Here is a 102923-nt window from a genome sequence, read left to right as displayed (position 1 = left end):
TCCTATTAACTATATTCGATGTGATTATTAGGCATAACAATACATGTCAAGACCAAACTAAACTTTATGGTACAGTTTATTAATAAAATACCTCATGTAGCTGTTATTGAAATTTCTCAACCTTAGCCCTTTTTCATTTTGGCAATAGTGAATTCTGATAACGATTCCTCCATTCTTGAGTAATCATCAGTTAATGCCTTGGTGAGGTCAGGAATGATTTATAGTTTAGAGAAATAATCTTGCTGCAATACCTGCACTGCAGGGAGAGTGTAGACAGATCCCACAGGTGGGAACAATTAGGAAACTAATATGCAGAAAATGAGCAGCGCAGTATTTTCTGTACTGCCTGAAATCATCTTAAAAATAAATTAGAAAGCAGTTGATAGACAATGAGAAAATCAGCTAGACATCCTTCATCTCCTTGCAAAACACACCTCAGTTCTGGTTTATGCTGAGTGAACGACTGTTCCATACATCTCTGGGTCTCATTTTTGTGGAATGAATGTCAGAAAAATATTTCATTAAATAGCACAGACTTGTAATCAAATGGTTGATGCTAGGGTAAGCACTTCCCCAGCCATCTGAGGAGCGGGGTGAGATTCCCAGGCCCCTCCATCTCCCTCTCCTCCTGGCCAGCAGCTAGCTGATGTCAGAGCTGAGCATTTATTGATCGAAATAATGAGCAAACAAATGAAAGCAGAAAAACTTTTGTTCTAACTCTTCTATTCTCCCCTCTAATACCTGCCTTAGGCACCAAGGCAATACACAATGGCAACACTGTGCCACGTAAAACTCTAGTTCAGAGTTAAAATTTGATGTCTACAAATATTTATGGAATGCCTATTATGTGCCCCATATTAAATTCAATGATTGTCGGGAAAATACCTAATCAGATATCCTTCCCACTATTATGATGGCTGTTAAGGGATCCAAAAGCACAGAAAACAGAAGCTATATCCCCTGGGGAAAATAGAAGCAGAATATTGATTGGCATATACCAGCTACATTTCTATTGATTTGTACATATACATACACACCCAGACACACCCTTAGACATAAATATGCAATTTCTATTCTAATGTCCTCTCCCTTTGTAAAGTGAAGATGATAATAAGGTCCTAGCTTCATGGACCTGCTGTAAAATACTCCAGAGAAACTGGCTGTCGGGACTGTAGATACTACTGTTCTTGCCCAGCAACCCTGGGAAAGAGCACCTGGGAAATTTGCACACTAATTTGCCCGCCATCTTGCCTGAGGTTGTACCTGTGGCTTCAAAATATTCACCCTTTTCCCTCTGCTTTTTCACAGTCCATCCTTGGTTTGGGTCCTTCCTTTTCTGTCTCTCCTGACCTCATCTGGCACTTGCTGTTTCTCACCGAGGGTGGCCAGTTTTCATCCACCTGTGTGTGTCTCCGTGTGGATACTCCTCAAGGGCAAGAATAACACCCAGCAAGCCTTGGTCTTCAGTACTATTCCTACTATAAACTTAATCAATAATTATGAGAAATAGTTGACATACTATAAATTTTACTTTCTTTCTGATTAAATTAATGTCATCCTTTCGGTGGAGAAAAGTATCTAGCTTCCCTGGCCAGTTTCAAATCCACTTTCAGAATTAAAAGTTGGGTATAGCTAAATAAATATTTAATATACCCTGGTATACAGGGACCCGCCTTATATAAGCTCAGGGAAAAATAAGATTAAAATGTTTTTCTTCCTTGAAACACTGAACAACTGGTTTACTTTTCGGCAATATTTACACACCTGAGAATTTCCATTTGCAAATCCCTATTCTCTGCATTGTGTGCTCCCTGGATATGTTAGAATTTATAGGGGCATCAAGACCCCAATCGCAAGATCTGTCTTGACAGGGATCCCAACACCTTTGTAAGAAATTAATATGTCACGGCCTTAAGTGCTCTGCTACTGTGCTAATCCCAGGCCCCTCATTCTTCCTACAATGCCTTTCATCATACATTGGATGGCACCCACCTTTTCTGAACCAGCAGGGCCCAGAAAAAGAAGACAGATGTCCCAGGTGAGAAACTAGGACAGCCAATCCAATCAACTTTCACCAGTTTTGAAACATTCAAGTTAGCACATGATCCCACCTTTACTCTTTTTTTATTAAAAAAAAAAAGCCTTTATTTTCTAAAGTAGTTATCCAATATCCAATCTCTGGTGGTTTTACTAGTAGGGAATTCCTCCAACTTTATTTTTCCTAGCCTCATTGTAACTGTCTTCTCCAGTGGACCTTCTCTCTGAACTCTCCTCCTCTCATTTAAAAAATCTCCTTTCCTGGCTATGAACTGGGCACGGTGGCCTGTAATCCCAGTGGCTCAGGAGGCTGAGACAGGAGGATTGCGAGTTCAAAGCCAGCCTCAGCAATGGCGAGGCGCTAAGCAACTCCATGAGATCCTGTCTCTAAATAAAATACAAAATAGGGCTAGGGATGTGGCTCAGTGGTCAAGTGACCCTGAGTCCAATCCCCAGTACCAAAAACAACAACAACAACAACAACAACAAAACAACTCCTTTTCTGGCCACGTATGAGATGGTTGTTAGGAGCACCATCACTTGGAAGATTCCTTTTCAATGAGTTTGAAGGAAAAAATGCACCTGCCCCCTAACATGTTGTTAATAGTCACCTTAGAGATGAAGCAATTGCAGGTTCTTCAGATAAATATATGCTGCTCCCTGTCAATCAGCCCTCCTGGAAGAGTCCGCAGTGGTTTCAGGTCCTTCCTTCAAAGCCAACATAAAATACAGTGGGAATTCTATGGAGCAACTCTTTGATATTCAATAAAGAAGTGACACAAAGTTACCGGGGAGCTGGTTTCCACCTGGGGTCTACTCTGGAAGGGCCACAACCCATGGGTGAGGTCTCATGTCACTGTATCTGATTTTTGACTCCTCTTCCTTCCACGGTCACCAAAATATCCCAAGTAGCTACAGAGCATAGCATGGTGCCTTTTGTGTGTGTGAAAGAGGAGTCTGCTCCAGCTTCTAGTGTTCATTACTGGAGCTGACAATGGACAGTCTTGCCTGGGGGCTATCCAGTAACTACAGGGGGCCAGGCTTGGAGTCTCCAGAGCTGGACCTTTCTGGCTTTTGTTCTTAAGAGAGACAAGTCAAGTGGGAGAGGACGGCAAGTTTCCCACAAACCTTAAAGAGAAACAGCTGTGAGAGCTTGTGTGCTGAGTTCAGCAGGGGAGAAGCCACCCCCTGACCAGGTCACATCTCAGTTCTGCTGTCTTTACACTACATTGAAAACTAACCAGATGGTATCAAGAGACATGTAAAAAAAAAATCATTACAGTCAAAGTTATTGTAATAATTTCTTTACTTCTGGATTTAATGGGCAATGTTTGTGCTGACCCAGGCTGAGTCCAAATGACTGCTGTGAATTCAATAAGAATTCACTTTTCAAAGATGCAAACGGACACTGGGACCACCTCTGTTTGATGGTGCATGTTTGGATGACTACCAGCAGGACCAAAAACCATCAGGGTGAATAGCATTGGAGGCAGCCCCTGGCAAATGGTCTCCATGCTGGCTAAATGCACTTGGCATTTGTACAGAAACAGCTTCAACATAGATGTGGATCATCAATGTTAGTTTCCACATTGATGAAACACTGCCAGCTAGCCAGGTGTGGTGGTGCACACCTGTAATCCCAGCTACTCAGGAGGCTGAAGCAGGAGGATTGCAAGTTGGAGGCCAGTCTGGGCAACTTAGCAAGACCCTGTCTAAAAATAAAACTTTTTTTTTTTAATATTTATTTTTCAGTTTTCAGCGGACACAACATCTTTGTTTGTATGTGGTGCTGAGGATCGAACCCGGGCCGCGTGCATGCCAGGCGAGCGCGCTACCGCTTGAGCCACATCCCCATCCCCTAAAAATAAAACTTTAAAAAGGGTTTGGGGATGTGGCTCAGTGGTAGAGTACTTGCCTAGTATGTACAAGATCCTGGATTCAATCCCTAGTACCACACACACACACACACACAAAAAAAATTGCTAATTAATACATGTAAAAGTATTAGGTTACAGCTGTTCTCTGTCCAGTGGCCTGGAATAGTCACCATTGCTGGACCTTACTTTCTCTATTTGTAAAATTCAAATGACAGTATTATTCACACTTGCTTACCTGGTTGATGCATATTGCATATGCAGGGTGCTTTAACCTATTTATTTTATTTAGCAAACAGCTAACCAGTACTAATTTTCCAGTGAAAGTCATAAAGACTGATTTAGAACCAGCTGTGAGCTTGGTAAAATCCTTATTCTGGGCCTTAGCAAGGACAAAAAAGTTTCTCTTTGCTATTTGCTATTCACACAGTAGGGTGTTTCAGTCATCTAGATGGTCAGTGACCAAGTCCCTGGTTAAGCTGGGTGACGACAGGATGTGGAGGATCTAGACCCCATCGCTGCTGGGCTTGCTTAGTTCTTGCATCTTTCTGCAGGAACTGTGGAGCACGGAGTTTTCTAGCCAGCACTTATCTTGACCCTCACCCATTTCAGAAAAGGAAGTATTTCTAACATCCACTACTTAACAACTGCTCCATGAAGATTAAGTAACTGCATTTAAATAATGTAAGGTGAATGCAGCCCCCTTCCAGCTGTGGCTTCCTGATTAGGGTACGTTCAATATCCCCCACCCTGCATAGGTTATGAATGAAATTTATTGCACAAGTACACCTCATATTGCTAATTATGTACTTGAAAGATTTTCAAATACATTGCCACATAAACAATATAAGTGAAGGCTTCTGTTGTTCTTTTTGGGGATTAATTAGTGATGAGCAATTAATCTACTCTCTTATACACATATATAAGGTTAGTTTTGTATCCATGCTTCACTAAGTCTCAAACATTTGTAGAAACAAAATCAGACGTTCGAACATAAATAATGACAAGTTCTCACACACTGTTGCAAAAAGGTAGAGTAAATTTTAAAACACTCATATGAATGATTTTCTTAGAATAACTTCCTACTATGGAAAATGCTATGTCAAGTGCAAGCACATTTTTAAGGCTTTCGATGTGTTCACTATATGGATCTACAGAGATGGGGTCGATTTACACCATCCAGTGGCATGGGCTTCTTCACACCCTCAGCCAAACCTGGCTGTCATATTTTATTATGTTATAATTTTATCATAATTTTATTATATTGTTATAATTCATGGTTTTATATTACAAATTCAGTATGATTTTCTTATAATGGAAAATTAGTATAATGATTCATAATAATAGTTGTTATTGGTTATAATTTTATTATCTTTGAAATAGTTACCAATCTTCTATGAAAATATTCTATAAAAAAGGAATCTAATTGTCATTATTGGGCTTACCTACCATTTCTATAAGATTATTAGTCATTTGTATTTATTCTTCTGATTATTTCTCTACTTTTTTGTTTGTTTGTTTGTTTGTTTGTTTGCAGTGCTGGGTATTGTATCTGGGGCCTCACCCATGCTGGGCAAGTGCTTTATCACTGAGCTACATTCCCAACCCTCTACTATTAAAAAAAAAATGTGTAAACGGTTCCTAGCGAGTGGCTTCCTCATGTTGTCATACCATCTTTCTGGGGTCCGCTCAGGCTGGGGTGAGCCTTTTTTTCTGATAATGCCCCATGGGAACTCTCATCTGTATGCTCTCTGTATCCATGCACCACCCACCCCAGCCATCTGGATGTGGAAAAGAAAACTGTAAAAATCAGGCCACAGAGAGGCTGTCAAGTGGGATCAGAATGAAGAGCAGCTTGTGCCTGTGGCCGGAACCCAGGATCATGGGGTTGGCCACAAGAAGGAGGGGACAGCAGAGGAACAGGGAGGGAAATAGCTGTGCAAACCAGAGATCAGTGGCAAGGCTCTCTGTGGCCCCATGACAGCTGTGAGCGTGTCCTCGCTGTCCCTGCACCCCTGTAGTTCCCAGGGTTGCTCCCTGTTGCCCTGTGCTCCCTCCACACTCCCATCCTTGGATGCCAGCCGCCCGAGTTCTCTGCTTTTGCTTTGTCACATGAGAGCCTGAGTGGGTTGTGTGCAGCCAGAAGGAACCCGGAACAGGATTTTGCACACATTCTTTCCAGGTTTGATGCTTTTATCCTAAACAAGAACAATAAAGCCAGGTGCAGTGGCACACGCCTTAATCCCAGCAGCTCGGGAGACTGAGGCAGAAGGATTGTGAGTTCAAAGCCAGCCTCAGCAATGGCGCTAGGCAACTCAGTGAGACCCTGTCTCTAAATAAAATACAAAATAGGGCTGGGGATGTGGCTCAGTGGTTGAGTGCCCTTGAGTTCAATCCCCTGTAACAAAAAAAAAAACACAAAAAAACAAACAAACAGGGGATTGAGGATGTAGCCCAGTGGTTAGAACACTCACCTAGCATGCAAAAGGCCCTGGGTTCCATCCTCAATGCTGCAAAACAGTGTAGACATTTTTTTCTACTTGAATGAAGTCTGATCTAGTCCTAGTTTCCTTTATGAATAAACAAATTTTAGCATTGGTTTACTCTTCAAATTATCATTAGTATCTTAAAAATTATGTAAATGTTAGCCCTTATTTTTTATTTTTACTTTTTTTTTTATTATTTCCTGTACTTTCCCTTGGGTTTTTGTTTGTTTGTTTGTTTTTGAACCCAGGGGAGCTTAACCACTGAGCCACACCTTCAGCCCTTTTTTTTATATATTTTATTTAGAGACAGGATCTCGATGAGTTGCTTAAAGCCTTGCTAAATTGCTAAGGCTGACTTTGAACCCACGATCCTCCTGCCTCAGCCTCCTGAGCTGCTGGGATCATAGGTATGTGACACCGTGCCCGGCTCCTTTGGTTCATTTTTTTTTAATCTTTTTTTTCTTTGAGAGAGAGAGAGAATTTTAAATATTTATTTATTTATTTATTTTAAGTTATTGGCAGACACAACATCTTTGTTTGCATGTGGTGCTGAGGATCGAACCCCGGCCGCACGCATGCCAGGCGAGCGCGCCACCACTTGAGCCACATCCCCAGCCCTCCTTTGGTTCTTAATGTGTTTTTATTTTTTACGTGAACATCACAAATCAGTCCGAAGTTTGTGTGAGTACAGGTGTGTGGAACTAGAAACAGATGAGCCTTTAGTTTCTCAACGGTTAAAGAAAAAAAGTACAGATTTGAGGAAAAGTGGCAGGAATATTATTCCATATCTGAACTAGTTCCCAGTGCCTTTAACTGAAGTTTTGGGTTCAAAAAACCTTGAAGCAGTCATATTTCTGAGGTGGTCCTTTGCTCTTGACTGATGTGTCTTCATGGATTCCTAGATGTGAATAAAAGGGGCAGTGTTTGGTTTCCTTCTGAGAGTTCCGTGAATACTGGTACCTGGGAGAGGAGCCCGCAGCTCCCACAACTCCCTCTATCTATCTATATAAATGTCTCCCAGACTCTCATGCCTGAAATAAAGTCACAATCAGCTTTCCCCTTCCCTCTGCTATGTTCCTGGCAAATAATACTATGAAAGCTGGTCGTCTAGAGAATAACTAACCCAAGGACACTGTGTTCCGTTTGTACGATGAGATGCATGTTTCCCAAACAAGACAAATCCCTTGTTTCAAAGGATTGAAGGATGGTACTTCTAAAACATTCCAGCTGCTCACGCGAAGGGCACTGACGAAAATCAGATGAAGCTGTTAGTTGGCTCTGAGCCCATAGTGTGTTCATTTGATTGCAAACTGGATAAACTTTTGCTCATTCGAAGCTCTTGCCTCTCTCACTTTGTTCTAAAAGAGGACGATGTGTTAGATGTCACGTTGGCCCCACAGTTTAATCTGTCCAACTTGAAGTGCATGATTCCAAGGAGCACCATTCTTACTGATGTGTCTTCAACAATTACGGGTGCACTGCAGTGGACAGCCTCGGTGCCCCTTTGCCGCTCAACCTACAGGTGTGACTACCAGGGCTCCCGGCTTTCTGTAAGTGTTTGCCTGGTCAAAATCTCTTGTAGCTCCTGTTCTACCTTCTGTGTACACTTCCCTTTCTACCTCCTTCCTCTGACTAATTTTCCTGACCCCATTATAGAGTGAAAATGCAATATGTGTTTTTCCATTGCATTTATAATTGCTAACTGGTACCCCCTGTTGCCTTTGTTAAAGTTGAAATGCAGATATGCAAAGCATTTTTTTTAAAAAATTCTGGACAGAAAAGATAAATCAGATTGCTTAAACGGATGTTAACCCAACACTGGTAATGTTTTGTTTGTTGATTGGTTTTGATACTGGGAATTGAACCCAGGGGCACTTTACCACTGAACTACATCCCCAGCTCTTTTATTTGAGCTGAAGTTGCTGAAATTGCTGAGGCTGGCCTTGAACTTGGCAATCCTCTTGCCTCAGGCTCCCTAGTTACAGGCAAGGGACACTACCCCAGGCCCCATGGTGATAGTGGATATACTTGGTTGTTTTAATTATTTGTTCTTGTTTTTGTTGTTGATGCTGTTGTTTTTGTTTTAAATTCCAAAGCTCTGGATCCTAGATGGATCCTAGACAAAGACAATAAATGGTTCTTATCCTTTTCATTCCACTTTCCATTAAAGACTGGTGTGATTCTCCTCTTTCATTTCTTTTCTCTCAGTTCCGAGTCCCCTGACCTCATGTCTAGCTCCCATCTTGCATCCTGTCAATAACCAGGTGCCTGCCAGGTTCCTTGTCTCTGTGTATCACAAGGCCAATTACATGGTCCACTCTCATTCATTCTGTACATTTTTGTGGTCTCACTCCCACTAGATGGTGCTATTACCTCCCCACTCACCTACAGCCCTCAAATCAGACACTGTTCCCAGAGTCTAATCTTCCAAAACAGAGAACCACTGGCTGGTTGTTTTGTTATTGTTGTTGTTTTTTTTGTTGTTGTTGTTGTTTGTTGTTTGTTTGTTTTGTTTTGTTTAAGTATTTATTTTTGAGCTTAAGGTGCACACAATATCTATCTTATTTTTATGTGGTGCTGAGAATTGAACCCAGTGCTTCACACATGCTAGGCAAGTGTGCTACTACTTGAGCCATATCCCCAGCCCTACTGGCTAGTTTTTTAACTTGGTTGCCCACTGCTCTCCAGGCTGTGCTCAGGCCAGCACCTCACCTGGCAAGATCTCAAGTACTCACAGACAATATGGTGGCAGATGTGTCTAATACTTTCACTGGTCCATTCACAGACTTTTGGCTTTGTTGGCTGCAGGGCAAGTGTGTCACCTGTGCTGGAAGAAAAATCATACCTAATTTTCTTTTGTTAAGAGAATTTGCAGCTAGGTATGGTGGTGCACACCTGTAGTCCCAGTGACTTGGGAAGCTGAGGCAGGAGGATCACAAGTTCAAGGGAAGCTGTAGCAATTTAGCAAGACCCTAAGCAACTTAGTGAGACCTTGTCTCCAAATAAAAAAAATAAAAAGGTCTGGGGATGTGGCTAAGTGGCAAAGTGCCCCTGGGTTCAATCCTCAGTACAAAAAAAAAAAAAAAAAAAAAAGAATTTGTAAAGATTCTGCTAAAATGTTTGAAAAATGCTAAAGGGTCAAGAAACCTGTGACTAAGGGGCTGGGATTGTGGCTCAGCAGTAGAGCGCTCCCCTAGCATGGGCAGGACCCGGGTTCGATCCTCAGCACCACATAAAAATAAAAGGCATTGTGTTGTGTCCATCTACACCTAAAATAAATAAATAAATATTTAAAAAAATAAACCTGTGACTAATAACAGGACCAAAGGACAAGAAATTTTGTAGTTGGGTGCAGTGGTGCACTCCTATAATCCCAGCAGCTCGGGAGGCTGAGACAGGAGGATAGCAAGTTCAGTACCAGCCTCAGCAACAGTGAGGCGCTAAGCAATTCAGTGAGACCCTGTCTCTAAATAAACTACAAAATAGGGTTGGGGATGTGGCTCAGTGGTCGAGTAGTTCAATCCTCAGTAACCTCTCCACCCCCCTACCCCGCCCACCTCCGTCAAAAAGAAGAAATTCTGTGCCAAATGAGCTGCAGGAGACAGAAGAGGGCAAGCTGGGAACTGAGACTTGGCGGTCATTTGAATCCTGCACAGTTGAGGTCGTCACATGTCTGTGGGCTTTTGCTTTTGTTTTAATTAACTTTTGAGACTTTTTTTTAAAGGTTTGAAAAAACCTTAGAAAAGGTACCTGTTGTTTCTGCAGGCTGAAAGTGCCCTCCAAGTTCTAATAGTAAAAAGGAACCAGAAAAGAAAAAGGGGCCTGGACATAAGCAGTCAAAAGGGAAGGACTCAACTGCTTTAGAGACATGAGTGGCCTAAAGGAGGAAGAAGACACCACAGAAAGCTGAAGAAATGGCTGGAGCGTGGACATGGAGATGGCTCCATTACACCATTACAAATGTGTGTGTGTGGCCGGGCGCACTGGCACACGCCTGTAATCCCAGAAGCCCAGGAGGCCTAGGTAAGGCACTAAGCAACTCAGTGAGACCCTGTCTCTAAATAACATGCGAAATAGGGCTGGGGATGTGGCTCAGTGGTTGAACGCCCTTGAGTTCAATCCTCGGAACAAAAAAAAAATGTGTATATGTGTGTGTGTGTGTGTGAGTGTGAGTGTGTGTGTGTGTGTACACATATACATCTCCATCTCCTTTTGACTTTGTGAAGTTTTGTAAGTTATTAGCACCACATAATACCTAGCAGTAGATTAAAATTAGGAATGCAAATACTTGGATGAATGAAAACAATGTGTATCTGATAATGTTTGCTAAGTTTACACCTCACCAATTTAGCTTTGTTGGGAGACTAGTTGAATTATAACTGTGTATGAGAAGAAAAGATGGAGAGGTTGATAGGATTGATGATAGGTGGTTGTGAAATCCCAGGGGGCCTGCGGTTATGTAAATATGCAGGGCTGACCTCACCAACTCGCCCATGAGTTCCTTAAGGATGGTATACAGGAACCACGCTAAGCATAAAAGGGATTCCTATTCTATTGGCAGAACAGATGTTAAAGACGATGATTAAAGGAGACTGTGTGACTGTGATGTGCAGGATGGGTTGAAAGGGGAGACTGCAAAGGCAGGCTGACCAAGCTGGAATTCGGTACAGCGCCCCCTGCTGGGATAAAAAGATATGAGCAATAGGAGAAGGCAGGTTCACAGCAAAATGAGGGTTAATAACCTGGTCCCACATGTGTCCCAAGAAAAAAATGATATGTAGATGGCAATTCCTAGGTATAAACTAGTCACAGTAAGAGATTAACAACAACAACTAACAACAAAAAAATTATAGCAATATGCTGCAATAGAAGTTTTGGTCTCTCATTCTATCCTAATCCTCATTGCAGAATGATAATAGTTTGGGACCGTGATTGACCATGGGTAACTGAACCCCAGAAAGTGAAACGATGGAGAGCCAGGAAAGCAGGGAGCTACTGCAATCTGTCAGAAAGAACAAGGTGTTTCAGTGATTACTAGGGTCTCAGTCGCTGGTCATGAAACCTCCCATGTCGATAAATCAGGCTGACCCAGATGACATAATAATCACTATTGACAAGAACGAAACTCAGCTCTTGTCATAGCATGATCTATTTGCACTAAGTGGGAAACTGTCTCTGCCAAACTGCCTTCTTTTCGGAAACCACAAATGGAAACCTTAAATTCACCTCCTTGTGTTAAGTGAAAAACAAAACAAGTTCAATACTGAAACAGTTGTTTGGGTTTGAGATTGATCAACTTTGTTACTGTCATCCAGGATCTGGCTCATGTGCACTGTGTCACGTTGCCAGGGATCGCAAGGAATACTTGCTCCCTTGGGGATCCTGTTTGATTTTTCTCTTGGCATTTCCTTAAGACTCCTTCACTCCCAAGCAATGACATGCATTTATTTCTCAGTGTCCCATCACCAGAGCCACCTCTAGTCGCAGATACACCATCCCACCCAATACTCACACTCAATGTTCCTGATTTAAAACACAGTTCTGTCCTTTTGTGAAATTTTTCCTCCTGGTTTTAATTAACTGAAAAGGGTCAAGACAAAGTTTTGATAAATGGCAGAAGACAGAGCATGCAGAAACCTGCTCTTCTGGCCAAGGAATGGCCTCGATTTGGGAACATAAGATAAGAAACAGGAAATGAAAAAAATAAAATAAAAATCTCTCCCCAGTTGTAAAGTGTATTAATAGTCAATAACCTTCTGGAGATCCATGCTCTTTAAATATCCGGAAATTGGCTCTTGGTGTCTCGCTAGTGAGTTGAGTGTTACCTTTTATGTGATCCGTGACGGAGATGCACACAATTTGGAACAGGATTAAATGAGCTCCATTTTCCCAGTGACGGTCAATTGGTTCCTTCCTTCTTTCTTGCCCTCCTTCCTCCCTCCCTTCTCTCACTTTCTTTCTTTTCCTAAAGTTGTTAACGGGACCTAAATCTCTACAGAACATGAATTTTGCCAATTATGCTCTTTCCTTTATGTATTTATGTATTGGGTGAATATTTATTCTAAACCTAATATACTTAATATAACTGGAACACACGTTTATGTTTCCTTCTCTCTGCTCTCCTTATGATGTGATTCAGGAACAAATAGGGAAAAGCCACTGAAAGGCAGCGACCCATTAGCAACTACTTGAGAAAATACAAGAGTGTCATAATCCAGATAGCAAAAATCCACTGGGAATTCCCACAGTTCTCTTTAAGTAAGGTCACCTGTAATCCTGGTTGTCCTGGGTGTTTCTAGCACATGCTTCTAGTCCTGGGCCAATTATTAATAGGGCTCCTAATCACTCTCCACAAAGGGCCATGTTCGAAAAATAAATGATACAGTTTTGATCTCTGATTTCAACTTGGGAGGATACAGGATCTAAACTGGGGGAGGCACTTATTCCTGTCCCTCATGTGTCCCACAGCTAAGAGGCTTTCCACATGAGACCCCTGATGGGAAGAGAGTGATAGAAGTCACTCTGGATTCTCTCCCCTCATCTCCAGCTGATCTGCCTGCAGCCATGTGACAGGGGACTGAGCATGCTCAGCTCTGCCTTTTCTGAGATTTTTCTCTTTGAGGCGTGGCTGCCACTCGTGGGTAGTTTCTGGTCTGCCTGCCACTTGGTGGAGCCTGTGGTTGTCATTCTCGTTCAGTGCCTGGTTGGGTAAATCTTAGTCATTGCCTTTGGAACAGATATCAATAAACCTCATTAGGCCTTGGATTTGATATCACATTCTTCACTCTGCTTAATCAGTAATTTACTGTTTGATGTCATTTGTTTGCCTCCTCTGCCTTATTTCTTCTCTGCTTCCAAATCTGAGTGAAGATGTTTACTGAATTCCAAAACTCCTGTGTCTCAGTATTTTGGCTAGGAAACTAAGCTTGACCTCGAGGATCAAAATACAATATGCAGACGGATGTTTCTGGTATGAAAAGGGTCAGAAGAACGAACTTAAGAAATTAGTTCTCCGGCCTTGGTGTGAGGGGTTGAAGCTTGCCTTAAACTGCAGAGGCGCAGCTAAGCCAGCATTCCAGTGAGGTTAAAGCAAGGAATAATAGTTAATGAAAAAATATATATATATATATATTTGAACTCAATAAAGGCTCACTGCAAAGCAAGCAGAACATAACTATACAGATATTTTAGAAGTCATCTTAATTCATTTTGTGCTACTATAACCTGAGACTGGGTAGTTTATAAAGATGAGAGATTTATTTCTCACACTTCTGAAAGTTGGGAAGTCCATGATTGAGGGTCTGGCACCGGGGAGGGCCTTTTTGCTGCATCATCATGGCAGAAGGGAAGTAGAAAGGTCAAGGAAGCCAGGCGCAGTGGTGCACACCTGTAATCCCAGTGGCTCAGGACTGAGGCAGGAGGATCACCAGTTCAAAACCAGCCTCAGCAAAAGCGAGGTGCTAAGCAACTCAGTGAGACCCTGTCTCTGAATAAAATACAAAAATAGGGCTGAGGATGTAGCTCAGTGGTTGAGTGCCCCTGAGTTCAATCCCCTGTTTGTTTGTTTTTTTTTTTTTAAAAAAAAAAAGGGCAAGAGAGAGAGAAAAGGAGGCCAACTTCATCTTTTTTATAAAGAATCCACTCCTGGGTGCTGGGGATATAGTTCAGTTGGTAGAGTGCTTGTCTCGAATGCACAAGGTCCTGGGTTTAATCCCCAGCACCACAAGTGATAGTAATAATAATAATAATAATATCCAAAATAATCAATTCCTGAGATAATAAACCCACCCTGAGACAGAACATTTTAACCCATTCCTGAGGGCAGAGCCCACCTGGCCCCATCACTTCCCAGGAAGCCCACCTCCCAATGCTCGCGCACTGGGGATCAAGTTCCCAGCACAGGCTTTCTGGGAGACACATTCACACCATTGTTGTGAGGGGTTAAAGCTTGCCTTTTGCCAAGAAAATAGATTAGTTTGCTCTCCCCTGAGTGGTGAGGTTTATAGGCATACTTTACATGTACAGAGAAGACCTGAAGCTTATATCTGTGTTAATAGGACTGTGAATTGGTCTCATTAGGGAAATACCTAGAGCCACATACTCCAGTCAGTATTATCAGAAATAAAATTCTTATTTTGATCTTTGTATACCTCAATTGATTCCAAGATCAGAAGTGGAATAAAGGGATATTATTTATTGACTCTCCTCCATTCTTAATAATCTAGGCATATAAACAAATACACCAAGGGCTTAGCATTTGCAGGACAAAAAGAGTTTATTGCAGTCAGATGCAGTGGCAGACACCTGTAATTCCAGCCACGCAGGAAAATGAGGCAAGAGGACTGCAAGTTCAAGACCAGCCTGGGCAACTTAGCAAGACCCTGTCTTAAAACAATAACAACAAAAATTGCTACAGATATAGTTCAGTGATAGAGCACCTCTGGGATGGATCCCCAGAAAACACACACACACACACACACACACATACACAGGTATTATTGAAGATTAAAAAGCCCCTTCCATCACACAGAGTTTCTGGCTTTACTCCAGTCTTCTTGGGGCCTAACTAACTAGACAGTGGCCAAGAATGAGAGGAGATTACCTAATACAAAAAGGACAAGTCTTTCTGTCTGCGGTTGATCCTGGTGGTCATCATCAAAATGTACAAGTTCATGAAAGCTGAAAAAGTCCTGGCCAGATACTACTCTGGATGCAAAGCTGTCATTGGGAAGAACATTGATGACAGCATCTCAGACCACCTCTGCAGCCATGTTTTGGTGACCAGAATTGATCAATATCCCTGCAAAGTGATAGCTGCATAGGCAAGAAGAAAACTGCCAAGAGGTTAAATATCAAGTCTTTCGTGAATGTGTAGAACTGCTGTCACCTCATGTTCACAAGATGTTCTATGGGGACATCCATAGAACATAGAACATCTTGTGAACATGAGGTGACAGCAGTTCTGCACATTCACTGCTCTTTTTGTGGTGCCAGAATTTGAACCCAGAACCCATGCATGCTAGGCAAGTGTTCTACCAACGGAGTCATATCCTCAGAGACCCTGCTCTTAGATGCAAAGCCTAATGGTAGGCCAAAGTCATGTTCAAAATGAAATACAAGACAGGCAAGAACAAATGGTTCTTCCAGAGTATTTATTGTTTCAGTCATTAAAAAAAAATTAAATTAAATTAAAAAGGGCTAGGGGACAGGGTCCAACTAAGCAAATAAAGAAGCTCCAGTGGGAAAAAACAATGCAGGAAAAAGAAAAAAAAAACTCCTCCCAAAATCACTGAGTTCACAAAGACACAGAGAAGAGAGAGCTTTCACAAAAAAATGAGGTTATAGGAAATGAAATTTTCAAATGTTGACAAGGAAAATGCTGGACACAGTGGCTCACACCTGTAGTTCCAGCAACTCAGGAAGCTGAGGCAGGGGAATCACAACTTTGAGGCCAGCCTCAGCAATTTAGCAAGGGCCTAAGCAATTTAGAGAGATTCTGTCTCAAAATAAAAAATGAAAAGGGCTAGGGATGTAGAGCAGAGGTAGAGCACTCTTGGATTTAATCCCCAGCACCAAGAGAGAGAGAAAGAGAGAGAATAAAAAGAAAAAGAAAAGGCTCTTGAAAATTAAAACTACTGTAGCAAAATAGAAAAATTCAATAGAAGGGTTGGAAGAGAGGCTGGGGCTGAGGAAATTGCCCCCCCCCCCCAAAAAAAAAGAATGCGAAAATGAAGTGGAAAAGAGGAAAAAGAAGAGGAAAAGTTTAAATCAGTTGGAAAGGTCCAATGTCTTCACTATAATAGGAGGTCCAGAGAGAAAGAACTTAAAAAGTAGAGGTAGAAATTATTTAAAAATTAATTTTGGTTGGGGATAAAGCTCAGTGGTAGAACTAGCATGTGTGATGCCCTGGGTTCAATCTCCAATTCCTGGCACTGAACAAACAAACACACACACACACACACCAAAAAAACAAAAACAAATTGGTGGTGGTCCGTGGGGTATTTAAAGGAAATTCCCAGAACTGAAAGATATGAGTTTGCGGATGAAAAGAACCCACTGAGTCACTAGACCAAATTTTTTTTTAAATTTCACCAACACAAATCATTGTGGAATTTCAGAATAGTGAGTATAAAAATAAGATGCTAAAAGCATCTAGAAAGAGGAATACAACACACACACACACACACACACACACACACATCTCATATAAAAGAGAGATTCAAGGGCTGGGGATATAGCTCAGTTGATAGAGTGTTTGCCTCGAATGCACAAAGTCTAGGTTTAATCCCAGCAACACACACATACTCACTCACACACACACACAAAAAAAAAACAAAGACAGATTCAAAATCAGGGCTGGGGTTGTGGCTCAGCAATAGAGTGCTCACCTAGCATGTGCAAGGCCTTGGATTCGATACTCAACACCACATAAAAATAAGTGAATAAAATAAAGGTATTGTGTCCAACTATAGCTAAAAAATAAATATTTTTTAAAAAGAGAGATTCAAAATTATATCAAGTTTCATAAAAATAACACTGAAAACTAACAGTAAATGGAGTGGTTCCTTCAACATTCTGAAATACAGTAATTTCCAACTTGGAATTTTATACCCTGCAAAAATGTCAATCATGCATGAGGAAAAAATAGAGACACTTTTATACATAAAAAAAATCTTGAGATATTTCTTCTCCCACCATCATTCTCAGGAATCCACTGGAATATGAACCCCATCAAAATGAGTGAGTTAACCAAGAAAATAAGATGGGATCCAGGAAACAAAATGAACCACAACAGTAACAAGGGCAACTTCAGACAAAGGCAAAGGGAAATCCAAGGCAACTTTACAGCAAGCCTTGAGAGCAACCAGCCCAAAAGTTGGTAGAGGAGCTTCAGAAGGGATGTGTGAAGAACAAGGAGAAGTGAGGGTAGGGGAACAGAAAGGGGAAGAGAAGGAGGAGGAGAGGAAGAAGAAGAGAAGAAGAAGGAGAAGGAGAAGGAGAAGGAGAAGGAGAAGGAGGAGAAGAAAGAGAGAAGAATTGAGAGGTGTTCAAAATTACTGAAAGGAGATTCATGTTTTTGGCAGAAAGTTTGAGAATAGATTAACGATACAAAGACCACTAAGCAAATGAAAAAATGAGCCATTTATTACTTCCAAGAAAAATAAAAAGCTGTCATGGTTCATCTGTGCTTCCAAATATTGATTGAACCAAACCCTATGGCATATTTACAGCAATAAGGAGGGCAGGATGGGAGAAGAAATATTGAGGAGAGGAAAGATTAAGGGCAATAAATCCTCATCTTCCAAATAAAGAAGCCACAAGGGAATATTTTAAAATATTAAATTTAAAGCAGTAGTATAAGCATATATAGATGTATAAGAAATATGGAAATAAGGGCTAGGAACAATAGCTAAAATATTTAAGTGAAAGCATTTTTTTATCCAAAAATTGAAAATCAAGATTGTGAAGGAGTCGGGCAGGGGAATGTGGGGTTTTATTTCAAGCAAATAAAACTATTTAACTTTTTAAACTATGCATAGGCATAAATTTAATAAAAATATAAATTAAATTTAAAAGACTTTTCCTGGGGGGAGAAGTATGACTTGGCTTACAAGAAATTGGTTTTCATTCAAATTACCAAGTATTCCCTAAACATCTCTCTCTCTAGGAAATTGATCAAAACTTCTCAAACCAAAATGAACAAAAAGAGGCTAATTTCATTTATTCATCTATGCAATATGTAATCTGTACAGAGATTATTGTTCTAGTTGCCTGGGATATATCAACAAACAAAATGGACAAAACTCTTCTTTGCTAGGTTACATTCTTCTGGGAAAAGAGATGATCAACTATTGACCTAAAAGATGGATACTCTAAAGTATTTTATAAAGCAGAACTGAGTATAAAGTGATGAGGAGTCAGGTGGCATGGAAAGAAGCCCATTTAAAATAGAGCAGTCAAGCTGGGTATGACAGTGTAATCCCAGCGGCTGGGGAGGATGGGGCAGGAGGATTACAAGTTCAAAGCCAGCCCTGGCAATGTAGTGAGGCCCTAAGCAACTCAGCGAGGCCCTGTCTCCAAATAAAATATAAAAAGGGCTTGGGGATGTGGCTCAGTAGTTAAGCACCCCCAGGTTCCATTCTTGGAACCAAAACAAAATATTAATTAAATCAAATAAAAATTAAAAGGGCGCAATGGTAGCATCCCCTGGGTTCAATCCCCAGTCCCCTACCTCCCAAGAACAAGGTCAACCCTTCGTATTAGTCAGACATGATATGGTTCTTCATGGAGTTTAGGAGTTCTTACAGTCTCACAGGTTCGAGGGCCTTCTGGGTAGACAGGTCAGGTAATTCTATGAGATCAGGAACATGAATTCTCACCAGGAGAGGACTGGTGGCTGACCACGTGCTGTTACCCCCCATATTTCACCAAGTCCCCCCTCTCTGAGAGCACCTGACTCTGCCGTGCACACTGGCGGTCTCTCTTACAGTTTAGGGAGCCGTGGGCCGAGCACATCCACCCTCAGTCACCCAGAAGCATTCCGGCAGGGCCTGCAGGCCACTACCTGGATTTCAACTTTCAAGTTTTCCCTCATTTGCTCTTGCAGCACCCGGGATCAAACCCTGGGCCTCAAGTGCTCTACCGCTGTGCCAATCCCAGGCCCCTCGTTCTTCCTACAATGCCTTTCATCATACATTGGAAGGCGCCGACCTTTCCTGAACCAGTGGGGCCCAGAAACAGGAGACAGATGCCCCAGGTGAGAAACTAGCACAGCCAATCCAATCTACTTCCACCACTTTCGAAACCTCAAGTTAGCACACAATCCCACCTTTACTCTTTTTGTATTTAGAAAAAAAAAAAACTATCAGAACAGGTCTCATTGTATAGTTTTTTTTTTTTTTTTTTTTTTTTTAAATATTTATTTTTTAGTATTTGGCGGACACAACATCTTTGTTTGTATGTGGTGCTGAGGATCGAACCCGGGCCGCACGCATGCCAGGCGAGCGCGCTACCGCTTGAGCCACATCCCCAGCCCTCATTGTATAGTTGATAACTAAGCAAAGATAAAAAGGAAACAGGATATTAACAAAAGTGGTCTACTTCAGACGGAAGAAAGAGTGCAAAGGCCAGAGAGGGAGCATGCGCTCATTATGAGCCTTAGCCAGAAACACTGCCACAGTGACAAACCTCAGTTCTAAACCTTGTTGTGGTTTAGATATGAGGTGTCCCCCAAAAGCTCATGTATGACACAATGCAAGCTTCAGCTCAGTGCAGGTTTTCCTGCCCATGACAATAACACACAGCCTATTCTTAGCTGACACTGTGAACTGTCACCTCTCCAGACCTCCAGGATTGGTTCCTCAAAAACCTTTTCTGACCCCTACAGTGACTTGAATTTGATTTGCTCTTGGCACAGCATCTTGTAACCCAGTAGCTGCCTTAACCTGCCTTAGATTAGATAGATACATACATACATACATATGTGTGTATGTGTGTGCATATGTGTGTGTGTGTGTATAATTTGTGTGAAGTGTTATGTGTGACTGGAGTGTTATATATATTATAAATAAAGATCGGAATGGAATAAAATAATTGCTCAGCCTAAGACTATCAGGTGATCCATGAATATTCAGTGAATTGCAACTGATGAAAGTGAGGTATGTAGCCTTTGAACTTGTTGTTATTCAGTAAGTCCTGACAATGTGGAGAGACACAAACGTGGTTGGTCTATGCTAATGCATAGCCCACTCATGACTATAGCACTGTTCTTTCCATCCATCAGACATCACTTTAACATTTTGTCACCTATTATAAGAGTTAAGAAGGAAATAATTAGAGGGGAAAAAGCCAAATTCAATTTGAAGTAGGATCTTAATCCCTGTGATTTTATTAGAAGAAACACAATTGTTTCAGTCAACTTTGCATTGCTGTGACCAAAAGCCCTGACAAGAATGATGTAGAGGAGGAGAAGTTTATTTTGGCTCATGGTTTCAGAAGTTCAGCTCGTGGTCAGCTGACTGAATAGGTCTGAGCCCAAGAGGAGTTAGAATATTCTGGTAGAAAGGCATGGTAGAGAACAGCTCAGAGCATGGCATCCAGGAAGCAGAGAGAGCTCTGCTCACCAGGGACATAATATAAACCTTGTTATGGTTTAGATATGAGGTGACCCCCAAAAGCTCATGTATGACACAATGCAAGAAAATGTAGAGGTGATATTTTCTCATTGTATCTCAAGTTAATGTCAAAATAGAAATTAGATTGGACTTGTGCTTCTCATTTATGTATCGTTATGCCTTTGTAACAAGTAGGCATTAATAATAAAAATAATATTTATAAACTAAAGGTAAGTTTAGAGGTGAAATGATTGGATTGTGAGAACCTTAACCTAATCAGTGCATTAATTTATTGACAGATTAATTGGGTGGTAACTGTGGGCAGGTAGGATGGCTAGAGGTCGCTGGGACATGCCTATGGGATTTATATTTTAACCCAGGTGTGCGGCACTCTCTCTTTCTGCTTTCTGATTACCATGTCCTGAGATTTCTTTCCTCCTCCACACCATTCCACCATGTTATTCTGCCTTACCTTGGGCCCAAAGGAATGGCATTGGCCATCTATGGACTGAGACCTCTAAAGCCATGATCCTTAAGTAAACTTGTCTTCTTCTATGCTGTTCTTCTAGGTTTTTTGCTCACATGGATGAAAAGTTGACTGAAATAAACCCCAAAGTCAATTACCTGCTTCTTCTAGCCACACCCTACCTGCCTACAGTTACTGCCCAGTTAATCCATATCAGTAGATGTGGGTTAATCCACTAATTGGGTTACACCTGTCATAATCTAATCATTTCACCTCTGAACATCATTGCATTGTTTCACACATGAACTTTTGGGGGACACCTCATATGTAAACCATAACAACAAAGTGGAGAAAACTTCATTACTACCTCTCTATATTAGTCTAACATCCCCAGCCATAGACCAAACAGGGATTTCCAGTCAAGCCCCCCCCCCCAAAAAAAAAATAATAATAAACCAGCACTAATTCAGGGAAGTCTTGTGAGTTCTTTCAGTGAAGAGCACTAATTAGAGAGAGAGAGAGAGAGAGAAGGAGGAGGAGAAAGGAGAAGAGAGGGAAGGGAGGGATGAAAGGGATAGGAGGAAAGAAAAGAGGAAAAACTATTCCACAATCTCAGCTAATGATTCGAAGTAGCAATAAAATCAGAAGATTGACATTTTGCAGCCCTCTGTATTGATCCAGGCAAAAAAAAAAAAAAAAACAATGGAGAAGACTACCCTCAAGTGAGAGACTCCTGGAGAGCTAGTCATTCACAGACTCAGAGACCACTCACATGTTACTTAGCACTTACAGAAGGAAAACCTACCTTAACCTTGGAGAGATTTGGTGGACACTGTCTTAGAAAGTCATCAAACCCAGCAGCACCGTTCTGGACCTCCCAAAGCAGTGAAGTAAAACGTATACGCGAATACCACTGCATATCGTTCTTGGCAAAACTGCTCAACTTGAATGTGATCATAAGGAAACAATCAGACCATTTTAGAATATGGGACCATCTACAAGACCAATTGGCCTGGATCCTTGAAAAAAAAAAGTGCCTTGAAAGAGAATAGAAGTTTGGAGGATGATTCTTGATTGGAAGAGACTCCAGAGATTAAAAACAGCAATTTGAAGAACCTAGATTTGTTCTTGGATCAGAAAATATAATAGCTACAAAAAGACATTTTTGGGGCATCTGGGGAAATTTGAATATGGATTGTAGATTAGATGATGCTATGGAATTAATATTCATTTTTAGGAGTACTATTCACAGAATGTTTATGTAGAAGATAAACTTATTCTGAGGGGATGTTGGCTAACATACCTAGAAATAAATTGTCACGGTGACAGCAATTTATTTTCAAGTATTTCCACCTCAAAAAAGTAAAGTGGTTTGTGGCGTGTATGTGTGTGTGTGTGTGTGTGTGTGTGTGTGTGGTGTATGCATGCAGGTGCACACGGGTATAAGTATATATAAGTATAAGAAAGAGTGATTAAACATTTGAAGCAAAATGTTAATTGCTGAACATTATGCTCAACTTTTCTGTTGATTTGAAATTTTTCTGAAAGAGAAGTTGGGTAAGGCCAGGAGCAGTGGTGCATCCCTGTATTCCTAGCAACTTGGGAGTTTGAGGCAGGAGGATCACAAGTTCAAGGCCAGCCTTCAAAACTCAGTGAGACCCTGCCTCTGGGTTCAATCCCTAGTACCAAAAAAAAAAAAAAGAGAGTGCTGATTGGGTCAAGCTGTTACAGTTTGGATCTAAAAAATGTCCCTCAAAGACCTCATGTGTTAAACAATGCAGGAATGCTCAGAGGTGAAAAAACTGGATTATGAGACTGGATCAATCCTCATCAGTGGATTAATCCATTTGATGGATTAATAATTTGAATGGGACACTGGATGGTAACTGTAGACAGGTGGAGTGTGGCTGGAGAAGGTAGATCACCATTAGTATCTGGTCCCTGGAACCTCTGTCACTCTCAGCTTCCCAGCCACTAAGAGCTGAGTGAGCAGCTGTCTTCTACCACACCCTTCCACCATGATATTCTGCCTCATCTCAGGCCCAGAACAATGGAGCCAGCCGACCATGGACTGAACCTCTAAAACCATGAGCTCAAAATAAACTTTTCCTTCTTTAAGCTGTTCTCATCAGGTATGTTGGTCATAGCAGTGAAAAACTGACTAAAACACAAGCTGAAGGAACCCTGATTTTTTCTCAGCAAAAGAAACAATAAGAGAGGTAAATAGGGAGCCTACATCCTGGGAACAAATTTCTACTCCTCACACTTCAGATAGAGCCCTAATATCCAGAGTATACAAAGAACTCAAAAAATTAAACAATAAGAAAACGAATAACCCAATCAACAAATGGGCCAAGGACCTGAACAGACACTTCTCAGAGGAGGACATACAATCAATCAATAAGTACATGAAAAAATGCTCACCATCTCTAGCAGTCAGAAAAATGCAAATCAAAACCACCCTAAGATACCATCTCACTCCAGTAAGATTGGCAGCCATTATGAAGCCAAACAACAACAAGTGCTGGCGAGGATGTGGGGAAAAGGGTACACTTGTACATTGCTGGTGGGACTGCAGATTGGTGCAGCCAATTTGGAAAGCAGTATGGAGATTTCTTGGAAAGCTGGGAATGGAACCACCATTTGACCCAGCTATTCCCCTTCTCGGTCTATTCCCTAAAGACCTAAAAAGAGCATGCTACAGGGACACTGCTACATCGATGTTCATAGCAGCACAATTCACAATAGCAAGACCTAGATGCCCTTCAATAGACAAATGGATAAAAAAAATGTGGCATTTATACACAATGGAGTATTACTCTGCATTAAAAAATGACAAAATCATAGAATTTGCAGGGAAATGGATGGCATTAGAACAGATTATGCTAAGTGAAGCTAGCCAATCCCTAAAAAACAAATGCCAAATGTTTTCTTTGATATAAGGAGAGTAACTAAGAACAGAGTTGGGAGGAAGAGCATGAGAAGAAGATTAACATTAAACAGGGGTGAGAGGTGGGAGGGAAAAGGAAAGAGAAGGGAAATTGCATGGAAATGGAAGGAGACCCTCAGGGTTATACAAAATTACATACAAGAGGAAGTGAGGGGAAAGGGGAAAAAAACAAGGGGGAGAAATGAATTACAGTAGATGGGGTAGAGAGAGAAGAGGGGAGGGGAGGGGATGGGGGATAGTAGAGGATAGGAAAGGCAGCAGAATACAACAGACACTAGTATGGCAATATGTAAATCATTGGATGTGTAACTGATGTGATGCTGCAATCTGTATATGGGGTAAAAATGGGAGTTCATAACCCACTTGAATCAAAGTGTGAAATATGATATGTCAAGAACTATGTAATGTTTTGAACAGCCAACAATAAAAATTAAAGGAAAAAAAAAAAAGGAAACCTGATTGCAAGAGTCAATAGGGACAGGAGACTGGGATCATTTGAATCCCCAATTTTCTTTTTTGAAAGTAGTGATTGCTACAGCATTTTCCATTCCTAAAATGTTCCTAAATTCCAGCACAACAAATAATTCTGCAGGATTTCCAAAAATGTCTTGACTGTTTCCATATTCTGGGCAAACTCCTTCTGAGCATCCAAACAAAAATGAACTAGCTCCTGCCCTCTGAGAGAGAAGGAGGACAAGAGCTTTTAGTGGCCGAGGAAGGATTCTCATCCAAAAAGCAAACGGGAACCAGCTTTCTGGTTTCCCGCAACGTACACTCTGACCCTGGCTCTCACTAGAAAGGGTGGCTCGCTGTGTAGCTGGAGGCACTGGGTAACAGCCAGAGGATAACAACTTGCCCTGCTCACGGTACTTCCCTGAGAACGCAGATCACCGACCCACAGAGCCCAGTCTAATGCTGTGCAGTTTAAGAGGGTGTGAAAAACTTAGAGAAGGCTCCAAACCCATAAAAACAACCTCAAGATTAAGACCTGGAGGACCTGTTTTTCTGAGGAAGGTCAAAGGCAATGGGCTGTTTTGCAGAAGTGCAAGCATGTGGCCATTTAATGGTGGTTCTTCCGATGTACCAAGACAATGGCAACCAGATGTTCCCTGCTGCCACCACACAGGGAAAAAGAGGGAGCTGCTTTGCCATGGGAAGGAGGGGTCGTTCCTAGGAAGAGAGCTGAAAAAGATCTGGGCAAGGCCACGAGAGCGCGTCTGGAGAACTAGATACCCTCTCAAGCTGCTTCAGAACTTGCTCACAGGGACTCGGGTGTAAGGCAGGGCAAGAGCCTTGTCTGGGGTGTGTGAGGCTCAGGGTTTAGTCCTCAGAACTGCAAACCAACAAAAACTCCATCACAAAAAGGGCGGGGGTGGGCTTTGAACCCAGGACTTTATGGGCTATATCACTGAGCCACACCCCCACCTTCTAAAATAACATTATACAGGCAATTTGAGCTGTAGAAACTTTACTTGATCCAGAGAATTCCTAGGTTTCACATAATTAAACAATAGTTCATTTGTCCCTTCCTCCCTCCCTTCCTTCCTTCTGTCCCCCTCTTTCTCCTCCTCTTCCTGCTTCTTCTTTTTTTTAAATCCACCTACTAGAGAAACAGGGTGCCCAGATCTTCCTTAAAGGGTTGTAAATATTTCTTCATCCTAAGAGTCTGTTGATGACCAGATATGATGGAAAGTATATTTAAAGCAAAGATAAAGGCACCTCAAGCTCTAAGATATTGAAATGCAGTATTTAGTGTGTTTTGCCCTGTGGCTTGATCCGCCTCACTCTGTTTATTTCGACAAGCTTACTGGTCTGGGGTGAGAGGTTGAAGGTAAAAAAGGAGGACAGTTAATATATGCTCGAGGGAAAAGATGAGTAAAACATCTCCCACACAATTCTCAGAGGATGAGGTGCCCGAGGGACCCGTGGGACACCATCACCTCCTCAAAACGGAAGTTAATTCTCTTCATCCCTAATGATTTTATCCTCTAACCTCTTTCTCTCTCTCAAAAAAAAGTTATCTCTTTCTTTTCTTTTTGTAAGAAGGCATCTCTAGTTCTAATATGACAGGTGACATGTGAGAAAGATAGAAATTGTGACAAAAAAACTAGTAAAGCTGAGTAATGTGCGGCACATCTGTAATCCCAGCAGCTTGGGAAGCCAAGGCAGGAGAACTGCAAGTTCAAGTTGAGCCTGGGCAACTCAGTGAGACCTTGTCTATAAATAAATAAATAAATAAATGGGGTGCAAAAAGAAATTAGTGAGAAGAGACCGAGGTTGCAATTTTGTTCACAGAAACGTTTACATGAAGTAATCCCACTGTCAAAGCTATCTGACTTTCTATTAAAAGCTGGAGAAATTGAGACAAAAATGTGCTCGTTATATGAAGGCAGATTTACACAGTCCCAAGAGCTCCACAAAGATTTATTATGCCAATTATTTTTGTTTGCTTTTTGCCTTGGTTCATCTGTTTTTCTCTCATTTGCCCACACCCCACTTTGTTGCTTATGCCAGGCTATTGCTTATGACAGTCACAGTTTTCAAAAAAAAACATTCGAAAGTCATCACCCTCCCAATCCTTGCTAGATTCCCTTTCCAGCAAAAGTAGAAATTCACACGTGGGCTCAGCCCTGCAGCTTCTTATCAAGTATGTCAGAGAGCTGAGCCCTTGCTGAGGACAAGGAGAAAATGATTCTTCTATGCGCTTAATTACTGGAATGAGCATTTATTCTGTGTTTGCAGGAGCCACTGAAGCCAAGAGAAAGCAAATTCGGAAAATCCCAGGCCGCCCTGTATTTATTTGGTGGCCTCTGATTGACAGGGAGGTAGCCAGGGTCCCACTGCCTTCCTTTCTCTTGAACCCACAGCGCCATCTCTTGGTCTCCTAGTTAATAAGGCTCTTGGTGCTAGGAATGTGAAGAGATTCCAGAATACAGTGAAATTATCCTGCTTAGTGACAAGAGCTATTGCCACCTGAAAACAGCATAGCAAAGTGAACCCTTCATTCAGCAGTCCTCCTCATTTGAGACTGGTTTCTGGATTCTGATACCAGTGGAATCCTCTCCAAGCCACTGAGATTAGTTCTTCATTTTATTCCACCAGAATCAGCCTTCTTCCACCAATCACTTTTTCTCTCCAAACATTCCAGAACATAAAGTATTCTAAAATATTATTCAGAAATAGTCACTTTAGCTGGGCATGGTGGCGCACACCGGTAATCCCAGTGGCTGGGGAGGCTGAGGCAGGAGAATCAGAAGTTCAAAGCCAGCCTCAGCAACAGCAAGGTGCCAAGCAACTCAGTGAGACCCTATCTCTAAATAAAATACAAAATAGGGCTGGGGATGTGGCTTAGAGGTCGTACCCCTGAGTTTAATCCCTGGTACCAAAAAAAAAAAAAGACATAGTCACTTTAAAGATAGTCTCAAATTGTGGTATATATGTGTAATAAGAATTGTAATGCAAAAAAAAATGTACATGTATAAAGACATGAATTGGTGTGAACATACTTTATATAAAAAGATATGAAAAATTGTGCTCTGTACGTATAATAAGAATTACAATGCATTCTGCTGGCGCGTATTAAAAAAAATAAAATCAATTAAAAAATGAATAATAGGTAAACTATAAAAAGAACATCTAAAACAAATTAAAAAAAAAAAGAAAAAGAAAGAGGGCTGGGGATGTGGCTCAAGTGGTAGCGCGCTCGCACCACATGCAAACAAGGATGTTGTGTCCGCCAAAAACTAAAAATAAATATATTAAAAAAACTCTCTCTCTCTCTCTCTCTCTCTCTCTCTCTCTCTCTCTCTCTTAAAAAAAAAAAGATAGTCTCTTCTGGGATGCAGATGTAGCCCCAGTGGCAGGGCACTTGCCTGGCATATACAAAGCTTTGGTTCAATTACACACACACACACACACACACACACCCCCGATAGCCTTTTCCACTTGTGGAAGATTGGAACTAGAACCTTGGATCTCTTACCCTATACAAAAATCAACTTAAAATGGATCAAAATATGTGAAAAAAATTGCTTCACATTTTTAGCCATCAGGGAATTGTAAATCAAAAGTACATAGAAACCAGGTATGGTGGCACATGCCTGTAATCCTAGAGACTCTGGAGGCTAAGGCAAGTCCAAGTTCAAGGCCAGCCTTAAAAACTTAGCAAAGTTCTAAGGAACTTAGTGAGATCCTGTCTCCAAAATAAAAAAATAAATAAAAATGGCTGGGGATGTGGCTTGGAGTTTGAGCAGCTCTGGTTCAATTTCTGATACCAAAAAAAAAAAAAAAAGAAGTATATTGAAGCCATGTGTGGTGGTGCACATCTGTATATCTAGTGATCCCAGAGGCTGAGGCAGGAGGATGGCAAGTTCAAGGCCAGCCTCAGAAATTTAGCAAGTCCCTCAGGAATTTAGTGAGACCCCGTCTCAAAAAGTAAAAAGGTTGTGCTGGGAATATAGCTCAGTGCTAAATGCCCCTGAGTTCAATCTCCAGTAGTAAAAACAAAACAAAACTATATTGAATTCCATCTGATCTCAATCTGAATGGATATTATCAAGAAAGCAGAAAATAACAAATGTTGCTGAAGATGGGAAGGGGCTTATTTGCTGTTAGTGGAAATGTAAATGAGGGAAGGCACTTAGCAAACAGTCTGGAGGATCCTCAAAAAACTAAAAACAACAGGGTGCAGTGGGTCATGTCTGGAATCCTAACTACTCAGGAGTTTGAAGAGGTCGATCACAAGTTCAAGGCCTGGGAAATTCGAGAGACCATCTCCAAGTGAAAAATAAAAAGGGCTGGGGATGTAGCTCAGTAGTAGGTCTCTGGATTCAATCCCTGCTACCATACAATCAATCAATCAATCAATCAAAACAGAACTACCATGTACTATAAACCATTGCTTGGTATCTATCCAAAGGAATCAAAGTCGGCATATAAAAGTAATTGTTGAATATGCATGTTTATCATGGCACAATTCATAATAGCCAAGTTATGGAATTAATATTGATGCCCATCAATGGATGAATAGATAAAGAAAATGTGGTATATAGACACAATGGAATATTATTCAGAAATAAAGAAGAATGAAATCATGTCATTTGCAGGAAAATGGATGGAACTGGGGGTCACCATCAGGTTAGTAAACCAGACTCAGAAAGACAAGTGTAACTTTTCTTTATACCATAGTAGAAAAAGGAAGTAGTAGGGTGACTCTGAGGGAAGGGGAAGGAGGTGGAGGAAAACCGATACAATCAAAGCACATTATACTCCCATATGGAAATTTCATAATGAAACCCATTATCTTGTATAATTAATATTCAGTAATGATTCCAATACATTTTTAAAAGCCAGGCACAGTGACATGTGCCTGTAATCCCAGCTGAGGCAGAAAGATTGCAAGTTCCAGGTCAGCCTGGGTAACCTAATGAGACCCTGTCTCAAAATAAAAAGTAAAACGGGCTGGGGATGTAGCTCAGTGGTAGAGCACCTCTGGGTTGAATACCCAGTATGGGGGGGGGGGGAGAAAAAGAAAAGAAATAGAAATAGGCATTTTAGGTCCTGCATATACAGATATCTTTGAGGCCTCTTCTGGTCATATTGGGGGTGTTACAAATAATAAAAATTCAAATACAAGAAAGTTGATTTCCAGCATGTAATTGCAAGTCTAGCCAGACAAATTCTGTTGAAGATATATATATACATTTTGAAACTTTTTAGAAGCCAAAGGAACAGAAAGACTGGGCAGATGAAGTGAGAAGGTGAATGGGTAATTTCAGAGGAAAAAAAAAAAAAGCTATTTCCATTTTCCTGAAGCACATTTTTTAATATCTATTTTTTAGTTGTAGTTGGACACAATACCTTTATTTTATTTATGTATTTATTTTTATTTATGTATTTATTTTTAGATGGACATAATACCTTTATTTTGTGTGTTTATTTTTATGTGGTGCTGAGGATCAAACCTCACCTGTGTCCCCAGAGCTAAAGGAGAAACCTGGGACATCTTTTGGTCCAGCAACTGCGTTCATTAACATGTAATTTACATGATTCCTTTCAGGATAACGAGGTGTCATGGCTCCCTCAGAGCTGAGATTCACCAGATGCCTCCCACCTTCACTGGTTTTGTCTTCAAGTTCCGGGTGACACTTTCTGAAAGGTCACTGTGTGTTGGGGCAGATGTTAATTGGGGCTTGGATCTGAATGGGACCAGAGCCCCCCTGGGGGGTGGAAACCACAGGATCTGATCCCTGGTAAGGAGTTTACTATTAGCATACGGGAAAGGCTGAGACCCTGGTGACAGCCAAGCAGGACAATGGAGTCCCTGAGAACTCCAGGCGCAAAACAGATCTGGCGGGGCGGGGAAAACTCAGCAGGAGGGTGGGTAAGTCAGGGGCCTGGCGGGGCTGGCCCTTCCAGCAAGCACCTCCCAGGTTCCCACCTGGCCCCAGCAGGGCCTGTCTGCTCTCAGGGATGTGGGAGGTGCCCTACTGGGAAACTGGAAGAATAGGACACCCTAAGGGAAAAACTGGCTGGCTGAGCACACAGCAGGCCCAGGGCCAGCCGGGTGACCCTGGGAGGCAGAACTCAGAGCCAATCGAGCTCCTAGACTTTGATAGACTTAAGGGAAGGCAAAGCCATTCTGTTTTGGCTCTGTGAAGAAACAGAAGAGAAAGATACAATCTGTCTGAACCCAGGGACAAACTGCAAGAGCACCACAAGTTTGGGAATGAAGATTAGGGTGTGCAAGTAAAATTCCCCAATTCCCCGGGAGCTCATAGAAGAAGGGCAGGGCAATAAAACCCTGGAAAAGACAGGACAGGAGAGGGAGGGTTGGTGAAATCTTGAAATTGGATTATTTCTGCAAATCTGACCACAGTTTTCAGTTTGTGTCTGGTGATGCTGAGAACCAATGTGTGAGTGAGCTACATTTTGCATTAAGATGCAAAATTGCACTCGTTTTTTAAATGAAAGGTAAGATTTCACTAATTTTAGCTAACCCAAATCTTAGAGTATTTCTCCACTATCCTCTGGACAAGAGAGGTCAGTGGAATAATCTGAGCAATTTGAACTTCCTGTGGATAGTGGAAAGGGCAGGAAAGATGAAAGACAAGGCTGGAGAAGTAGGTGGGCAAACCAGCCAGAGCTTTTGAACCCCACTCCCTTTCAGAGTCACCCCTCCCATGGAAACTTCCTTCCCCCACCCCAGTCTCAAAATGCCCACTGCTCATTCTCCCTGTTCTATTGCAGCCACTACCTCCACCAATACCAAGTCTATCTCAAATTTTCTCTCCCTTTAACAGTCAAACAATAGCTACCTTGTGCTCACTGTCAGAATATCAGATGCATTTTTTTTATTTAAAAAAATTTGTTGTAGTTGTTGATGGACAACATGACTTTATTTTATTATTTTTTTATGTGGTGCTAAGGATTGAATCCAGTGCCTCACACATGACAGGCAAGTACTCTGCCGCTGAGCCACTCAGCCCCAGCCCAGATGCATAGATAGATAGATAGATAGATAGATAGATAGATAGATAGATAGATAGATAGATAGATATAGTAGATGACACATATCTTTATTTTTATTTATTTATTCTTATATGGTGCTGAGGATTGAACCCAGGGCCTCACCCGTGCAAGGCGAGCACTTTACCACTGAGCCACAACCTCAGCTCCCAGATGCATATTTTGAATCCTAGTTAAACTATCAACATATGTAAGTAGATATATATTTGTATTTGGGGACTGGGATAGCAGGGATTGAACCCAGGGGTGCTTAACCACTGAACCACATCCCCTGCCCCCTTTTTAAAAAATATACATTTTTTAGTTGTAGTTAAAAACATTTATTTATTTTTATGTGGTGCTGAGGATCCAACCCAGTGCCTCCCACGTGCTAGACGATTGCTCTACCGCTGAGCCCCAGCCCCAGCCCCACATCTCCTGCCCTTTTTATATTTTATTTAGAGACAGGGTCTTGCTGAGTTGCTTAGTGCCTCAATAAGTTGCTGAGGCTGGCTTTGAACTCTCAATCCTCCTGACTCAGCTGATGGAGTTGCAGTGTGTACCTCTGCACCAGGCTATATTCATTGTTTATAGTGAGATCTCAGAAACAATTCCTTAACTTAGCTTGGTGGAGTGGTGCACACCTGTATTGCCAGTGACTCGGGAGGAGGAGGCCGGAGGATGGCAAGTTCAAGGCCAGCCTCAGCAGTTTAGTGAGCGCCTATCTCAAAAAATAAAATGAGCTGGGGATGTAGGTCAGTGGTAAAGTATCCTCAGGTTCAATTCCCAGTATCAAAAAAAAAAAAAAAAAATTCTCGTCAGAGCCTGTCTGAGCATTTCCAAGCATGAGGGCTTCCTGTTCATTTCCACCTTGGGCATAAATATATCATAAGTTTAATTTATGATAGTGTTTTCTACTTTGTTCTGGAAGCCAGGACTTGGACTACAGTAAAGATCCTGGAAGCCCACCCAAGTTCAAGTCTTGGCTTTAGTCACCAAAGCCCTGGGAGATGACCGCACCTCACAGGGCTCTGACGGAAATGTGAGAACCTGCTCTTAACTGTGACAGGCATGCTGACAGCCACTCCCCTTCTCATCACAAAGCCCAATTCCCAGGAGATGCAGGGGTTGGGTGGGGTACCACTCTTACGCCCCTGGCTTGCTGGGCATGTGGAGCTTGTTCTCACCTTGAAAGCAGGAGGGATCCCCTCCTGCCCCCCCCCCACCCCCCATGGAAAAATGAAAGAGCCTGTGTCCTGGAAGATACCACCGAGTGCAGAATTAACAGTCTGGGTCTAGATGACCCATGGAGTTCTTACCATATGAGAAAACAAACACCATTGTTCGACCCATTTTCAGTTACTGATTCTGATATCTGTGATCAAATCACCATGATACAAAGCCCTTGCCAAAGACTCTGTCAGGACTCAGTAATATGAACTGTCTTGATGCTCTCCCTGTCACTCAGGAGGAACCACTTCTGGGTGGCCTAATAATTTAAATAAAAGACCTGGGTGGTCCAGACAGGCATCTGGGTTCACCAGCCAGTAAAGACCAGAAAATGTAAACAAGAGCTGGCAGATTCTGACTTGCCGTCTCTGCCCACCTCAAACCTTCACACATGCCCAAATGGAAGACCGAATTAGACTCTTCAGGAAAGTAAAGGAGAATGGTATTTAGTGTTGCAAAGGATTCTGGCAACCAATGACAGTGTTCAAAAACAGACATTCTTTAAAGACACGAAGATTCCTGGGGAATATGCATCCTCACCTACCTGACGGTAATAGAAATGCTACATGGGTAACAGTATTTTGGAAAATGAATTTGTGTCTTCCCATATTCGATTTGGTCCAATATGATGTTGCACTTAGAATTTGGGAGGAAGGGACCCCTAGGTGCCAAGAAGTTTGGGAAAAACAATAGGTGTGGGGCTGGTGCTTCCTGTCACCCCTCTCCACCCAGCACCCAGTCACCCTGCTTGCCTCCTCACAATTAGGCAAAACTCTGGCAGCTGGACGCAGCTTCTAGTATGCACAGGTTCACCCCACCCCTTAGTCAATAATGTGTTGCTTTACAATTGGCCCCTTGCTTAAATTAAAAAAAAAAAATCCCATTGTAGGTCTATCTAATTTTAATTTAAATCAAAATAAATTTGCAAAGTGAAAGGAATACTGGTTGCTTGCTAAAACCATTCAGACAAATGAGAAACTGGGCAAGAGCAGGGATTGGGGCCAGGCTGAGGGATGCCAAAGCTAGCTGGTTGGCTGGTGCATCTTTAGTTTTGCCTATGGCAGTCTCTCAGATGAAAAGGCTGCCCAAATGGGATACCTCCATTGGAATTTTTGATCAGCTCCAAAATGTTATATCCTGGGATTGACTACAAAAGGGGCATGAGGAAACTTCTTGGGGTGGTGGAAATACAGAACATCTCCATATCTGATACCTTGACTCTAGTGTCACCTTTAAGACCAATATTTGTCAAAATTCATAAAACTGTACATCTAAAGAGAGTGAACTTTATTGACTATTAAATTATTGCATGTAAATTTAAAATAAAGAAAAGAAAATACTGCATTTGTGGTAATTTCACAATCCCAGGAGTAGCTAATTAGAGTGAAATCATTTTGCTATCTTTTATAAGGATGTTAGATTTTTTTTAGTGGAGTTTTGGAGTTTTTGTTATTTTGTTTCTGTGTGTGTGTGTGTGTTGCTAGGGACTGAACCCAGGGCATTGTGCATGCTAGGCAAGTACTCTACCACTGAGCTACATTACCTGTCCTGTCTCCCTCTATTTTATCTACCAAACCCCTTCCAGGGAATACCATTTCAGATGCTGCAAATTTGAGTTCACTATGGAATCCTTATGAAAAGGAATTTTATTCTTTCATTTAAAAACTTTATCTTGGAGATCTGATAGAATGGCATACATCTGTAATCCCAGTGGCTCAAGAGGCTGAACAGGAGGATTGCAAGTTGGAGGGCCAGCCTCAGCAATTTAGCAAAGCTCTAAGCAACTTAGTGAGACCCTGTCTTTAAAAAAAAAAAGTGTATTTAAAGAAAAGAGAAAATAATTTGTATCTTGGGTCTAAATCCAGGGGGTATGAGAAATCTTGCAAATAAAGTACAGTTGTAGAAACTGCCTGAAATCCTGATCTTCTCTTAAAATCATTTATCTTGCTCTCTTCTAATGAATTCCTTAGAGGGACCTGACTCTAAAATAATAGGAAAATCTTGTCTTTTCTGCTTTAGATTTCTTCAGCTGTGAAATGCAGAGTGGACTATGCTGACCTGACTGGCCGGGACCCACAGCTGCAGGGCTGACCTAAAGCGCTGAGTCCAGCAATCTACCACCGAGACCTCCCAGGGCACCAGCTTCAGGAGCAGAATCCAACAGGGACACTGACACCAATTCTGCACTTCCTACTGGAGTCCGCCCCATGGGGTGGTTGGGGACCTGTTTCACTTCTGTGTCCTCAGGGTCACTCAGGACATTCAGGAACTAGTGTCACAAAGGCATGAATGGATGTGCCAGGCAATTTATCAGGATCTTTTCACCTCTAGAGATCTAAATATTGAAACCATGACAGGCAGCGGGCCTCAAGTCAGGACACGTTGCCCTAGATAGAATGAGTTATCTCTGAAGTGTCCCCAAGACCCTTGACGTATAGACAGTCCCTCTCCCCTCTTTCTTTCATTGGGTTCTTTTTTGCTGGGCTCAGATTTCGATTCAAGTTAAAATATACATCCAGGCAGTATAAAAAGTGAAGTTGGTATTAACAGTTTTCATATTTGGGACTCAGAGGTGTGGCTCAGTGATACAGCAGTCACCTAGCATGCCCGAGGTAGTTTGATCCTCAACCCTGGGGGAAAAAATATTTTTTAAAGTTCTTCATGTGAAAACTCTCAGTTTTTTTGTTTGTTTGTTTGTTTTTTGTTTTGGTACTAGGGATTGAACCAGGGATGCTCTACCACTGAGCTATACATTTCCAGTTCTTTCCTTTTTCATTTGAGACAAGGTTTTGCTAAATTGCTTGAACTTGGGATCCTTCTGTCTCAGCCTCCCTTTGGCTGAGATTACAAGTGTGTATCACTATTCCTGGCTCCAGGAGATTCTGTTGCTGTCATTGTTAAGGAAGGTGAAATAAAGTGCTGCCTAAGGTCATGGATGGGCTAGTGGGGGTCTGGGGTGGGCTCCTGGTAGAGGGAAGTGTAAATCTTGCTGATTTCCCAAGTTTGCCCAAGGCCTGTTTTGTCCCCAATACCCACCCTGAGTTCAGGGATTCTAGGTGAATTACACAATTCTATGAGTTGCAGTGATCCAAACTGTAGGAGAAAAGCTTCACTTTAGTGTGTCATCCAATGATTCAATTTAAGCATAGCTTTAAAAAATATATGTCCCTGGGCTGAGAATGTAGCTCAGGGATAGAGTACTGGCCTAGCAAGTTCAAGGCCCTGTGTTCAACCCCCAAGTATGGCCAAAAAGGAAAAATATGCATTTATATACTGAAAAAGCAAAGAGAAATACAGAACAATCACCTGCAACACTGTGAGTCTTCCAGCATCTGTTCTCCCACATGTCTTCCTATATGTGTCTGTGTGCAAGCACATACTGTCACAGATCCATAAATGGAATTTTAATATTTAGTGTACCCCATTATCTTTTATTTTCACTTAACAATTTCATGACTATTAATAAGTACAGATTGGCCTGGGGGTGTAGCTTAGTGGTAGTACACTTACCTAGCATCTGCAAGAACATGGGTTCAATTCTCAGTAAAGCAAAAGAAAAAAAAAGCATAGATCTATAATATTCTATTGCACATATGATCAATATTTATTTTATCAAAAAAATTTGCAGTACTAGGTATTGAATCCAGGGGCATTCTACCACCAAACTATGTCCTCAGTCCTTTTTATTAATTTTTATTTTCAAACAGGGTGACTAAGTTGCTGAGGCTGGCCTTGAACCTGCAATCCTGCTGCCTCAGGCTCCCAAGTCACTGGGATTACAGGTGTGCACCACCACACTAAGCTGAACACATCACATTTTGAAATCTACTGTCAATGTGTCTTTATGAATTTATAGATAGATAGATAGATAGATAGATAGATAGATAACCCTAGTAGTAGTGATACAGAGACAATATGCCCATTTTCACATGTTTTTTCCTGGGTTTTGGCAGTATTTAAATTTTGACCAAAAAAAAAAGTTCTTTTGTGGGGGGCAGCCGGGTTTGAACTTGGAGCACCTGACCACTGAGCCACATCCCCAGCCCTATTTTGTATTATTTAGAGACAGGGTCTCCCTGAGTTGCTTAGTAACTCGATTTTGCTGAGGCTGGCTTTGAACTCAGGATCCTCCTGCCTCAGCCTCCAGAGCCACTGGGATTACAGGTGTGCACCATCACACCCAACTCAAAAATGTCTTTATTTCTGAAGTTCCCATCTTGTTTTATACCCTTGAATTGAACTGAATAATCTTCCAGCCATGTCTACAAGGCAGATAGGAGACTTGATAGCTATCTGGTTGTGCATGCTGGAATGACAAGGATCTTTCCCACACCTACTAATTTGCCACTAGAGGGCAGAGATGCTACAGAAACAGAATCCTAAACTGGGCCACTTCTCAGAGTGACAGAAGGTGCTGTTAATAATTAGGCTGGGTCAACAGGACGAGGTCAGTTTTTCCTTAGCACCCCAAGATTACAATTAGCATGTTAGTGTGGTTGTCTTTCTAGGAGACATTCAGGATGAATAACCAGGGATAATTTTTTTCCAGATTTGTGATAACTGGGCTTTATTTAGAGGTGTTCTAATAACCTAAATTTCTCAAAACAATGTTTTAAAATCTCAGTTCCAGAGCTGAGGATGTGGCTCAAGTGGTAGCGCACTCGCCTGGCATGCGTGCGGCCTGGGTTCGATCCTCAGCACCACATACAAACAAAGATGTTGTGTCCACCGAAAACTTAAAATAATAATAATAATAATAATAATAATAATAATAATAATAATAATAAATAAATATTAAAAAAATAAAATAAAATCTCAGTTCCAAGTTAAGTATGTGCATATGGCATGTTGTCTCTCTATCAAGCCCAAATTAACATTTTAGTTACCTCTGATTTATAACCTAACAGAGACCAAATATGAAAGAAAAATTTATATGATTTTTTAAAATGCAGGGGTTGGGGTGTAGCTCAGTGGTAGAGGCCCTGAGTTCAATCTCCAGCCCCCAAAAGAAAAAAGAGTAGGTGTGGGCTTCTTAAGCAGTCAGTAGATGAAACCAGTTGGGACCTGAATTAATTCCTACTTTTCTGAGAAGACTGAGGCCATCTGCTGATTGTCCCATCAGTAGAGCCCTTTCTTCATTGCCGTGTCTTGACTGCATCTCCTGCCTACCTCTGACATCATGAACGTATGCCCCTTTGTTCCTCCTCCAACAGGTTCTTGGTAAGAACTGCCTCAGCCAGGCTGAGTATTATAACTTCTTACTATCAGTGATGGAGATGTGCAAAAGAATACAGGTGAGAGGGATCCCACTGGCCAAATGTGGGGCACTTAGAGCATCAAAAAGAGTAAGAGCAGGGCTGGGGATGTGGCTCAAGCGGTAGCGCACTCTCCTGGCATGCGTGCGGCCCGGGTTCGATCCTCAGCACCACATACAAACAAAGATGTTGTGTCCACTGAAAACTAAAAAAATAAATAAATATTTAAAAAAAAAAAAGAGTAAGAGCAGTGATGATACCAACAGCAAAAAAAGTTTTAATTAATCAAGCAGATGGCAGATGGGTGGAAAGTTACTTATAGACAAGGGGAGGAGGCTGGAATGATCTACATGGCTCTAGATTAGACATGGAGGCACCATGAACTCATGTTTAGCTTCATATAAATACAATGGACACATACAGGTGTATATACACAGGTTCACACATACAGGTGTACTTCTTAGACTGTCATCTGAGAGGGCTGAGAAGTAAAGACGCTTCAGGAGCAGCATACCCAGCACCCGTGTCTGGGTTTCTTTCTTTCTTTCCTTCTTTTTTTTGGTACTGGGGATAAATCCTCAGGGGAATTCGACTGCTGAGCCACATCCCCAGCCCTATTTTGTATTTTATTTAGAGACAGGGTCTCAGTGAGTTGCTTAGCACCTCGCCGTTGCTGAGGCTGGCTTTGAACTTGTGATCCTCCTGCCTCAGGCTCCCAAGCCGCTGGGATTATAGGCGTGCACCAAGCGCCTGGCTGGGTTTCTTTTCTTTTCTTTTTGTTTATTTATTTATTTAATGGTACTGAGGATTGAACCCAGGCTTCACCCATGCTAGGCAAGTGCTCTTCCACTGAGCTACACCCTCAGCCCTCAGGTCTGGGTTTCTGATGTCCACTCTTATTATTTTCCAGTAAAAGAAAATGAGGCTCCTAGGAGAAATGGCTGACTCTAGGACTGAGGCAGAAAATATACCAGATAAGCCTGGAGCATCCTGCAGTGCCACAAGCAAGGGAATGCTTCAAGAAAAATAGTAACAGCTGGGCATGGTGGTGTACACATGTAATTCCAGCAGTTGGAGAGTCTGAGGCAGGAGGATTATGAGTTCAAAACCAGCCTCAGGGCTGGAGTGGTAGCTCAGTGGTAGAGCACTTACCTTGCACACGTGAGGCACTGGGTTCCATCCTCAGAACCACATAAAAATAAATAAATAAGATATTGTGTTCATCTACAACAACAAAAAAAAAAACCAGCCTCAGTAAATGTGGCTCAGTGGTAGAGTGCCTCTAAGTTCAATCCCCAATACCAAAAACACACAAACAACAATAATAAAAGTTAGCTGGGCATAGTGGCACAACCTATAATCCCAGCAACTCCAGAGGCTGAGGCAGGAGGATTGCAAGTTCAAGGTCAGTCTGCACAACTTAGGAAAACCCTGTTTCAAAATAAAAAAATCAATAGGACTGGGGATGTGCCCCTGGTTTCCATCCCTAGTAGCAGAAAGAAAAGATGAAACCCAAAGAAACTAACCCAAAGTATTGCAACGATAGAGGCATTCCAAAGAGACACAGGAATCAACGACAAAAGTTACCAAAGTACAAACTGGAACAACTTGAGCAACAACATAAAGTAAAAAAGTAACATTGGACTATATCCCCAGGTAGGAAATAATACCCATGCATCCACAGTGTTATAAATAAATGAATAAAAGATGTAAAAATGGACAGCCGGGGGTGTAGCCCACCCTTGGGCACAGTGTTTGCCCACCATGTGTGAGGCCCTGGGTTCCATCCCCAATACCTCAAATAAATAAATAAATAAAATAGTGGGTGGAGAAGAGACAAATCCCCCAAGAGGATGAAGACTAACTCTCCACTTGCTGGTGGTGGTGGGCAGCTCTGCTGTGATGGGAGGAGAGCGCCATTCTCCCTGTGTGATCTTCATGCCCAAACACATATCATCCCTGCCCAATCCTGGGGAAAACACACCAGTAAACCTCATATAAAGGGCTTTATACAAAACACCAGACCAGGACTCTTCAGCACTGTCAAGGTCATAGAAACTGTGGCCACCAGAAGGGGCCTAAGGAGACAAGATGGCTAGCTGGAATGTGGCTAACTGGAAAGGAAAAAAGGATGTTAGGGAAAATTGAGGAAAAGTCAAAACAGAATGGACGTAAGCTGGGGATAATGTTATCGCTATTGGTTCATGAGTTGTGACAAACCATGCCTTACTCATATGTCAACAGTAGGTGACACTCAGGGAGATAGCTTGGTGGCAGAGTGCTGGCCTAGCAAGCTCTGGCCCTGCATTCCATACCAGCACTGCAAGTGAGTGTCTCCCCCACCGTGCGTGCGCGCGCGCGCGCGCACACACACACACACACACACACACACACACACACACACACAGGACCCTGAGCCCTCACTAAAAGGCGAATGTTGCTATAAATGCAAGGAATGAGGATTTTTCTTACAAATTACTATTTTGTGGTCCTTAAGGTAGTAACTGATGTCTCCAAAGGCTCCCGCAAACTCTCAAACTATGGAGAAAAAACAGGTAAACAGGATCTTCACTCAGCCTCCAGGTTGGAGCCTACAGATTACTATTAATGGCAAGAGACTAAAGGGTAACCCTTCTGAATCTAAACATTTCAGCTGTAGCCCCTCCAGTAGCAGGGTAACCTAAGGTCACACACCTCCAACTATGATGCAATGAGAAAGGCCAAATATCCGTGGTGAACCACGTTGGCTGACAAAGGTTTTGTTTGGAATTTATTCCCAAGAAACAGTCACAAGGTGGAGCACTGCAGGATGCGGGGTGCATGCTTGTAATCCTACGGGCTGCCACTCAGGAGGCTGAAGCAGGAGGATAGCAAATTCAGTCAGCCTCAGCAAAGTAGGGAGACAGGTCTCAAAATAAAGAATTAAAAAGGGGGAAAGGGGCTGAGGATATAGCTCAGTTGGTAGAGTGCTTGTCTCTCAAGCACAAGGCCCTGGGTTCAATCCCAGCACCATAAATAAATAAGTTAATAAAGGGCTGGGGATGTGGCTCAGTGGTTAAGCGCCCCAGGGTAAAATCCCCAGTACCCCCCCAAAAAAGTCCTTGCATAGGAAAGAAAAGACTAGGTGTTTGTGGTTATGGTGGTTGTGGGCAACTGCTTTTGGTGAAAAGAAATTAAAGAAATATACCGTGGCTGAGGTTGTGGTTCAGTGGTAGAGCACTTGCCTGGCTTGCGTGAGGCACTGGGTTCTATTGTCAGCACCAAATATAAGTAAATAAAGTAAAGGTCCATCGACAACTAAAAGTAAAATAAAAGAAACATACCAACCAAATGCAAAGTGAATCTTGAATAAATGATAAAATTTAGGGTCTGGAGCTGTGGCTCAATGGTAGCACACTTGACTGGCATGTGTGAGGACTGGGTTCAATTCTCAGCACTGCATATAAATAAATAAATAAATAAATAAATAAAGGTCTTTCAACAACTAAAAAAATTTCTAAAAAAAATTAAATTTATGATAAAAAAGAAAAAAATCTCAACGAGTTGTATCTTAAATGAAGGCTTTCAAAACAAAAATTAAAATAGACTATAATACTAAGAGATTTTAGAAACAATCAGTAACTAGAGAATCCTTAAAAACAACTGGTCCTTGGCGCCCCACAGGCTGAGTAGCATCAAATTATTTGGGGGAGGATTTAACCTCAGTGGAAGAAAACAACAACAAAGCGCCAATTCTGAGGCCTTTCCGGAGTGAAGGGACACCTGGCTTCCCAGACCTGGAGCCTCTGCGGTGACGTGAAGTCCCAGCCTCCAATCCTAGCCTCAGGGCATTCTCTCTACCCAGGGCTGGGAAATTCGCTCCACAAAACACCCCCCGGGGGGCAGGGAAGTCACAGTCATTACCACGCAGTTCAAATGCACAAGTTTCCCTTTAATGAAGCCCCACAATCCTTTCCCCTCGTTACAGTTTAATTTACATAATACAACACTGGAAGATGGGGGTGGGGGGGTTGAGGGGATTCCCAACCAGCCAGTGGTTACCAGTATGGGCTGGTTTGTTCCAGGCAGGCAGAAAACAAAGCTCAGGCCTGGCTAGGTCCTGGCTGCGTGGCCCGGCTGCGTGGCCTGGGAGGCTCTGCAAAGGGTTCCCTTCAGAGCCAGGAGGGTACAAAGTGGGAGCCCAACCCCTCTGGGAGGGGCCCTTTGGAGGGACCCTGGAGGGACACACTTACTTATGGACAGTGCCCCAGGTGCTTGTGGGAAGGAGTGAAAGTTGGGAAAGCGACCCCATTTGAGCCCTGGGAAAGCAGAATGGCCTTGTTGTCTTGCCCAGATGGCCCCAGGCTCCACCGTGCACCTAGTGCCTAGCTCTGCCTGTGAGCCAGGGCTCAGGCCTCACTCCAGCCCCACCTGCCCCAGGCCCACCCCACTCACCCACGATGCCAACAGAGGAGCAGGGTGGTAGCAGCGTCCTAGAGGACCCACTCACCTTGAGAGCCCTTAGACCAACACCCAAGCTAGGGGACTTCATGTCTGCAGTGTCAAGGGTCTGGCTTGGGAAGTGGCTGCCTGTGGAGACTTCCCAAGGGGTAAAAGTCGGGGGTTACATTCAGTTTAAAGAGTTAAACTGGAGGGGCGCGATGTTGAATGCATAAGCATTCATAAAATCCCAGGGACTCGGGAGGCTGAGGCATGAAGATCACCAGGTGGCAGGCCAGCCTGGGCTACTTACCAAGACTATGTCTCAACATTTTAAAAAAATAATAAATAAAAAGGCTGAGGATACAGTCAGTGGTAAAGTGCTCTGGGCCCAATCCCCCGGTACAAGGAAAAAAAGTTCACCTGTTTCCCTGGATGATACTGTCACAAATATCCATTGTGCTAATAATCTTGATTTTGTTTGTTTAAAACCCTTCCTAATAATTTATGTTTTAGTGTATTGCATGCATTACTTCAGAGAAACTTTAGAATACACACTGTTGGGCCCATTTCCAGAAGCTTATTGTCAGAAAAGAATCCTGGCAGGATTAAGAAGAGTCAGGTGACAAAGGCCAACTAGTCTTGCATCTCGGTGCACAGTGCTGCATTCTTGTCCTTCAACCTTCTGTCTTTAAAAGGGGGAAGCTCCCTGCTCTGCCTGCTTCTCAGGAGGACCCTGCAAGAAAGTCCTGTAAAAATATAAAGCCACATAAAATGTAAGCCAATATGAATTTTATTTGGGGTCTGGACTTCCATGATGTTAAGCTCAAAATTGCTGCATCTTCAGTGTTTTTGCAGGGGAAAGATGGAGTAAATGAAGTAGGGAAAGGAGAACATTGTTCCAGAATCATAGCAGGGTTAGCAGGGCCCTAGAGACACAATTCCTGTGCTACTCTCCTTATTTTTGTTCTCAACTCTCTGCAAGTCCCTGTAAAACAGCAGCGTTGGGGGCAGTAAAATCATTCTTATCTCAGCCTTCTGTGTGTGGTGTGAAAGGCAATAAAATTACCTTCTCCCTGAGCATAACTTGAAAAATAAAACATTTTAAAGTTCTCCTTATCTTTCCCTAAAGCACTTTCACTCTCAGAATTGTGTTGGAGCCATGACTGGAAATTAACATAGGTTTCTTTTAAAGAAGGGATGGTGATTTCTAGCCAGATTAATGTCACTTTAAAACAGCCTAAGATCTTTGTTTTACTTGAAACACCTGTGAAACTCTTCTGGAATTATTTTCAGAATGAATTTATGGGCCACACAAGATAATCCATCCCATGGTTCCAAAGTGGGTTTTAGATTCAAAATAGTGTTGCCCAGATGGAGCTTGACTCAAAGAACCAAGTTAAACTTGTTTCTGGAAAGGAAAGCTCTTAACAAAAGAGAAGGATTTGCTACCTTAGAGGATTTTCAGAGGATACACTGCAGGTTTGGAAGTTTCCAGAACTTTCTTAGCAATGACACCATTAAAGAAATCATGAGGAAAGCCCTAAAGGCAACTGCTCTTACCTGGAGGTAAAAGCTTTAGCTTAGCTTCTTCTAAAAATCGAGCTATTTTATTTTACTTTACTTTATTTTGCTTTGTAATTGATTGAACCCAGGGCCTTATGACTGCTATGTACATGCTCTACCACTGAGCTACCTTACTTGCCCCCAAACTGAACTTCTGTAATTACTAGGCTATTTTCAGAAACACTGATGAATAAAAACATCAGAACTTTCTATAGCTCATAAAATTGAATGAGTGACAAATTGGTATTGGAATTTGCTTTTGTGCAAATAAACTCTCTGGGATTTATCAGACCCAAAAAAATCTTCAATAAAAATTTGAAGTGGGGCTTGGGATGTGGCACAAGCGGTAGCACGCTCTCTGGCATGCGTGCGGCCCGGGTTCGATCCTCAGCACCACATACAAAGATGTTGTGTCCGCAGATAACTAAAAAATAAATATTAAAAAATTCAAAAAAAAATTTGAAGTGTTTAGGCATTGGCATTACATTTTTAATGTCTGAAACTACTGCTAGTTGGACTTTGGATTAGGTCACTGTAATAGCTTTCCAACTCCAGCCTCAGGACCCCTCTCTTTTACTGAATAGTTGACATTGGTGGGGGGAGGAGCGTCAGGATTGCATCTTTTAATTTCTACCGTCCACTCTAGATTCCTGTGGACATCATTGAGTAGTTGAAATCCAGCAACCACAAGTTAAAAAAGCTTCATTAACTTAATTTTACCTGGAAAAATCATTGTTACTGTAATTGAAGAATATCCTCAACCATAGCTCTGTTTACTCCAAGAAACAGTATTAAGCATTTGTTTCAAACTCTTATTATAATCTAATTAATTAATTTTTTATTGAATCCAGGGGCTCTCTATCACTGAGTTATATCCCAAACCCTTTTTATTTTTTATTTTGAAGCAAAGCCTCACTAAATTGCCCAAGCTGACCTGGAATTTGTGATCCTCCTTGTCTCAGCCACCTGACCCTGAAGTTACAGATGTGCCCCACCACACCCATTGGATGTATTGTTTCTTCAGAAAAACAAATAAATTGAAAAGAAATTGAATAGTAGTGACTTCTAATAAAAAAGAAAGTATTTAAAAGAAATGGAATATATTATTTCCAAGTTACCCACCCTAAAGCGGCATTGAAAACTATAACAGTAAAACAATAGCAACAATAAAAAACCAAACGACCAGAAAATATACATAATTATGCTTCTTATAGAAAATCTAAAGCCAGGTGCTATACTCATGCCTGTAATCCCAGTGGCTGGTGAGGAAGAGATAAGAGGATCATAAACTCAAGGCCAGCCTCCGCAATTTAGGTAGGCCCTAAATAATTTAGTGAAACGCTGACTCAAAATGAAAAAAAAAAAACAAAAAGGGCTGGGATGTAACTCAGTAGTAAAGCACCCCTGGGTTAAATCTCCAGTACAAAACAAAAACAAAAACAAAAACAAAAAACTAAGTGTGTCTGCAGGCATGAATGTACCCTGAGACAGGACATTGTACTGTATTGAACAAGAAAACTATTTCTAATCTGTGCTCTAAACTTGGCCCACCAATGCATGGAACCAGGTTAGGGTTAGGTGATTAAGCTGACCTTGATGGCTGCTGGGGACAACTTCATCAAGGACAAAGCCTGACTACAAAACTCATCTTGTTAAACCGTAAAATTTTACAGTTCCTGACTAAGCCAACCAGAAAATAAAGACAGGTTTATAAGCCTAGTGCCTGTGGGTATTCAATGATTCTAAGTTAAGCAACTTAGATAGGCTCCTAGATGCTCTTTTGGTCTGAGTTATCCCTAGTGGACCTACCAAAAATAATGAAGGGGCCAAAAAGAAGGCTCCCATCTTGGGCTCCTTGGCCACCAGGGCAATGTGAGCCATCAGCTCCAGTTGATGTCTCCTACTTCAATAGTGGAAAGACCTTGTTCCATAGGCCCTCTGAAAATTCTCCTTTGCATCTCCGTAGACCTCTCTGCAGTGCTTATAGAACTTTCTAGATTTAGGCATGGTGGCGCATGCCTGTAATCCTAGCGACTTGAGAGGCTGAAGAAGGAGGATCTCAGGTTTGAGGCTAGCCTCAGTAACTTAGTGAAACCCTAAGCAATTTAATGAGATTCTGTCTCAAAATAGAAAATAAAAGGGGCTGGGGATGTGACTCAGTGGTTGAGCACCCCTGAGTTCAATCCTTGGTTCAAAAAAAAAAGTTTCTAGATTTAGTAAAAATGGCAATAGATTCAGAAATGAACACTGCTGCCTGCTTCCCTTCCAGTTAAACCCAAACTGGGTACTTGGTTCGTTTCCTTCAAACTGGAGAAAATTCAGGAAACTGTGAAGCCTCTGTAACATGTCATTTATTGGTTAAAGGACAAAATCTCCTTAAAGGTGCCTGAGCAGTCCCACCTCTTGTCCTTCCCTCCTCTGTTGCTGGGACACTGAACCTGGCTCTGAAAACTCACTGGTGCTCAGGCCCCAGACTGATTTCCTTTCTGATCCCCAAGATGTGGGTCCCTCTTTTCAATACTAGCAATTGGGTCTCTTTCTTTTTGTCTTTTGGGAATATCTGACCAGTACCTGGCCACTAAAATTCCCTTGCTTTGCTCTTGCCAACCCCCATTCCGAGGATGGAAGTCCTGTTCCTGACACTAGAATGGTGACCACCTAGTCCAGATGATGTCCACCTGGCCTCTGAGGTACTGGGTACTGGGTGCTCCTCTCTAAAATCATTGCACCTATAAGCCCTCAGGATGTGTTGTAGGAAACGGACATTGAGAAGCAGCAAGCAGCCCTCAGAGAGAGCTCCAAACTTTATTTTACCCTGGCAGGCCCAGAGGAAAGAAAACCCTCCAAATTCTGAGCCCTGATCCACAGTTTCTCACAATATTTATAGGTTATTTGATGCTATCTTAGATCCATCCTATCATTTTTCTTCTTTTTTAAAAAAGTTTCTCATCTATGCGGCTGGAGGCCTTGTGCAGTGTCTCCAACATGGAGCACGCTCACAAAAACAGATAAGAAGAATCAGCTCTGTTATTTTTCAAGAGAGAATAGTCAGACTCTTAGGGCAATTATTTACAACCCCAAAGGTGGGGAACCCATGGTTAATTCTGCTTCCTGCAGAAAGGCAGAGAGTGGAGAACAGAACTGACCGCTTCCCCAGGCATAGGTTTCTTACCATAATGTTTTGTAATTTAATTTCACAACCAGGTCTGGTTTTGCCATCACAGGGTCACCTTTTGCATCAGTATTCACCAGGGTGGTCATAGAAAGAAATGAATGATGTCTCTGAATGACTAAGTGGAAAACCCCTGCATGAGTCTTGCTTTGAGGTTTGCATCCAGAACCTGAGTATTGGTCTGGCCCAAGAAAGATGCATTAAATCTTGGTTTAAGAATGGATGAGTGCCACCACAATGTTGGTACACCCTTGAATGTCCCAGCAAGTTGGGAGGCTGAAAAAGGAGGTTCTCAAATTGAAGGCCAGCCTTAGCAACTAAGCAAGGACCTAAGAAACATAGTGACACCCTGTCTCAAAAATAAAAAAAAATAATAATAGCAACAACAATAACAATAAAAGGTCTAGGAATATGGCTCAGTGATCAAGTGCTTCTGAGTTCAATCTCTAGTACCAAAAAAAAAAAAAAAAGTGCCGTGGTTATTATGTGCTCCCAGGACAGGCCTTAGCACCTTTCATGTGAGAGCTCACACAGGGTCCCCTTGTTCTGCTTAAGTAACCTTACATAGGTTTCTAGATGTTGAACTGCTCAGGGAACAGGAATCAGTATCCATGTGCTAATGGGCATTAATTCATTTTATATTTACCGAGTGTTTTCTCATGTATGGGGTTGCACTAGGTGCAACCTATGTAAAACTTCATGGCTCCTGACAGAGGAATTCACTGTTTGGAAAAGGGATTTTTGAAACCTTGACTGGCATATGAATCCCCTGGGAATCTTGTGAAAATCAGTCTGGTCTGTAGCTCTGGAGGGGGGCCAGCATTCTGTATTTCTAACCAAATCCCTGATGATGTGGGAAGAGGTAACTGGTATTCCTCACACTGCAACCCCTGGGACTATTAGCTCCTGGGACCACCTGAGACCATGTTACAAGTGCAGTTCTCTAGCCCTGTCCCATAATTATGGAATCAGGAAGTCTGAATTTGGAGTCTCAGGAGCAAGGCCCCTGGAGGCTCTGATGGTCTGCTGAAGACCTGGGCTGGAGCAGCCTTCTGCAGCCAGGCCTGCACATTAGCCTCACCTGGGGGAGCTTTTCAACAATGCAGGGTTCCCACCCAGACATATAGAATGAAGTCTCTGTTGGGGCTGGGGATATAGCCCAGTTTGTAGTAGTGCTTGCCTCACACGCACAAGGCCCTGCGTTCTAATCCTTAGCATCACACACACACACACACACACACACACAATCTCCATAGGTGAGGTCTGGCATCCAGAAGTCTTCTTTCTCATAGTTCCCCAGGTGATGTTAAACAGCAGCCAGATGGAGAGCCACTGAGCTAGAAGAAAGCTGCCAAGTCAGCAGACGTTATAATCCAAGTTTAAGAACGGTTACTGCCATGGCTAAACCGTCTGTCTCTGGAAGACAGGGGGCTTTCTTTGAGGAGGAAATGCATTTGAATGGCCTCTCAAACTTAGCCAAAGGGTCTGCCTGGTATACAATTAGGGACACGCGGGGGGGAGGGCTGTATAAATGCACAGAGGGAAGGGTAGTGGGGGCGGGGCTGAGGCTGAGCAGGACAGGGAAGGACTGGTGGCGTAGTTTGGCATCAGAGTGGTGGGCAGGCGCACCTTGTGCCACAGCCTGGTGTCCCATGCTGTGACACATTTAACCTGGGGCTAGAGGAGGGGCCTCCAGCCAACCAAACACCATCCCTCCTGTGTCATGGCCTCTCCTCTCCTGACCTCCCCACTGTCTTCCACACACTGCGAGTGCCTCTCTGATCAGAAGCATTCTGTGACTCCTGGGATAGAATCAAGGTCTTCTGAGGTTGGGTCCTGCTTCCTCTTTTGCATTCTTTCCACCCTAACCCTCCTGGCTGCATGATCAGTGCCTTGCGAGGCCTGCAGCTCCCACAGCCCCTCTCTGGCAGCCCTCGCTGGTTCACCCCTTCCCAGCCAGGCTGGCCACTGTGGTTTTCAGTATTTTTAGTTGTAGGTGGACACAATACCTATATTTTCTTTCTTTATTTTTATGTGGTGCTGAGGATCGACCCAGGGCCTCACATGTCCTAGGCAAGGGCTCTGCCGCTGAGCCACAGCCCCCACCCCACTGCCCCACTGTGAAGGTGTGAGTAGGATTCTTCTGGGCCACTGCAGCCAGTGCCAACAGAACCAGGGCGGGAAGCTGGAACCTGAGCTGAGTGCAGGCAACCTCCATACCACAGGTGACAGAGCCCTGACTCCACGTGTTGGTCCTGTGGCCCTGAGACAAGCCTTACCCACGCTGAGCCTCAGTTTCCTGACCTGTAAAATGCAACAGTATTCACCACCTGGCAAGACTCCCCCAAATTTAGTGCTGCTGTGTGATGTTTAAAGGGTTTGACAGATGATCACTTCCTGCATTGGAAACTCTTCTGGACAAACCTACGTATGCAGGTCCATTTAGGAAGTAATAATGGTCCAGATAAGAAGAGTGGAGATCATTGACTGAAAACAAAATGGTTTTGTAGTGTGTGTGTGTGTGTGTGTGTGTATGTGTGTTGTTGTTGTTTTGTTAAATGGGCTTTTTATTAGGATAACTCACATACCATAAAACTCACCCCCTCTTTTTCTGATGTTACCAGAGATATCCAGGGGTGCTTTACCCCTGAGCTACATCCCCTGCCCTTTTAAAATTTATTTTGAGCCTCAGTTGCTGACCTTGACCGTGGCTTCAAACTTACAATCCCTCTGCCTCAGCTTTCTGAGTAGCTGGTACTATAAGCCTGCGCCACCATGCCCTGCTGAAACTTGCCCTTTTATTTTATTTATTTCTTTAATATTTATTATTTTTTAGTTTTCGGCAGACACAACATCTTTGTTTGTATGTGGTGCTGAGGATCGAACCCAGGCTGCACGCATGCCAGGCGGGCGAGCGCGCTACCGCTTGAGCCACATCCCCAGCCCCTGAAACTTGCCCTTTTAAACTATAGCATTGACTTTGTTGATTTGTTGTTTGTAAACACACACACACACACACACACACACACACACACAAAAAGGAAGGAAAATGCAGCATTTAGTAAAATTAGAAAAACTGTATGTAATTCTGGAGAGGAAAATGTCTTCACTTTCCTCTTAAACTGTGTAGCTGAAAAAAAAAACTTTTTTTAACTTGGGGTACTCTATCATTGAACAACATCCATAGCCCTTTTGCCCTTTTTTATATTTTATTTTGAGACAAAAACTTGCTAAGTTACCCAGATTGGTCTCAAATTTGCATTCCTCCTGCCTCAATCCCCCAGGTAGCTGGGATTATAGGCACGTGCCACTGTTCCCAGCCCAAATATTCTTTATAGGACAAGAATGATCATAGCACTTCTTCATAGGATAAGGATTTACGTAGGAGCGATGATAATACCCATGAACTATTAAACATGTACCATGTATTTCAATACTTTGGATTCATTATGTATGTTACGCTGTCTAATACATACAGCTGACCCAGTGAGGTAGGTACTGCTGCGATTATTGCTCATTAGAGACAAAGGAAATTAAGGTTAAATAGCCTGTCCATGTTTGCAGGGCTACCTCATAGTTCAGCCCTTGATTCTGAGGCCACCCTTTTAACAACTGTAACACACTATTTGCTACTCTAACAGCAAAACATTATAGATTGGAAGAAAAAAGCAACAGTAGCTAGTAGACTAAAATGGAGTTCTAAAACTAATCTGCATACATTATTACCATTTCCTGTGATCAAGTCCCTGTAACTGGGGTTGGGGGGGGGGGGCGGTTCCTAGATAAATGCCCTAAAATTCACACTATGTTCAGGAGCGAGTCATTTCAGGGTTAGGAATTTGAGGTTGCAGGGTGGGGAGCACTTGAACAATACTGGACTCCAGCACAGACAGGTAGTAATGAGGTCACTTTAGATTCTAGAACATTCTAGGGCTATGGCAGAGACATCGCTCCATAGTCTTCCTAGGGATCTCTTAAGGGAAACCGTGGCTCAGCCATAGGGTATGATCGAACACTCTGATAGTTCTGCAGATGGCAGCTGAGACTGAGACAGAATCAGGGGACAGGAACGACTGCCCCACTTTCCTTCTCAGGAGGGCTCAGGAGTGAGGAGTTTCAAGGAACACGTTGTTGATTTCCCACTTAAGATCCATACCTGATGTCCTGACTTTGTTTTAGAACTCCTCCAGAAGAGTGTTTTCCAGCACTTTCTACACGGTGCATTTCACCAGGCCAGGCATTGTTCTGAGTGATCCCAATTGCAATCTCATCTCTTACATCTTTAATAACTTTGGGGAGGTGACTCAGTATGGGAAAAGGCCCAACAGCCTTGGAGACAAATGAACTCCCTGACTCTTGCCATTCACAGCCAGGTGGCTTTAGGCAAGTTGCCTAATATCTCTGAAGATCTTTCTTTGGCTGTGTAAAAAGATTTTGCCTCTGTCTTACAAGGTGATCGCATGCCCTGGAGACATATCTACTGCTAGACTTTGTTGGAGACCCATAGGTGGTAACGATTATCATCAAATAATTGGAGGGACTGAATCAGGCCTGTGACTTTCTAGCACTTCATAATGGTCCCTGGCATTCACATTTCTCTCAGATCCTTCTCAGTCCTGACCCCAGTACTAGATACTAGGGGCTCTGGAGACTTGGGCATGGATCTGTGCTGCAGGGAGAGTTGAAGTGTCTAGCAGAGGAGATAAGACTTGTAGTACAGGGCTATAAATCAAGGGAGAAAGAGATGAGTGTCTGTTTTCAACAGATAAAGCTGGTTGGTAAACAGGCTTCCAGGTCTGGCTTATGCAGAGCTCAGTTCTAGAAGAACCAGTAATTAGGGAGACAAAGACAGAGAAACAGGCCCGGTTATCTCTGTCGTGCCCACAGACATATGGCAAGTAAAGAGCCCTTGGGTTCTCTAGTCTCTGGGGTGTATTTGGCAGAGCTGGCCCTGTGTAATTAGTGTTAGGATCAGGCATCTTTGTCTGTGACCACAGTGGTCACCCAGCTGGTGGACACACAGACTTTCATTTGGCAAAAAGTAGCCATCACTCCCAGATGTGCTGGTAAAAACCTAGTCCTCTCAACAAGACAGGAAGCACTACTCAAGTTCAGCACCCCTATGCCAGTATTAGAAGTGTCCACACTTGCACTCACCTTGGAAGCTAAATGAGATTTTTAGGGCAGTGAAAATACTGTGTCTACTACATAGTGAACACATGTTATGATGCCTTTGTCCAAACTTACATTATACAAGACACTAAGAGAGCCCTAGCCAGGCGCAGTAATGTCCACCTAAACCCATCATACACCAAGTCACTGTAATCCCAGTGATTTGGAGACTGAGGCAGAAGAATCAAAAGTTCAAGGCTAGCCCCCACAATTTAGTGAGGCCCTAAGTCACTTAGCACCTGTCTCAAAAAAAGTGAACCCTAATGTCAACTGTTGGTGATAAGGATGTGTGTCAAAAGAGGTTCATCAGTGGTCAGGTCACAAATGTGCCACTCTGGTGCCTTTAAGGGAAGAAGGGACATTTCTGTACTTTCCTCTCAATTTTGCTGTGAACTTGAAATTGCTAAACGACAGAAAAACACTCTTAAAGAGCTTCAGACCTCCTGGAGGACAGATGTCCCAGACAGAAGTCAATTCTATCCATAATCTCTGACTAGAAGCCCAAAGTGAAAAGTCCAAACCATTTAAAAGCAACTTGCACAATGCAGAAGGCCCTGCACCTGCAGAGATCCTTAATACAAGTCATTATAGAACAATGGACCCAGGCCCTGGGACGCTCCTGGGTCTGTTGTTTTGTTCTGTGATTCAACTTTAGTCCTATGGAAAGTGTTTTTTCCAAGAAGGTTCACATTCTGGTAAACAACATTTGCATCATAGATTAGATTACTCTCTCCCTGCTTTTCAAAACCAGCTCAGAAAAGGTGTGTTGTTGACTGAGAATGACTTACTGATTTTACAATGCAAACCCAGACAAAGGCCAAGGCAAGAGTTAAAAGTAAATAAAAAAGTAGGTAAAAACAAAACAAAGCCCAATGAAAACAAAACCAAAACCTGTCAAACGCCCGGTCTCTATTCTTAATAAATTCCAGAGAAAGCACTCACTTTTAAAACCATTTGGGGCAGATAAGGCAGATAAAAGCCCCTAATCATGTGTTATTTGTAAAGTGATTATGTGACTACCTGATTGCCTCCAAATGAGAGGAACTTGAGAAACTATTAGTAAGCATAGTTAGTATGACTTAATAGAAGTTTGGAGTTGGTATTAAGGTTAAAAGACAGAATGAGTCCTCATTGAAATTCTAAGATTACAAAAGAAGCCTGAGATGGTTAAGTTACACAGGACTTCACCATTGATTGTCAGAAGGGATGGGCTGGGGGCTGCTATTTCCATAGAAGTCAAGCCTGTATTGGGGGGACAGTACAAGCCAAACATGCATTAACTCTTGATTTTACACTGCTGATCTGAAAAGTTGCTTCTATCTTATACAGTACACTCTCCTATCTCTTCTGGTATCCAGTTCAGCATCCCAGCAGCCCCGACCTCTTCAACTCAGCTACTGAGTAATTCAGGGTCAGGCAAGAGTGACTAGGTGGGACTAGTGTTTTCCCTGTGTGCACAGACCTGTCTCCTGAGTTTACAACCCTATCTTCAGGCTGGTTTAGCGCTCACCCTATATAGTGATGTGTTTTTTTCATGACAATAGTACATAACGATTGAGTCCATCCAGAGTGCCTTTCTGCTTGGCTGACAGAAGATCTCTGTTTTCCTTGCCCACTTTGCCCTCTTTCTTAATTGGATGGGGTCGCTCTTTTCTTATAAGAAGGATCTTCTCAGAAATGTTCCAAGCAGAAGAATGTTCTCAGGAACATTTCAGGCTTCGGAGAGTGTTTTGTTTACCCAATTAGCACATATTATGTAGGCTGTTATTATTGATTCCAAAGTTCAGGAATGAGGAAAAAGACATCAGCCATGACCACTGCACTCCAGTGGAATTGCAGTTGGAGCTGGGATGGTGGTAGAGGGGTGTGTAGTGGGGCTTGATGGACAGCAGAAATGCACTGAGACTAAATAACCATCAAAGTGAATGAATACACATCGATGACCATACAGAAAGCTTTTTAACTATTCTATAATAATAATAATCAAGAAACACTAGATAGAAGTGTCATTACTAGGCTCCTGACAAACAAAAATGTAGCACATGATGACAAAGGTCCAAAAGGGTGATTTTATCAAACACAAATATGTTGAGAGGCTATGTTACCTGCAGCAAGTACAAAGGGAGCTATTTCCTGGTATGGATGCATACCAGTGAGGTAATGTTCAGATACCTATGGGAAGGTGCACAGTGGCACGGGATGCACCATGTTCTCATTCCTTATGTGCCTATATTTTAGTGAGACATTGGCTAAATGATGACATCACACACAGCTAGGTATACCAGTGAGAACACAGAACTCCACATTCAGAGCTTGGAAACAGTAAGATGCAAAAATTACAAATTTTGAGTCTTTGAGCTTTAAGACCCTGTGAAAATAATTCATTTTCTGAGTTGACCTGAGTGCATGGTTTTGGAGATAAACCCTTTGTTATGATTTTAGAGCTCCCACTTAAGGGAAAAAATCATTTTTCTATTATATTGCTTAGTATTTTTCTGTATCTAATTCTCTGTTCTCACCCATGCAACACAGAGGTAAATCAAAGGAGAAACAAAATGCACTCTCTCGGTTTATGGCACCCTCCAAGTATTCCCCAAGGACATTTTGTGAAGAATCCTGGTCTTTGAGAACCTCCAACACCTATAGAGTCTCGTGTCTTATAACTTTTCCTTTTTGCAGTGCTGGGGATTGAACCCAGGCCCTCAGGTGTTCTAGGAAAGCACTTTGAGTTACATTTCCAGTTCCCTTACAGCCCTTTATTTATATTATGTTGAGATAGGGCCTGGCTAAGTTGCTTAGTGCCTTTTTATTTTTTTCAATCTCCCCCAGTAAGTCCTTGAGACTGGTCTTGAATCCTGGTGAGACTGGTCTTGATCCTCCTGCCCCAGCCTCCCAGATTGCTGGGATTACAGGTATGCAACTTTACCTGGCTCTTACAGTCTTTTCTTGAGCCCAGAAAGCCCAGACCTGAAGAAACTTGAGCCACTATCAAGAGATGAATATTAACATAAGAATTGGCCTTGCTTTGTGGTGGCTGTTTTTGAAGGGGTTTGTTTGTCTCAATCTTTACCATAAACTGGAAAGTTTTCTCCACCTCCCCACCCACTAGCCCAACTTGATGTTTACCTCTGGTCAACAACAAAGGTTTCACAATCTGAAGCATCATCTGCCAGACTATCACACAGTTTAAAATACAATTCAAAATATTTGCAGCATGTATAATTTGAAAAGGGTCAATATCTTTCACACTCTTGTTCCGCTTGATGCTGTAAATGCCTATCAAAATGTAAAGAGCCTTTGCAAATCAAATTTAAAAAAAAGTAAGTCCAGGATAGGAATGTAGCTCAGTGGTAGAGTGCTTGCCTAGCATCTGCAAGGCCCAGGGTCCAATCTCCAGCATTGCAAAAAAAAAAAAAAAGAAAGAAAAAAAAGGAAGTCCAGCAAAAAATAAATCAGTTGCTTAAACAAATCTAAAGAAAAGAAATAAAAATTACCAATAAATATACACTAGAAAACCAAACTCTTCCCCCATCCCCCTTTTTGCGGTACTGTGGATTGAACCCAGGAGTGCACTATCACTGAACTTTATTCCCAATCCTTTTTATTTTTTGAGACAGGGTCTTCCTAAATTGCCCAGGCTGGCCTTGAATATGGGATCCTCCTGCCTCGGCCTCCCTGGTAGGTGGAATTACAGATGGGTGGGCTCTCCCACACCCAGTTAAATTGACAAGTCTTACAAAGAAAATAATGTGGTCAAGGACTTTTTGTTTATTTCCTTTCTTTGCATCCTTCCTTCCTTCCTTTTTTCCCTAAGGATTGAACTCAAAGCCTAGTGCAGTACTAGACAAGCACTCTCCCACTGAGCTTCATACCCAGATCAGGGCCAAAAAAGTTAGAACTTTTATTTTCACTCACTGCTGTTGTGAGTATAAAGGGTTATAACTTTTCTGGATGTCAGTTTATTTAAAATTGCTTTCCTCTAGGGAGAAAAGAAAGAAGTATTTGCATGGATGACCTCAACAATATAAAAGAAAGTGCTGGTGGAAAACACTTTTATAAGTTTGATGGAGTAGAATTTGCTTAGAATAGCACCCAGGATAAAACTAATAAGAAGAAAGAGAAGAACCTGACTACTTAAAATTTAAACATTTTGTGGGACACGGTGGCGCATGCCTATAGTCCCAGCAACTCAGGAGGCTGAGGCAGGAGAATCCTGAGTTCAAAGCCAGCCTCAGCAATAGCAAGGCTGTAAGCAACTCAGTGAGACCCTCCCTGTCTCTAAATAAAATACAAAATAGGGATGGGGATGTGGCTCAGTGATTGAGTGCCTCTGAGTTCAATCCTCAATACCAAAAAAAAAAAAAAAATTAAACCTTTTAATGGCAGCAGTGTAAGCAGTCTATCATAAAGTTAAATATTAAATTGGAGAAAATAATTTTTGCAGTGTGTAACAGACAATTGCTTGGTGAAGAATTGCATATCATGTATTCTCAAATACTACTGAGAGAATATAAATGTGTATATAAACTTTCTAAAGAGTAATGTATGAAAAATTTTAAAGTGTTTGATTAAAAAATTCCACTTTGAATTTACCTACTAAGATATGTATTGAAGTATGTTAAGGTACCTATGTGTAAGGATATTCTTTGTAGCATTATACAACAGCAAAATATTGTACATGTGCAAAAGATTCATCACTAATAGATTGGCAATTAGTGATGGCATGTTTTGTTATGCCACTTAATGAGACAGATAGATGGAAAAGATGTTAACATACATCTTTAAGAAGGAGATTACAAAACAGAATATAGCATGTTTTGTTTGTTTGTTGGGGGTCTTAGGTGCTGGGGATTAAACCAGGGTCTTCTGTGTTCTAAGCATGCACTCTACCACTGAGCTATAACCCAGCCCCTATTTCTGAAATTAAGATTACTTTTCTTGAAATGTTGTTGGGGACTTCTTTTTAATGTTACACTATTTTTAAAAAATCCAAAATTCTTAATAATTTCACTTTTAGAATAGCCAATTATGTTTCTTATTGCAATTTCTTTCAATGTTGTTCTTAGTATTAAAATAGAGGGTTTTTTTTTTTTTTTTTTTTTAAATAGAGTTCAGGGTGGCAGCCTTGGCACAGGCCTGTAATCCTAGCAACTCTGAAAGCTGAGGCAGGAAGATCACAAGTTCAAGACCAGTCTCCACAATTTAGTAAGATTTGTCTTAAAATTAATTAAAAAAAAAAAAAAAGGCTGTAGCTGTAGCTTAGTGGTAAAGAACCCCAGGGTTCAATTCCTAGTACTTAAAAAGTAAAATGGAGTTCAAGACACTAACTTAAATAAGCCACCTCCAGCTGAAATATCAATTTTAATCCAACATTGAGCCTTTTGTCATAGGGCCTTCAGAATTGTGACTTTGGATTTTACCCACAACTCTTAAAACAGACCAGTACAACTTTCCAAGTTTCTTCTTTGCATATGGGTAGGGCAGGAAATTATTGACTCAGATGTTGATCTAAAACCAAGCAAGTGGCCTAGAGTTGTGGCTCAGTGGTAGAGCACTTGCCTGGCATGAGTGAGGCCCTGAGTTGGATTCTCAGCACCACATTTATAAATAAATGAATAAAATAAAAGTCCATCAACATTTAAAAAAATATTTAAAAAAACAAACACACAAACCCACGCAGGCCATACCTTTATATTTGTGTGAACATGTCAAAATGAGCATCGAAAGTTCAGTTTGTTAGAATGAAGGTCCGGAGTTTATTCCAAGGTTCTGTCTTCATCTCCACTAAGAATTCTGGAAAACAATGAGAAAAAGCCTGGAAATTTCTGGAAAAAGGGCAGAGGAAGTCACAGAAGGCTTCCCACAGTATAGGCTTCTTACTGTGAAATAAATTCTCTTAGGACACATTTCTAAACTCAGAGGACTCTATTAGAATTATGATCGCTTTTTTATTTCAATGTCTGCTTGAAATAATACTTTTCCAGAATAGCTCCAACTGAAGACGGAATACAAGTCACTAGTAACCAGAGTAAAACTACAAAACATCCTTTGACTTTTATAAAGTTGTTTTAGGGTTTACAAAGTGATTTCACACATATTTGAGCCACTAAAGAAGAAATCACTTAGATTTGAACAATCAAATTATAATCACATCGCTGACTTGTTTTCAAATGGCCTGCACTTCCCCTTGCCAGGCCCATTCATAAGCTAACAGCGTGATCCACCATTCAGCCTTTCTCATGCACCCAGAATACAACTGTATGTCAGCCATTGTCTCAGACTTCACTGTTGGCATTCAAATTCAGACATAGATTCCCCCCACCTCTGCCCCCCCAGCCGCCCCTGCTGCCCCCACTTGCCCCCACCCCTGCCCCCAGCCCCCAGGTTTGTTTTCTGGTGCTGGGAATTGAACACAGGGATCTGCTCACACCAGGCAAATGCTTACCGCTGAGCTTTTTATGTACTTCAAATTTTGAAACAGGGTCTTGCTAAATTGGTCAGGCTTCTTCCTGGGTTAGTCTCCTGAATAGCTGGGATTACAGGCGTGTGCTAACACCCATCCCCTCTCCATAAGCGCTGATCTTTGAAAATAGACTGGGGAGGTGGCATGGACCAATTAAAGATCTTTAGGGTCGGGAATTGGCATGAATTTCACAATTAAGGATTCATGATATTTTTTTTGTTTTTTTCAAACTTATTGAGGTATAATTGACAAATAAAGATTGAAATACATGTTCAAGAAATACATGTCCAAGGTCTCCAACATGAAGATTTGTACACACACACACACACACACATATATTAATGATTACATCAATAAATTAATAAATACATCTCATCACACCAGCTACCACTTGTCTGTGTATGTGATACAGTGCTTAAGATCTATTTCCGTAGAACATTTCAAATGAGCAGTAGGGTGTACATTATGCCTCCAGAACTCATTCATCTGAAAACTGGAAGCTTGTGCTCTGTGGCCAACATCTCCCTATTTCTTTCACCAAACTCTGGCCCCTGGCAACTCTACTTTGCTAGTTTCCACATATGAGAATCCTGAAGTGTTTGTCTTTCTGCCTGTCTTATCACATTTAGCCCAATGACCTCTGGGTTCATCCATGTTTATTCGAATCCCAAATCTGCCCTACTTTTACCAGTTAGGTAGCCAAGGACAGTTTTCATATCTTGTAAAATTGAAATAATATTTATTTTACAGCGTGGAAGTGACAGTTAAATAAGACACAATATAAGATTTATGTCCCTGAAATTACAATCTAACCCATTTATGTTATCCTAGTTAGCCAGGAGCCCAAAGATATAAAAAGCAAACATGGGAGACTTATTAGCTGAATAACGATATAGAACTGAAAATTGGTGACTTAAAAGCAAAAACAAATCCTCAGCTAAAAATAGCATCTCAGAGAGATTCCCCTCCCACTGGAAAATGACATCAGAAACCACAGCCACAAAGAGGCTTCTCAACTGACGAAAGACAGGGTTCTAGAAAGGGCAAAAAGGAGTATTTTCTATGCTAGCCATCACTTTTTGGTTTCAGTGGCTTAGAATTCTGTGCTTTAAAACCAAAGTACTTTTCAGTAGGTTGTCCTTAAGAACCATCAGAAATCAGAAATATTTAACATATCTTGGGTCAGATTGTGCATGTAAAACATGCATATCATGTAATACCTACTATTAAAAAATGTAATTGAAGAAATCATAGAGACATGCTGTGGGTGTAGTTCATTGGTAGAGTGCTTGCATGAGCACGTCCAAGGCCCCATGCAGAGGGGAAAAAAGAAAGAAAGGAAAAATCAATCAATCAATCAATCAATCAATCAAGCATCTAATTTTATTGACTTGTACTAAGGTAAAATCACACTTTTTGGAAGGAGGTATTTTTCTTTTTCTTTTCTTTTTTTCCTTCTCTTCCTCTTTTATGTATGTGAATATCCAAAATACTAAAAATAAATGACTTCCTCTTTTTACTAGACCTTGTCCAATGAAGAAAACATTCAATTGCACAAACATTCCTAGGCCTCCCGGATGTCATTCTTCTGTTTATAATTTTTTTTTTACTTTGGTTAGAAATACATATATTTGTTTAAAATGATTTCCAGACTTCTGAGAAAGCATATCAGTATACATTGTTTCCTCTTTCGACTTAGAAGCTATTACTCAAGTGAGGAATCAGGACTCATTCCCTTTCATAGCTATTTTCATTTGCCCTGGTTATCATGCATGACTGTGTGTGTGTCAGAAGAATGATCTTGGACATTGTGTTCAAATTATGCAAATCCACACCTCTGTCCCAGAATCTAATCAGACACATTTTGTTATTGAGTGTTATGTAGTCCTGAGATTGGAAGATGAACAATAAATACAGACTGGGTGTGGTGGTGCTGACCTGTAATTCCAGCAACTCAGGAGGTTGAGGAAGGAGGATCACAAATTGAAGGCCAGCCTGGGTAACTTAGGGAGACCCTGTCTCAAAATCAAACGAAAAAGGGCTGGGAATGGAGCTCAGTAGCAGAGTGTTCCTAGGTTCAATCCTCAGTACCACCAAAAAAAAAATATGTTATTATTAACTATAGCTAACTTGTTGTGCAAAGGGACAGAACACCAGAACACCCTTCTAACTGTAACTTTGCATGAATTGATCAATGTCTCTTTTCCCTGTCTCCCTGGACAATTTCCCCAGCCTCTGGTAAACAATCCTCTACTCTCTACTTGAGTTCAATTTCTTTTAGCACCCACATATAGGTGAGAGATTATGGTATTTGTCCTTCTGTGCCTGGATTATTTCACTTAACAGAATATCCTCCAAGTTTATCAATATTGTAATAAATAATAGAATTCTGTGCTTCCTATTTATTTATTTATTTATTAGCACTGGAGAAGGTTTTTACCACTAAGCTTTATCCCTCCCCTTTTTCTTCTTCTTCTTTTTTTTTATTTTGAGACAGGGTTTCACAAAATTATTTAGGGTCTGGCTAAGAAGCTGAAGCTGGCCTTGAACTTTCAATCCTCCTGTCTCAGACTCCTGAGTGCTGGACATGGTAATTCACACCTGTAATCCCAGCAGTTTGGGAGGCTGAAGCAGGAGGATTATGAGTTCAAACCCAGCCTCAGCAATTTAGCAAGACACTTAGCAACTCAGTGAGACCCTATCTCTAAATAAAATATAAGAAAGGGCCGCGGATGTGGCTCAGTGGTTAAGCACCTCAATGGTTAAGACTCCTGAGCCACTAAGATTACAGGTGTGTGCCACCTCACCTGGCAGCTGTTTTAATTTTTTTGAGATAGACATGGTTTTGCTAAATTACCCAGGCTGTCCTTGAGATGGGATCCTCCTACCTCAGGCTCCTAGTAGCTGGGATCAGAGGCATGCACTGGTCCCACCCTTTTTATTTTTATTAGAGGGCCAACTAATATTCCATTGTGTGTGTGTGTGTTCATCAACAGATGAATGAATTAAACACACACACTCCTTGTCTTGGTTATTATAAACAATGCTCTGTGAACGTGGGAGTGCACAGATCTCCTCAGCAAGCGGATTTCAATCCCTTTGGGTATATACCCTGTAGTAGAATTTCTGGATCATATGGAGATCCTATTTTTATATTTTGAGGAACTTCCATACTGTTTTCAAAAGTGCCAAGGGTGTACCAGGGTTCCTTCCCTTCTCTCCAAGTCCTCACTAGCAATTACCTTTCACCGTTTGGATAACAGCCCATCTAACAGGTGTGAGGTGACGTTTCATTGCAATTTTCATTTGCTTTTCTCCGACGATTAGAGATATTGAACATTTTTAAAATGTATCTGCTGGCCATTCCTCTTTTGAGAAACGTCTCTTTAGATCTTTTGCCCAGCCTTCTTTTTCTTCCTGTCTCTTTCCTCTTTCCCTTTCTCTTTCCTTTCCCCTTCTTTCTTCCCTTCTCCTCATCCCCTTCTCTTTCTTTCTTCTTCTTTTTTAAAAATACTTTTAGTTGTAGAGGGATACAATGCCTTTGTTTTATTCATTTATGTTTGTGTGTGGCTGGGGATGGAACCCAGTGTGAGGCAAGCGCTCCACCACTGAGTTACAACCCCAGCCCTCTTTCTTTCGCCGAGGATTGAACCTAGGACCTCCCCAATGCTAGGCACACCCTCTACTACTGAGCTACATTTCCAGCCCTCTTGTTTGGTTAGTTGTTTTTAGAGACAGGATTTTCCCTGAGTCTCCCAGACTGATCTTGAATTTGCCGTTCTCTTGCCTCGGCCTTCCAAGTAGTTGGTATTACAGGTGTGCACCACCATGCCCGGCTCCCTCTTCAGTTTTAAACAGGATGGGCTCTCTTGTTATGGAGTTAGTTGATGTCCTTGTATATTTTGGATATAATCCATTTTTACCCAGTGTACAATTTGCAAATATTTCCTCCCAACGGTAGGTTGACTCTTCACTGCACTGCCTCCAGGCTGCACAGAAGCTTTTCAGTTGGGGTGGAGTGTGGTGGTGCACACCTGTAATCCCAGCTGCTGGGGATTACAATCCCCGGTACCAAAAAGAAAAAGAAGAAGTTTTGAGTTGGAAACATTTCCACTATTTTAGTTTTGCTTCCATTGCCTGTGCTTTGGAGTCATATTCAAGAAATTGCTGCCTTGACCAACATCACAGACCCTTTTCTCCTATTTTCTTCTAGAAACTTCAGTGTCACATCTTTTTTAGCCAGTTGAGTTGATTCTTGCATAAGGGGTGAGATCAGGGTCTGTTTTGATTCTTCTGTGTGTGAATATCCAGATTTTTCATCAAAATTTGTTGGGGATACTATTCTTTCCCTAGTATACATTCTTGGCATCATTATTGGAATCAATTGACTGTGTATGTGTAGTTTTATTTCTGGGCTCCCTCTTATATTTCATTAGTTTATATGTCTGTTTTTATGCCTGTGCAATGATGTGTTTTTTGGGGGTGGGTGGGTGGGTATGGGAGATTGAACTCAGGGACACTCGACCACTGAGCCACATCCCAGCCCTATTTTGTATTTTTTTTAATATTTATTTTTTAGTTGTAGTTGGACACAATACCTTTATTTCGCTTATTTATTTTTAGAGCAAAATTGATATATTAATTTAACTAAATAAATCAAACTTGGCCTTAGTCATGGGTTAGAGAATTAAATCAATCATATTTAAGTAAAACATATTGCAAAAACTTAAAAAAATAATAAAAATGTGAAGATAGTTTCCTTTGTAACTAATACATTTCAACCAGGACAAGATGATTAGTTAGAGAAATGTTTAAGAGGATGAAATCTTCAGGGTTAATATTTTGTGAGAAGAGTATGTATTTAGTATTCTACCCATGTTTAAGAAAACAGGGCGAGTAAGAAGTTTGGATCTACATGTTATTCCACGTGGTTAGCATTTGAAAATATTAGGTTTCTTTAGGCAGTGTTTGGGCCTTTAGTTCCAGTGACCCGGGAGGCTGAGGTGGGAGGATCACAAGTTCGAGGACAGAGTAGAGGCTTTGAATTTTGGGGACAAGAAAACGACTCTGTTTCTGAGGTGGGATCCAACAGATTTTGGCCTACTAAGTGTTTGCTTAGATTAATTCCTCTGGTAATAAACTTTTAGGGCAGGGAGGCTGAGCTTTGAGGCTAAAATGAAAGAAAATACAGGCTAAAAAAACAATGATCAAAGTCAATCATTTGTCACTTCAGTGTTGTAAGTGTGGGTGCAGGTGCCCAGCAAGGCCTGACAGCAACATCCTTCAGGGTTAGTTATGACCTAGGCATCAAAGAAGGCCACCTCACCACCCCGCTGCCAGGAGGAAGAAGATAGCCGAAGGGAAAAACAAGGGTGGGGCCTCTGCAAAGAGACGAACTGTACCCTCACATTCATCAGGACCTAGGATCAGCTGAGCAGATGACTGAGCCCTTGACTGGAGTTCTGGAGGATTCAGATTAGAGAGGTAGGGGTGTGTTTGAGTGTGTGAGTGTGTGTGTGTGAGACAGAGTGTGTGTGTGAGTGTAAGGGGGGTGGGGAGAGAAGGATAGGAGTGGGAACAAGAGCCCCTGCAAATGTTATAATAGCCATCTCAAAACAGCTAAGGAAAGCCTCATGTGCAGAGCCGTTCTGAAAACCCTGGCCACCAGGACGTTTCTCTGCTGTAACCAGTTGTTATTATGACCGAGTGTTTCCTGTCTGACTTTGTTATTCTAAGCCAACCTTTGTCCCTGCTGCTCAGACACTAATTTTCCTGGTAGGACACTTTGAGTTCCAGAAGGATAACAAGAGGAGGAACTAGACACTCAGGGAGAGATGATTACTACCCCACAGGCAAAACCACAGCTCTAGCTGCTGACTAGAGCCCACGATTGGAAACAGAAACTTGAAATCCTGAAGTTTCTTTCTTTTCTTTCTTTTTTTTTTAGTTGTAGATGGACACAATACCTTTATTTATTTGTTTTTATTTTTATGCAGTGCTAGGGATCAAACCAGTGCCTCACACATGCCAGGCAAGTGTTCTACCACTGAGCCATAACCCCAGCCCTAGATCCTGAAGTTTCTAGAAACCAAACCACACTGGGATCATGCAGCTTCAGATGGGGCTGCTGCCCTCCTGGGACAACTTGCAAATCTCTCACGATGAAGGCCGCAGAGCCCCTTTGGCCATGCTTACTGCAGCAGTTGGGGAGAAGGTGGATGGGGAAAAGTTAAAAAGCAAATTGTGATTCTTTTGAAGTCTGAGTTGAAAGAAGGAGAGAGGAAGAAGCTGAGAAAAGAAGGAACTATTGGAGGAGGTGACTCACCAGCAAGGAAACTCAGGTTCAACTGCCCTGTACACAGAATTGTCTCTCTACAATCAGTTCCACTATTTTCTCATTTCCTGTTATCTGAGAACCTAAAAATAGGGATTAATGAGCATTATCTTTTAAAAATGCAGTCACTTCTGCGAACTGTAATAAACCATCAGCCATTCACACGTGATGGTGAACTAATTTAATTTAGCAAATGGGAATTAGAATGGACAATAGTAATCAGTCCAGCCTTCGTTTCACACATGAGGAGCTGGTTCAGAGGACCAGCTCGTGCTGGAGAACACAGAGAAGGCACAGGCCTGAGCCAAGCTGCAGCTACCACTCTGGTCACCTGTGTGCTCAGACCATTCAAGTTCTCCTGGATCTCATTTGAGACTGCCTTGTTTAACACAGGCATCTGTAGAGCATCTCCGGCCTGCCAAATGCAGGAGGAAGAGCAAGAGATAAAATGGACATGACCTCACCGAGGTTATATTTAGCTGGGGAGGCTGGTAGATGAATACAGAACCAAGAACCTGTACCCCCAAAATGAAGTGATAGCAGTTTCTGTAGGTTATGAAGAAAGAAAACAAAGAACAGAGAACAAGAGGGGAAACTATTTTGGATTAGGTGGCAGATAGGCCTCGGGTATTTCAGCTGGGACACGGGGGTGAGAAGGATCAGCCTCTCCAGAGTCTGGGGCATGAGAGAGTAAGTGTTAAAGCTTCAGAAAGAAAGGAGCATATGATCCAGTAACCAACAAAAGGTCACAGTGTTGGAACCTAGGCTCGAGACCTGCATTCAAACCAAGCTCTGAGACTCCAGACCTGCATTCAAACCAAGTTCTGACACCTACCAGTTTTGTTGCCTATGAGCCTTATCCCTGTTTTTTTTTTTTTTTTTTTGGTGGGGGTGGGGTACTGGGGTTGAACTCAGGGGCACTTGACCACAGAGCCACATCCCCAGACCTATTTTGTATTTTATTTAGAGACAAGGTCTCACTAAGTTTCTTAGTGCCTCGCTGTTGCTGAGGATGGCTTTGAACTCGCAACCCTCCTGTCTCAGCCACCAGAGCTGCTGGGCTTACAGGCGTGTGCCACCGTACCCAGCTCCCCTGGGGTTTTGAGGTCCTAAGGTACAGGGGTTATTTATTGTCTCCATCTGAGAGCCCTGGAGATTAGAACTCATCAATTTACATTTTACTGACAGTTTTCAGTTCTAAGAAATACAAAAATGTCTTTTACTCTCTGAACTCTTATACTTGAATATTGTTACCTCTGTGACTTCATTTCAAGATCTTGATATGGTTCCCAGTCATATATCATATCCTTATGTCATTGTTCTGCTACTTTATAATACTGAAAAAGAGACCAAGTCACCTGACTTTCATTTTGATAGCACATTTTGTTCTGAATTTTAATTTCTGCTGTACCTAACAACTGTTAGACTTTGAATTAATTAATTAATTAATTAATTTTTGGTACTGGGGATTGGACTCAAGGGGCACTTTAACACTGAACAACATCTCCAGTCCCTTTTTTTTTATTTTAAGATAGGGTCTCACTAAGTCACTGAGGCTGGCCTCAAACTTTAAAAAAAAATTTCTCTTTAAAAAAGAAATGAATAAAATTAGTGGAATTATCATCCTCATGATTCAGCCTTCCCAGTCACTGGGATTACAGGCATGTACAATTACTGTGCCTGGGAGTATTAATTTCTTGGTACTTTTTGTGTAGGTAAACTCAATTTGAAAATTTATCACGCTCTTTTCTGTATGCATGTTACATGTTAACTTAGGGTTAAGATAAATGGGTAGACAAATAAGAAGAAAAGATTGCATAAGGGTAGGAAAGTGTCATCCTGACGAGACCCACAGAGAAACAATACAATAAAAAAATAAATTTTGATTCAAGCTTTTCCAGAGATCTCCAAAAGGTATCCATTTCATTCCATCTGTTAGTGGCAGTTTAAAAATTTGGCCTTGTTGGGTACAGTGTCACATGCCTATAATCTCAGCGACTGAGAAGGCTGAGACAGGAAGATTGAAAGTTCGAGGCCAGATTTAGCAACTTAGTGAGGCCCTAAGCAATTTAGTAAGACGCTGTCTCAAACTAGAAAACAAAAAGTGCTGAGGATGTGGCTCAGTGGTAAAGCGTCTCTGGGTTCAATCCCCACTACAAAATAACAGACATACATAAAATTAAAAAAAAAATAAAAAATAAATTAATAAATGAGTATTACTAATACCCCTAGAAGCCTGTCTAGGAACTTTAGTTACTAGCAATGCTAAGGGGAGCCATTCTGATGTCCTCTAACTCCATAGGTTGGCTGTATCTGCCTTTGCAGACACGCAGTGTGTGCTCTTTCCTATCTGGCTTCTCTCTCTTTACGTGGCTTGCCACGCTCATCAGGCTGTTGCCTGGTATTGAAGATCACTTATTGCAGTTGCTGTTTGATATTTCATGGTGGGAATGAACAGCAATTTATTTTTCTATTCTACAGCTTGGCATTTAGGCAGCTTCCAGTTTGAGATCACTACACATGATGCTGCTATGAATGTTCTTGTACATGTCTTTAATGAAAATGTACATACATTTCTAAATAGTGTTTACCTGAGAGGGAAATTTCTTGGTCCACAGACATTTGAATTTTGTGTGTGCATTTAAGGATTCAAAGGTTACAAAAGAGTGTACAATAAAAAATAGTTGTTTCTCCTTCTCCCGTCTACCTATTGCTTCATTCTCTCTTTTTTCTTTTCTTTCTCCTTCTCCTTCTCCTTCTCCTTCTCCTTCTTCTTCTTCTTCTTTTTGGATACAAGTTTATGCTAAGTTGCCCAGGCTGGCCTCAGACTTTCCATCCTCCTTCCTCAGCCTCCTGAGTTCCTGAGATTACAGATATGCACCACTGTAACTGGCATTCTCCTTCTAAAGCACAAAATAGAAAACCATTTCTAAATTTCTTCCATGAGTCGGACTTCTGTCTATATAATGTAAATCTTTGAGACTTGGATCATGTTACTAGTTTCTTGTGAGGATCACTTTTTTTTTTCTTTTCTTTTCTGGAACTACCAAGTTTCATCAGTCACAGCTTTACAACCATATCCTGTGAACCTCTCCCATAATAATGCCAAGAAATCACATGTGTGCATTACCATACAGCTCATGGCAGCCTTCTATAATCCACTCTCTCACTGATCAATCTTCTTCCAACTAAGAAGGTAGGTCCAGAGTTAAGAACCACCTAACAGACAGGATAAGGGCCCCAGGGAGGTCAATCTTTTGCTTATGAACATGTTTTAAGTTGGACAGTTGGGAGTAAGTCTGGATTTCGGATCCTAAAAGGAGGTACTCTTCCTGAATTAAGGAATCAGAGACATTATCAGGTAGTGGCAAAGTTGAAAGCCTCAGGGGTTGCTCTGTCTCCTGGGAACCAAAGGCTCCTGAGCCCAGGCCAGTGTCAGCACCCACCAAGCTCTATGGCACAGAATTCTTGCCACCTTAAAAAGAGAGAGTGAAGCTTTTATTTCCCCCCGAAGACTTGAGATCCCATGCTCCTTTCTGCCAAAATCCTATTCAATAAGATAAATTTGAGTATTTGGTCTTGTATGTTTCCCAAGAGACATCTTAAAAAATAAATGAATAAATAAAGCTGGTTGCCATGGTGAATGCATGTAATCCTAGCAGTTCAAGAAAGAGGCTAAAGCAGGAGGATTGTGAGTTCAAAGCCAGCCTCAACAATTTAGTGAGGACCTAAGCAACTCAGCAAGATCCTGTTGCTAAATAAAAAATAAAAAGGGCTGGGGATGTGGCTCGCTGGTGTAGCGCCCCTGGGTTCAATCCCTGGTACCAAAAGAAAAAAAAAATCACCTACTGATGCTGGCCAGCTGACCCACCCCCACCACCTTCCCAGCCTGTTTGTGAGCTTGAGGTCTAAGGCTCAGAAAGTGAATCATTTCCTCTTTTTCTTTTAGTTTCCTTTCTCTGCCTGTCACCTCTTTCCTTTTTCTGAGGACTGTAACAAAAATGCTCCTGATTCTAATCTCAAAAAATCCAGTGACAGTTTGGCTGGTTATGTCTCCACACAAGTGCAGTGGCTGGGAGCTTCCTTGAGTGGGCTGAGATGTGCACCCATGTTAACATTTATTCCAGGGACTTTCAAGGTGCAGCTCTCCCCCACCCACTTGTCCTGCTCCCTCTGGGCACAGGGTGGGTGGCAGGTAGGTAGAGCAGAGTCCCCTGGGCTTGAGCCTCCCTGATGTGACACCCTGGGTGCTGATTGGCCTTTATAGTATCAAAAAGGCCCTTTAAGAAAGGTAAGATCATTCTTCTACCTTTCCAAATTGGGAAACAGGCTGAGAAGATAAGCAGTTTGTTTAAGTTCACAAATTCAGCAAATAGTAAAACTGAAATACCAGTAAAATAGAGAACCATTTCTAAATCTTTTCCATGAGTCGGACTTCTGTCTATATAATGTAATTCTTTGAGACTTGGATCATTATTTCAGGTGATTATTAATTTCAAAGACATCAAAGCTGAAATAATAAAACCAATACAATACCACAAGGAATAGAAGCAGCTGAAATAGTTTGGAGGGGAGGTAGCCACGAGGGATAAATGGGGTTCCTGTCTTCCAGGAGAGAGTGGCTTATTTTAGGGAGCCCATCAATCAGTTTGTAGTATGCTATTCCCAAGGAGGCGGTATGGTATTCCCAAGGTGGAGATCAGACCTGTCTGGGTGGACAGTTGGGAGATGGCTATGCATTCCTCAGCCAGGGGCTGAAGGCCATGGAACCGGAGTCTTATGGGTTTGGGAAGTTTGAAGGGTGCCACTGGCTGAGAAGGAAGGCATCCAGGTGGACTTTGCAGAAACACCAGAGTGAGGTAACACACACTGTTGGCAGAGGGATTTGAGAAGGAAGGCCAAAACCAAAGGGCACTTTAAAGGAAGATATGCAAGAGCCTATGACAACTTCAGGGCGGGGTACAGAAAAGTGCAAGGTCAAGGGTGAATGGCCATCTCAGGTGTTCTAGTTTGGGGGCTGGAATAATTAAGCCTCAGGTTTCTGCAGAAGTAGACTTGGAAGCGCCAATGCTATTGCCAGGGGCTCCGTGCTCCTTCTCTAGGGTCTTTCTGCATGACTTTCTGCAAGCCTAGTGTCCCCCATAGAGACCCCATAGAGAGAAGCGCAAGGGAGAGAAGTGAGGAGAGAGAGAAATGAGTGGGGAGAGGGTGCTGCCAGAATCAGGGTGCCTCCACACACCCCCAAACTGGCAGGAGCTGAAGGTCAAGTGCCGTGGCTGCCCCGGCAGCCTGCTCTGCCCCTGGGGTCCGGCATTCCTGGGGACCTCAGCGTCCTCCCTGGGACAGCTGTCCTGCAGGCTGTGTGGCATCTAGCACTGGCAAGGGGTCAACAGAGTGGCTGGCAGAGGGCCTGAACCTGTATGGCCTTTGTTCTTCAGAAGTTCTGATCTCGATGTCTTCTGACTCTGTTCATGGGGTTATTTCACCCATCAAACTTTCACATTTCTAGGAAGTCAAGTGTGCCCTTGAGACTTGGTTTTCACAAGCCCCAAGATCATGAAAATTCTCACCTATGATTGCTTAAAGTACTTTTTTATATGTTTGGTATTCATTCCCAAAGGCAGTAAACTATTTCCTTTCTCTCTGAGCTTTGAAACTTCTAAAACCTGGGGGCTTATTGTTAAAAGGAAATAACTTTGTAGAGAAAATTAAAAAACAGGCATATTTTAAATGCTCAGAGTCTGCAATCTCTTTTGATCATTGTCTTCCTTTCCTATCAATCAAAACTGTAATGAACTAGGGGAAGGGTGAGACGAACAATGGCTACTCATTTGTTTACTTGTGCTGTGAATGTACACAAATGATTTAACCTCCTCCAGTTTTGGTTTTCCACTATCTGAATATGGGAAAGCAAAAAACTAGTCCACAAACTATCTTACTAGTAGAAAGTCCTTCTCAACAGGCCCCACGTGGCCTTGTTTCTATTTAACGCGGAGTCATTCAGTTTTTGCCATGTGCCTGGAATAGCAGGAACCAAAATATACAAAGTCTGACTTCCTTGGCTTCAATTCAAAAGGAAACGTAAACTGGATGCGGTGGTGCATGATGCAATCCAGAGGCTGGGGAGGCTGAGACAGGAGGCTCATGAGTTCAAAGCCAGCCTCTGAAATTTAGCAAGGTGCTAAGCAACTCAGTGAGACCCTGTGTCTAAATAAAATACAAAACAGGGCTGGGGATGTGGCTCAGTGGTGGTCAAGTGCCCCTGGGTTCAATCCCTGGTACCACAAAAAAAGGAAGTAGAATATTAACAAGTTACAGTCAGTTTAATAGTTTAATAAAACAAATCTCATGATAGATAGCCATTTGTAGGGTAGAGATGGGAGATTTTGGACAGGATAGTCTGGAAGACCTAAGAAAGTAGCATTTGTTTGTTTGCTTTTTTTTCTTTTAGAGTGGAAAGTGGAAGGCTTTCTTAAAGGATAGCAGAAAAGACTTCCCCCCAGAGGAAGAAGGGGACCTGAAAGGCGGAATCTTAGAAAGTAGCATTTATTCTGAGTCCTGAGTGGACCAGCAGAGTGCAGACATGTAAAGAGGAGGAAGAGCATCCTAGGCAGAGGGACAAGCAAGGACAAGGGCTTGGAGGAGGGAAGGAGCTCAGTGGGTTTGAGGAAGAAGGCCAAGGGGAGGTTGGTGTGAGAGATCTTGGTCTCCATCACTTTCAAAGCCCCAGCGGCTCTCTATTAGTGATACTCAATCTCATTGTGGGTGCTGTTGATAGATAAATGAGCATGAATGATAGATACCAAGAATTCAGCCTCAGCAGAGCATGGTAACACAGCCTGCAATCCCAGCAGCTAGGAGGCTGGGGTAGAAGGATCCAAATTCAAAGACAGCCTCAGCCACTTAGTGAGGCTGGAAGCAACTTAGCAATACCCTGTCTCTAAATAACGTCTAAAAAAGGGCTGGGGATGTAGCTCAGTGGTTAAGCATCCCTGGGTTTAATCCCCACTTCCCTCCCCCCATCTAAAAAAAAAAAAAATTCAGCCTCTCTCAATCTCCAAGTCTATCTGCCAGAATGAAATTGTATCTCCTAATAAAGGCAGTAACCACTGATTATCCTCACAGATGGGTCATAATTTTTCACACAAGTTGAAATATTTGAAGCTTCCAGACAGGCAACAAATCTTCTTTTTTCTTCAGTACTGGGGATTGAAACGAGGGCCTTGTACCTGCTACCACTGAGCCACACCCCCTACCCTTTTTATTTTTTATTTTAGTTTAACTTCTCACTAAGTTACTGAGGTTGGCCTTGAATTGTGATCCTCTTGCCTCAGCCTCTGGAGTCGCTGGCATTTACAGGGCTTGGCTGGGGCTTGCGCTGTGCCAAGTGAGTATTTCTAGTCTGAGGTCAGGACTGCATTTTACATGAGCTCATCAATCAATTCTGAGGTTGTACACTGACTGCACTTGGACAATTGTTTTCTACTCTCCCACAAGAATGAATTACATAACTAGTAATTAGTCAATAACCATGTAAACATAATTGTATCACCAGACATTTGGGGTTTTGTTAGACTAGCACTTGTTAATGGTCTCTTTTCAATGAAATCTCTAAACTAATTGGATTTATTCTCTTATTGAAAATTGATAAATATATAAAAAAAGAAAATTGATAAATAAGCTAAATACCCAGGCAGTCCTGACCTACTCCCATCATTGTACTGGTTTTTTTATTATTATTATTATTTCTCCCAGTGTTTATGATCAAATTCAGGGCCTCTTCCATGCTAAGCAAGCCCTCTACAACTGAGCTACACTCCCAGCCTCTCACTGGAAATTTCTGAAACATACTATTGTTTATTTCTCTTCTGGAACCTTTGTATTTAAATGAAAATACACAGACAAGAGCACAAATGCCAGGCACAGTGGCCTACACCTATAATCCCAGCGACTCAGGAAGCTGACGCAGGATTGTGAGTTCACAGCCAGCCTCAGCAATTTAGCAAAGCTCTAAGCAACTTAGTGAGACCCTGTCTCTAAATGAAATATAAAAGGGACTAGGGATGTGGCTTAGTGGCTAAGCACCCCTGGGCTCAATCCCTGGTTCAAAAAAAAAAAAAAAAAGAGAACACAAACATGCTTGATAGTCATTATCTGTGATAATCCACAAAACAGAAAGATTAGGAACAAGTTTGAATAAAATGAAGAATATACACTCTGGGTGTTGTATGTGCAGAATTAGCCAATGAGAAAATCAGAAGCAGCAATGAAGAGCTAGACCAAACTGGCCCTACCGGGATCAAACTTTTGTTACTTTTTTCTCCCCCTTAGATCAGAAGCATAAATAAAAAATTATGCCATGGGCTTCGGTTGTGGCTCAGCGGCAGAGCACTTGCCTAGCAAGTGTGAGGAACCTAGCAAGGGTTCGATCCTCAGCACCACATAAAAATAAATAAATAAAGCTAAGGTATTGTGTCCAACTACAACTAAGAAGTAAAATTTTTAAAAAATTATGCCATATCCGGGCTTCAACAGAAGTTAAACTGAAAATAATTTGTAAGTAACAAAGAAGGGGGTAGTAGCAGGGCTGGTGGAAGTGAGGGGGCCAAGAGAGAAGAGAAAGACAAACCCCAAAGTTTTACCAGCAGCTGAATGGCCCAGTCTGTTGTGAGCTGTCCATTTGATCACCTTATTAGGAAGGAAGGAAAACAATGGACCCAAAGATAGAAAATTTACTTTGGATACATCATTAAAAGAAATATACTCCATAGAATTTTACACACACTGCATGCAGTTACAATGTTCAGAAACATTCACTGAAGACAGGAGTGTAAGTAAAGATAACAAAATTTGCATAATGGTTGTGTTAAGGTGCTGAGAATAAAAGAGACTAAAAAACCAGGTGTGGGGAGGGGTGGAAAACAGGTGCAGCGGCACACACCTGTAATCCCAGTGACTCAGGAAGTTAAGGCAGGAGGATCACAAGTTTAAGGGCAGCTTGGGCAATTTAGTGAGATCCTGTCTCAAAATAAAAAAATAAAAGGGATGGGGAATAATAGCTCAGTGATAAAAGCGCCCTTGGGTTTCATCCCCAGTACCAAAAATAAATAAAATAAAATAAAATAAAAAAGTAAAAATGATGTCATTTTGGTCTGGGGTAGGCCCTAACCCAGCCCTAAGCTAATGACTAATGTCTTTATAAGAAGAGGGAAATTTATTTGGACCCACATAAAGGCTGAGGCAGACACTGCAGTGTCTCATCTCCAAGCCAAGGAATTCAAGGATTGCAGGCAACCACCAGAAGCCAGGGAAGGGAGGATTCCTTCCCAGGGGACTTCAGAGAGAGCATGAGAACCTGCCAACATCTTGATGTTGGACTGATCTCTTCTAGAATTGCAAGAGAATTTTTTTTTCTCCCTGTTGTTTTAAACCACCCAGTTTGTGGGAATTTCTTACCACAGCCCTAGGATGCTAGTACAGGATAAAATGCATATTTAAGCTGGGGGCGGGGGAGGGGGGAACCGGACATGTGCTACCTGGATGAGGAAATATGAGGAATTTTAATAAAACACGTTGAAATGGTGACCGTCTTTGCTGGCACTACCCTCTTGTATGAAAATTGGCATATACCTTTGCAAGTTAGTCTCAGGTCTTACCACAACCAAACTAGTCACACTGTGGCCACAGTGAGCTTCCTAGAATCTGATCATCTGCTTCAAACATTCAGTGGTTCCTGCGGAGTCCCCACAATAATACCGAAATTCCCCTGGTGGCATCACTCCCAGCAACATGGTCAGCATAGTCACACTTCTTCCCCTTGGCCTCACTGCTGGGCCAACTCTTTATTTGGGTATTAGGTCTCTATACTGATGCCCCTTCTGGCTGCTTAGCTTCCTTCCCAAGCAGTCCTGTCATCTGTCTCAATTTCCCTGGCACAACTTACTGCACCTGCCAGTCACTATCCCTGTAACAAAACATACAGGCTGTAGTCTTGCTGCTCAACCTTGTCCACAGACTAGAATCACCAGAGTTTGTAAAAGTTGCAGAATCTCACGTCCAGCCAGAGCTCCATCATCAGATGTGCTTTCTGACCAGGTGCTCAAGTGACTCTTATTTCACATGATATTTGTGAGTCTCTATCTTTCCATAGCCTAGCACAGCATCTGAACTGCAACAAAGATTTAATTGAGAAAAGCAGGAAATTCAGATGAATTTTCTGTTAATAAACATGCTACACAAGAAGAAGAAGAAAAAAAGTCCCTTTTATTGGAACAAACAGAATCAGGTCTACAGCTTGTATGTTTCATCACATGCTTCCTCTAAATACTCCTTTATGCATCTCTCATATCCTCTTGTTCAGCTGTCAAATCCTATTTTCTTGTTGAAATATATGGATGACTGTTCTATTACTAATCATGTTTATTGCTGTCAGTTTAAACACACACACATATGTATCTACAGACACCTTTTTTTTTTTTTTTTTTTGGTACTAGGGAATGAACTCAGGGGCACTCAACCACTGAGCCACATCCCCAGCCCTATTTTGTATTTTATTTAGAGACAGAGTCTCACTGAGTTGTTTAGCGCCTCGCAGTTGCTGAGACTGGCTTTGAACTCTCATCCTCCTGCCTCAGGCTACGGAGCTGCTGCTGGGATTATAGGGGGGCACTACTGCACCCAGCATCTAATCTACAGACACCTTTTTAAACAAACACTCTAAATGACAACACAGATGACCAGATCTTCCAGATTTTTACTCTCTTTTTCTTTTCTTTCTTTCTTTTCTTGTACTGGAGATTGAACCCAGTGGCACGTAAACACTGTGCCACATCTACAGTCCTTTTAATTTTTTTTTTTTTTTAAATTTTTGTTACTCTACTCTGCCACAGTCTGGCTGGGCACAAATGCCGCAGTCTGGCTGGGCACACAATCACGAGCCACCACACAGCTTGTAGATTCAAACAGCAACTCTTTTTTTTTTTTTTTTTAAATATTTATTTATTTTAGTTCTCGGCGGGCGGACACAACATCTTTGTTTGTATGTGGTGCTGAGGATCGAACCCGGGCCGCACACATGCCAGGCGAGCGCGCTACTGCTTGAGCCACATCCCCAGCCCCCCTTTTAATTTTTTGAGAAAGGGTTTCCGCTAAGTTGCTGAGGCTGGCTGATTTAGACTTGCAATCCACCTGCCTCAGCCTCCTTAGCCACTGGAATTATAGGTATGCTTTCTCTGTCATTTTTGAACTTGGTCCATGAAAATGAATTATCTGGTAATTATTATTGTTATTATTATTATTTTGTGGTGCCGGGGATTGAACCCAGGGCCGTGTGTATGCAAGGCAAGGCAAGCACTCTACTAACTGAGCTTTATTCTCAGCCCTCTGGTAATATTTTTTAAAATAGTTACCCTCACCAGTCCTAATTTTTAAAAAAACAAATTGTAGGGAATTATAATGCTTCATGATAATTTTTTTTTTTTTTGGATCAGGAATTGATCCAGGGCATTTAACCACTGAGCCACATCCCCAGCCCATTTCACTTTTTGAGACAGGGTCTTGCTAAATTGCTAGGAGCCTCACTAAATTGCTGAGGCTGGTTTTGACTTTGCAGTCCTCCTAAGTCTGGGATTACAGGCATGTGCCACCCTGCCCAGCTCATGATAAATTTTTAATCATTATCTTGTTAGCTTCAGTGGCCATAATATCCCTATTTTTCTTACAAGTTCAACATTAAATAATTCACCAGTTTTCAAACTCTTCTTCTAATTCCCTTATTAAAATGTTAGTTCCAGAAAGAATTTATGGACCATTTTTTCCCCAATGAAAATACCCTCCATCAGCTGCTTTTGAGACACTTCTGAGACTCCCCTCCCCTACTTCTTATTCCAAGCCAATTGAATTTGCAATTCTTTTAAAGGTAGAAATGCCTACAGTTTGTGTCCATATGGGTCAAAAACATTCTATAATGATAATGTTAGAGGACAGAACTGACACACCCTTTGTAGATAAACAGTGTTACAATTTGTTTTTCTCCTGTATGTGTGTATTCATTGCATTTCAGAATGCATGGTTTGCACAGAAGTTTACTAGTTTATGCAATTAAGAAATCAACTTTATTCTTATGAATTAAGGAAGTAGAAATGACCCTTCAGAGGGTCACAGAGGTTTTGAGTTAGGTTTAAGATAACAGATTTTAGGGCAGCATCTCCATTTGGCTTCCTGCCTCACATGTTGATATTCCCATCCTGAATTTGATCTGCTTTTGTCCCTAGCATTTACCATACTCGAAAACACCCAACATCAGCCTCAAAACAAAGTTGTTTAAACTCAAGAGTAGTTTTGTCCTATGCTTATAATATTGTCTATACCTTATGCAGGGTCAAGCAATAAATAAATATTTGCTGGTTTGTGTTGATTGAATGATTTAAGATAAATAAACAAGCTCAGATGCCTACTGGGGCCAGATAATGTAAATGAGAAAAGCAAACAGCAGGGAATGTTGGTGAACGGGAGCCTCCAGGTCCCTCTGAAGGGGGTGACTTCCACTTCTAGCCTACTCTGCACTTTTTGCAAAATGAAAGTGTCAGAGCTTCTGGTTTCCCTAGAGATGCTGGACATCTGAGTTTTTAATTCAGTCTTTCATTTTTTAAATTTGTTCAGTCATTCAATTTTTAGGTTGGGAATCTATTCAAACCTTTACTTGTGACATTTTGCAGAGCAACACTGTGAACCAAAGCAAACTCTTCTAGGAGGTCCACGCAGCTGTATGCAACCCACTTGGAAGCTCTGCATTCAATTAAGTTGATGTAGAAACACTCATTTTCTAAGAGGTTGTGATTGCTAGGAAGGCCTAGTTGGATAAGAGGTCTTGCTCCCTGTGTGATCAGGCAGGACGTGACTCTCTGCCCATGTGAAGCTCGGGCATTTTTCTCAATATCTATAAACCTCAGTTTTTGCACCTGTTAAGTGGCCGCGATGCTAAGAAGGACAGCTTTCAAGACTTGTTTGAGGGATAGAATGAGAAAAATGCAAGCCAAAGCTCTTAGTAGAACTGACCCTCTATTATATCTCTTAACTATTCCTAACTCTAGCACTCCTTTATACAATAATATTTAGGTACCAATCAAATACTGTGATAGCAATATCACGTTCCCAGGTATCTCATCCCTCCCTCTACAAAATATTTGAATGTTTTCTTATGATGATGACCCATTCTTTTTATCACCGAACATCCAGGAATATGCAATACCGACATATTCAAGGAGAACGTTGCACAGCTTTTAAAAATCATATATATTCCTACCCGGGGCAGAGAACCAGGCCCCTCCCACCACCTACCCGCACTCTCACCCCTTCCCAACGCACGCACCACGTGCGGGGTTCCAGTGTGCAGAATTCCCCAACACTCCCAATGCTTTATTTTGTTCTTGGACCTGATACTTTTTTCACCTGGCTTCGGGCACCCTTTCTACTGTTGGTAAAGTTTTCTTTTCACTTCCCCGGTACTATCCACGCTGAATTCTAAGTTTCCTTGTCCTAACCCTTCCCGGGGTTTGTTATTGCATAAGTCTCTAATTGCCAATTTATGATAAGGAGGAGGCGCCTGGCCTCTCCCCAACCCCCAGCTTTCCTCCTAGGAAACCCTGGAGTCTCTCGCCACTCCTAGCCCCCGTCGACAGCAGCCGTCTCTACCGGGGGTGTTCGTAGAACCTCAAAACCGACCTTTTTCTCCCATCCCCTTTTTAAAGGAAGTAACTGTGGGGCCGAGCAGGGTCCCTCCGGCCCGGAGCCCAGCGCCCCCCGCTACGGGTCGGTGCCGATGCGGGTCCGGACAAGTTGCGCTCGGCAGCCCTTTTCCAGAATTGCGCGCGCTCTCGCAACGGCGGGGACGAGCAGAGGCGGGACGGGGGCGGGCCCGCGTCAAGTATCGTTACGTCACCGGGGAAGTCCCCAGATGACTCGCGAGTGGCCTCGGCGCGGGAGCTCTGAGGATCCCGGCACAGAGTGCCCTCAGGAACTCGGCGCGCCCGGTGTCCCTGTCCCGCTGGCCGGCCCGGCGTGCAGCTCGCGTCCTGCGGAAGCCTGAGCTCCTGAGTCGGGGGACAGAGTTCCCCAGGTTTGCAGCGGAGATCGCCGCGGCGCCCGGGGAGATGCCTGGAAAGAAGGCGCGTAAGCGCGCGCCACCGAACCCCGCACGGGCGCCAGGTACCCAGCCGCTGGGGCAATCGGAGACCCTGGCGGGGCTGGGGTCGAGGTCGAAGTCGGGGCGGGTGGGCCCTCAGGGGCTGGGCGAAGAATGCCAGGGACTCCAAGGTCCGGCTATCTCAGCGCCCTGGCACGTGCCTTCGGGACGCCCCCAGGAAGTTCTTCTGGCGTTTCTTCCAAGAAAGCGGGACCCGCGAGGGAGGGAGCCCAGCCTTGGATTGGGATGCAGCCGCATCTTAGCCAGGCCAACCTGCTGCGTCCACTCTGGTTTTCCCTTTTCTCCACCTGGCCTTCCTCGGGGAAAAAAAGTGCAAGTGTAGGCGGCGCCCCAAAGGAGGTCATTGTCAAGACAAGCGAGGGCGGGAGAGGGCTCCGGGAGCCACCAGGCCTCCCACCGCCTCCCTAGGTGGCCCCTCTTCCCCTGGACCCCACCTCTGAGAGGATTTGTTCCCACCGTCTCCACCCGGCAGGAACAAAAACAGTGTTTAAGGTTGACACTGTCCCACTCAGGACTGACAGGGGATGGATGGAGGCCCTGCTAGGAATCAGAGCTAAGGAACTTAGGGGGTTAGTTAACGTTTTAACAATCGATATTGAAAGGAGTGGATTGGGGTGGGGGAGCAGGAAGGAGTTGACCCTCTTTCTGGGTACCCAAACCCCCTCCCTATCTGGCCAAACACTTGCAGCCCCGTCCTGTTTGGATCGGCCCTCCCCTTCCCCACTTGTAAATCTTTATAAATTTTACTAAAGGCCGCAGTTACCTACTAAGGAGTTGTAACAAGGAGAACAATAAGGGTCGTCTTGCTATTACATCAGACAACTATAGGCCACCATTTTCATTAATTTTATGGCACCTGTGGGGCATTAAGAGGAAGTGATACAAATGTGACCATGGCGAAGTTCGCAGTCACCAGGTTGCTCTTTGCATCTTCCTTGAGATAGAAAAGTTTTCTCACCTTTTGTGGTGTTGACCGTGTTTCTGAAAAATCTAACTAATTCGTAGTAGACTAACCTAGTTCTCAGTAATAAGGGACGACAATAATTCTCTCTAGCCTAATTATATATTAATAAATTTATTGGTGTGTAACTGCAATCCAAAAAAAATATATAGGAAATAGGCCTGGGAGTTTAACTCAATGGTAGGAGTGCTAACCTAGTATGGAGAGGCCCTAGGTTAATCCCAGAATAATTTTTTTTAAAAAGGGGGAAAAGTTTTTTTGTCCCCCACCCCCACCCAGTGAAAGGAATAATTTTTCCTCAATAGAGTTCAGGGCTTCCAAAATCATATGTTGAATGATATTTTTAGTGGACTGTATGTTAATATATCCCTCTTACTGGAAAGAATATGTGTTTTTAAATATTTCCAAAGTGTTTGAGCCTGGAGACCAAAAAATTATATACTACATGATTTATTAGTTCTGGTTGGAGTTAGAGAAGATTTCACTCAGCTCTTGTAGAGAAATTAGTTGGAATGTAGATTTAAGAGTTTGCTTTAATATATATTTATATTTATTTATAATATATAATTATATTTATATTAATATACACACACATACACACATACATACAGTTCTCATTAATTTTGAATCTAAGTAGGGTCTTATTTACAAAACAGACTTTTAAATATAAAATCAGTTTTTTAAATTTAATTTTTTCATTTACTGGGGATTGAACCAAGAGGTGCTTTACCACTGAGCTACATTCCCAGCCCTTTAAATTTTTTTGAGTCAGGGTCTCATTAAATTACCCAGGCTGTCCCAGAGTTTAGGATTCTCTTGCCTCAGTCAGCCTCTGGGATTATAGATGTTTAACCTACCACCCTCCATTTCATTTTGAGACTGAGTCTTGCTAAATTACCCAGGCTGGCCTTGAATTTGCTGTCTGCTGCCTCAAGTCTCCTGGAGTCACTGGGATTGCAGGTGCGCCACACCTGGACAGATTTTAAAATTTATATTTATGATGATCTCCTCTCCATCCCCACCCCACACACACTCTGGGGATTGAACCCAGGGACAGAGTACCATTGATTACATCCTCCAGCCCTTTTTATCTTTCAAGAGGAGGTCTTGCTAAATTGTATAGGCTTGCCTGGAATTTGCAATCCCCCTTCCTCACCCTCTGGAGTTGCAGGGATTATAGGTTTGGGTCACCTCTCATGATTTTTAATGCTCATCGTCATGATTTTGAAGGTGAAGAAGACCTTATGTTGCTCATTGAAATATTATAAAAAATTGGAAATACTAACTATGTTATTTTTATTGATGGCAGTTTAATTGGAAATTGTTACTAGAATTTTTTTATGAAAATAAGTTAATTACAGCACCTAAAATCTAAAAAGTTGTGAACATGTGTATTAAACTTATTTTCTACTTCATTCTTTCCAGTAAAGGCAATGAATTGTTACAGATTAGCTTGTAGGAAGACGTTGGTTTAGGTTAACAGGTAGATTTTAAATTATTTTAGCAAGTGTGGGCAGAATTTTGGAATAAGATTTTTTGAAGTGTTTTATGAGAAAATGTCAAGGAGTTTTTAAAGGAGTGCATAATGAGCTATGAAATAATTAATATTTGAAAAACAAATGTATGTATAAAAATGCAAGTGTTTTGAATATGATATATTTTTTCTGGCCAACTTTAAATGAGAGACAAAAAGGATAACCACAGTTGGCTGCCAGAGCTGGGTAATGGTACTGTTTATAGTATTTGACGTTAAATTTCCAAATCTGAAAGTAAGATAACACTGTCTCATCCTGGATTTTTTTTTTTTAAGATTATAAAGTTAAGTATATTCTAAATTTTTTTGTTTGAGAACCACCGTATGTTAGTGTGTAGTGTGTGTGTGTGTGTGTGTGTGTGTGTATGTATGTTCTAAGTCTATCTCACATTTTGGGGGACACGTGCACATAAAGGAAATTGAAGAGAAATGCTTCTTGGGATGTACAACTTCTCACTTATGTTAACTTTCTGGGTACCCTTTGGTCTAACAACTGTCAATGTTAATTTCATGTTTTGCTTTCCTTTTCAGAACTGGAAGTTGAGTGTGTTACTCAGCTCAGGAAAATTGAAAATAGACCGAATTCTCTGGGTTCTGTAGCAGAGGTCACACCTATGGAGATGCCTGGAAAGAAGGGGTGGAAGAATGAGCAGCTGACCCCAGTGACCCCAGCAGCCCCAGCATCAGCATTAACAGGTACCTGTCAGCTGGGGCCTTGGAGACTTGGGGCCTGGACCTCAAACTGTAAGATCCTCGGGGACCTCAGGGTCAGGATCCAGCCAGGTCTGCCCCTCTGAGCTGCCTTTGGGCTGCTTCTCTTTAGTTCTTCAGGGGGTTCTCCCAGGACAGCAAGGGAGGGAGCCTAGCTTAGTATTCCGACAGAGTTGTATTTTTTTTTTTTTTAAACTTTAAATTTTTGGTACTGAGGATTTAGCCCAGGAGTGCTTTACCACTGAGCCACATTCCCAGCCCCTTTTATTTTTTATTTTGAGACAGGGTCTCACTAAGTTGCTGAGGCTGGTCTCTTATTATTTATTTATTTGGTACCAAGAATTGAACTCAGAGTCACTTAACCACTGAGCCATATATCCCTAGTTCTTTTTATTTTTTCTTTTTATTTTTTAGTGCTGGGTATTGAATTCAGGGATGCTTTAACCACTGAGCCACATCCCCAGCCCTTTTTCATGATGCATTTAGAGATAGGGAATTGCTGACATTGGTTTTTGATCTTTTTGCCTCAACCTGCCGAGCTGCTGGGATTACAGGCTTATTTTTTGAGACAGGGTCTCAGTTGCTGAGGCTGGTCTTGAACTTGCAATCCTCCTGCCTCAGCCTCGCCAGTCGCTGGGATGACAGGTGGCTGCAGCTGTGTTTTAGTCGGGCCAGCAAGCTGCTTTCCCCTTCCCTGCACTTGCCCTTCTAAGGGGCCTCAGGGAAGACAAGTGCAAGCCCAAGCAGCAATGTCAGCCCAGAAGACTGTCACTGTCTTGAGCCAGGAGAGGGCTCTGGAAGCTACCTTCTCTCTCCTTTCATTTAGACTCCACCTCTGGAAACCTTTATCTTGCCACTGCCCCCACCCTAAGAAGAACAAAAGTAGTATTTAAGCTGGATACTGTCCCACCTGGACTGACTCCAGAGTTGAGGAGCCTAGGGGGTCTTCTCCTTAGTTAACATTTTAACCATTCATATTGAAAGGGGTGGGCATAGCAGGGGAGGAGGAGCTGGTCTCCAGTCTTATACATCCACCCCCCACCCCCATCTCCTTCACAGATTTTCAGGTCTGCCAGCCGCATCTCATCCCACCAGCCCCATCTCATCCCACCACTTCTTGTAAATCTTATCAAAGGCAGCAATCACCTGCTGTAAAGGGTTGTAAAAAGGAGGGCTCTTAGGGCTAGAATTCCCAATGGGTCACGCTGCTGTTATCATCAGACAATTGTAGGGCATGCAGAGGAAATGGGACATTGCAAATGTGACCATGGCTAAATTGGCAGCAGGCTGCTCTCTCTGGCCCTTTCTTGGGATGGAGAAGCTTTGTCCTTTTCTGTGATACTCAAAAGAGTTCTGACCATGTTTCTCAGACAACCTATCTATAACATGCTCTGGATTGACTTCTAATTCCTAAGAGCAAGAGACAGCAGAAAATGCCCCCTAAAAGACAGTAGTTCTGCAATAGCAATTTTTCTTTTAATATTTATTTTTTAGTTTTAGGTAGACACAATATCTTTATTTTTTATATTTATATGGTGCTGAGGATTGAACCCAATGCTTCATGCATGCTAGGCGAGCACTCTGCCACTGAGCCACAACCCCAGCCTCTGTGATAGCAATTTTAAAATTAAAAAAGATAACAGAACTATTTCCATTTTATTTTCTTGTGAAAAAGATTATTTTTTTCTGGTAGATTGAGGACTTCCAAAGTTGTATAGTGGATGATATTTTTCTTAATCCCCTTGCCTGGAAGGGAACCAAGGGCTCAAGTATGCCAGGCAAACATTCTACCACTGAGCTACATCCCCAGCCCTGGATGATAGTTTTTTAAAGAACTATATGTTAACATATCCCACTTACTGAAATGTAAATACTTCTCAACATTTGATTCTGTAGCCCATGAAGAATGGCATTTTGGAAGATTTATTAGGTCTCTTGGTAGGGGTTAAGAAAGATTTTACTTTTGTTCATTGAAATCTAGGTTTAAATATTTAGAGTATATTTACATTTTACTTTATTTTGAATTTATTTATTTATTTTTGAGACAAGGTCTTCCTAGTTACTTAGGGCCTGACTAAATTGCTGAAGCTGTCCTCAAACTTATGATCCTCCTGCCTCATCTCCTGAGTCTCTGGGATTATAGGAGTATGCCACTTACCCCGCTCATGGTCATTGTCTTAGAAAGTATGAACCAAAATGAACAACAACAACAAAAAACCCCGATTTCTCTTTGAAATATTAAAAAATTGAAATTGTGAGCAGTTTAGATTTAATGTTAATTTTAGGTAGTAAAAAGTTTACTTGGAAGTTAGATTATATGTAAGCATCATTTTTCTTTATTATAGCAAACTAATTACAGTATCTCAATTCTAAAAAGTAATAAACATGTGAATTAAACTATTTTCTGCTTCACTTTTTGTAAAGGCAACAGATTGGTACAGATTGGCTTTATAAGAAATTGATTTAGGCTGGGCACAGTGGCGCATGCCTGTAATCCCAGTGGCTCAGGAGGCTGAGGCAGGAGGATTGTGAGTTCAAAACCAGCCTCAGCAATTTGGCAGGACCCTGTCTCTAAACGAAAAAAGAGCTGGGAATGTGGCTCAGTGGTTAAGTGCCCTGGGTTAAATCCCAAGTACCCCTCTCCCCCCTCAAAAAAAAAAAAAAAAAGGTTGGTTTAGATTAAATTTAGATTTTCAAATTATTTTAAAGTAGACTTAATATTAGAATAAGATTTTATGAGAAGAAAATATCAGTTTTTTTAGAGGAAAAGATTTCTAATGAAGTGGAATTTGAGCTATGAAATATTGCCATTTGAAAATAACACAGTATTTAGAATTTGACTTATGTTCTCTTTAAATGAGAAAAGAGGATGACATCACTTAAATTTGATGGAGGCTGACTAATGATACCATTTGTGGTATTTGATATGCAATATTTTTATATTTGAAAGAAAATACTTGTCTCATCCAGAATGCTTAAAAAAAAAAAAAAGAGATTTCAGCTGGGCACCAGTGACATATGCTTGTAATTCCAGTGGGTAGGGAGACTGAAACAAGAAGATCACAAGTTCGAAATGATAAAGGATAGTTGTCTGTATTCTCACCTTAAACAATTTTTGTGAGTTGAAGTGGGTCAGTGTCTACATGCATATTCCAAGTTGTTACTCTCACATTAGGAAAACAGAAGCATAATGCAAAAAACAAAACAAACAAACAAAAAAGTAGATGTATAAAGGCATGAATTGGCATGAACATACTCTATATACAAAGATATGAAAAATTGTACTCTATATGTGTAATAAGAATTGTAGGGCTGGGGTTGTGGCTCAGGGGTAGAGCGCTCGCCTAGGAGCATGCATGAGGTTCGATCCTCAGCACCATGTAAATGTAAAATAAAGATGTTGTGTCCACCTAAAACTTAAGAATAAATATTTTTAAAAAATATATGATGCATTCTGCTGTCGTATTTAAAAAAATAAAATCAATAAAACTAAAAAGAGAAAAAAAAGAAAAGAAAACAGCCACAGATAAAGCTAAAATTTAAGAACTGTTTCCTGGGGTGGGTGCTCAGTTTGTCACCTGAATGGTCCTGTTAACTCTTGATAGTTTACAGTCCAGACTATGGTTAGTGTTAATTTTGATTTCCTTTCCTTTTCAGAGGTGGAACTTGAGTCTGGCATTCAACTCAGGAGATTTGGAGACAAAGTAAATTTCCGTCAGAAACTTCTGAATTTGATTTCCAAACTCTTCAGTTTAGTAACCTGACTGCTTCAAAAGCCTTTGGGTGAAGGGAGTACTTTAAAAAGGAGGTATCCCCAGTAGGTCCAATTTCATCAGAGGAGAGACTGCATTATAATTGAAAGGAATGTGAAAGAGCATTCACTTCCTTTTGGAAGTCTTTGGAAAGGGAAAACATAACAAGTCAAAAGATGAATTTCTGTAGGAGGCTTCCCAGAAATCATTCTTTGGGACGTGAGACCTTTGTGGAACCATGTTTTATTTTAAAACATGAATAGAAGAGCTTTAAAAATAGGGAAGTTATTGTTAATGCATTTCTTTTTTTGCTTAGAGATTATTCTAGTATTTTTGTTGAATGTTGCTGCCCAGCCTGGTGTAACAAGAGTTGACAAATGATCATATTGGGCAGTGGGGAAGAAGTAGCTCTGTGTTTTTGCTTTTTCAGTTTGTTTATACATTTAATTATGGTAAAAGAAAACATTTCGTTCCGATAACACTGGATGTTATTTAAAAATTATCATTTAAGAAAAAGTAAAGTTCACAGGGAACATTGATTGCATAGGTCACTACAAAATGTAACATAGTTTAATTTTTTTTTTTTTTTTTTCAATTCAGACTGTATTGTTTCTGTTCAGGTGACCTGTAAGTGTGTTCCTGTGAGCATTAACTGCGAGTGTGAAAAACTAGAAAGTAACTTTGAAAACATTTGATTATATAGTGTCAGTAAAACTCTAGCCAATTGAATATTAAATGATTAAAGAGTTTGGTGATTTCATATGACCAAGGATAATAAAAAAGGAACCAAATGTCCTCTCCCTCACCCCCCAGTACTGGGATTGAATTCATGGTCTCTCATCACTGAGCCCTGTTTTTCATTTTATTCTTGAGATGAATCTTGCTAAGTTGCTGAGACTGACTTCTAACTTGGCAGTATCTCTGGCTCAGCCTCATGAATTTCTAGGACTGACTTTTTAATTGGTAGAATTAAAACTTAGTAAAACAAATATTCACAGAAAGTTTCTAAAAAATTGAAGATGCCCTTCTCACAGTAGTTAGCGTGTGCATCCTGCAAAAAGTGATCTTTTAAAAGAAATTAGGACATTTTCATAATTGGGATATTATCAAAAAAGAAGAGGAACAGATATTTCTCATTCAAAATAAAAATTTCATACAGATATGAAGAGATATCTATATATATGGATATCTGTATAATTTACATTAGAGTAATATGAAGGCTCTTTGAAGAGTTTCGTCAGTGTTTTTTATATGAGCTGTAGACATGAAACTAAGTATTCAATAGCAAAACAAACAATCCTATTAAACTTGGTCAAGGGATTTGAAGAGACATGTCTCAAAGGAAGACATACAAATGTTCAACAGATAGAAGATTCCGAGTGGATGCTCCAGTGGTGCAACCGGTTAACACATTGGTACTTATACAGCAGAAGAGTCTGAGAAATGCAAATGAAAACCACAAGAACCTTATACCTGCTAGATTGGTTATTTTCAAAAAGATGAAAGATAACAAGTGCAGGAGATATGTGGAGGGGAAAAGGAAACTTGATCTACCTTTTCTGGTTTTGTAAGTTAGTACAGCCATTTTGGAAAACAGTATGAAAATTCCTTAAGAAACAGAACTATAGTATGATCCAGCAACCCCACTACTGGGGTATATATATATCCAAAGAAATTGAAGTCAGTATGCTGAGGGGCTATGCACACTCCTGGGTTTGCTGCAGTGTTATTTACAACAGGCAAGGCATGGAAACAGCCTGTGTCCAAGAGATGACTGAAGTAGTATGTAAACACAATGAGTATTATTGAGCCTTAACAAAGGAGATGCTACCATTTGTTAAAGTGAATGCGGTGAATCTAGAGGACATGCACAGAGATTAAATGCCCTTTGATCTCATTTAATTTGATCAAAATCAAATTCTGACCTGAGGATGGTGATTACCAGATAACCTGAATTTGGTTGGAGAAGTGGGGGTGGGGTGGGGAAAAGACTACAAAGTTGGAAATGAGTTCTGATGTTCTGTTGTGTCATTAAATAGTTAATGTACATTTCAAAACAACTAAAGGAATTTTGTGTGTTCTTACCATGTGGAAAGGATAAATATTCTGATTTTATCATTCTACAATGTATCTATATATTAAACACATTTTATATACAATTTATCAATTAAAAATAAAACTAAAAAATTAAAAAAGGGAATGATGCTGTGATTAAATTTGTCAGAAATTTTATTTATCTTACCTATTTATAATTATTTTCCATTTGGTTTGAAAACATGTATTTCATTTTTGTGGTGAGGCAAGGGTTCCTTAATTACTTGAGTTCTTAGAGTGAGAATAGCAATGTAGACTGTAGTAACCTTAGATGCAAAATTGTCTCAGCATCTGTCTTCAGTTTTAAGGCTTGTTTATCACAAAAATTCGTGTTTTTTTTTTTTTTTTGCCTAGAGGCAAATGTTCTGCCATGTGGGTATTTAAGGTCTGTAACTATTTATATGTACATATGAAAGTTGATACTGTGTCAATAAACAATTAAAATTGAATCACCATTCTTCTTTGTGCATTTATTTTATTTTTTTTCAACGTGTGAGCTACCAAGTGTTCATTGTCAATCCAAAATATTTAAACGGCCTGACTTCCAGCAGCCGGCTTCACCTGGAAGCACACCGCCTCTCTGCAGCTTTGTGGTAGGAATAGAGACTAAGGTGCATTTGGTTTCTTCTCTGCCGTCGAGGGGCTTGCGCTTTCATTGAGGGGAAACAGTAAAAGGACCTTAATGCCAGGCGTAGCTCTGGAGGGATGCTGATCACGGTCTGATGAGGGGTCTAATGACTGCACCGTGCACACTGCCTCGGTCGGACCCGGACCCCTCTGCCTGGCGAGTGGAGCCGCCGTGCAGTTTCGGTCCTGGTGACCACGCTTCTCCTGTGCCCAGCGCGAGCGCAGCAAGGATTGCTTCATCAGGAGCTGGTCATGCAGAAGTAGGTGCAGCTCGGCGGCCGTCCTGTTCCGAGTGTGAGAACTGGAAGATACCGCTGGTTTGTAGCTCAGATCTAGGAGCCGCATCTTTACTCCACCCCTGCCTGCCCTCCGAAGTCGTTGGCAGACGTCGTGGAATGTAAATTGCTTCCCTTCGATGAAGTGGGGAGGGTTGTGTAGTGCGGGAGGAGGAGGGGAGGGAGCGTTTGGCTTAAGAAAGGGTGGGGCAATCTGCCTGATTGCATTTGAGGCATATTGCGAGAGTAGTAGCCTCTCCGAATAAACAGAACTGTTTTGCTAAAATACAGGAGTTAACACATGAAGACTTAGGCATGGATTTCACAGACTTATTTTTTATTTTTGCGATAGAGGGGATTGAACCCTGGGGCGCTGTACACTGAGCCCCAGCCCCAGCCCTTTTATTTTGAGACAGGGTTTGGTTAAATTGCTGAGGCTGGCCTTAAACTTGCAATCCTCCTGCTTCAGCCTCCCGGCGTGGTTGGGTATATAGCCTTGTGTGCCAGCTAGCATTCATATTTTAATAACAACCTCTTCTGTATACTTGAAAAGTTATGTGTGTATCTACTCATAATTAGTTGTTCTTAAGTTGAAAGATCCTTCTGCAGTGATTTGGGGTCTAGCCTTCCTCCTAATGACTGCAACCTCTTCTCCGCCAATCCTTGGGCAGGCACAGCAAAAATGGTGAGAATCTTGTTCTCCTTCTAAACCTTTTGTCAGAGGGAGCAAAGCATCAGGAAGATAAAAGACACCCTAAAAACAGTGAAGACTGGGAGCCATGTCATGCAAAAAGCATTATTGTACTTTGGAATCCTGAAGCTGGACTTTTAATACAAAGCCATTGGTGAGCTATGTGACATTGGCAATGAGTAACTCTGAATCAGAGTTTCTCTGAAATCAAGAGACCCAGATCATCCTTCAGGTCCTTTGTAGTTTGAGTCAGAAAGTGGTACATGGCAAAGGAGTCTGAATCCCCACTCCCCCATGAGCCCCTGCTCCTGTTCTCAGTTCAGATAGCATAAGAAGGAAGAGTGCAAAAAGAAGGAGAGTGAGGTATGAAAAGGAAAAAAATTAATCATTTTCTGGATTCTTCTCCCAGTGTGCATACTCTTTTCTTTTTCTTTAGTGCTGGGGCATCAAACTCAGGGCTCAGCAAGTGCTCTACCACACCTACTACCTGACCTAGAGACATTGATTCTAAATTTGCATTAAGTGGGGACTGCTTGGATTCGTAGGTGTTTTCTTGCAAGTGAGAATTTCTCCGTGAACTTGGCAGTGGGCAGTGGTGATACCAGGAGAGCTACTTATAGGTGGCTGAAAATAGATGGGGGTCACCTGACAGGACACACCCTACTGTGTAATCAGTTGAATATTCTCTAGTAATATGCCACAGTTAAAGAGCCAAACCTTTGTCAATACAACTCAGGCACTAACTTTAGGTTCTCTTTTAAAGGCTTTCAGAAATCACTTTGACAAATTCAAAGTGAAGTTCTTTTATGGTCTTTTCCCCAAATATGCTATTCTTCAAAACCCCAGAGAAAAGAGGAAGTTGACAAGAGCACTATAGATCCTTTACTAACCAATTTATTATTGGCATGTTCTAGTCCCCCCAACCCATGGATACAGTGTATTCTATGCTCTCTGTGATTGAAAACTACACAGTGCAAGGAACCTGGGCTTGGAATTGGATTGAGCAATAGAATAGAATAGAGAGTAGAAGAGTATACAATGTGCAAATAGCCCCTTCATAATTCTTGTGGTTTAGGAAGAAGCTTCTATTCTTTTCGTCATGCTCTCTCACTATGATCTCAAATAAAGCTTATGAGTTTTGCCCATTTCCAACCCCATATCTTCACTCAGCTGTTTTCAAAACCACAAGGTTTGTCTTTTCACAATTGTCATTGCTTCTGGCTTTGGAATCAGAGTGTCATGTTGCCACGTACTCTCTGTGTGACTCTGGATAAATGCTTGATCTCTGTTTTCTTTTTTAATATTTATTTTTTAAGTCGTAGGTGGACATGATATCTTTATTTCATTTTTATGTGGTGCTGAGCTTTGAACCCAGTGCCTCACGTGTGTTAGGCGAGCGCTCTACTACTGAGCCACAACCCCAGACCTGATCTCTGTTTTCTTATAAAATGTTAACTATATCTATTTCAAGCCATCATGAAAATCCAATGAGATGAGAATGTGTATCGCGTCCAACTAATAGTCTGTGTCCAGAAAATGTCAGCCAGCTTTACCTTGAAGATGGAGGAAGGTGGAGATTAGCTTTCTTATAAAGCAATGGAGGATCTCGCCCAGTAAATACAATTAGGCTAAAATGAAACACTTCAAAGGATTTTGATAGGGTGGTGATGAAGCCGGAGGGGAAGTGGCAGTTTTCCCTTTATGAGGACGTCTGCTTTTAATTTGTAAACTCTTAGTAATGCCAAACCCTTTATTTTTATCCTGTGTATAACATTTAAATGACCAAAGACCTTTGCAGGTATGCACATAAAAATCCCGGGGTCTGGATTTACATAATACCTCCTCAAGAAAAGGGAGAAAGGCACTGTCTGGTAAATTTGGATTTGAGTAAGGCTAGATTTGCATAGAAGAACAGTTTTTCAGCAGAGACTTTTGAAGTCCTCCCCCTCCCCCTCCTTGGTCCCCCACCCCCACCAGAAAAGACTGTGAGAATTTGTTAATTTGGAGTACAAAGGTCACATCCAAACTGCTTTTGGTTTTTGGCCTTGGGAACCATTGTTATATTGCTCTGCAGGGTGTTACCACTGCTTCTTTATGTTTGTATTCATAAAAACAAAACTTTCACAAGATAAATGCTACTTACTGATCACCTGTGATGTGCCAGTTACTTTAGAATCTTAGTTTTATTATTTTAGTTGTCCTCAAAACACTCATATTGAAAAGGTATGGCTAATTATCTTTCTCATTTAGACTTTTTTTTTTTTTTTTGATTGAATTTGGGATTGAACTCAGAGGTGCTTTACCACTGAACTACATCCTCAACCCTCTTTATTTTGTATTTTGAGTCAGGGTTCCACTAAGTTGCTGGGGCTGGCCTGGAACTTCTAGTGATCTTCCTGCCTCATCCTTTCGAATCATTAGGATTACAGGAATGTGCCACCACACTGGCATTGTTCTCGATTGAGGAAGGTGCCTCAGAGAATCTGCAATTTTACCAAAGTCAATTTGCAAATGAGCAAAACAAACAGGATTTTAATGCGGGCTTCTCTGTGCTCAAAATTGTCTTCTCTACTTATTACAAAACATCCGCCTCCCACCCGCTGTGGAGTAGGAGGAAAGTTTCCTCACCCAGAGAGAGGCTGGTTTGTTTGTCACCCAGCACCTCATTAAATGCAGCCAAGTTTTATATCCCTAGGTTTTCTGAGGGTGGAAAGCTGATTATTAAGTTTAGCTGATACATGAAAAAAGATCAATCAACGTAGCACCCAGAGGCTGGGATTGTGGCTCATAGGAAGAGCACTCGCCTAGCCTGCCTGAGGCACTGGGTTCAATTCTCAGCACCATGTAAAAATAAAATAAAAGAGCCAGGCGTGATGGCGCATGCCTGTAACCCCAGCGGCTTGGGAGGCTGAGACAGTTCAAAGCCAGCCTCAGCAACGCTGAGGCACTAAGCAACTCAGTGAGACTCTGTAAATAAAATACAAAATAGGGCTGGTGATGTGGCTCAGAGGTCAAGTACCCCTGAGTTCAATACCTGGTACAAAAACAAACAAATAAATAAATGTATTGTGTCCATTTACAATTATATATATATATATATATATATATATATATATATATATATATATATATATATATATATATATAAAAATGTAGCACTCATTCACATTCTTCCAGTAAAGGGAGCCTTTCCAGTCTCCAGCCATCAAAGGGACCTAGAGGGGACCCATTGACCCCTCTAGTATGCCTGTAATCCCAGAGAACAGGGAAACTGAGGCAGGAGGATTGCAAGTTCGAGGCCAGCCTCAGCAATTTAGCAAGATCGTGTCTCAAAATAAAGAATAAAAAAGGCTGGGAATGTAGCTCAGTGGCAAAGTACCCGTGGGTTCAATTCCCAGTACTGCTAAATAAGTAAATAAAATAAGGAGTCCTCCTTATTTTAGGTTATTCCTCTCACATTATTCCATTCTAAGAAACCAGAGTGAGCCAGCCAGGGAAGGTAATGCCTCTCCCCATTCCTGGGAGGGATTTGTGGTGGAGGAGGAGAGAATTAATTCTGAAAGATACACTGCCCACTGGCTGGCTTTTATCAGCTAAAGCCAAAAGAACACCTACTGAGACAGACTTGTTGGAGCTATTTGTAAGTGACAAAGAAGGGGCCCAGTCAGTCACAACAGTCATTTTGTGACCTTATCGCTGCCTTAGCAAATCTGCCTGATTCCATGAAGTCCAGGCAGAAGTTAGGAAGGGAGAAAAACTTGTTGCCACTATTAGAAAACAAGCACACAACATTAACAACAACAAAACCCCAAAATATATATTAAAAAAACAACAACAATAGAGTACATCTAAATCAACGAGTCCAAGCTGATGAGTCATCATGCACAAGTGTTGAGGGAGGGGCAAGGATCAACAGGTGGTTGAATTATGAAATCCTCTGGTTTTACAAAGGTTACTTTTTAGTAAGGGATTTCCAGATGCTCTGTCTTCCAGAAACATACCCATTTATCAGTTTGTCAGAAAAACACCCCCTTGGGCTGGAGATGTAGCTCAGTGGTTGAGTGCCCCTGTGTTTAAGCCCCAGTTTCAGAAAACAAACAACAACAAAACCCACAAATCCCCAAACCAAATCAAACCAAAACTCCCCACAAAAACCCAAACAAAACAAAACCCCACACACATGCACACACACACACACACAAAAAAAAAAGACAAAAAACAACCCGATTTTCTATCTGACAAAAGATGACATGCTACACAAAATAGCACTGGCCACAGAAATGAGAAAGACTCCTTTTGTATACTTTACTAATGTCACATTAAAAAGAAGAGATTTCTGAGAACTATCCAATCATGACTAAAACGTTAGCTTTCTATATGAAGTTATAAAAAGATGTAAGGAAGTCGGCTAATTCTTTACAGATGAGTCCTTAGCAGCTGTGGGATCAGTGACCTCCCATGGGGCCTTGGAAAGTACCCAGCCGGGATGATGCATCTTTAAATTAACTTAAATGAGGAAGAAGGGCAGTAGCAAGGCATGTGTGTACACTACTGCAAACCACACCAATGTTAGAATTGGATGGCTAGATTAAGAAGTGTATGTACCCGTTTAGAAACATACTCTGTTTTGATTTTTCACCCCCATTATTTTACAGTTACACGGGAATTCTCTTGAAAAATATTCCAAGTGGGTCATATATTTGAGCCCTTGGCTCTATGGCAGCATTTTATTGTTTGATCTCTAAAGAATCTGGAAAGTTCTTTGGTCCTGGTCTCATAGGATGACCTTGGTTTTAAAATTGAAAGTCCCGTGTTCTGAACATGCTCTCAGTTACAGGGAAATCACGGTTGCTGGCCTCTTGGATGGTTGTAAAGTGATTTCACATGTGTTTTTCAGTAGATTTTTTTTTTTTAAATTCTGAGAATCTTCATCTAAATAAACTTTACCCCATTTCTCTTTTTTTCCCCACTGTTTTTTTTTTTTTTTTTTTTTTTTGGTGGGGGATATAGGAGATTGTACTTAGGAACAGTTGACCACTGAGCCACATCCCCAGCCCTATTTTGTATTTTATTTAGAGACAGGGTCTCACTCACTTTTGCTGAGGCTGGCTTTGAACTCGCGATCCTCCTGTCTCTGCCTCCTGAGCTGCTGGGATTTCAGGCGTGTGCTCAGTGCCTGGCTTTTTCCACTTTGACTCATTGGTGAGAAAGGGATAATTTCTTAGCACTATTCCTACCCCAAGGTTTATAGAGCCTGGCAGTTAGTGAGTTCCCAGTAAAAGTTTGCTGAAAAAACCACTTGGGAAGATGACAGAGTTTCTAAAAACCAAATGTTGTGTGGTTGTTCTGGGATTATTGGGTTCCTACTGAGCGAAGAGATGAAGAAAGCGACCTTCTCATGCAAGGCCTTGACGGTGGAGGGAAACCAATGAGCACAGCCAGAGGAAACAGCTGGAGATGGTCCAGAAGAACAGTTACCAACCAAGGGGGTGTTGACTGGAAGTAAGAATCAGGTCAGGTAGGGTCCTGTCTGTTTTGTTTCAAAAATAAAGAAACATGTTGCTTTCTGTACCACCTAAGTTATTTCCTGATCACAATCACCAGTGACTCAGAAGTCTTGGCAAGAAAAGCTACCAAGTTATCACTGGTACTGTTTCTCAGCACTGGTTTTCCTGGTTGACTTCCTCAAATGTACTTTATTTTTATCATCTTGCAATCTACCGTCCATCTCCATTTGTTCCCCATAGTTACTGCTTTCTTAAAGGTCAGTCACTGGTGGTCTCATTGCCACATCCCAAGGCCTTTATGTGTGTGTGTGTGTGTTTTTTTTATTGCATCATGTTTACCTTCTAAGCATCACCACTCTTTCAAACTTATGTAATTAGCACATGACTCCATGTGCGCCGGTCCTCTTACTCTTCTTAGCAAGTTCCTCTTCCCTTTGGTTCTTTAAATGTCAGTTGCACCAGGTTCTGCTTTCAACCATGCTATTCAGGAGAAATGACCTCATGTGTCCTGCCTCTTTAAGCTAATTGATTCCCATTTTGCATCTCCATCTGGCCTGTCTCCCTGCTAGATTTCTTCTATTTCTTTCTAGGTTTTGTTTATACTTTTCATCAGTTTTGGATTTCTTCCTTTCTCTCTCTCTCTCTCTCTCTCTCTGCAGCCAAAACACTATTACCCTTGAAGGCCTGTGTCAAAATCCATTTCCTCTGAGAAGTCTTTTCAGATTGCTCTCATCAGAAACGACATTCTATCTTTTATAGTTCTATAGCACATATTATGAAGATCCAGCACTTAATGTGTTTTACGCCTGCCTCTTCAACTGGATATAAGTTTCTGCAGGCATAACATACATATAACTTATTTATTTATGTTTACTCCCTGCTTCACTTGGCAAAAAGGCTTTCATTCACTTATTCACTCATCCATCCATTCACTCATTCATTCATCCATAAAGTAAACTTTGACTATATGTGCCAAGAATTATTTGACATTAGAGATAAAAAGAGAATAATCAGGGCTAGGGTTGTGGCTCAGTGATAGAGCGCTTGCCTAGCATGTCTGAGGCACAGGGTTCGATCCTAAGCATCACATAAAAATAAAATAAAGGTATTGTGTCCACCTACAACTAAAACAAATATTTTTTAAAAAGAATAATCAAGAAGAGATACTATATTTTCAAAGGTCTCAAAGTCTGGTGGTGTTACCCACTCAAAAAAAGATAATTACAACAAAGTGTTTAAGTACAGTGTTTGGAGGCAAGTTTGGAGGCAAACCCAAAGCATGGGGGAGCTGTGAAGAGGCTCACTGTGTGTGTGAGTGTGTGTGTGTGTGTGTGTAGGTATTGATGCCTTCCTGACATAGATGCTCCCTGAGATGATTGATTAGTTTTATGTTACTGTACCAAGTTTCTCCTAAATTTAATAGCTTACAACAACATGCATTGGTTATCCATAGTTTCTGTGAGTCAGGATTCCAGCCATGGGTTACCTGGATCTTCTGCTTCAGAGGCTTTCAACAAGGCTGCAATCAAGGTGTTGGCTGGGCAGTGTCTCACCTGAAAGGTTCTGATGGAGAAGGATCCATGCCCAAGCTTTTCTGTGGTTGTTGGAAAGACTCAGTTCCTATAATATCATGGGCCTGAGGCCTCAGTTCCTAAATGGCAGTTGGATAGAGGCCACCCTCGATTTCTTGCCACCTGAGCCTCTTTAGCTTGCTTCATAAAAGCAAGCATTCAAAAGACAGAAAGAGAAAGGAAGAGGGGCAGAGAGAGAGAGAAAAGACAGAAATCATAGTCTTTTATAACCTGATCACGCGAGGGCTGCCATCTGATCACTCTCACTGTGTTCTACTTGGTAGAAACAAGTGACTAACCCAATCCATGCTCAAGGATGGGAATTCTAGAAATTGAGAATTATGGAGGTCCATTTTTGAAAGCTTTCCACCACCTTGATGAATCTCAAGGAATGAGAAATTAATTAGTTCATTTTTCTCAGCAACCAGTGTGAGCAAATGCACCAGAGAAGAGCACACATGGGACATGTCTTGGTGCTGCTGGACCTTAAAGTTTCAGGCAGGACAGGAATTACCGGAGGCTGGCAAGATGAGTGGGTATGTATGGCTTGTCGTGTTGACTTTATCTTGTAGGATTGTTGTGCTAGTGTCAGTCAAGAGTAACTGTAAATCTTCCTGTCTCACTCTAATGCCTATGGAGAATGGATTTGAGGGGGACAATTCTAAAATCTGGAAAACCAAAGAGATTCTTGCTTTTGTTTTTGCCATGCTGGGGATCAAACCCAGAGCCTCTCACACGCTAGGCAAGTGCTGCACCACTGAGCCTCACCCCCAGCCCTCCAGAGAGATTTTTTTGTAGAAAGATGATGGTATCAGTGTTGGCAGTTGTTGGTGGGGTGGGGGAGGGTAAGTTTGAGATACAAATGAGGTAATATTGGTTGACTTTTATTTACTATATCTGTGAACTCTCAGGGAGGAACATCTAGCAGATAACGTGCATGTATAACTATGAAGCTCAGGAAGGGACTTAGCCCAAAGTTTGGGATTCATGAACATCAATGGAAATTACAGGTAACAGAATTGGTTGGAGAATGAGATGAAAATCGAACCCAGGGAACCCAAAGACTTGAGATATGTGTAGAGAAAGAAAGACCTGTAAAAGGGAATAAGAAAGAGCAATCAGAAATGGCCCAGAGAATATCCTGTGTCTCTCAAGGTAAAGGAGAAAAGGTCCTGTTAACAGGGTCAGATGCAATAGAAATCCATTGAGACAAGGGAGGGGAAGATTTGAAGTTCATTGGACCAGACAGAGGGAAACGAAGGTAAAGGAGGCAGGTTGGGAATAGCAAAGATAGTAGAATGAATCAGACATATTTTTCCTATCCTTATATATGAATACATGACCAGTGTAACTCCACATCACACACAACCACAATAATGGGATCCTAATTGGAACAAGTTATACTTATTCTATGCATGTATAATGTGTCAAACTATACTCTACTGTCATGTATATCTAGAAAGAGCAAATTTAAAAAATTTAAAAAAATAAAACTAGTGGATGATTAAAAAAGAGAGAGATAAATACCGAGTATCAGTGAATACCCACACAGTCCTTCATTCACTCAAGCCTTCATTCAGAGGCTGCCTCATGCCAGGCCCCAAGGTAGGTGCTGAGATAGGCACCTGCTGGAACAAGGCATATATTTTGCTCACCCCTGCAGGAGTTATAAGGCAGCTGGGGAGATGGCCTTTAGAAACAGTTATAGGTGCCCAAAGGAAATAGAGTGCTGTGAGTGAAAGTGGGCAGGGAACAAAACATGAAAAGCAGAGTTGGAGACAGATTTAGGGAGGTCCCATCAAGGAAATCTCTCCACCAGGCTTACGGCCTTCCTCTGTGGCTCCTGCATCCCAGCATGGTGGTTAGATCTGTGGAATGTTTAGGAAGTTGATTAGTTTCCAAAGGCAGCCATACAAACTACCATAAGCTAGGGAGCTTGAAACAACAGGAATCTCTCCGCTCACGTTCTGGAGACCAGAGTCTGAGATCAAGGTGACAGTAGGGCCAGGCTCCCTCTGACCCTCCACCTCCTCCAGCTTCAGCCGGCAATGCTTGGCATTCCTGGGTTTATAGACACATCACTTCAGTCTCTGCTTCTGTTGTCACACGGCCATCTCTCCTTCATGTGTCACGTCTTTTTCTTATAAGGACTTCACTCAAATGATTAGGATTCATCCTAATAACCCCACAATAACTTGATTATTCCTACACCGTATTTCCAATTAAGGTCAAATTCACAAGTATTGGGGGTTAGGACTTTAATATATCTTTTTTTGGGGACGATTTAACCCATAATAGGAGTTCTTTGGGATAATTAGACTGCACTAGGGACAGTTTCAGTAGACTGATGAATCTTAGTAGTGTTATGTAATCTGAGATCTGCTCAGGAAATGCGTTTGGTAAGATACACAGTAATAGCTACCTTTCTCCTTACTTGTGTTTAGAGAAAACTGTTTCTGCCTGGAGCTCACCACTCAGAGAGGAGAAAGAACACTGGCCTGCTTTATTTATTTATTTATTTTTTGTTAGCTGCTGATCCTTATTAATTAGCTGCTCCCAGCCTCACTCAGGATTTGCCTGAAGAAAAGACTGATGAGGCAGGGTGACATTAGGCTGTCAGTGTCTCCCCCGAAATTGCTTATAAAAAGTTTTGTTTTGTTTTAATTTACTTTTTTCTTCAGAAAGGCTTTGTATTGTCAAGGAAGTGTGTGACTCAGTAATATTTAAGAGCCACTGGCCTGGAAGACCAACCTATAGTTGCACATTAGAATCACCTCAGAGTTTGAAAATGCCTCATCTCTGCCTCAGAGATTCTTACTCAGTTGGTTTGACGTTGGCCTTGAGCATCAGTATTTTTTAAGCTCCCCAGGAGATTATGGTGTGCAGCTGGCTAGGAACCCAGCAGGCACTCAAGTTCTGCTTCTGATGGATGCCCCTTTGGCTGAACAACATGGCGTATCCATGAAAGCCATCATCAGGGCCACAGGCGAGGGCTTGTCAGCCCCATGCTATTACGATTGAAGACACTTCCAGCTGACATTTGGAGACACCCCCTTTGGCTTCTGGTGGACCTTTATGTGCTCTGGGGTGGGTGACTGGCTCCTGAGGGGTCTCTTTTCCCTGTCCTAGACCACTGTGCGTTCAGGAAGGATCAGCTGGACAGAGGGTGTAGGAAGAAGGACCAGGATGGGGAGGCACATGAGTTTCCCAAGGGCCCTTAGGGATGCCAAAGGGAAAGGGAGTGCCAAGGAAGAGGTGCTGAGGATGGGGCCCTCTAATGCAAATCTGAAGAGTGCGCCCATCCCTGAGGATGGGCATAGTTGCCTTCGCAGCATGACTCAGGTTCATTTGTAGGAAGTGTTTTGTCTTTTTTTTTAATGACTCAGTGAAGGGGATGGAGGGACTGGGTAAGTCCATAGGACTGAAAAACATTTTAGTTACATTTGTCAGATATGGAAATAGCACCATTGTTTAACTGACTAGCATGAAGGTAACCTAATGACTCACAGGGCACCTCTGCTTTTCTCCGCAGACTGATGTAGAAGCCAGGTGTCTTTCTGACACCAATACACAAGCCCAGGCTCGGAGGGACCCAGACGAGATGGTCATGTCACAGCTGATTGCCCAGATGCCCAAACACACATGGCCTCCCACTTGCCATTTATCTGTCTACAGACAGGAAAGCTGGATGTGGGTGTGCAGTGGGTCCGGTCAGGGACATGGCCCCGTGGGACTTAAAATTGGCCTGCCAGCAGCTGGGGATGACTCAACTGCGTTCCTCTGCCAACTTCGCAGGCCTGGCAGGGTGGGGTCCAGTGCAGTTGAGCAGAAGAGACCTCCCCAGTGTTTCTATTTTAAGCTACAGGGTCTCTAACCGGTTTGGTAGGAAATAAAGTGTTGGGAGATTAAATAGTTTCTGGTTCTTGTTTTAATAACAGTTTACACTTTCTGATGAGTTGATGGGCCAGCTCCCGGACTAAGAGCCTTGTGACTAGGATTTCAGTCCATCCGACTGACAGTTCTGAGGGCTAAGGAGGATTATCCCTGTTTCTTTTCTTCCCCCCTTCCCTTTCTTCCTCTTCCCATTTTAACAAGGTGGGAAATTAAAGGTTGGGAGATGTGGAAGCTGCTCAAAGGCAGGGTACTAAATGCAGAGATAGGGATAGAGCTCACATTGGTCTGGGTCTAGAGCCTGGTCCTCAAGCTTCCCAACACAGCTGCCCATGGGGACTTCATTCAGCGAGCATGTGTTGAGGGCCCACAATATGCCAGGTGCTGGGCTCCAAGAGAATACAATGCTAGGACAGGTGGCTCATGTTATCATGGGGTCAAAGCCTCTAGAATTACTCAGATAAATTGGAAAATGTTCCTGTTGGTCTCAGTCCTCTCCCTCCCCAGTGCTGGAATTGTGACAGTTTATGTAGTCTGAGATACTTTTTTTTTTTTTTTTTCAGTTATAAAGTGAAGATAACCAGACTGTTGTGAATCCAGATAAGAGAAAGGATAGGGACAGGGTGTTGAAGAGTGGCAGGTGCTGCCAAAGCAAAACTTCATTTGCCTTTCTGGATTTTAGCAGAATGGGTTCTAGAGCAATGTAGGCCATGACACCTCTTTTTCTGGACATCTTGTATCCTGTCACTCTATCAGCAAATCCTTGCAAATTTACCTTTGCAGTGTGGGTGGAATATGACCCTTGTCGTTCAATCACAGCCACCATCGTCCCTCACCTGGATTGGATATCAGCCTCCCACCTGGCCCCCTGCTCTGCCCTGACCTCAGCCTTGGTGCAAACACCAATTCATCAGAGGAGTCTTCTCTGAGTCCTAAAGAAATTGTACCCTCTTCATCACTCACTGAACCCCAGCCCTACTTTATTCTAACTCACCACTTGACACATAGATTTGCTGCCTGATCTCTCCCTCTAAAATGTGGGTCCCCAAGGCCAGGAACCTTGGCACTCCCATGCATTGCTGTACTCCAAGGATCAAGAACCTGGCAGATGACACGGGCTACCCCACACTTGATTTTCTGCAGTTCATTCTCAACCCAGTCTGCCCTTCTAAAATTAAATTTTTAATATGAAAACATTCAAAATACAGACAATGGTGGGGAAAAAAGAGGAGAAATCATCTATAATGGCAGTCACAGAAAAAAAAATCACTGTTAACACATTTTAAAACATTCTGATATATTAACATAATTTCAAGAGTATTTTAATTACATAGATTAACTAACCCTCATTTCATCTCATATGTTTTGAATTTTTGCATTTTCCTTGAAACAGCTGAACACTGGTATGACCCTAATTGGGGGTCTATCCTTTTCATCATGAATTTGTTTAGTATCATCAGCCAAACCTCAGCCAGGTTTTTTTGGGGGATGTCAGGGATTGAACTTAGGGGCACTCAACCACTGAGGCACATCCCCAGCCCTCTTTTGCATCTTATTTAGAGACAGGGTCTCACTGAGTTGCTTAGTGCCTCACTTTTTGCTGAGGCTGCCTTTGAACTTGTGACCCTCCTGTCTCAGCCTTCCAAGCCGTTGGGATTCCAGGCATGCACCACCTGTGCCAGGCGTAGCCAGATTTTTAAAAAATATATATTTATTTTTTATTTGTAGTTGGACACAATATCTTTATTTTATTTATTTATTTTTATGTGGTGCTGAGGATCAAACCCAGGGCCTCACACGTGGTAGGCAAGTGCTGTACCGCTGAGCCACAACCCCAGCCCCGTAGCCAGATATTTTGAGAATGATAGATGTGGAGGAAGCCCACCATACACTGTGGACTTCTCACTGTGTGTATGATGCTGAAAAACGCATCACACCTCATCCGCATACTCACTCATTCATAAGACCCTTACCCAGCCCTGGCCTCGAGCCGTCTATCCAGTTCCCTCACCCAGTTAGGGCCTTGAGCAGCACAGGGCAATCATTCTCACCATTGTGCCGA

At 41.9% G+C, this 102923-nt stretch overlaps 1 protein-coding gene and 1 pseudogene across 1 annotated transcript; both read left to right on the top strand.

The window, feature by feature from the left end:
• The first annotated feature begins 15057 nt into the window (after positions 1 to 15057).
• On the top strand, positions 15058 to 79130 carry LOC124090910 (large ribosomal subunit protein eL27-like; annotated as a pseudogene).
• On the top strand, positions 79006 to 88740 carry Pmaip1 (phorbol-12-myristate-13-acetate-induced protein 1). Its single transcript, XM_046441726.2, has 3 exons — positions 79006 to 79249; positions 82274 to 82438; positions 86111 to 88740. Exons 1-3 carry the CDS (start codon positions 79195 to 79197, stop codon positions 86215 to 86217), a joined length of 327 nt encoding a protein of 108 aa, XP_046297682.1. The 5' UTR covers positions 79006 to 79194; the 3' UTR covers positions 86218 to 88740.
• Positions 88741 to 102923: the final 14183 nt, after the last annotated feature.

Source organism: Marmota monax, unplaced genomic scaffold (genome assembly GCF_021218885.2).
Source record: "Marmota monax isolate L192 unplaced genomic scaffold, Marmota_monax_Labrador192_F-V1.1 WCK01_AAM20220418_F8-fsc00286, whole genome shotgun sequence".
Classification (NCBI taxonomy): domain Eukaryota; kingdom Metazoa; phylum Chordata; class Mammalia; order Rodentia; family Sciuridae; genus Marmota; species Marmota monax.
Note: the sequence above shows the minus strand (reverse complement) of the source record. Positions and strands in the feature narration are given on the sequence as shown.

Excerpts from the sequence above, each read along its gene's own strand:
- Pmaip1 (XM_046441726.2), top strand. The coding sequence starts at position 79,195 with ATGCCTGGAAAGAAGGCGCGTAAGCGCGCGCCACCGAACCCCGCACGG. Across the intron at positions 79,250-82,273 it reads GAACCCCGCACGGGCGCCAG|AACTGGAAGTTGAGTGTGTT; the intron begins GTACCCAGCCGC and ends TTTCCTTTTCAG. Across the intron at positions 82,439-86,110 it reads CCCAGCATCAGCATTAACAG|AGGTGGAACTTGAGTCTGGC; the intron begins GTACCTGTCAGC and ends TTTCCTTTTCAG.